The sequence below is a fragment of the Homarus americanus genome, unplaced genomic scaffold (assembly GCF_018991925.1).
Source record: "Homarus americanus isolate GMGI-L3 unplaced genomic scaffold, GMGI_Hamer_2.0 scaffold24781, whole genome shotgun sequence".
Lineage (NCBI taxonomy): Eukaryota > Metazoa > Arthropoda > Malacostraca > Decapoda > Nephropidae > Homarus > Homarus americanus.
The window spans coordinates 455727-599905 of NW_024723430.1; the positions used below are offsets into that span (position 1 = coordinate 455727).

Sequence of the window (144179 nt, forward strand, 5' to 3'; positions counted from 1 at the left end):
AAGTAGAACACATATTTTATGGAGCTCGACAGTGGCAGACAATGTCGAATGGTGGTGGAGGTGACCTGGAGGGAGTTCAGCCGGACCCTGCTTGGAGAGGCACCAGGAGGAGGCGGGTGTACTCCTGTTAGTGGTTACCTGGAGTAGGCCAGGATTTGTCTTAAGCCTCCGCCAATTCCTGAACAGTGAAGCCAACATGTGTAATTCTGCCTGATAATTACAGAGGCAGGAATACGTTTTATTCTCGTCACTAATGACTTACCGAGCGTTTTATCATCTCCCACGACCTCGCTTCTTCACGCCGCGCCGCCAGTTGAGACATCAAAGTGACGTCACGACCAGCAGTGCGTAGAGGTGATTTTTCAAGGACTTCCCTCGATTAACAAACTATTAATTCATTAATTGTCTTTTTTCATTTCGTTAGAAGTAAGATTTTTTTTATTTATTTATAAATTTCTTTTCGTCGATTTCACTTCTAAAGTAAAACACTTATATCATGGCATAAGATGTGTTGCCTTTATTTTGATATAATTTTGCTAACTTTGTGCTACACTGTAGTGTTTAAGTTGGTTGTTAATAGTTTATGCAATGGCTGGATAACTTAGTGAAAGGAATATTACCGTAGTTTTCAGGAGCATTGTTTACCTTTAAGATACGAAAGAACAATCATTTGGCAGCTCAAGACACGGTGTATAGCTATTGTTCTGTCTGTGGTGGTGTCAAGACTCATGAGTCCGCCCGATTTATTACAGTAGCGATTATTCAAACCAATAGCAATGACATGACAAGTAACATTGTTATGTATCAAATAACAATTCAGCCAACGTTTTTTGTTCTTTGTAACCTAAGTCACGTTACAGCGGCTCACCCTGGGGTTATGGGTGACGGCGGCCGTGTTGCCTCGTAGGTTTTGTGGGCGCTGGGGGCGGGTATATCCTGCTGTGTGTGTGTGTGATTGTTTGCACGGGAATACATCCAGTTGATTAAATCCTGCGTGTGTAGGGGGCATCCCACAGGCTGAGAGTCCACTTGTAGGGGGACATCCGACATCCTGGAGGTTCTCTGTGTGAGGTGACACATCCTGGAGGCCCGGCGGGACTGTATAGGAAGGAGCTCATCTTTCAGGACAACGGGGGGCGTCATAATAGGAGACAGGTTAAAGGAGGGTGGGAAGGGCACATCCTGCGTGGGATTTGGTCGGGCACCTGTTGTGTGGGAACCCTGACCCTGGCGAGCCTCGTGACCACCAAGTACTTACCTGTTAAAATAATGGTGTATTGACATATGTCATTAGATAAGATCTACTATGGGCCAAGGCCTTTGACTTTGTCTCACCAGATAAGAAAATATCCAGGCGCTTCTAAGCTTCACAATTTTACTGAACCATGGCGAAATGAAATTACGATGATTGGAGATATTCGCTAGGCTGTGGGAGAATATGCGAGAGGCTTTCATCCAACTGTGAAATTATATTGGCTGGTAATAATTATGCTATTTTACACTCAAGAAGTATAGAATGTTATGCTGGCGTCATTTATTGTAAAGTGTGTCATTTGAAACGTAATGGTAGTTAGGAAAGGCTACGCGTGTGTGCATAGGAAGGTAATTATTTAACATGATGTAGGACATGTACTTTGTATAATACGTTAATAATAAACTACAACATTCCCTTCTGATCGTCGCATCATAGGAATTGGTGGCAGGAGCAGGTATTACAAGTAAATGACAACTGCGGAAGTAGGATTAATAAAAACGAGGAAAATTGTTCTAAAATAAGGAAAATCACCCACATGGTAACTATGGATGCTCGCTTGACTTTTTGGCGGACTTACCGCTGCATATTCATTTTAATAGACAATTTCAAATGCCATGACTATTTTTAATACAAATTATTCTTATTCTTATTATTATTTGAGATATTAAAATACGTTCATATATAAATTTTAGTACGTATTAGAGAAATATGAAGATTGTAGAGTGAGAACGGGCAGTTGATGGCTTGAGTGAACCTCCGCTGGACGTCGTTTATAGCGCTTCACCTGTTATAACTTGTGGTGGTCTAATGAACATTTTATTACAACGTACGCTATTTGCAGAAAACCTTTCGTCTTATGGTGGACACATGAACTGTATTAGGTAAGTCACATCAGCATTATTTAGTAAATTAAGTGGTGCAACGACTTTTTAAAACGTATCTTCATCTGTCTGTAAACTTGTGATGACAAAAGTTATATTTTACTCTCATCTAGCACTGTAACTATTGGGCTACGTCTAGTTGGGCAATACGCACACTACTTAGCGTGCACTCGGCTGCTGAACGGAATAGTATTTCAATGCCGTATTTGCCGCACGCCATGCAAGTGAGCCGGAGTTAAAGGAAGACTCGTAGCGCGGTGTGTTAACACATTAAAAGATGGCGGCGGCTACAAGAGTCTACTTGTGTTCGTTCTGTAAATCACTTTTTTCTAATGATTATGGGGTATATTGAGGCAATTTCTGTAGAAGCATACAGTAACCAGCTAACTGTGGGTACTCGACCTAGATTATTAAGTTGTTGGTGGTGGTATGGCGGTAACGTGTTATCTTTCACTGCTGTCAATATTGTAATGGGTTCGAGTCCTGCTTGGTCCTGATACGTGAGAATGTTATTCAGTGAAACACCAGCAGCTATTTAGCAAGTTATATTGAACTTGGGCCTTGTTTAATGTTTACCAGAGATCTGCTGATCGACTTTTCAGTACACCCTTTAGCCGACCGTTATGGACGCAGCCATCTGTACATTGGAGAATTTTTATTATAGAAGAAAAAAGTTGTTTATTACCCTTTAATTAATATGAACCATGTATTGAAGAACTGAAAACAAATTACAAGACATTTCATAATCATTGAAGATAATTTAATTGAGAAAATGATGGTAGGCGTCACCCGTGTTCGTTCCGAAACGGAAAGAGCGTACGCTTAGAAGTTGAGGCCCTCTTTGAAGAATATACTGTATACCCCTATATATACACACACACATGTATATATATATATATATATATATATATATATATATATATATATATATATATATATATATATATATATATATATATATATATATGCTGATAACCACAAGGAAAGAAGAAAACACGAAGTGTGTCATTTGAAACGTAATGGTAGTTAGGAAAGGCTTCGCGTGTGTGCATAGAAAGGTAATTGTTTAACATGATGTAGGACATGTACGTTAATAATAAACTACAACATTCCCTTCTGATCGTCGCATCATAGGAATTGGTGGCAGGGGCAGGTATTACAAGTAAATGACAACTGCGTAAGTAGGATTAATAAAAACGAGGAAAATTTTTCTAAAATAAGGAAAATCACCCACATGGTAACTATGGATGCTCGCTTGACTTTTTGGCGGACTTACCGCTGCATATTCATTTTAATAGACAATTTCAAATGCCATGACTATTTTTAATACAAATTATTCTTATTCTTATTATTATTTGAGATATTAAAAGACGTTCATATATAAATTTTAGTACGTATTAGAGAAATATGAAGATTGTAGAGTGAGAACGGGCAGTTGATGGCTTGAGTGAACCTCCGCTGGACGTCGTTTATAGCGCTTCACCTGTTATAACTTGTGGTGGTCTAATGAACATTTTATTACAACGTACGCTATTTGCAGAAAACCTTTCGTCTTATGGTGGACACATGAACTGTATTAGGTAAGTCACATCAGCATTATTTAGTTAATGAAGTGGTGCAACGATTTTTTAAAACGTATCTTCATCTGTCTGTAAACTTGTGATGACAAAAGTTATATTTTACTCTCATCTAGCACTGTAACTATTGGGCTACGTCTAGTTGGGCAATACGCACACTACATAGCGTGCACTCGGCTGCTGAACGGAAGAGTATTGCAATGCCGTATTTGCCGCACGCCATGCAAGTGAGCCGGAGTTAAAGGAAGACTCGTAGCGCGGTGTGTTGCCACATTAAAAGATGGCGGCGGTTATCAGTATATACCTAGATCACGCGCACCTACAGTGATTTACTTGCATATATATATATATATATATATATATATATATATATATATATATATATATATATATATATATATATATATGAAAATCACACGGGAAAAGGAAACAACAGAGCACCTTAGCTTTTGTCTTTATTCAAGACATCTTCAGAGGCAACTCTGAAGATGTCTTATTATCTTATCCACGTTTTCATTGTGGATCTACATATATATATATATATATATATATATATATATATATATATATATATATATATATATATATATATATATATATATAAGCCATACATTTGTGGGGTCCCAGGTACACAAGTCCCAGGCCACACCTGTCAGCATCAGGTTGGGCTAGGGAGGTGCACCCGGCGCCAGAAATACCTCTCGTGTTTACTCGTTCCAGCTGGGACACGCCCGCCACTAAACCAAAACAAACACTCCTGTGTGGCGGTCTCATGGCACGAAGGACAGTACAAACACCGCAGCCCCACAAGGCCCACGACGCCCCCTAGTAAGGCTTAATAGTACTTGTATTAACTTGTATTACATAGTCAAGATAGATTGCATGTCACACCCGTGGTGTTCAGTGGGTTAATTATGGTGATGCTGAACAGCTGTCAATTTCTTGCATGGGCTTTGTATGCTGTGACCACTCCATCCCAGAACTGGACCATGAAGGTAGGCTCAACAGTAGGCATGTCCACGCTTGGGTTCTTCACACACGCACAGACAGACATTTTTTTCCTTGCCTTTGCCAGCTTACTTAGTTATTTTATTCTGGACGAAGGCTCTGTAGAAATCTGCCCACCGTGTGGGTAGGCTAGTGGTTCTGCAAAATATATTTACTACTCTGTTGTCGATTACAATGTCTTGACCTTCCCGGTTCTTATTCAATCTTATCTCGAAGGTCAGATTGTTTGGAAAGGCGGCCACCGTGTCAGGTAGTTCTATGCGTCCACAATGTGTTGAGAATTGTTTTGTTTCAACATTGTGCATGGACGAGTATTTAACCCCTTCACTACTGGACGCCACTTTTAATATTCTATTTGGATAAAGCCAAACGATTTTATTCAGCACAGAGATACCCCTTGTGGCCAAGGGATTAACAACTGAAAGTTTTGAAGCTGGTTCCGCCGTGGACACACTAGCAAAAGAAAGTTGACATGCAATTCGCTTTTCCTGTCTTGTTTTTGCAGTTTTTAGTTCATCTCCATCTATAGTTATTAAATTTGTAATGCCAGGACTGGTGGTTAGCTATTTTTTTTTTACAAACGTCTGGAACTTTCTGGAGTTTGTCTGTGTGTCTTCGCAGTATGGGGTGCCTAATAAATAACCGCGTTTGTGGGGGTGGGATGGAAACTCAGACCACTTGTGCAGAAAAAGTGGTATGTGTATTTATTCTACCTCTCATTTTTGACCAGTATGGTGTTTGTGTTCGGGTGTGCTAGCGGTAATGTGCTTCCAACTCTTGTGTATAATAGATATTCGTGTGCAGATGCGTGACCATGGTGTAGTGTTATATTATCGCTCTGGTATCACTTACTATGGTTGTGGCGGAGGTCTACCACTGTCACTTCTCCCCTTTAAAGTGTCTGTCCCTCGATCCTACTAATAACACAGATGTGGGAAAGAGATAAATAAAGATAAATGGTTTAGGAAATAGTGTGTAGATGTGCTTTGCTGACAATAGACAACATAAAACTTAATATTGGTTTAGTTTTATTTGTCCTAAGATTTATTAGTCACCATGATTATTAAATCAGTCTCTCCAGAATTCAAATCTTGAAGGAAAAATTTTCCAATCTATATAAGATATATGAAAAGGCTTCAGAATAATGCCGCAGTGTAATGTATACGATAAAGTTTAAGTTTGTATTTTGTGGGAAATTAATATCCAGACCAGAAAATTCTACGAAAGTGAAAGATGCAGATTAAAAAGTCTCTGCGTCGACACACGTTACTTTTCCATTCGTTCTTTAAGAGTTATTTAAATTTACGTCGAGAATGTTGGGGGGATACTGACTAGGATGTAATATTCAGGTATAAGGATTGGTATATATATATTTTTTAAAGCCTTAGATAAACCAGTGCATATGATATATTAATACAATGCAATACTGTATGTTGTAGATTATCTTGAAAAGACCGCAGAATTATCACACACACACACACACACACGAAATACTGCGTGTGTACATCATGAGAGAAAAAGATGACCTAATACGCTATAATTCTCGTAATGTATCACATAATCCACAAAACCCGGGGAAACGATATAAAAAAAAAACCGGTCTTGGGTTTTTAGGAGAGTAAAATAAACAGCTACTGACGTTCCCATTACAAGCGACGGTGATGTAATTTACTGGACTACATTGACGTCATCAGCAGCCAAATATTCTTGACGTTGGAGCTCCCCCGTGACTCGGTGCAAAATTAATATTCAATAATCCTTGATTCTCTACGGATGAAGGGTGGGGGTGACGCCCTTCCATTTTGGATTTCACAAATGGGTTGGACATATTGACAGTATACCGTGTCATGTTTTAATGCAGTATGTATGTATGTATGTATGTACTTTATTTCAATCCGTCACTGGATATAAGCAACATGTTTACTGCCTTTTACTACTTAGATCCCCCTCCTAATCTTTCAGAAGACATTAAACAGTATATAAATGAGAGTTGTATAGTTCTCTCATACAGTCTGTTCTATGTTGCACCTCCACAAAGTCGTGTTAATAAATAGGATATACTTCTCGGTCATTTTAAAACATACGATTACTTACGTGTGTTGTTATGCTAGAGCAGGACACAAGCTCTTAGTAGTCTTTCTTCAGAGGAGAAAATAAGACATGCCTATAAATCATATTTAAAAAAAGAGGAAAAAGGCCTCAGTTCCATTGTATGACGACACAAAGTAAAGTACATGTATTTTTTTTTCCTGTGTAGCAGAAGATAAGTCATAGACACAGGTAGTGAGGTCATTGGAAATTATTCTCCGTTAATAACCAGGAGTAGAGTTATTCCTACAGTATTAAAATATGTTAAATCTACCTATTACTCAGCTGCGTTGTTTTGTTATGATTTATTTCAGAGTAAAAAAAAAGATTCTTAAATGTAGATATGAAATGTTAATGCATCTAAAAGCCATAAACTTTATCAATTATACCAACAATTAACTCAATCTGCATCACTCATTTCGTACACACAGCTCATGAATATCTTTACTGTTCCTCTATGATCCTTTCTTAGTATTTGTTAATTATTCTTGGGATCTTTCTGTTCTTCCCGTCTGTGGTATTAGTGTGTTCTGTTTTCTTTCCTTTCCAGTTTTATCGGATTTATTTTGGTGTCACTGTTAAATCCTTCCTTCCTTAGTCTCTTTGATGCTCCTTTACCGTCTTGTCTGAATCCGTTTTTATTTACCATACCACTATTAGATCCCGTCTCATCCTCCCTCTTCTCTTTTTCATCTCTCGTTCGTTTACCCCAACGTTTTTGCCATTATTGTGTAGCTCAGATCCTTCCCCTTCTCGCCAAATCCCTTTACTTTCCCTCACTTGAACAAACGCACCAAACTTTCCCACTAGCTCTATATAACAATCCCAAGAAAGTCCGCCCTAATGGCCGCAGGGAACATAACTCTTTCTTCTCCCGGGCTTTTAAAGTGACGATTCTAGTCTTCAAAAAGTCACATCTGCGGTTTTTTACGCGTTAAACTTCTTCAGGGAAGTTTTCAATCGCCTTTTGTCTCAGACCGACTTGGCGGGGAATTCTAATTATGAACCATATCCCACTGGGTGGCAGTGACGCCTGCCAGAGTGCCGATAATCCTCAATACATTATTCTTGAGCTCTAAGAGATGTATTTGGATCTGAATATATATTGAAAATCTAAAGTTTAACGTTACAAAATAAGATTTGCGTTTTTGGAAAGCATGAATAATTCCAGTGTCATGATATACAGTAGGTAATTAAATGATGAATTTATTGTATTTGAGTGATCCAACAGCCACGGTCTTTAAGTTCATTAATTCGACTTGTACACAACAGTACACAACTGCTTTCATAATAAAAAAAAATATTCTGTGTATCATCTGATTATTAGAATTCTCGAGACTGATGCTGTAAATTGTGATCAGTGAACGAAAATTGTTTCCGTAATTAAACCTTAATGACAAAACTTTTCACCTGGGAACTTTACCAACCAAATTCACTCATTAAGCAACTGGAAATTCTCCGGCAGAACTTCAGAAGCTTTGATGTTGTAATTCCCTTCTCTTACCAATCAAAATCTTACGTTTATAATCGTATTTTTCCGGTGTCAGAGATTATCTAATTAAGCAGAGTTTTATTTGTTCATGAAAGCATCGCAGAGATGGTCTGAAGATTGTCATCAAGGGTGAGACAAGAGATACTTTATCATATTTCTTATTTGTATTTCAAATTTTGCATAATAACAGGTATATCGTATTTTCCTGATCATATAATAAATGTATCTTTGGTTTGCAAGTTTCTTACTTCAAGGTCGCTTGAATCTTCTTCTACAGTGTGTAGGTAAAAGTGATGCCTTGACGCGTCATACTATACTGTACTTTGCTTAGCGTCATGTAAAATTTATTGGACTTTTTCTTGTTTGTCCAATGATTCCCTGAGCAAGGAACACACCCATGACCCTTCATTTATTTTTGTTTTCGTCCCTCTGATTCTCAGATTTGTACGTTATATTTTCTTGGTCAATGGGAATGTAACACATTTACAGGCTCTATTTATTTTTATGTTTCACTTTTCGTTTCCAGACGATTCGATGTTTGGACATATTTCTGATATACAACACAACATGTCTCAACATGGTACGTTGTACACTCTTGTTTTGGGGGAGTTGACGCCCTCCGGTAAAGGTTATCATTAGGATTAATTAACAATCAAGAACAAAACCTTACTTCTTTGTCGACTAGTGAAAATGCAGCTTGGGTTAACACATGCATAATATATAATTTACTGTAGCATTTAAGATCGTATGTATGTGTATAAAATGATGGAATTAAATGAAATAGATCTATGTGATCTTGTGGAAAGTCGATGATAACAAAGGAAGAAGTCTATCTGTATGTTTACTCTTGATTTTGACCTGAGCGTGGACAGTGTACTGTCAACATCCATAAATGGGAGCAATGTACTGTATACCACTTTGATCGTCTGGCAGCTATTGATATACTGTATAGTTTGATATTTATCTTCAAAGTTAATCATTAATCTCTTAAGTTTCCGGGTGCGTGTTCAAGTTCTCAAACTAGTTTAAGTGTGTAAACAATGAGCATGTTGGGGGGAGGGTAGCCTTGTGAGGGAATGTATTCTGTTTGAGTTCATCTTGTAAACGTGCCCAAATGAAGCACACCTCATCAAGTTTTGGCCGTAAAACAGTCAGCAGCTGCTCCCACATGGACGAGAAAAATCTAACAGAATAATAAAGCATGTAATGCAGGTTTTCTTTCGATATTTTTTCTTTCTTATTTAGGTTAATATTTACATTTTGTTTTCTGGTTAAAATTTAGTTTTTTGTGTACGAGTTTATATTTGTTGTATTTTAGCAAATGTTTATATTTCTTTGTTTAAGCTAATGTTTACATATTGTCCTTTGGTTAATATTTATTTGTTTAAATTAATTTTGTTCTGTATTTAAGATTGATACTTGGATGTTTCTAAGATATTAAAAGTACAGTTATTTAAAACATGTGTCGTGGGTCCTCTTTTTGATAAGCTTTGTTTTGGCATTAAGTTAAAATGTGGATTGGCATGTTTATGAAAGAGGAAAACGAACAATTATGTATAGTACAGTAGTAAGAGTTATATGAAGATATATATGGTATTTTAGTTCAATACTTAGAAATGCTGTTTTATTATTTGAATAAATGATGATCTTTCTACATCTGGGATCCACAGGGACGGTCTGAAAGATGTCACACATATTCAGTTTCACCTCCTGAAGGTTCGTCCTTAAAGCACTGGTTTCAGGTTATTCAATAAACTATTTCAGTAACTGTCATTAGAAACTATAACATTCCTGATGTACCTCGCATTGTGTATGTCATATTTGGAACTAATGAAATTGCAGTTACTACTACTACTACTACTACTACTATTATTATTATTATTATTATTATTATTATTATTATTATTATCCAATCTCACATACAACTAAAGTATACCGCATGAGGAATCTCCTCTACATGTTTAATTTATAGTTTTACACAAAGATGTTGAAAAAAGAAATGTCATGTATAGTTTCCAGGCCTGAACATTACCATTATTTACTGGTGTTGGAAAAGCAAACAGAGGCATTCAATATTATTCAAAAGGCTTATTAATTTTGTTCTCTTCTTTACAGATCTTAGAGGAAGGACGAGGAACAGCAAATATGTCCGAAGAAGTGGTGCTGGAAGATTTAGTGGTGAAACACAGTTAACCAACCAGTGGTAAATGCTGTATAGTGTTACTGAAAATGAAACATGGGTGAGCTATAGATGACCTATTTTAAGTGTAAAGTGACCGTCGGGGAATATTGTAAACATTAATAAACAGCGTAGTTCTAGCTGTATGCTTCGTGGACATGAAGTTATTATATACAACGAAACCTGAAAGTAAAGAACTGGTGTAGACTCAAAGTGCGGAGTATCTATTGTGTGAGTAGCAGCAACAACATGAATATGGAGCTATTATCTAACATTAAACATAAGGGAAATATAAAGGAAAGTGTGTGTGTGTGAAGTTTTGACACGTATACAAGGCTTAACTCAGGCGACCTATTTAACTTGTTAAGTGAGAATCTTATCACAATGAACATACCAGGTTTGCCTCTGTGCTATTTAATATTAATCGAATACTTTTTGAAATATAAACGACTAAAGAAATGGTTAGAAGGAATTATGTAAATTATTTTTCCAGTAAATTTACAAGGAAATATATGCGAATCAGGTTAAGGAGTACTTTCATCAATTTGTCAAAGTGATGGTTGGCATTCAAAACAATCAAAGAAAATGGAATCTCAAGAAGAGCAGAACGACCAAAGAAAACGCGTCAGAGAGGAAGGTAAGTACAGTAAATTATAATTTTTGTCAATATTATTTTTTTTACTTCGGTAGAGAGCAATCAAACGTATCACAGTTTGTAGGGGAATATATTAAATACGTTTGTACTGCATAACTAGCAATTGCCTGATGATAATCGGTTAATATTGACGACAAATTAATAGAGTCTAGAATCTAGATATTGATTTTTACAACTTTATACGGATTCAACATGTAGTTTTATTGTGTAACTGCGTATACTATATTTTGCAGTAAACAAAAAGATTCTGTTGTCATTTTGAATTTCTTGCCCTAACATGTACTAAGCATAAGGCGGGCGATGTCGACTCCTTTAAATTTGCGCTTAAAACAAACGGGTTTACAAAACTAACCGTTAACTCAATACAGTAAAGTCCAGAACAGTAAATATCACCGCCTGTTCTACCACTAATATGTGCATCATATTGTATCGTAAAAGCTTTCTTTAATTAGGAATATTTCCATTGTATGAACTTTATGATGTAGAAGAATGCACAAGACGTTCCTAATATTTCAATTGTGCATTTACGACTACCGGGTGTAAGACTCAAACATGACGAGATATTTGCTTAGTGAAGTCTCTGAAAACATTATAGCCTATTATACTGATAAATACAGAGCATTAGGATGGAAAGAGAAGATTTTCGTTCAGTACACATCGTCTGAATAGTGTCACTAGTACAGTAATATCTCCAGGTATTTCTTCTTAATCTTTGAATGCATTATTATTGTACTCATTAAGTCTAAGTTTTCATCTTTTTCCTGTTTCCTCCCCAACAATTTTTTTTGGCTGGTTAAAACTGCATTGGGATAGAGGACTTCTTGCTTTTTTTTGTATATGAAGTAGTCACAGTATTTAGTTACCGAAAAGTTTCTTCTTGAAAATAATAAGGTTGTGTCTGACTGTTAAATCCACAACTAGAGCATTATCCGATACTGGGTAGCAGTGCAGTTATTTACGTGTTTAATTATCAACAATATTCACCAAATTTAATTCCCACAAAAAGTATGGTTACTGTAGAAGCATTATTGAGACGACTTTCTTTTTACACAATAAAGCATTGGAAAGGAGGCTGGGGGCGTGAGAATAAATGACTGCTTCATTTAAGGTGAACAAGAAAAGCCACTTATTAGGTGCTGGCGAGGGTCTCCCAAGGGATAAGTTGGCAGTGCCTCCTGTAGGTCGTTTAGGGCTCTGTCGTGGTGGTGATGGGAGCTGTAGTGATGAGGTGTTGTGATGATGGCGAGCTGTAGTGATGAGTGTTGTGATGATGGGGAGCTGTAGTGATGAGTGTTGTGATGATGGCGAGCTGTAGTGATGAGTGTGGTGATGATGGGGAGCTGTAGTGATGAGTGTTGTGATGATGGGGAGCTGTAGTGATGAGTGTTGTGATGATGGCAGCTGTAGTGATGAGTGTTGTGATGATGGGGAGCTGTAGTGAGTGGTGTTTGTGATGATGGCGAGGCTGTAGTGATGAGTGTTGTGATGATGGGGAGCTGTAGTGATGAGTGTTGTGATGATGGAGAGCTGTAGTGATGAGGTGTTGTGATGATGGGGAGCTGTAGTGATGGGGTCTGGAAATCAGGGCGACATAAAATTCAAAACTCGTTTGTTCCCATAAAAAAAGGAAAAACAAAATATTGAACTATTTAGAAAAAAACACATAAAATTGTTAGATATTTTTTTCTTCTTCTGGCGGCAATGAAATCAAAATATAAAACGTTGAGGTAATTTCGTCCTTCTCCCCGCCACACGTGTTTGGTCTGGTGGCCTTTTGTCGGTTTAGAGGGGAACTGTTTACGATGTGTCCTAGGCTCCCTCACTGACACCCGACTGGCACGAGGGGAAGAATGTGATGGAAGCGGGAGGCGCGGTAGGAGAGGAGGCGGAAGCAGTTGTAGACAAGCAGAGCGCGAGGGGATGACACAGGAGGGAAGGAGAGTGGGGAATTGGAAGGAAGGGGAGGTAAAAGCTTTTACAGGGGAGAGAAAGGAGGGGGCGATACCTGACAGGAGGGAGTGGTGGTGGGCTTTTACAGTTTGTGTAGAAGGAGGAGGAATAGGTAACGGGAAGAGGGGATGGGGAAATAGCTGATAAAGAGGGGGATGAAGGACCTTTACAAGGGAACTGGACAATGGGAAGTAGATAGGTGGATAGTGTGGTGAGTGTAGGAGACAGAGGAGGAATTGAAGTTCGTACAGAGAAGGAGGCGAAGGAGGAGGTGGTGGGGGGGCTATAGAAGACTTGCAGCAGAAGGAAGATGAGGAGAGTGAGAGTAGTGGCGAAGATGATACAGAGGGTGTAGATGGGGAGACTCAGGGTGTAGACGGGAGATGGGTGGGGGGTGTAGACGGGGAGATGGGTGGAGGGGTGTAGATGGGGAGATGGGTGGAGGGTGTAGACAGGGGAGATGGGTGGAGGGGGTGTAGACGGGAGATGGGTGGAGGGTGTAGATGGGGAGACTCAGGGTGTAGACAGGGAGATGGATGGAGGGTGTGGAGGGAGATGGGTGGAGGTGTAGACAGGGAGACTCAGGGTGTGGAGAGAGGGGTGTGGAGGGAGATGGGTGGAGGGTGTAGACGGGGAGATGGGTGGAGGGTGTAGACAGGGGAGATGGGTGGAGGGGTGTAGACAGGGACGATGGGTGGAGGGTGTAGACTGGGAGATGGGTGGAGGTGTAGACGGGGAGGTGGGTGGAGTGTGTAGAGGTAGATGGTCGCGTGAGAAGGACCGATGTGTAGCAACGGCATTATTTGATGGAAGCATTTTTTTTATTCTAATTCAGAAGAGTCGAGAGACGTGGACCAGAGATGGAAGGGGAGGTATGTGGGAGGGAGAGGAGGTATGAGGGAGGGAGGGGAGGTATGTGGGAGAGAGGGGAAGTATGTGGGAGAGAGGGGAGGTATGTGGGAGGGAAGGGAGGTATGTGGGAGAGAGGGGAGGTATGTGGGAGGGAGGGGAGGTATGTGGGAGGGAGGGGAGGTGTGGAGGAGGTTGGAAGTGATATAAGGATGGGGATAGTAGAGAAAGGAAAGGAGGTGACCTTTTTTTACATTAATTAATTGACAGTAGTGGAGGAAGGAAAATCTATATATATAATTTCTAGGTGCGTGAGAGACCTTGTGAGTTAAGAGTTTTTAAAATTATAAAGAGAGAATAAATTTTCATCTATGAGTAAGTTAGGCAACACAAAATTCATAAAAGGGTAGAGTGAGTGAGTGAGAGATTTAGTAGTATAGAGGTCTTGATGTACGTCAGGAATAAATCAGGGGAGTATTTTTAGCCTTTAAGAAGATCAGGGAAGAGGTGAAAACAGCACCCGGGAGAACTTGTCACCAATAACAAACTAGACTACTGAGTATAGGGTTCCGAGTCACTCAGCACAAGGTTGTGACCTTGACCTATGACCTTCTGAATCCCCAAAACGTAACTTTCAGCTTAAGGGGTTACCTTGGTGAATACACCGTTATATATATCTGTTGTAAGGGGAGCAGATTACCTGCTCGGCGCTTTCGCAACCCTCTTTCAAGTCAGGGGGCGTGAGGACTAATAACATTACCTCGTGTGTGTGTGTGTGTGAAGCTCTTACCGATTTCGAGTAATGCTGCCGACGTACTGTACATAGATACAGACGGCACTGACTCCTGTCCCGACTGAAAATGTTTTTCCTGTGCGATTAATTATCTGTCACCCTTGTGGGCTACAATGTATTGATAGTGCGAGGAAAAATAACTTCCACCAGATAATCCCATCCCAGTCCCTCTTTTCACCTCTTCCAGGGTCTTTGAGGTGTAATGTTTATTTATATGTTAATAAAAAGTAAAATGTAAATACAAAATATTGTACACTGGAAGGGAAGCCATAACACACCGGTTCCTTGTCCCCTTTATAACACTGGTGGCTGAGAGGAGAGAAGGGAAAGATAAAGACAGCGGCTGAGAGGAGAGAAGGGAGAGATAAAGACAGATTTAGGAGAGGGAGGGGACGGAGAAGTGCGTCATCTAGGAAATCGTTAGGTATATAATTGCGGAATATTTCATACTAAACCTCTCAATGATGTTCAGATCCTCAGTGATGTATAGACTCCTTGTACACTGAGGAGTTGTTTTGTTGTTGTAAATCTAGACATTACTTACACCATGTACTGTATATGACCGATTAAGTATTTTTCTGGTATCTTTTCACTTAAAACAGTTACAACACCAATTTTACTAGATTAAATAACTTTATGTAACCTTGATGTAGATTTTGTTCTGTTATGATGGCGCGGTTAAAACATATTTCAAAGAGACGACCGAGCGTTGGCTAGAAATGACAGTATTGTTGAGATAAAAACTTTAAAAGAGATTTTTAAACATAATCTCTGGATACTAATCTGCCTCTAATGTCACTCCTAACGAATTTCCCGAAGTCAATGAGTACTTTTCCACCAACTTAACAACTAAATGTAAATTTTATGCGGCCTCTTGGCGACGTATGCTAAACAGCTGCCGCACCTCCGTAGATCATTGTGATTTTTCTTTAAGCAATAACCATCCCTCAGCGCGCCACCCTCTGAATCACTTCTGGCGGGAATATTAAGGGCTGGAAATATTCATATTTTCCGCCATCAGATGTTTCACGGCACCTGAGGAGGGAAGTCTGCCAAGTCTCAAAACTCCCGCCACCTCCAAGTCTTGTGCTAGTTGCTGAAGTCTGGAAAGTCTGGTCGTTCTCGGCTCTTACCCGCAATTGTAAAGTATGATGCAGATACACGCTCCCCCCCCTCTCTCTCCTTCCATTTATTCATATCTTTTAATTCATGTTTGTGTCTCCCTCCTATTAGGCATATCATATCTCTCACTTTCTCTCCTTCATCTGCATATTTTGAACTCTCTGTCTCTGTCTCTCCGTCCCTCTCACTCTCACCTCTTATTTTCTATGTACCTTTCCCCTCTTTTCACTATCTCCTCCATCTGCATACTTATAATCCAGTCTCTGCAGCCATCGCCTCCGTATTTCATCCTTGGGGAAGATTTTTCATACAACATTGGCGAGCGTTTGATCTTTCCACTAGTGAGCGTTCACACGGGTCACCCACGTCCGGTTAATACAAGACTGGCTCGCTATCACAGTTCCCTTTTACCTCTCCCACTCCACCTTCTTTTAGCTTTCACTCTCACTGGTTCCTCTCACCACTCTCACTCCACCTCTTTTTTTTTTCGTTGCTAACTCCCTTTTAGCTTCAAGTCTTTTCTGGGTGTTTTTGTTTTTGTTTTCAATCACTCCTCCAACTTTACTCCCTCCCACAGCTCCTCCTTAGCGTGTTGACTCCACCTCCCTCCAGCACGGTGAGAGTTACCCAAGTCAACCCATTACAACCATCCTAGCAGTGCAGTAATAATAAATAATGATACGCATTCAGATTGTGCCATTTTTAACTTATCATCACTTCAGAAAGCTCAGTTGGAAAGTATATTCTGTGGTGTTCATTTTGTTCCGTAGTGTTCATGAAGCTCATTTGGAAAGTTTATTCTGTGGTGTTCATTTTGTTCAGTAGTATCATGAAGCTCATTTGGAAAGTTTATTCTGTGGTGTTCATTTTGTTCAGTAGTGTTCATGAAGCTCATTTGGAAGGTATACTCTGTTGTGTTCATGAAGCTCATTTGGAAGGTATACTCTGTTGTGTTCATGAAGCTCAGATGGTAAGTGATCTCCTGTATTCCAAGTGTTCAGCTCTGTTCCTAGGAGACACAGTTTGGTAAATCATCTTCGGCGTTCTTGATGATGAAGCAATTGAGAAAACCCATTTGGAAGGTGATGTTTGAGGCACTCACATTGTTGAGGCGTCCCTTAGTAAGAGACACACCAGCTACGTCACCTTGACCTTTTGCTTTTTACCCTCAAACTAATGCATATGCAGAGGCGATGAGACACTACCCTTGCTCTCTGTTTGGTGATGATACCCCCAACCCGGTTTTAACACCCGGAAAAAACCCCACAGGCACATAAATTAACTAATCAACTAACATACAGACACAACTAAACGCCATACCCATCCTGGAGTCATGGCGACGTGGGTAATTAAGTTAACCACAACACCTATTAAAGTAATTGTCTGCTCACTTGCACGCTCTGACGGTATCCGTGACCACCACCAGGCTTTTATTAGGGCGCTGCAGGCCATCGAGCAGTAAACAACTCTGTCTGTTCGTCTGTCTGTCCATGTCCTCATTCACTTTTCTCATCCTCTGAAAGTTCACAGTTCTAATTTCCAAATATTTGCTAAATAACTATACATATGATCGATGATCGTGCGTCACAAGCCTAGTGGTGATCAGTACTGTCACTTATATTTATTGAATTTCTTGCATATTTCCCACATAATTATGGCCACCGATTTATGGGAGGTTATTAGGCTTGGCTCATTTTGGATTTTGTAACTCATTATTCAAATTTTTTGGCATAATCATTGTAATCAAACAGTTTAATGTAATAATATAAACTTATACCAATTTTCATCTGATTTTACTTTTTGATATAATCTGTATAATTGTATAATTTAATCTAACACTAACGTAAACTTGTGTCTAAGTCATCTGTATTATTATAGTCTTGCGTCTACCACCATGCATTACCCTTCACTAAGGATACCTCAGTCCCCTCCCTTTGATATGTTTGATAAATATTTACACAGCTGAGTATCTTCTTTATTCAGTCCTTTCATTCCTATTTACCCACTGGCTCCTCCCCAAACACCCTCGCTTCCTTTCTGTTATTGTGTTTACATTCGTTTCTTTGTCCTTATATTTGCCTTTCAGATATCAGTTATTAGTTCTTACTCCCTCAAATCTGAGAATTATGTAAATAACTTCGCTACACACACACACACACACACACGTTCCTGGTCAGTTTAAAAAAAGTCATTTGACTGTGTAGACCACGTTGTTACACTCCACTGTCTGTGAACTTGCGCGGTTAGGGGTTAAAGGGAGACCTCTACAATGGATCGCCTCTTACCTCACTGGACGTCAGGCCCGGGTTCGCGTTGAAGGTTCTATGTCTCCTGTTCAAGAAATGAACCTCGGCACCCCTCAAGGTGGAGTCCTGAGTCCCACCTTGTTTAACACTCTCATGCACTCAATTGCATCTCTCCCGTGGCCGACAGAAGTTGTCCACTCAGGATATGCCGACGATGTCCTCCTCCAATCCCCTGACTACCTCAGCATGCAGAAAGCCCTTGATCTGATCTCCAGAGAGTGTGATTCACTTGGTTTCCTTCTTTCAACTGCGAAAACAAAAGCCATGTGGCACGGTCGTGTTGTACCTCCACCCCTTCTCTTATCAGGAACGCCCTTGGGCTGGGTTAATGAGACAAAATACCTGGGTGTGTATGTAACTCGCACACGTTGTCAGATCCCTGAAGTCCGCTATCTTCGAGACATATGCTTTCGGCGTCTCACTCCCCTCTCTACCATGTGCAGGGATTCCCTTGGTGCCACCATCCCTGTACTTCTCACCATGTACAAGTCCTTTGTCCGTTCCTGTATCGACTACGCCGCCCCTGCCCTCGTCAACATTAGTCGGACTGCTGTCAACCGTCTCGAAGTTATCCAGAGGAAAGCTGCTCGTATCATCCCTGGGGCTCCTCAGTGGACACGCTCTACTTCTCTATATACCGAACTTGGTCTTTCCCCCTTACAGGATCGTGTCCAGGAGTTTTACCTAAAAACTGCCGCTTCCATTCTACGGGATCCTCGGGGCAACTATGTCCAAGCCAACTTGACTCCTGCTGTCCGAGGCCGACCTCCATCTAGAAGACAGTGGCGAGGGTCACTCATCCGAGCCCTTCAGGAACACGACCTCCTGCCTGATATTGTTGTCACCCCTGCTGTTGGTTCGTCTCCTTCTCCCTGGCTGGATTTTCAACCTGAAGTGATTGCCCTCGGTGGACCGCTCCCGAAATCCCACGTGAACCCTGTTATTCTCTGCAAATACCACCTCTCCAGGATCTCCCACTGGTCCCCAGGTAGGGTCGTCCTCTACACTGATGGTTCTGTTGACCCCGCTACAGGTCGGGCCGGGGCTGGTGTCTACGTCTCCCGTCCTGATGCCCCTGAGCCTATCAAACTGTCTCTCAGAGTTTCTGACGGGGCATCCTCCACTCAGGCTGAACTAATAGCCCTCCTTGCTGCCTTTCTCGCTGAGGAAGAAGCAGATGGTTTCTGCCCCTTGCTTGTCTGCTGCGATTCCAGGTCTGCTCTCTACGGGATCGCATTTGGATCAGGGGAAAATAAGGACCTCATCCTCCGAATACGAGGGTTAACATCCACACTTCAGGATGCAGGCCGTCCTGTGACATTCCTATGGATACCCAGTCATGTCGGTATCTTGGGGAATGAGGCAGCAGATGGCCTTGCCAAGACTGGCTGCAACAAGGCCACACCTGACTACGTTGTTCCTCGAACACTTTTACAGCTTAGGACCCAAATTCGCCGCAAACAGAGAGAAGCTCGGGAAGCAGCCATCCCCCTGGACTCCCCGCCCACCTGGTACGATGTCCTCCGTAAACTTCCTGACCTCTCGTATGTCTATGGGAAAGGGTCGCGGAAAGGGGACGTGATTGCTGCCCGTATCATCATTGGGTATGACTTTGCTTGGGAGATTGGTATCCCCGCATCCCCTGAGCAACGCTCTTGTGCATTATGCAGAAGACCCGACAGCCGCACCCTTATCCACTACCTCCTAAGATGTCCCCACACACAACGCTTCCGTGACGCCTGCTGGACCACCACTCCACGACCCCCTGACGGAGACACGATGATCCTCCCCATACTGGCCAGATATTATGTAAATAACATTGGTTATGTGTTAAAGGAATATCCTTCCTTCCTTAGGCTTTAGTAAGCCCCTTTATAATATTTATACTGTATATACTTGTCACACTTGCCAGATGTTTCTGGTGTTATTGTACAGGGGTACCTAGTGACGGCACTAGGATCCCGCTTCCTCTATCAAGGAATAAACAATTGAAAATTGAATATTGAACTTGAGTACAGTATCTATTGGAGAAGTACGGTAACGATCCTGATGTCTTGTGGTACCAGTACTTTAGACGATAAATGACTGTCAACGTAGCTACTCATTTGTCCTCTTTACGACTCGTTATTACTAGAGGTCGGTCTTGTCTTTTGGGTATTATTGGCCGTTATTAGGCTGTACAGTTCCGTTCAGAAGTTCGTGGTACACTGGCGGTGAAGGGTGCATAGTCTGTTGTACCCTTCCTGCGCCGAACTTCCTACCAACACACACAGTAGAACTGGCAACGGAACAGTTTGATTCGAACGAATACTCATCAAGAGGAGATGGGAAGGATATTGATATGAATATCCTGCTGACGGTGAAAAGAAAACTGTAGTGATAGGAGTATCTATTCGAATATCAAAATACAATAGGGAAATTGGTTTCGAATGAACACCAAAAGAAGTAGGTGATCAGAGCCAGTGGCGGACTGGCCCACCGGGATACCGGGAAATTTCCCGGTGGGCCCCAAAGTGATGGTTCCTTTGGCTACGTTTTGGGATTAAGTGGGCCCTTTTGGACCCTTTTGAGTGGGCCCCTTTACAAGTTTTGCAAGTAGAAATTTTTGACCCAGTCCGCCACTGATCAGAGCTCATATATCAAGAGTCTTTAATGTATTCATTATTTGAAGTTTGTCGTATAAAACTCTAGCTATATATACAGTATATATATATATATGTGTGTGTGTGTGTGTGTGTGTGTTTCGCTAATTAGTGATAATTGCCGATTAAGTGTTAAATAACATTACTTCATAAGTACTCGTATCACATTTTCGACACACACTGAAACACACCGACACAAGTGGGCTGTGTGTGTGTGTGTGTGTGTGTGTGTGTGTGTGTGTGTGTGTGTGTGTGTGAATTTCACCGAGGTGTTGTTGTTATTTGCCGCTGATGAGAGTGATCAGAATCACACTGCTCCGTTGCCCGTTCTACTGTGTGTGTTGGTAGGAGGTTCGGCGCAGTGACCTGTCGTCCAGGAAGGGTACAACAGACTATGCACCCTTCACCGCCAGTGTACCACCAACTTCTGAACGGAACTGTACATATTCAACACTGTGTACATGGGCATTAAAAAAAACTGTCTTCGCTTGGATTTGAACAGACTTTACACCTGGTACTGTGACAACATTCATAACTTTCACTCCTAAGGAAATTAAGATGTAAACACTTCAACTGAAGAAGCCTTTTATGAGTGTTCTTACTGCCACAGTTTGTAAGTATATTTAGGCGAAATACACAAATTCATGGGAATCTGTGTCGCGACAGTTGTCATTATCAATATTCAGATTCACATAAAACAATTCATATTCTAAATTTAAGCTTTCAGTATTTACATTACAAACTCGCTGTTGTGTTGTAATAACAATTGATTCACCGCGGCATTATTCAGTAGCACAAACTTTTCATCGCCATAACATTTCTTTAACATAGTAATAGAGAGTTTTGCTGTGTGAAGGATGACAGAAAATAGAACCGGTATATTTTTTGTTTAGCTTATAATACACATTTATAATACTGTAGTGATTGATCAGTAACACACAGCTTGAGGAGCATTATAAACTAAGATTTAATTCCTCTATTACATACAAATTATAACTTTTCTTGGAGGTATCATTAAAACTAACAACATTTATTATGCCCTCATCTGCTGACCTAATTATGGTCCTCCAGTAAAATCAAACTATACTTACCTCATCTTAAGGATTTATTCGACCGAGCTCATAATTAGTGCCAATGCCAAATGACTCCAGGAAACTGAATATCGAAGTACTGATGTTATTCACCACTTAGCTTCCTGAAACAATAACAGCACACGAGAGAGTTATGATTTTCCTGTGAAATTTACTCTCAATATGAATTAGTAAATTATTTTGAAATACTTACACCCAATTTAATAATTTATGCATTCAGTCCAAATTTGCAATATACTCTTTATTATACGATTTACATATAACTGTAAGGCAGGATGTGGAGCAGGAGAAGTAAAGGAATTTTTTGTTTAGTTTAACAAATTAATTGATAAAGCTTGGAGTACAGTTTGCCTATTGTGAGTAATTCAGTCAGGTCTTGACACTGAGGGTGATGTCACTGTTCACTGCCATGCAAGACAGTGGTTCATATACATTGGACGTCATATTCTAATTGAAGACTAATCAGTGTGGGCTAGCAAATTTGGGATAAACAGCAAGAATGTCCTCAAGCACACCTGATTCAATGTAGTAATTACATAGTTCAAGATACAATAAGTCAGGTGGCCTGAAGTCTTTGACAGTGTCACATTCAATAATATAGTGTTCAAGTGTATGCTTTAGAGGTTTATCACAAAGTTTACATGCTGAGTGTTCCGGTATGGGTACAGCGTTACTAACTTGCCAGATGTGTCTGTATCCTAGCCTTATTCTGGCCACGACTACATCACATTGTCTGGCTCTGTCCTTATGCTGGCCATACCGGTACCTCTTGTCACAAAATTTGTCATATTTACTAATGCTACAACTGCCAGGTCTCTCTGCATTTCTCAGTTCTTCTAGATCAGAGTTCATGAATCTGACTTGAATGTTTTTAAGTACGGCATTGGACAGGCCAAGGTCACGGTCAACATTTTCTTTCTTACATGCCTCATTGGCCAGTCTATCAGCACGGTCATGATACCTGATTCCAACATGGGACGGAATCCACACATATTCGATCCGAGAGTTGTTCTCATTGACAGTTATCACATTCCTTTTAATATCACATACAACTTTAGACATAGCGCCTGATGGGCTGTTTATTGATTTCAAAGCACTCTGAGAGTCACAGAATATCACCCCACCTCCATTTTCTTTGAGGTAGTCTGTAGCTAAGTAGATTCCAGTTAGTTCAGTTTGTGTTGTGCTGGCCCAGTTGTTCAGCCTTTGTTTGTTTGACACTATCATCTCTTTTTCTTTATATATTACAATTGCACAGCCTGTTCTACCTGTGTTTGTCTGCACAGAACCATCAGTAAAAGCATAACATTCACTTATTTAATACTCTCTATGTGTCTGTTAATAGTTTCTAGTGTGACACATCTCACCACATCGGTGTTTAACATTTGCTTACTACCAACAGGAGTGTAATTTATAGGAACTGATATATTCTGCCAAGGAGGAATGGCATTAATGGGTTCGTCTGGGGTGATTGGGACATTCAGTTTCAAGAGATCTGCAACACTTTTATGAAGCCACGCCCCAAAGAGAGTCTTTTGTGGAAGGTTAGCGAGATAGTCGGGATTACTTGGATAGAACATCAACTCAGTAGTTTGGGGACCATTATTCTTCAAAACTTTAACACAAAACATGGTATTAAGTAGAGCTATCCTCTCAGATAGGGAGGGCAGCCCGAGCTCCTTCCTCATGTTTACAATTCTGGTTGATTTTGGGCATCCTAGAATGATGCTCATGGCTTCATTTTGCACTACCTCAAGGCTGTTGAGTTGTTTAGGCAGAATAATCACAAGATGGAGAGCATGATAGTCAACTACAGAACGAATGAAGTGAAGATAGAAAGTACGGGCATACAGTAGGTGATGTTAATTCCATAGCCCTTGCCACAAGGGTTCTGAGGGGTTTAATGCTCTGAATTAGTTTGGCACGAAGGTTGCCGACAAAGTTTGCATCATTCACACAAATTCCAAGATATTTATAAGAGCTACATAGTTTCAAGGGCATGCTGTTAATGTTAAAGTCAAGAGGCAGAGGATGAGCAGGACGAGGATTGAGGACCCTCGTCTTGTCAACAGATATTATGAGACCACATTACACAGTCCTCCTAGCAAATACATCCAGCAAGGCTTGGAGCCTGAGCTTGGTCTGTGTCATAATGCAGATAGCATCAGCATAGCATATTACAGCCTCGTTTGGTTGAACTGGAATGTCAGCAATAAGCTTGTGCATCAGTATATTAAAGAGCATAGGACTTAACACTCCTCCCTGAGGCGTGCCAAACTCAAATGCTCTCATTCTGGCACTTTTAACTCCCCTAAACAGAACACTGGCATACCTGTTGGACAGATAACCCTTCATCCATGTCAGGAGGTTACCTTGGATGCCAAAATTAGCTAGTTGCTCAAGTATAATGTCTCTATTAGCTACATCAAAGGCTGATTTAAGATCTATGAAGGCTGTTTGTGTCTTATCTTTTGAGTGAACAAGATATTCTGCAAAGCATGTCTGTGTGCTGCACCCGGGCATGAACCCGTACAGATTAGGAGCCAATTTGTCTTTGACGTGAAAAATGAGACGGTTGAGAACAACTCTTTCAAGGACTTACACATACAGGATGTGAGTGAAATGGGCCTGAAGTTGGAGAGTTAGCTTTAGGGATTGGTACTATGTTTCCTTGAGTCCATGTCTTAGGCAGAATACCCTGTGTGAGGCTCATTTGATACAGGTCAAGCAGTGGATGGTTAGGGACCTCATTTAACAATCTCAGGGTGTTATAGGTTATGCCATCCTCACAAGGGGAGGATGATTCACCTTTTATTAATGCTGTTGTTAATTCGTGGTGCGTTATAGGAAACTGGTCGGTAAAGTCTGGTGAGGAACAGGCTAATTCAATATTGAAACCCCTATTAATGTGTGTAGTGTTAAGATATTGCTGTATGTCAGGAGGCAGGGAAATGATTTGTGACACACTAGACCATTGGTCTAATAGCATGTCAGCATATTCTGCAGGGCTGTGATAAAGTTGAACTGGGGTGGGTGACTTGGTATTGGCTCTAATTTTGTTTCACACTTCTGCTAGAGTGGTTGTTCTATTAATCCCCTGTAAGAATTGTTCCCAATAGGTGTTTCTCACCTGTCCTTTGAGTTTACGAAATGCTCTGTTCGCTTGGAGGAATGCCAGGAGGTTATCACTAGTTTTATTTTGCTTAAAAGTGTTGGCAAGCTGTTCTACTTTCTCTCCTTCTTTGGTGAGGATGGGGTCATGTGTCCACAGATGTGGTTTAGTGCTGCCCCCCTTCCTCCTTGATTTAACCCAAATGGTATAATATGTGGTAATGACATTTACAAGATCACAGCAATATTTATCTACTGACCCAGGTGTATATCCAGCATACCATCTGTGGATGTAGGCCTTGAAGTGCAGTTTAAGATTATCTGGGATGTTAATTCTGAGCTTAGGATGGGGTTCACACTTGACATCAGCAACAGTGTATTCAGTAAGTACTGCATAATGATCACTGACTAGTTGGTCTGAGATGACCTTAGCCTTGATATTACTGTCTACTAGGTTATACCCAATCACATAAGCGGCCCATCCTACAAAGGTTTGAGTAACAGATGTAGATCACACTATATGGTATCGAAATGTTGCAGCAGTTTCCTGGGGTTTATATTCAAATAAAAAAATAACCTGAAACAGTTGATTTACCCGTAGAGAAATAATGGAAAACATGATTAATTATATTACCTAATGACAGAAACATTGTTGTGGTATAGCCAGTAATATGTTGGTGTATCATTGAGAAAGAACATTAATTAATGCTGTGGCGGCGTTTAACAATCCCGTCGGGTAGATTATGCTAATAGTTGCAGAACGCTCTTTCACTGTCAGGACGGAAGTTCATCACTGCCCTTCTTGCCCGGGCAGTGAGACAAGAGGCTCTTTCACTGCCCAGCACAAGGCCACATTTACTGACCTTGTGGTATTCACAGTCTAGAGGTTAGGGGTTACTGGAGACTGAGAGGGCTTGTCTGAAGTTATTATATTTATTCATGAATTTTAAGTCGAAACGCCCTTGTGTGGGGGTAAAGGGTACTTGAGGCCTCGGTACACACCAGGTTAAGATGTACTGCATATCGTGAATATTACTATTACATATTGCGGTAATGATGTCACTGGATACGTAATTTTGTTGAATTTCTGCGGATGATTCTTTTTTAACGTAGCAAATTCAGATCTTTAGACGAAGCTGTGTTCAGTGTGTTCAGTGTATTAGTATAGTTTACATACAGCATTTAGTAGTGCAGTGCGACCAGCCGTACCTTGTTATTTTGATTAGGTTTGGCAAGCACCAGGACTCTGTGAAACTCTGCTAGATAATGGTTTTCCTGTTTCGTGTCACGTCTGAGAGTTCAAGACAACCTGGTGCCTGTCTGATCGGTGGGCTGAAAAGTAAAGCTCTTATGTTGTTAAGGGACATCGAGTAATACAAACAAAGAAGCGAAGAAGGATCATGGCCACTGAAGAGTAGTTTAGTGTACTGACTGCTGACTCCTACCAAATTCAAGTGGGCAGCAAGTGAGAGAAGGTTAGCCGTATTGCTTACACAGTTGATAACTACCGGACTGTTACACTTGGCCCAATAATGTTCATTATTATTATTTTATATATGGCATATATTTCCCAGGTGTGGATAATTTGGCTTGTGTAGCTTACTTCAGTTTAAGGGAATAAGAGAAAGAAAAAAAATCTAACCTTCAGAATTTGAGAATTCTCCACTTTCTACTTGAAGAGTCCTTATGGCCACTTATCTAAAGCCAGTGAACTCACGTGGCCACTCTCACTTTGTAAACTTACCACTAGTGAAGCTTTTCTACCCATAACAGGTGAGCATAAGTGCCCTTCATTTAGAGGACTCTTCTTACCTCATTCCTCCTCAGGGAGACACCATCTTCCCACCTCCTCGGCAAGGGGATCCAAACCCGTGTCTCCAGCGTGCCCTTAAGTGATCTCACGGTCTCTCACCCTTCCTACTTTTTAAGAACATTCCCTCACATACTTGTAAACTATAACACCCTCCAATGCTTTGAAGAGGGAAGTACTGTAACTCGCCTCAACCCTCTCACTTTAAATGGTCCACTCCCCACTTTATCAACCTCCTCCTCCTCCTCTTCCTTCTGTAAAAGGAAGGTCATTGTTCTGCTCATAAGTATTCGTTCATATCTCTTCTGTTACTTAAAGAATGTCACATTATTTACTAAAAAACTAGTTCTCTGGCTCACTGTTTATTTATATGCTAGCCTTAGACCTTACATCCCAGTAGTCAGCCAACTGCTGGCATAGTTCACAAATATAAAGTAAAATTTACTAATAACTGAATATAGAAAGTTTTCTCCGAGGTCGTCTAGAAAACAATGTTTCACCTCGTTAAGAACAGGTGTCTTTGGATTAGTTTTCTCTTGGGAATTCCTCACTGTAACGCCTCATTAGTGGTTTTTCCCAACTGCCTGTTACAGTGAGGTCTTATCACTTCCTGAACATAACAACACCCTTGTTGACACACACGACTCCTACAAATCACGTCCTAGTTAAGTGATTGTACACTAGGAATGTCGCACTATTTCACTGTTTAATTATTTTCCTTATTTCCACTACATACCTGTATGTTTGTTTTCAAATGGCCAGGATCCAATGATTTATGTACCCAATTCTCAAAATTAATCATAGTTCACACACACACACACACACACACACACACACACCCCAACCTTCTACTACACGATGTAGAATACTTTGTAACTTAAAAAGAACTCCTTGTCCCCCTCATACTAAAGGCTAAACAAGGCGTTAATGATTTTCCACAGAATTCACGTCTTATTTCCATTTATTCTTTGGAAAGAAGGTTTTACGCGAGTAACTTCCCGTTCCTGACATTCTCGCGCATTTATCAGAGAAAACTTGGTAGGTTTGTGGCTATAAAGACGCCCGCATACAAAAGCGGCGGAGCTCTTACAAAATATGTAAGTTTAGGAGGCTCCAAATACCCCGCACCCCCTCTTGTGTGTACTGTGTAGTTAACTATTTTATATGAAATTAGCGTCAGCAAGAATCCCATTTGTGTGTCACAATGTTAATTTTATTTATATATATATATATATATATATATATATATATATATATATATATATATACAGTATAATTGTTTTTCTCAGTCTGGCTATGTGCGACATCCCCTAGAAGCAAATGTTTCCAAATTCTGATTGCACTTACCTTTTTAAGTAGTCGTTTGAATAACGAACTGCAACGCCAATAAACACAGTAAATTGCATTATTAATGCTATATTGTATTGTGGTGTGAAAACTAAAACATTTATTGTGTACAAGGTTGCCTGAATTTAATTAAAGAAACGGCAAGCCGACTAACTTTCCCAAGGTATTATTTTGTCCCCACGTAAGCCTAATAGGCTAGTAAAAGGGGCGTACACCGAGCTCCAAATTTGATATTAATATTAAAGTTTTACATGCGAGTGTAGCGACCCTCCCAGGTGACATATTAAGAACAATATATAATAAATATAAACAAGACCTTATTTAAAGTAAAACAGTTATTATTGTTATTGTTCTTCTTCTTATTCTTCTTATTATTATTAATTTTTGTTATTCTACGTCTTCTTCTTCTTCTTCTTCTTCATCTTATTATTATTATTATTATTATTATTATTATTATTATTATTATTGTTATTATTATTATTATTATTATTATTATTATTATTATTATTATTATTATTATTATTATTATTTTTATTATTATTATTATTATTTCAGATTATATATAGTAAACAAAACAGTAGGCTACACTAATTAGATGTAACCATATAAGACAATTGTGACAAAACACTATACTGTACTGTATAAACTCTTCCGAACATGTGTAGTGAGACAACGATTTTGACAGTAAGAAAGCGAAAGATATTTAAACCTGCACATGCCTTGAGTGACACTACCTCGGCCAGAGTTCAGGAGAATGTTAGGTGAGTCAAATATGTTAAGTGAAGATGGTTCTAATTTCGACTGTTTCTAAGCTATGCCCTTTCCACCACATTACGCAACCCTGTGGACTGTATATTGAAAAGTCAACAGCGTGAGACTACAGAAAAGTTTGTCTTAGAGAATGAAAGTTTGAACGGAGACACTGAGATAGTAAGGAATGAACCCAAAGAGGTAGAGGAGCCGACAGTCCCTCCCGCATTCTGCTCCACCAACAGGACACGACTGGTCAACCTCAATCACGCCTCAACTAACACACGGTGGCTCCTGCCGCTGTGCCTACACTAAAAAACAAGTGAACGTCGGCTCATATATCCTTTTACCTGGTGATTACGTTTTATATATATATATATCTTGATAAAATCACACGGGAAAAGGGAAACAACGGAGCACCTTAGCTTTCGTCTTTGTTCAAGACATCTTCAGAGGCAACTTGAATAAAGACGAAAGCTAAGGTGCTCCGTTGTTTCCCTTTTCCCGTGTGATTTTATCAAGATTTATCTTATCCACGTTTTCATTGTGGATCTACATGAAATATATATATATATATATATATATATATATATATATATATATATATATATATATATATATATATATATATATATATATATATATATTCTTCACCATCAACTTGAGTGTGTCTTGCAGTAGGTGGGCACTGCCTTTGTTTCCTTATAAACAACAAACAATCAATAGTTAGTCTTTCATTTCTTCACTAATTGATTTGAAACATGGCAGATTTATACCTCCGTTATATACGACCAGACTCAATTATATTTATTTGTACTCTAGCCTTCATAAGTTGTGAGTGTGTCTTGCTTTGACTGTATCATATGTTTATTGACTACAGTTTATACAGTCAGAGTATATCGAGGCCCCTTTGACCATTATCTTCGTGGCATAGATTAGTTCACTTTTTGCTTATAATAAAAGCTAATTTACTATCCCGTAAGATCCAGGGAAACTATTAGTCCCCTTTCCTGACACGTCTTGACAATCACTGCAGTATTGTGTTATACGTGTACTGTATAGGTAATGTATACACACCTAGCAGCTGTGGTGAGCGCTTCCCTCCCTACCAGAATCTAGTGTTGGGCTCAGTAAGCTAAACCAGGTAGTAGAGCGGACGTGTATATCCTGCCCTGAGCGTCTGTGTCTTCTCCGCCAAGTGTTACTGATATCTTGGATGTCTTCCTTCGTTTGACACACGAGGTATTTAGTTCTTGCTTATTATGAGTAACTTACACCGCTCAATGTTGCTTTACCTTCTGTTAAATGATTATTTTCACGGCATTTGTTTTAATTAAGTTGTTAAATTTCGTTTATTGATTCACTTTTATTAATTATAATAGAATAAGTGTATGTACTCGTATTAGCATAAATTTGGACACACACACACACACACACACACACACACACACACACACACACACTTAAATCACAAACATCTTAAGTGTTACGTTGCTTAATTCAATTTGCTTACATTCCGGAACGCGCGCGCGCGTGTGCGTGTGTGTGTGTGTGTGTGTGTGTGTGTGTGTGTGTGTGTGTTATTTTTTGTAACTTGTGTACCTCCATGAATTATGTTTGTTCATCACCTTAACACTTTCATCCACTCTCTAGTGTTTATTTAAAGATCTTAAACACGTGCAATATTTACCCAACTGTGTTTTAGTAGAGAAGACTGTTGAGCACAAGGAAGTTAGGAGAACCTTCATGTTTGACGTCAGAACTGCAAGATGTATGAGGTGGTGGAGGAGTATGCTGGGAAGAGTTCCACTGTCGCGAGGTGTTAGGAATAAAAGATGAGAGGGAGCGCGAGGAGGATTTCCCCTGTACTGTGTGTTTGTTAAAATTGTGAGGTATTGACAGGCAGTGGTGCACAGGTTGTTCAAAAATAAAAACACTTCATTTTATTCACCAATGATATATCTCATAAAATTCTTCAATGTTGCCTGAGGAAATGATGGCTGAGGTCTTACAGGGAAAAGATTAAACTATGCGCTCATAGTTGGAGGTCACGATGTACACCAGACCGTGCATTTGAGTGATGATAAGGGCCATTGGTGAACCTCGCCAGGTGGTACTGTGCCCGAGTAGACATTGTTTCTACTTACCTGACCACTGAGGAAAGAGTGAGCATCCTTGAGAAAATCCCTGTTCTTCCTATTTATCTTCCCAAACCACCAAGCTGTTTCAAGGCGCTTCTCTTTGCTTCAATGAGCTTGTGTCTGACTTGTATTTTGTTTGTTTAAAGTTTCATGTCGTCAGAGAGACTCCCTCTGAGACTAGACACTGTCAGCCCAAGTTGTTGACTGCGGTGGTGAAGCGTGTTTTTTGGACTGTTTCTGACCTCAGGAGTTCTCAACAAAGGTCGTTCAGAGTTGGTCTCTGTCGATTTTGAGTTTTAAGTTTTACAAAGTATCATTTCTCTCTAAATATTTCGTCCATTTGAATATTCTCTCTTTGCATGGCTCGTCTCTGTAGTTAAATCTTCTCTTGAACGAATGATAGCGTTTTTATGTAGGGCTCTATAGTAAAGGCCTCTATAGTAAAGGGGTTTTAATTAGAATGAGATGATGGTTGTGATTGGTGATTAGGTTGATATAGGCGTGGGGTGATGGTTGTGATTTGTGATTAGGTTGATATAGGCGTGGGGTGATGGTTGTGATTGGTGATTAGGTTGATATAGGCGTGGGGTGGTGGTTGTGATTGGTGATTAGGTTGATATAGGCGTGGGGTGATGGTTGTGATTGGTGATTAGGTTGATATAGGCGTGGGGTGGTGGTTGTGATTGGTGATTAGGTTGATATAGGCGTGGGGTGGTGGTTGTGATTGGTGATTAGGTTGATATAGGCGTGGGGTGATTGGTGATTAGGTTGATATAGGCGGGGTGATGGTTGTGATTGGTGATTAGGTTGATATGATGGTTGTGATTGGTGATTAGGTTGATATAGGCGTGGGGTGATGGTTGTGATTGGTAATTAGGTTGATATAGGCGTGGGTGATTGGTGATTAGGTTGATATAGGCGTGGGGTGATGGTTGTGATTGGTGATTAGGTTGATATAGGCGTGGGGTGATGGTTGTGATTGGTGATTAGGTTGATATAGGCGTGGGGTGATGGTTGTGATTGGTGATTAGGTTGATATAGGCGTGGGGTGGTGGTTGTAATTGGTGATTAGGTTGATATAGGCGTGGGGTGATGATCTGAATTACAACAGCAACAACTCATCGACAAATATTGAGAGATGCATTTTTCGTGAAGGTGAACATGACTGCTGTGAAGGTGAACACGACTTGTGAAGGTGAACATGACTGCTGTGAGGGTGAACATGACTTGTGAAGGTGAACATGACTGTTGTTGAGGGTTAACATGACTGCTGTGAGGGTGAACATGACTGCTGTGTAGGTGAACTGCTGCTGTGAGGGTGAACATGACTGCTGTGAGGTGAACATGACTGCTGTGTAGGTGAACATGACTGCTGTGAGGGTGAACATGACTGCTGTGTGGGTGAACTGCTGTGAGGGGTGAACATGACTGCTGTGTGGGTGAACATGACTGCTGTGAAAGTGAACATAACATTTGAAGGTGAGCATGACTGCTGTGTAGGTGAACATGACTGCTGTGTAGGTGAACATGACTGCTGTGAGGGTGAACATGACTTGTGAAGGTGAACATGACTTGTGAAGGTGAACAGTACTGCTGTGAGGGTGAACATGGCTAGTGTGACAGTGAACTTAGTTGCTGTTAAATGAAAATAATTGACTCTTTCCACAATCCGTGACGTCAGGAAGTAGAAAAAAAATGAGAATTCGTTTTTTTTTTTCATTGTTAGCCAAAATTTGTATTTGATTTGTCAAGTGTGAAAGACTTGACAACTATGGCTACGGTGGCTTAGTCCCTTGAGTGCGATGTCTCACGCCCGTATTATTAAACAACATTTTCCCTTGAAGAGGGTCGTCGTGTTTCAACTAGAGTTTTAAACTAAATGAGTCCTGAGGGACACCACAGTACAGTTCTTAACGGGCTGGTGTGGCGGTAAAATTGACTAATTCCAATAAAATTAATTTATAATATTGGAATTAGTTAAAATTACCGCCACACCAGCCCGTTAAGTAATGTACTGTGGTGTCCCTCAGGACTCATTAGTTTAAAACTCGGGTTGAAACACGATGCATTAACCCGTTGAGTTCGATGTCTTAACCCTTTGATTATGTTGTACTAATACACACACACACACACACACACACCTTTATATTCATAGTATGCATTTCACCATTCGTCAGCTTACACACTGTACACCACTGACGGACATGTGAAGCGAAACTACATCGGATTTCCCGCTACCTCGCCCAATAGATGTAAACACTAGCGCCGCCCTCCCGCCCGTGAAAGGTGTGATCGTATTAGCCACTTTATGGAGGATATAGTATAAGGGCCACTTGTTCTATTATGACTCAGGGCAGTCTGTTATGTTTTTATCTCCAGAATTCCAAAGTGTTAGGATTAGGATGTTACATTATCCGTTCGTTTGTCTGTAGTGTGTCTGTACGTCTGTGTGTCGTGGGAGATTTTAGGAAGAATCTTTGAAATTGCTTATTCTGGAGAACTGAAAGTGTGCGAATGGATCAGTTTGAGTATTACCTAGAACAGACCACTGCTTGTGTTAAACCTCACTTAAATAAACACCCCTCACGCGTGGAAAATGTTATCAGTTAGGTAAGTCCAAAATGCATATTGGGCCGAATAAACACCACCAAAAATATAAGAACATAAGAAAATAAGGAGTCTGCAATAGGCCGGTTGGCCTGTGCATGGCAGCTCCTCTCGAGAGTTACCACCACTCTATCATCCATGAATCTATTTAGCCTCCTTTTTAAACTTTCCAGCGTTCCAGCACTTACTACAAAGCTGCTAAGCTTGTTCCACTCGTCCACCACCCTATTTGTGAACCAGCTCCTTCCTATCTCCCTCCTAAACCTAAACTTATCCAACTTAAATTCCTTGCTACGAGTCCTATCCTGCTCAGATATTATAAGAACTTTATCTATATTTCCTTTATTGATTCCTTTCACCCACTTAAATACTTCTATCATATCTCCCCGCACTCTTCGTCTTTCTAGGGAATGCAAGTTTAGTTTCTTTAATCTTTTTTGATATGGAAGGTTTCTAAGTCCAGGAACCATTTTCGTCATTCTTCACTGCACCGGCTCCAGTGAATTGATATCCATTCTACAATAAGGTCACCAGAACTGAACAGCATAATCGAGGTGCGGCCTGACTATCAATCAGAAAATATCACTTTTGTGCACAAGTTTCCAATACACAAATATGTACAGTGTACCTAGTTTAATAACCCGCATTTATTAAACAATCACCTGCACAAAATTTGGTTGTTAGTTTTTATTATTGGCCTCAGGGGTGGTTAAACAGTTGCCGTCTGTTTGCTTGTGTGTGTTTCTGCAGTAAGTACCGTCAGGGCTATGATGTTCACAGGAGGATTGAGTTCCTTCCTTTCTAATGTGAAGGTCACTGGCCAACAATATTTCAAACCATTTGGATATCTCGGCACGGAAAATAAGCTTTCGTGGGGATGCCGTCACTATTGTTTATTCATATATTTACTTTATTCTCTGCCCCTGATCGACCTGTTAGCCGCTTGGACTGTCGATCACTTCTCTATTACGCACTGTTGGAAAGTACTGGGCGTGCAATGGCTCCAGAATGTGTCTGAACCTGCACTAGTGTTGGTTAAGTCTGGTCCTGAATGAATTCACGCTCGGTGCCGTCACAACATTCTCTGGCAGATTATTCCAAAAGCTGCCTACGCCTTGTCCTGTTCTGAGTCCGAGTTACTATCATTTTTAAGTTTCAGATCTGACACGCCGGCAAGTGTTTTTAATTTCGATTTTGCGTAACTGTAGAAAGACTTACGGTTTGACTTGGCCTCATTTGCTATCCTCCTCTGGAACGCTTTTTCAATCCTTCTCTCTTACTTGGCCTGGTTCTTGGACCTAACACACAGTCTTCTGCTCTGTTGATCATTTGTCGCGACTCATCTCTTCAAATTCTGATATTTTTTCCTAACTTGTCTATCGCCGCATTGTTCACATGTAATTGTCTCCTAGTAATCACTGAGTACATTTTACACTCTTTTGATATTCGGGTTAGTATCCACGATCTTATTTATCAACAAGCCAGGCTAATAAAGGCCCTTTGTTTCCGCCCTCATCCTGTTTTAGTAACCACAAGTGATCGTGGGCCCTTCGTGCCCGGTGGCGAGTCGGGTGGTACAGTTTACCGAGGTGGTTATAATCATGGTCGTGGTTGTTATAATCATGGTTGTGGTTGTTATAATCATGGTCGTGGTTGTTATAATCATGGTAGTGGTTGTTATAATCATGGTCGTGGTTGTTATAATCATGGTAGTAGTTATAATCATGGTCCTGGTTGTTATAATCATGGTCCTGGTTGTTATAATCATGGTTGTGGTTGTTATAATCATGGTCGTGGTTGTTATAATCATGGTAGTGGTTGTTATAATCATGGTCGTGGTTGTTATAATCATGGTCCTGGTTGTTATAATCATGGTCCTTGTTGTTATAATCATGGTTGTGGTCGTGATACTTACAGTATGTAATATACTATAAGAATGAATAATAGATAGGTTAGAGTAATTAGTTAAAGAAATATTCGCCATAAGGAGAAGTAAAATCATAAAAAAAAAATTATGAATCACCGATGATCATCCCGAGATAAATTATATTATGAAGAGACGTGACCTAGATTCTGGTTAGATTAGTCACCATCTGCTTAAGTCATCACCTGTGTTAAGTCGTCATAGTCATCATCTACGTTAGTCAGTTTTAGGCCCATCTCACATGATTGACCGACCATCGATCTTTCTGTGCGAGGGTGTAATTTACGTTGGTGGATGTATGACCAACCCTCACTGACGCAGCTATGGTCAATTTGGTGTTATTCTTGTTTATAAATGCCTTCTAATCTGTCTCAAGTCTATCCGTCCTGTCTATTGCCATCCCAACTGTCTGTTCGTCTGCGTGGTGTTTGAATGTAAGCCCGTTTGTACTCTTTGTGTCGTCAAATCTGTCTGTCTTATCCATTGTTGGCTTGTGTCTGCCTGTTTGTCTAATGTGAATCAGTCAGTCAGCTGTCTGTCTGTCATGTTAATTGCCATATTGTCTATTTGTGCATGTATGAATCTGTCTATTTTTGGCAACCTCCTGTCTGTGTTACACTGTAGCTGTAAGGTCGTCTGGTAACGTTGAAACTGCGCATCCAGACGCATGATGAAACTCAGCTCCCCCCACCTGTTATCTCTAACTATTTTCTGTTTCCCCTTCTTTATTCTTCTATTTACTCATCTTCCTTCCTTTACAAATCCAAACAACATTAAAAAAAAAGAAGGCTAAGAAAAAAAGTGGGGGGAGGATGAGGGAGCCGTACGATAACTGCAATCTGGGCTGACAGCGTACAGCGAATGATGGTGCGCCAAGTCTGTAGACTTGCATCGTTTTCCAGCGTAAATAAAATGGTTATGTAATGGCTTCCTAAAGAAACCATCGACATGGGACCAGGTTTGTTCCACTCTACGAATTTTTTGCGATTTTTCCACCAAGTTTGATGAAAAACGATTGTGCCATTTCGGCTGCCCAGAACAGACACACACATACACACACACACACACACACACACTGCTATTCCTATAGTAAATTAGATTATGTGAACCTTGAGCGACTGTAGGTGTAATAATTTGTATCCCAAATGTATTCCAAATATTTCCAAAAGTTCCAATTGTAGCTGAATGTTGTCCCTAAAACTCCCTACTTGTAACCCAGCTCTGCTCATTCGTTTTCTATTACCGCTCCCCTATAGAAGATGGAGACTGGTATTCATTTGTCGTGTGTGAGGGGAGTGAGATTGACACCTCCACGCGCCCTTCAGCCACGCAGAAAGGATCAGGGCTTATCTCCTCAGTGCATTCTCTATTGCTCGGACTTAGTAAAAATAGCAGAATGATGGTGACTGAACTTTTGTTGATAAAAGACAATACTGGTGTTTATTTATGAATGGTATTTATACTTGTTTGTTTTGTCGCTCTGCATTTCAAATTTAATAGTGAGGGATAATTGTGACGTAACAAATATTTTTATTTAAAGCAGAATACACACAGTTTCCATTAAATATAATTAAAAAGCTACACATAATTACCCGTATACAGTATATAGCTACAGCAGCGTGTCTCTTACCAAAAGCAAATACTGTACACACTTTCAGTCTCCTGTATTTGTTGTCATTCATTTATTCATTCTCATTGGTGTGTTGTGCTGTTATACTCGGCTGCTACAACAAGGTCCAGACCTACAGTAGTTTACCCCCATCGTTCCTCACAGCATCGCTCATCAGGAGCGTCCTTCCCCTAAAATCACTCAACCTTAATCTTTCCTCCGCTGATTCACACAGACAGCTGCTTCCTTCATGTCTGTCCGCCCCACTTCTAGTGCATCCTTCATTCCATCCTTATGCATATATATATATAAATATATTCAACAATGAATTATTTTCTATAGCCAGAAGTAAAATTATACCAACACAAATTTTGTGAACCAATACAGCTGTTTTAGACGACCACAGTATTCCTGACCAACATAATATTTCTGGACCAGCGCAGTTTTTGTGGACCAGCACAATATTTCTGGACCAACACAGATTTCTGGGAAGAATGATAAAATGTAATGAATGGGCAGGAGACCTTGAGTGTGTGGAGGCAGGACTGGCCTTCTCTGTTACACGGATCTCTACTCACTGGGAGATTGGCCAGATTCTTCTAATTCATTTGATTAATGCAGCCTGACCTTCACAGACGACCCTTGACCCTGCTTACTGGAGAGCAGTTTACCCATAAAGCGGTTACTTACCAGTTTATTAATTCCAGTGGTCTGAGAGCCGGGTCCGGTATCACCAAGATTATCTGTAATAATTTTCTTCGCTAATTGGTGTTGAGAGAACAAGGGTAGTTAAGAGAGAGTCTTAGTAAAATATTTATGTCACACGGGAACTTACTTTTCTGATTTGGGTTGTCGGTCTGGTAAGTCAGGGTTAGCATCTATAGAGCAGCTGACGCAACTACAATAGAGTATTGACGAGAGAAACTGTTAAGAGCGCTGGCAGCTTCCTGATTAATGTGTACGTTGTAAATTAAAACAGTTAATCAACGTTCACTTGAGTTTCCTTCAGCCAGCTGGAGTAATTTATTGAATATCAACATTTGAAAAAAGGAAACGGAGTTTAATTTGGCTGAAACATGTGTAACGAAAATATAGTAACTGACTGCGTTAAACATCTAACAGTCAGCACAGGAAAAGCACACATTGTGCTCATCAAACGCAACTTATAAGCTCGCTTTTGGTTATGTTTTTGAATCGCTATATTTATGTTATCTGTATCAAGAATATGTTTTTATCTTCTTTAGTTTTGATTACAATAATTCAGTCTGGTGTAGAGATCTGCCAGACAAAATATTAAACGTGTTTCCGGTTTCCCCACTGTTATATTTTTCCTGCCAACCCTAATTGTTTTGTTTTTAAATATAAATGAATAAATCAGTACTGTGATTTAGCCATGGGCCACTTCAGAAGGAGGCTCAACCATTACTGTGGGCCTTGCTATGTGTTTTGACCTGTTTGTCTCCCGAGTCTAGAAGTCTCACTGGAGGCGGTGAACCCAAAGCAAACTAGGATTTCACAAGGACCCGTCGCGTCGTGCACGATAGACAAGGAGAGTGACCACGAATCCATCTTAAATTGAGTTGTTATGGGTTAGACAAATCATTTCTCAGTCAGTCAGTCAGTCAGTCAAGATTAGCATTCATAGAGCCGATAATGCAACTACAGTATATTTTACTTAGCTGAGGCGTCAAGGAAGTTTGGACATGTGCCTGAACGCCTCGTAGATGCAATATTAGCTACCTCGTTTAGCTTAGTGTTAATTAGGTTTGTTTACATTGTTTTTGCAGTTAGTTGTGGTTGTTTCAGCTGCTAGTTATATTGGCTACTCGAGCTGTGTTTTATAGAATCAATTCTATTTTAGATTAAGAAATAGATAAAGATAAGATAAGAATTGGTCGAGATACAATAATGCGAATTTTTGCTCCCACGAAATAGCTGGTTCAGGAGGAAACAGGATCGCAGGCGGGCTGCTTCGACGTGGTGTTGGTATGTATACAGAAGGCAAACCAATAGAGCTGTACAAATGGATTTCTTGAGAGTGAGGAGTATGGAATCAGGCTTGTCGGACAGCGTGAGGAACGAGAAGCCATGAATGAAACATAGGATCAAGACAGGAGTGATTGATCCAGTGAAGGAGAGTGCTGGGGGGGACACGCCAACTGCAAAAAATTAACCCAACAGGAAAACAAAACAAAACAAGAGGATGTGTTGATGAGGAATGTGTTGTGATAATGTTAGAGGAGGTTTAAGGTAGCTGGGAATTACTCGTACTCTTGTTTGTGCATAGTTATTATCTTTACTTATTTGCCACTTGTGTGTAGGGCGGTTCAAAGGGCACCGAGACCTCAAACAAGGGTTGGGGGAATAATAGTATTGCCAAATAAGTGTGGAAAGCGACATGAAATTGCCAAGAGAAGTAGAAATGTCCACAAATGCTTGATCATAGCCTCGACTTACACACTACACAGAATATAAAGGGAATCTTCAAATCTACATTGATTCACAACGCTTCATATCAACTCACTTTGCATATTGCGAGTTTCTGTATGAATTATGTCAGAAGAAAGAATATATCACGCAACAGACGGACTGGGAGATGTGTGTAATAATAATAATAATAAACGGTTTATTAATAGAGTTGCAGCCGGTGGCTGAAAATATACAAACTTACATGTGATTTAGTCATAATGGTATACGTTCAATCCATTTACAGGGCTGTACAGTACATAAATTAGGAGTTGTTTATTATTTTAACAATAGATGGGATGGTGCTGTTCTCATATCTATCAGTGCGGGCTCTTATGGGCTGAATTTTGTTGTAGTGGCAGACTGCGCGAGGTGGGCGGGGGACTGCAGGTGGCAGTAGGTGGCGATGACGAGGATGGTGCAGTAGTCCACTACCAAACCCTGCTAGTGCTTGGTGGTGGAGGTCACTGAGGGATGGCATTTCCAGGGTGGAGAGAGCGTTGTTGTAACCGGAGTAGTCTGCTCCGAGCATGATTCTGCAGGCCCTCTTCTGTACCTTTTCTAGCTGACGTTATTGGGTAGAGTTGAGAGAAGACGATCAGGCTGGTGACGCATACGTTAATTTTGGGAGAATAAATGCGTTGTGTGTGTGTGTGTGTGTGTGTGTGTGTGTGTGTGTGTGTGTGTACGATACCATTGAAATGTAAGGTGACTGATCATGATATGGAAGTTGTATTATATTTTGGCTGGACCTGTGTTGCTCCTGAGACAGCACAAGTATAAATTGTTAGTTCTAGTCGACAGGTATTTATGTTTATCTCATACAACCAAACTTTATATTCTAATCATTGTTATTTAAGTCGCAAAGGTTTTTGGATTACGTGAACAGGTAGACAGGTAAGGTAAAATGGGAGTCATCTTCAGCAAATACTATAATCAAATGTAAGTTGGGCTACTCAGTATAGGATAGGTAGCAGAGGGCAGTTAGCGGAAGTGAGTTTCCTACAGTGAGAGAATACAATTTAGAAAGTGTAAAGAGTTTAGATTGAGGGACTTTGAAGGATTTATAACACGAAGTTAATAGAGTGTATTTCTTTATTTGTCATTTTTCTATAAAGTCATGTACTTATCTGTGTATCTCTCATCTTAACTCCTCTCCCACGTGTATATATGTGTGGGGTGGATCAAGAGATACAGATATTAGTGATAAAAGACTGGTGTAAAAAGTCAGAGAAAACCGCTTAGACAACACGTAGAAATATCGACACATTACTGGATCATAAGTTAAACGAATCTACATCTCACATTCTGTAAACATAAAGATGAACCACAAGGAACTACAAGTAACACAGTCGAGATTGTTGAAGAATCTGAAAACATTGAATATAAGAAGTGAAATATCTGAATAATGTTGAAAACCTGAGAGAGAGAGAGAGAGAGATTTTGGTGAAAACTGCGGAGAGTGGTGACACGAGGGTACTGAAGTTGATAAATGGAGGACACACACACATACACCACACACACACACCCCCACACACACACAGACACACACACACACACACACACACACAGACACACACACACACACACACACACACAGTAAGGGGCTTTATAACCCTGAAGAGCTCTGGTAAAGTGAGTCTACAAAGATGAGATTTACTTGGCGGGGGGGCAGGTAGTGTACTCTGGGTGGCTATGCCTGACACTGACTCATTGCTTGAAATACTAAAATGGGAAGGAAAGCGAGTGGTGGAAATGGATGTGGTGAGGCAGAGTTTGAGATGGGTGGGTGGCTTGGTAGAGTGCGGGCGGGAGGGAGGGGTGGAGAGGGAGCGTTGAGAGATGGAGTAGTGTGGTGGAAGGTGTGGTGATAGATGGAGAAGTGTGGTGTGAGAGATGTAGAGTGCTATAATGGAGAGTGTGGTAGAAGGTGTGGAGATAGATGGAGACTTTTTGTTGGAGGGAGAAGTAAAGAATGGAGGCTTAAGAGAGAGAGAGAGAGAGAGAGAGAGACAATGGAAGACGTGAGAGATTAGCGAGGGGAAGGAGATACAGTGGAGGAATATTCCCTACGCGTATATACTCCCGCTGGTCGAAGCAAGAGAGACATTTCAGCTGTTTGACCTCCCTCCCTCCCCCCCCCCTCCTTACCCCCCAGCCTCCTCCCCTCCCCTTACCCCCCCTTCCCTCTCTTCTAACCCTCCCCCCCTCCCCTCCCCACCCCTTCCCCTCTCTTCTAACCCCCCTCCCCTACAGAGAGTTATGGAGAAGAATGGTTCCAGAAATGTGTAAAAGTAACTTGGACAGACACCAGGGAAGGAGTGGTAGCAGAGAAGTGATCATGTCCCAGGTGTTGATTATGTGTAACTACATGTTAGAATATATTATGTGTGCTTGGCTTATATGTTTTTAGGTTAGTTTTCAATGTTGGGATAAACGTGTCGTGTGTGTGTGTGTGTGTGTGTGTGTGTGTGTGTGTGTGTGTGTGTGTGTGTGTGGGTGTGTGTGTGTGTGTGTGTGTGTGTGTGTTTTTTTTTCAATGCTGGGATAAACCTGTCTGAGTATATAGAGAAGTTTGGTGGTGGTGATGACGATAATGTTGTTATTATTACTATTGTTGTTGTTGTTTTGTCTATTTAGTGTTACTGTTATTATGTAAAAGCTTTATGAAAATTATAAGGTATTAAGTATCCAAGTGAATACAAATACTGTTGTAGCGCCATAAAAGTAAAATTTTGATAGTTGTGTATTTTAGACTTAACTGCCAGGAGGGATTTATTTTTTCTAAGACCGATTTATTTTAAGGTTTATTCTGGTTAGCAACTAAACCACAGTGACTGGGGCTTAACTAAGACAGTGAATGATAACTTGTTACCCGACCCCTGGTAGTTACAGCAACCAGTATCGAAGATGATGGCGTAGCAGCGTGGTTTGTTATCTGTTACAAAGCTGTCCGGCGCGGCGTGTTAAGTGGTAGCTACAGCACCACCACCATTGATGTTTCTCTCACCAGTTATCTCACGGGTCAATATGTAACCCGTCTGGTGCTTCACGATGTTTAGTTCACTACACTACACCAGGGTCATGTAATGTGGGTGATGTGATACTACCACCACCACCACGTGTCGATGTTGACTATCATCACCACCCAGCCAATTCATTCCTTCCCTGTCGTGTTTTAATCAAGAAAGACAGGAGACGATAGATCAGGACCAGGGCGAGGGGGAGTTAGTCTATACATCTCCAGGAGGGAAGGAGGGCGGGGTAATGAGGAGGGTGGGGGAGATGAGAAGGGGACATGTAGATGAGGGGGTGTTAGTCTATTCATCTCCTGGAGGAATAGAGGAGAGGGGAGGGGTGTAAGGGAGACAGGGAGGTGAGGGAGAGTTAGGGAATTGTGGAGGCAGTAAGGAGGAAATGAACGGGGAGCAAGGGTGATGGGGAGAGGCAGTGAAGTGTGGGGAGATGAGGAGAGAGTGAGGGAGGCAAGGAGGTGAAAGGGAAGCAAGTGTGTGAGGAGTAAGTGAGGAATGAGAGATGGGGTGAGGTTGGTGATGGGGAGGTGAGGGGAAGAGGACACCGGGGTGGAGATTAGGGAGAAGTGTCCTTAGAGGATTGGCGAGGACTGTCCGGTGGAGGTTGATATTTAATGTAGAGTGAAGTACAATGGAGGAGAGAGTAGAGAGAGGGAGAGAGAGAGAGGGAGAGAGAGAGAGAGAGAGAGAGAGAGAGAGAGAGAGAGAGAGAGAGAGAGAGAGAGAGAGAGAGCTTATTCTTCTCTACCAACCGTGCTCTGATTCCCTCATTAAGCGGACAAAACACTTTCATCAATTTCGGTCAGATCCAACTGAGGTGAGTGACGAGAAGGTCTGGGGAAAAGGGACATAATCAGGGCTGAGGAGGACAGTGAATAGGTGGGGGAGGCAGAGGTGAGGGGAGGTGGAGGTAGAGGTGAGGGGGGAGGTTAGGTTAGGGTTAGGTTAGGTTAAATCATTAACTTCTTCCTCCCCTGTCTCTCAGTCTGTCCATATCCTACCGTCATTTCCTACGCTGCTCCTCCTCCATGCTCCCCTGACAATTCCCCTCAATGCTCCCCCACGCTTCCTCCATACTCCCCACGCTTCCTCTATGCCCCCACGCCCACCCATGCCCTCCCCCCACGCTCCCCCACGCTTCCCCTCTATGCTCCCCAAAGCTTCCCCTCATACTTATCCCCGCCCCACCCCGTCCTTGGTCATCAACCCGCCCTCTTCCTCCTCCATCATCAATCACCCGAGTATTCAGTGCATCAATCTTTTCACCACTTTTCAAATCCATCATTTTCGTCCAAATATTACGCAAGATATAAGCCCGGGCAGAGTGTGTACCTTGTCTATCTCTCCTTTTGATATATTTTTTAATAGACCATTACTTGTAAAAGATATATATGTATATAATGATTATATTAATAATTATTGATGATTTAATAAAAGAAAAAATCAATTTCGTATAAACACAATTAGTGGTGGTTTTATTGTTTGTATATGTATCAGGGCCCGAGTCGAGTGGAGAGAGTTCGGATCTTGTTCTTAAGTGATGGTCGTTCGATCCCCGGGCACTCCAAAGTCCACTCAGCTGTATATGGTCTTCTAACTGAAGGTGGGCGAGTGTAGTGTAATTTAAAACAAAAAAACACAATTACATGTACCTTTTGTTTAGTACAGATACAAAACAAAAGTAAGCTAACCTAGATAGCGCCTTACATCTCCATTTACGAGGCAAATTTAACATATGAAGAAATAAAAATCGGATATGGATTATTTCTAATGATAAATCGATGGTAAGTCACCACAGATTCTACCGTAGTTGCTCTCAGTTTTTTCTCTCCTTTCTGCATCATATTATATCAGTGTTCAGAGCTGTGTGTTGCATCACAAGGTTTGACGGAATACACATAAATTACAAGCACCAGCCACAGTGTTGCATGCTAATACACTGTTCTGGAGAATAAACTTCAAATTGTAATTGTTAACGTAAATTAAATATAGTTTTTAACACTATCTGATACTTTGATAAAAAGGTAACCTTTTGGAGGAACTCGCCTGATTTTCATTTCTTTTCCTCCTACATTCTTTTTCACCTGTTTTTTTTTCTTCTTCACAGAATTAACTTCGTTCCCGGGTAAGGAAAATCCTTTACCGAGGTCTGGCTCTATCTATTTACAAAACTTGATTTTATAACTAAGTTCATTACGACCACAGGTTATTGCCGTGCAGTTTTCTGTATGTCATGTAAATAAATGAGAACGTTTGACCATTGCTCATCGCATCCATAACTTTATATGTTTTGACTGTAATAATGAGACACGAGCCATTTACTCAGCAAAGACAGACCAACAAACTAGTCTTCCAGTGAAGTGATATATATTACAGTAACATCAACAAGAAGCGCCTGTATTAATAAATAAAATTGGTTTCAGATTTCGGTCTATCTGGCGGAGATGTTTTTATTGTTAGCTAAGAATTATTATTGTGTGATGATGAAAAAAAATGATCATTAAAAATAAACGAACCTCTCGAGGGTATGAAATATCTCACTTTGAGGGGTCGAGGAGGATTGTGAGTTAAAAGATAACAAAACAACATGGAAGGGATACACCATTTCTAACTTGTGAAATGTTTTTGAAATTTCATGTGCTTTAGCTTGAGAGAAAATAGTGTAATGGTCAATTAAGATACACATTAACATCGAAGCCAAAATCAACCGCGTAAGCAAGTTGAAGATATAAACAAATGTATGTACAGTCTCGTTCAAGATTCTTCGAACACTGCTACACACAGCTGGCAACTCAAGGCTGTTTGTTTACTATAGTACGTAGTATAATATAATACGAAACAACAAAGCCCAACCATTACTTAAGCAACGGGGACTAGGTAACCAATCACCGATCTCTTCTACATTTATTCATAATTTTTATTACGTACTATAGTAAACAAACGACCTTGAGTAGCCAGCTGTGTGTAGCAGTGTTCGAAGAATCTTGAACGAGACTGTACATATTTTTACTTGCTGTCTTAACATTTTCCTGTTTGCTTTTTCTCGGCTTTCACTTTTTATTCTTCCCTTCTGAGGGGTTTTGTCTCCCCTTGATCCACCTCTCACAGCTGAGGCACGAGGAGAGACAATAGAGGTAAATTAGGTGTATTTTAACAGTACAGTTTCATGAATACATTATTTCCTAAATGAAAGAAAGAGAAGTTTATTTTTCTGTTCCTCTTGTGTTGTAACCAGAGGAGAAAGGTAATACTCTCTAAAGGATTAAAAGTGTATATTATTGTAAGAAATGGAAGAAAGAACCTTTGGCCAAAATGAATACTGTACTACGGTCTCCATTTGGGGTCAGTGCTACCAACGACTCGTGGAAAGAATCGTCCAGTATTTCCGTTATGCACCAAGGGAAAGAAATAATAATACTGATATATTAAACAAATAAGAAATAGTGTTAAAACAACACAGCTTCGATTATTAAATCTGCTGAATGTACTGTACAGTACATACTCATAAGAAAGTACAAACTGTATACTTGTGTTGCGGATTGGACATAAGTGTACGCTGAAATATTGTTCACTGTTCACTGTAGACGGGGAGAACCTTGATAACACTGTACGGCACTGTCTCCCCTTCCCTGTGGTCACGTGTCGGAATCAATTTCTGATGAATGAAAAAAAGAAAAGAGGAAAAGAAAGAAAAAAACTATACCGAGTAGGGTTATCACCAGTGGGGGAGTGGTGTAGTGTGTGGGGTTATCACCAGTGGGGGAGTGGTGTAGTGTGTGGGGTTATCACCAGTGGGGGAGTGGTGTAGTGTGTGGGGTTATCACCAGTGGGGAGTGGTGTAAGGTGGGGTTATCACCAGTGGAGGGGTGGTGTGTGGGGTTATCACCAGTGGGGGAGTGGTGTAGTGTGGGGTTATCACCAGTGGGGAGTGGTGTGGTGTGTGGGGTTATCACCAGTGGGGAGTGGTGTGGTGTGTGGGGTTATCACCAGTGGGGGGGTGGTGTGGTGTGTGGGGTTATCACCAGTGGGGAGTGGTGTAGTGTGTGGGGTTATCACCAGTGGGGGTGGTGTGTGTGGGGTTATCACCAGTGGGGAGTGGTGTGGTGGGGTTATCACCAGTGGGGAGTGGTGTGGTGTGGGGTTATCACCAGTGGGGAGTGGTGTGGTGTGTGGGGTTATCACCAGTGGGTGGTGTGTGTGGGGTTATCACCAGTGGGAGTGGTGTAGTGTGGGGTTATCACCAGTGGGGAGTGGTGTAGTGTGTGGGGTTATCACCAGTGGGGGTGGTGTGGTGTGTGGGGTTATCACCAGTGGGGAGTGGTGTAGTGTGGGTTATCACCAGTGGGGAGTGGTGTAGTGGGTTATCGGGGTGGTGTGGTGTGTGGGGTTATCACCAGTGGGGAGTGGTGTAGTGTGTGGGGTTATCACCAGTGGGGGAGTGGTGTAGTGTGTGGGGTTATCACCAGTGGGGAGTGGTGTGGTGTGTGGGGTTATCACCAGTGGGGGAGTGGTGTGGTGTGTGGGGTTATCACCAGTGGGAGTGGTGTAGTGTGTGGGTTATCACCAGTGGGGGAGTGGTGTGTGTGGGTTATCACCAGTGGGGGAGTGGTGTAGTGTGTGGGGTTATCACCAGTGGGGGGTGGTGTAGTGTGTGGGTTATCACCAGTGGGGTGGTGTGGTGTGTGGGGTTATCACAGTGGGGAGTGGTGTGGTGTGGGGTTATCACCAGTGGGGGTGGTGTAGTGTGGGGTTATCACCAGTGGGGGGTGGTGTGGTGTGTGGGGTTATCACCAGTGGGGGAGTGGTGTAGTGTGTGGGGTTATCACCAGTGGGGAGTGGTGTGGTGTGTGGGTATCACCAGTGGGGGAGTGGTGTGGTGTGGGGGTTATCACCAGTGGGGGGAGTGTAGTGTGTGGGTTATCACCAGTGGGGGGTGGTGTAGTGTGGGGTTATCACCAGTGGGGGGTGGTGTAGTGTGTGGGGTTATCACCAGTGGGGGAGTGGTGTAGTGTGTGGGGTTATCACCAGTGGGGAGTGGTGTAGTGTGTGGGGTTATCACCAGTGGGGAGTGGTGTAGTGTGTGGGGTTATCACCAGGGGGTGGTGTAGTGTGTGGGGTTATCACCAGTGGGGGTGGTGTGGTGTGTGGGGTTATCACCAGTGGGGGAGTGGTGTAGTGTGTGGGGTTATCACCAGTGGGGAGTGGTGTGGTGTGGGGTTATCACCAGTGGGGGGTGGTGTGGTGTGTGTGGGGTTATCACCAGTGGGGGAGTGGTGTAGTGTGTGGGGTTATCACCAGTGGGGGAGTGGTGTAGTGTGTGGGTTATCACCAGAGGAGTGGTGTAGTGTGTGGGGTTATCACCAGTGGGGGAGTGGTGTAGGTGTGGGGTTAGTACCAGAGGGAGTGTGTAGTGTGTGGGGTTATCACCAGTGGGGAGTGGTGTAGTGTGGGGTTATCACCATGGGGAGTGGTGTAGTGTGTGGGGTTATCACCAGTGGGGGAGTGGTGTAGTGTGTGGGGTTATCACCAGTGGGGAGTGGTGTAGTGTGGGGTTATCACCAGTGGGGGGAGTGGTGTAGTGTGGTTATCACCAGAGTGGTGTAGTGTGTGGGGTTATCACCAGTGGGGGAGTGGTGTAAGCGAGCCATCAACTCTCTATATTGACTAATATATTAGTACATTTCATCGGCTTCTCAATTTATCAAAATCTTCAAAGGACGCGTCAGCGAGATATTCTACTACAAAATTTTAACATTAATGTTAATATCGTCGCCATTACACACCGAATTCAATTTAGGTTAAGTAAAAGCGAAACTAGTTTATTATTGTTGAATGAGAACATGTCATTCATTATTCAGCATTAAACCCATGGTCATCATTATTATTGTCACACCGTGTCAGCTGAATATTAAAAATGGCAATATTTCTGTCGTTAATATCGTGAAATGGAGTTACAGACGTATAGTTGGTAATAGTGTTGCAGCACCAACCATTTATCAAGTTGGTGTGACGTCATATGGCGGGAAATTCAAGTGCAGACGAGTGCCCGCGAAGGGTCATTAGTGAAGTGGTGGTGGAGAGGGGAGGAGCCGCTCGCGCCCTGGGGAGAATTCTGAATATTTTGCATATTTGAGGGAATGGAAGGAAATCACAGGAATAAATTGGACGACGTTATGGGGAGAAAAATATGTAGATTTTTTTTACGGGGGAGGGGGAGGGTAAGCGGATTAAGTATGGCAGAGGAAATAGAGTCTGACGAATCCGAGTTGTTGGTTGGTAATAAAGGGTGAGGGACGGGGAGATGTGTGTGTGTGTTTGAGAGATGGATGGGTTAGTAGGGAAGATAAATTAAACATAGAGTATGTGCACGAGAACAAAAACCGAAAGTACTAATACACTAAACACTATGAGTAAACGAAAGGGCAAGTCGTCAACAGGAATAAAGAGAAAATATGACCGAGATCAGCCATTGAGTCGTCGTCGACAGTTTGATTGACAGATCAAGTGATCTGCTACAGCTCGGGTATCTAAAATAACAAACGAAGCTACAGAGACTGGTAAAATACAGGAAGATGGCCGCCACAATGACCAGCCTCGCATCCCTGTGACATTCCCAGATGGATCGACCGTGGAACATTTTGGTGCGCTTTTGTCCCGTGGTCGTGGCGTTTCGCGTGCTTTTGTCCACCGGTTATGGTATTTTACGCGGCCGATGGTCAATTTCCTCCTGGCGCGTGGAGTGTTGGAGGGGCTAGGCCGTATGGACTGTTTTGATGGGCTATTGTTATACGATATGAGGGGATGGTGCAGGGCAGAGATCTTTGTTTACATATATGATGTTTGTTTTTTCCAGCGGCTGAAACTGACGGTTGTGAAGATCAGCCACTGTCAGTCTGAATAACTAAGATACATCATACTACCGGTATATTTTATGTGAATTGATACAATACATATTTATTTCAGAGAGAGAGAGAGAGAGAGAGAGAGAAGAGAGAGAGAGAGAGAGAGAGAGAACTCGCAGGTGATCAGTACACGTTACACATCACAACAGGACAACCCGTAGTGGCCAGACCATGCTTTAGCTGAGCCATATCCTGTATCCCTTTGATGGCGTCCACTGGTAGTGGGTGTTCCTCCCCTGCCAGCCTAGTCATCATTAATATCAGACCCACAATACCTTTATGGCGGTAAAGTGTCCTTTGTAGTGGCGCGTATAACCCCGATAACAAAGGCATTATGTGACGCTACATTATAGTAACTATTTAACGTCTGAGAGCTATACTGTATTTATTAACAGATTTATGTTTGTGTTGATACTAATGATCTTTAAGTGTATTACCATTAAATCTTTGTCTCCTGTAATTTTTGATGTTACAATGTGATCTGAGAGCCTTTTCAGAAGTGAACAAATATTATTATTATTATTATTATTATTATTATTATTATTATTATTATTTACTTTTTAATAGATAAATAGATCGACGATGATCAGTTTTAAGATGAAATATACAGTATTATAATATCAGCAAGTTTAAACACTGCCTCCTCCTCCTCCTCCTGACGGAATAACTCAGAGTGCGCACAAGTTACCACTCACCGACTCCTGCTGCCACGATTAATATAAGACAACACCTCTAATGTGTCAGATAACATAAGTGACCATATTATACTATGTGCACATCAGCTGCGTCAGTGCGGGCTGGTTAAAATGTTCTCTCAGTCAGTCAGCTAACAGATTCGGTTAAAACAACAATAAGGTTATTTAATTATACAACATACTGTGACCATAATCAACACTGTGAGGTGAGCGAGGCCAGCATGTCGCCTGTCTGTCTTTCCTCACTCCCTGTATCAGCACCAGCGGAGGTACAGTACATTAAAGTGAACCGTCACAATAGTTGCCAAACTTTCCTATTTTCTAGCGTTTGGTGACTAAATTGTCGTCTGCTGTGTAAGATGAAGCGTACAGTACATTGTTCTAGTTATATACAGAAACATTTTTAGCTTTACGGTGTACACATTGATGAATTTTATCAAGTAAAATAATGATGATAGTCTGGCTTGAAAACTTTAACTATTACGTGTTGTGTCCCGTTACTCTCCGGCTGAGGTAGGATTCTAAACGCCGCTGCTTTATAGTACTGTACTGTACATAGTGTGCCCTTTAAGACTATGGGAGGCTGGATTAGTTATCAGATGCTCTCTCTATATATATATATATATATATATATATATATATATATATATATATATATATCGGAAACATTATAGCTGTTTTGTTAGCTTCACTTCCTGTGAAAAATTTTAATGGTTAACTCCAGCGACGTTTTAATTAAGAGGGAAACAGCAGTGATGCTATTTTTAAAATGAAATGTTTAGTTTCATATCATGCCGGTTGAATGACGTTACATCCAATTACACACATATGAATGCATATTCAGGACAGCTCTCTGGGATTCCTCGGCTGAAGTGTATTTGTGATGGTGATGCACCTTTAGCGTGTTACTCATATTTTAGGAACCTTTACTCCCCAAATTTTAGGTTACAGGAGCCTCAGGAGTATGGAAGAACCTCCATGGTATACATGTAATATCCTGGGATATAGGAACGGAGTTCTATATTGATAAATTATATATACACCAAATTTATTTGTATTCTGTCTACAGTATGTAGAGTTGTGATTCCGTAGTCCCACAGTCCAAATGGTTCCATATTGTAGCTCACAACAGTCACATTATGAAACACTGTATTTACTGAGATTAACTGAGATACCAGTCGGTTATGAAACAGTCGGCTATGATTATCTTCTACTGTTCAATCTGCAGCAATATGATGAACGTCTTTATAGATTGAGGTAAATACTGTATATAGGAGACGTTTAATAAACCTTAAGACTAAACCCTCTTTCAACCTTTTTATATAAAAATTTCATAAATACATTTTTAGCTGTGTCTGGTCAAACCAATATCCACCTTTCCTGATATGACTGGTATTAGTTTTGAGAGCGAGGGAAAGTTATTTTAAGTGCGGCACAAATCACTTAGTGCAGGCAACGATCAATTCGTGTTTTTTAGTTTCAATAAATGTCTTGACTATCAGTTGGTGAGTAAAATAGACAAGTTGCAATAATATCCTCGAGGTACATTCGATCTAGCGGCCATAATAATGATTTTTAATTTAAGACGATTCCTGTTGAAAATGTTCTTTTGTGAGTCACATTTTTTTTAATTTACTGTTTCAAAAATGTAATAAGTGTTATCAAGATGCCATTGTCCAGGCAAAAAGCGAAGTGTCGGGGAAGCGTCAGTGAATTTTGTCTGTAAGAAGTTCATTATGCAGTCTCATCATAGACTGTAAATAAAGAAGCAGGTGAAGGAGGCACCTCGTCATATCTTACACAAAAATGTTGTTCCAGTGACATCTCATCACGGGCACTGTGTAGGGGAGGAGACAGCCGGGGTGGGGCCATCCATCAGTTTTTGCTCACCTGTGTGTAAAACCGTATATTAACTAATATATATAATATATATATATATATATATATATATATATATATATATATATATATATATATATATATATATATATATATATATATATATATATAGTTGTGAAGATGTATTTTTTGTAACATTCTTGATATTAGTATCTTGTCATGTGCGGCGGTCGAGAGGATAGTGTTGCTATCTTGCTGTACGCCCAGTCCAGATGGTGGCAGTGAAGGTGACTTGAGTGCAGGAGCCAGCCACTGCATCCTTATGTACCGAAGGCTTTCATTTCAGTGTATTATATTCTTATCAGCGATCGTCTCTGTTATTCTCCATATTCTCACCTCCGCCTCCTTCCTGCTGACCCATTTATCCTTTACTCTCACTCTGTCATCCTAATCCTTATCATCTTCACCTGCGTTTTCTCTTTCGCGTCCCCGACTTATCACCAGGTCTGGATTCCCAAAGATTCATGAGTTCATTTTTTATCAGAAGTGGGGGTGAGTCAAGGCGGGTCGTCACGCTAGAGGTTCTCTCTTATTTTCCGACTCTATTAGTTGTCAAGTTTATCTCATTTTTTAAGTGAGACGGTTACAAAAGGCGTTCTTACGTTCTTCACATTCCCAACGATGGTTCAGTCGTAACTTTTTCCTTGTAAACATGTATAAAAGAAAGCAGCAGATATGGTAGAGTCTCGGTGAAAGTTGCTATCTCAGCCTTCGTCTTTGTCTTAACTGGGATGAGCTTAAATGAATTCTCAAATTTATATTTAAAGAGAGCGTGGGGTGGGGGATGGTGAGGGTTGGGTGGTGGGGGTGTTAGAAATTGAAGATTAATTGAAATTGGGGGTGTTAGAATTGGGGTGGGGGTGTTAGGGTGGGGTGGGGGAGTGTTAGGGTGGGGTGGGGTGGGAGGGGGTGATGGGGTAGGGGTGGGGTGGGAGGGTGTTAGGGTGGGGTGGGGGTGTTAGGGTGGGGTGGTGGGGGTGGGGGGGGATCTTTGAACCTCGGAGCAGTATTCACACAGGTTCTAAGGCTGAATTATTCTCACTATTAAAGACGTAAGCAAATCCCAGCTGGCTCACTGAAACAAGAACATACAAGAAGCGTCTAAATTGGTACATAATTTACACTGTAATCCTACCTTAATCCCTAGTGTACGGTGGCACCTCTGAGTTGTAAAAATTCGTGTGGCGTTAGACAAATAAAATATTAAAGTTGGCAACCCCGTGGTGGAGGGGTTAACAAGATGTGTTCAGGTGACACCGGTTAGGGGGACATGATCATTTAAACTACAGAGTCTTTGTAAATCCCGACTGTAGGCTCGTATTCTCAATATCTCCAACACAGAATTAGGGAAAGTTTTTGAGATCACTTGTAAGACTGTGAAATGTTGCTGAGTCCTAATGTTCATGAGACACACGTTCACTTTCCCTTAACAGGAGGTGAGAAAACACCCTCTACCGGAACACGTCAGACACGACATAAATATAGTGGATCAAATATCTTCTGTACCGAATTGAGTTCCTGCTGTAGCTAGATTAATTCTGTGATCTCCGGTTAAAAGGGGACATACCCTGTGATCAGAGTTGGCACCATACTGTTTCCGGAATCTGTCTGTGTTGGGGGGGGGGGTATACGGTAAACAAGTCCTTTATAGTGTGTTAGTGGGTCTTAAAATTACTGCGGTAATTAGGGTTGCAAAGCGTATGAAATATTTCTAAGGGTCATTATAACCAACAGTTACCAGGAATGAACCTTTTGACTCCATATAGTTAATTACCGTGCTGAGGAATACAGGTACTGTACTTGTACTGAGATGTGATCGAAACGGCACGGGGCAGCCCTTGATATACAGTATATACTTCAGGTGAAATAAGCTGGGATGGTTAATCTTCAGTTGGAATATGCCGGGGTAACAAGACTTCCAACGGGATTAAGAAACTGCATTAATCAGAGACCGATTGTGAAAAGGACCTGGGTGAGTATGTTGACAATGATCTGAAGTTCTCGGACCATTGTGAGAAGAAGGTGAACCACGCAACTAAGCTAGCAGGTCTTATAAGAAGGTCGTTCAGATATCTAAAGAGCCCGTCCCTCGTAACGCTCTTCAAGAGTGAGGTACTTTCCCGTATGGTCCCCGAGATATACTAGGGACTGTCAGTTGATTGAAAATGTCCAGAGGAGGGCCACCAGACTGGTGCCTGCACTTCGAAACTTCAGTTATCCAGAGAGGTTAGAGTGTCTGCAATGACCTAGTTTATACTACAGACGGGCAAGGGGTGATTTAATTTAGGTTTACAAGCATCTCAAAGGGCACTTCTTAGTCGAGTGTCCATACCTGGAGCTGGCGGACGCTCGCCCCACAAAGGGTCACAGCTCAAGGTTGAATAAGCTAAGTCCAGAAAATTGTGAGGGGAAATTTTTTTCGGAGCGAGAGTTGTAAACTGTTGGAACAACCTGCCAGAGAGTGTTGTGACGGCACCGAGTGTGAGCTCTTTCAAGACCAGACTTTACCAACACTGGAGCAGGTTCACGTACATTCAGGAGCCGGTGCATGCCCAGTTCTTGCCATCAGATTAAAAATACGGGTTTGTGGAATGAGTTGTACAACGTCCATAGAGTTTTGAAGAAAAAAAAACCAGGTTGCATTGGTGCTGGATATACTGTATTTACCTGTACTGTACTGTATATCTTCTCAGCACAACTGTTAGGTTCAAGGGTTCAGAGTGGCCAAGACTTGATTTAAAAGCTCATCTACGGCGGCCGACTGGATACGGAACATGCCTTTTTCCTAAGGCTCGCTGGTTCAATCCCGGGGCACTCCTACTCCACCCCGCTGTGTATGTGCTTCTAACTTTACAGTTGGGGAAGCGAACTCCGTCGAGTCCATTACCGGCTTTGTGTTTAGTGTGTTGCATCCCGTGTCCCTAACCTTCCAGTGAAACTCTCTGTTACTTTCACATACTATAAACGACTTTTGGACAGACAGACAGACAGACACGTTCTAAAAATGAATATCGTGCCAACTTTGAACTCATAATATGACGCCTAAAAGGAGAGAATTTAAAAGTACTTATCTTTGAAATCCGGGACTTTTATCGTGAGGAGACGTTCATAAAAGGAGCTCGAGGCGTTGTTTGTGCTATGGTGGAAAGAAGGAGATGTGTGTGTGTGTGTGTGTGTGTGTGTGCGTGTGTGAAAGTTGGAAGAAAGAAGAGAGAAAATGTGCGAAATTTAGACAAATGAAGAGAGAGAGAGAGAGAGAGAGAGAGGTTGATGCAGTAAATGCGAAATTTCAATGAAGAGAAAGCGACAGAGAGAGAGAGACAGGGTATGATGGGGAGAGAGTATGAGAGCTGGGTGAAGGAGAGGGGAGAGAGTGAGAGCTGGGTTAAAGGAGAGAATGTGAGAGCTGGGTGAAGTGAAAGATGGAGTAAGAATTGGGTGAAGGGAAGGGAGGTGATAGTTAGAGAGTTCGGTGAATGGAAAGAGAGGAAAGCTGACTGAAGGGAGAGAATGTAAGAGTTAAATGAAGGAAAAGAAAGAGGGAGAGTTGGGTGTGAAAGAGAGTAAGTGAAAGTTGGGAAAGAGAGAGTATGAGAGTTCACAGAAGAGAAAGAGTTTATGGGGGAGGTTGATGCAGAGAGAGAGAGAGAGAGAGAGAGAGAGAGAGAGAGAGAGAGTTCGTGCAATATGAAGGTCCCTCTGGATACGCTTGTTTGCCCTGCTCTTGAGGCTTCGTTTACTTAGTCATAATGAAAACATGTCCTTCCCACTGATGCCATACGTGAGGTTGTAGTTTTTCCCGAGATTATTTGATTATGTAGAAGCAAATTATTGAAGTTTCCACGCGATGAGTACCGGAGGGAGACTGGGTAAAGCATTCCATGGGCGTGTATGTGTGAGGGTGATGCTTAGGGACGGTTGATAATCTATATATTTTAATGTTGGGGGAATATAAGTACTAGGCAACTTCGTCCTCTCATCCCATTCACCTCCTTTCTGAAGGTAAAACTCCAGCGTCTTGGAAAAATGTCCGTTATGACTGATATTCCTAAGAGATTTTCTCCCGCAGCGCCTCCACATTACCGGCAGGTGAATCCACTTTTCATATTTATTGTTGTGAGCTCTCAGATCAGCACCGAGAAAAAGAAGATAATTTGTGGCTTAATCTAGACCCGGTGTAGATCTCTATTGTACATAATTATCAGTGGACATTAACCCGCAGTATTGGCTGAGGATATTTTCCTTGTATTCTCTCCGTTCTGGGTTACACTGACGTGCTCTTCTATGGACACAAGCGTCGAGTGTTTGACATAAAGGCTGGTCGTCGCGTAACACACAAGACAGAGTCAACGAAAGCCTCGTCTGGCTGCTTCCTTTGAGAGGCACGAGTGTCGTCTTTGATGGGCTCTGCACCAGAGCTACAGGGTTCACAGGGACTCTTAACCTATTTTTTCCTCGTAACTGGAGATGTGAGAACGTATCACACTGATTCACTTTTGCTGCAGTACAAAGTTAGATTCTGAAATGCTTGTATGTTGATATTTCCCCTAACTGGAGATATCACAACCCATCTAACTGGTTCATTTGATAGAATATGAAGACGGCTCGTGGATGTTGTAACTGGGGAAGTTATACGATAACATATATGAAATTACTATAGGCGTCTAATGTTGAAAATGCTCTTACGATAATTCTGGATGATGGATCATATCTTACGGTACACCCCGGGAAGGATTCAACACCAGTTTGTTTCTTATTTTAAATGGCCCGCTTAGAATCGTCCTCCTTATTACCAGAGAGAGTTAGAAAAAAAATAATTAAATGCATAAACTGAGGAAAATCCAGATCCAGTTCGTTCACAATGGCTTCGGGGGCCAAACATTTACATAAACTGCATTATATTGTCACCTTACAGACTGATGTACTTCTCTTACTGACTAATCTTTATACTTGTCTTACTCTTAATGATCGACTATTTGTCCGAGTGAGCCTTAATGCCCAAAAGGGATTATATTTTTATAACTCCGTGGAAATTATTGATTTTGAAGGAAAATACTTTCATATACTCTCCGTCATTTCATATATTAAATTAATCAGTCCTTAGCGAATAGGTTAGGTTAGATTGATGCTGTTGTTATTCATATCTAGTTTATATTGTTCATTTTCAGTATTATTGAGGTGTGCAGTTATGTTTGAATTATCTGCTGAAATCTTGACTATTGGATGGTTAAAGATGTCCTTCTGTCTAATTACGGTGGTTTTAGTGCAGTGTAGGTCACGTTTGCCACAAAGATTAAGTGAGTGTTAAATACGTTTTCATCTTGATTTTAGTATTATAATTTCTGTACAGTGAAACAGGCAGAAATGTTTCTCTTCCCGCGAGAAACTTGACCTTCCATAGGGACTATATGTTGATCAGAAATTTAAGAAATGGAAAACTAAAAGACTAAGAAGCAGATAAAACATTGTTATAGGTGTGCTGGAACATATTTATGGCCTCCGTAAAGGAATTCCAAAATTGTTACAATTCACAAATAATCCCTGGTGCTGAAACTTAGTACTGTACATCTTGTTACAGTCAGAGACAGTGAGTGTGTGCATTACAACGTGGAAAATACGAGTGGAAGATAAACGCTCTTAACTTAGACTTGATGAAGTATACACAGAGATACACACCATCTCGTTTGTAGTTGTCATTGTGAGGGAACAGGAAGCCAGCACTTAAACCTTTGCCCAGAACATCTGCTGCATGATACAACACGAGGGAACAACACCACAGAGAGACCAAAAACAAATGATCGGAAACTGGTCACATTAAGTTGATGCCGTTAAAGATAAATGAGGCTTTACGAATTATTCCCAGTTTACACGTTGAGAGCTGATGAGGAATACACAGAGTAGAGGAAAGAAATCACGACTCTGGGACACTCACCTGTAGACAACTTACGGGAAGATGGACTAATACTAATGTAAACAATTATAGCATCAGGCCTTTTAAATTTCTCAAGATCTCTGTTAAGAATATTTGTGGTAGTTAATTCTAGATCCTGGAGTCAATATCAAGGCATCAGTGTGGCGTCATCAGCGTATAGGAACTGTGTCTTCCAGAATCAAAATAGATATTAGGGTTAAAAATGAAATATCGTGATCTAATATACGCGGGTTGGGGCGCATCCTTAGTGTCTGAGGGGACTAAATGCTGTACTCTCTGTTGGACTATTAACTAAGTAACTATTTAGAAATTATTAAAAATATCCAACTTTCCCCCCCCTCCCTCCCCCTCTTCCTCCCTCCCTCCCTCCCTAACCCCCCTTCCCTCTCCCCCCTCCCCTCCCTCCTTCCCGACTTTTTTCTTTAGTTTATCCTTAATTACAGAGTGAATAAAAAAAAATAACTGGCCGCTTTAAAACTATATGTGTAATAGGAGAGTCATATCGGAGGTCGAACATTATTTACAATGTTTGGGAAAACACTTTAGGACGTACTGTTGCGTCGATGTCTTATCTGTCGTCTTGGTGGTATTTGTTGCATCTGCTTTCCTCTTATGTTAGAGAACTTGAGGCACCTTAACCTAACCATCACTGTAGTCTAACCTAACCTAACCTAACCTAACCTAACCTAACCTAACCTAACCTAACCTTACAACCTCAGTCTTATTTGAATCCGGTGATAATAAGCCCCCCCCCCCTTGCTGGGCTCCACTACAAAGTTATATTAAAGTTTATGAAGCCACGGGTCTATGTTGACCAACTAATGTTACGTGTCCTTTCATGGTGAGGGAGGGCTGACGTCACCGGCTGTGCTTGTCTAGGTTATAATAGAATGAGTAATGATGTTTTGTGACTGTTCCTCAATAACAACACTGATTTGTGATGATAATAGAAGACTGTGGGGCCGACATAACTGTGCTCCCTACAATAAGGTTCACAAGAAGGTATTTGTTTTACGTACAGAAACTTGTGTCATTGTGAAGAACCATATTAAATGCACACCTTCACTCTGTGCTCATGAAATTTGCTATGTTTCAGAAAATGAATCTGAAAAATAAAAAGGCTGATTACACAAGCTGTAGAATCAGTTTGTAAAAATTCCTGAAAAAATAAATGCAAGGCTGATAACAGTATTTTATGTACGAAGATCCATGTACTATACTGTACACTGGAGCTGTTAACAAAGTAATATCTCATACACAAGTTTGGTGAATGAGCAACAGTTGTGCCGAGTCTCGGGGAAATCCCTTTAAGATAAAGGTTTATTACATAAGCTTACATATTTGGTGGCCGGAGCAAAGACATTTTCAATCGAACTATTATTTGGTGACGGAAAAAGAAAGAAGCATACGTAGATAAATGACCAAGTCCTAATAAGTAATGTTATTCAGTTAACTTATTTAAAGCGGCCGGCGGCTGCATAAACTATTACCTTTCGATTCCAGTCGTTTAATGCCCTAATACCTTACAGCATCTTTCTAAGTTTACTCTCCTTGTGGCCGGTAAAGACGTAAACACTTTCAGGTCTCATAAAATGTTAATTATTGCGGGTGTACCCCCCCCCCCCCCTCCCTTCCCGTTGGAGGAGGACCTCTACAACATCTCGTGTTGGAGGAGGACCTTCACACCTGCTGAAGGACTCCCTCACACCTCCCTCTGAGAACAGGACTCCTATAAACCCACTTACTGGAGGACTCCCAAACCCTCCTCCTGCTTTAAAAGTGAATGGGACGGTTGTTACTAGTCTACAGCGAGTATTTGTTAACGTTCTAGGCAAGAGGATGAAGTGAAGAACTAACGTATTCGGAATTTTACCTCTCACTTTTATCTCCAGTTTTTCATTTTTATCTGTATTTTATAAATATTAATGTGTTCTTTTCTGCTTCCGGCTCAGCCAGGGTGAGCGTACAGTTATATTTTTCTCACATATCTGTGTTAGTATTGTTCAGTGAAATTGTTAGAAATACATTTTATTAGCCAGTGTGAATACAGTTTAAAGCTATTTTTTGTTCCATATATATATGTTTTTATGTTACTACTATTTCATATACTCTACGACCTTAATCAAAATAGACAGTTTGGTACAGTAGAATATATTTCATTGAGGTCTTATTTCATATTCGTTCCGGACCTCTGCTTTAAAAAGCACAGAGGAGGCAGGGCGCTCATTAAGCATTCATGATCCAGTTTCCCCAGCTAGCCCAAGTAAGCATTGTTCTAATACGGGCATCACGAGTCCACGTTTCAACAAATTCCATATACAACATTCTCCGTGGTGTTCAACCCTTTGTCAGACTGCCTGGGTTAGTCGCCATAATCCAGCCTCCTCTGGGAGTTTTGAAAATGTAGACAGCTTCATTTTTTAGTGGTATTATCCCACTTCACAACTGTTGTCAGTGATGCTGTGAGAGACCTCGCTTTTTTCCAGAAATACCAGCAACCTGTCCACCAGTGAAGCTGTGCGCGATATTGATGTCTCTGACTTGTGTGTACAAGATATTGGACAAAACAATTTACAATATTCCAGAATAATGTCGATCTACTGATATCATTTTCAGATTTCTATAAATGTGCTTCTTTCTCTATGTAACCTTACATTGCTGTTTCTTTTTATTAAATAGTGTTTTTTTTTCATTTCGTGGTTCTTACATAATTTGTAATGAAAAACAGCGTTATTAGGTATAACTCACTTATATACTGTGTATGACCCAGAAGTAGATGCCAGATATTACCAATACACCTATCGATTTATAAAACGGGATAATTACGTAAAGAGAGCGATGAACTATCGTTAGTACCAACAGTTGTGTTAATGAATAATACTAAAATATCCTGTAAATATTAGTTCACCATTATTGATCCACTTCTGAGGTCAGCCGCTGTTTACCTCACCTCTGTTGGTCAGTTTATCACCTGTTTGGATTTATAAGAGGCGTATAGTAATGTCTTTATGCGTATACGCCTAATTTGGATATCTTACACAGGAACGCAACCTACTAAAGTTTTCATAATAATACCCTCATGCGTCCACGTCTTGCACTAAACCACAATATATTGAAGTTTTCTTGATATCGTTATACACCAGAGAAGGATTTCATACACTAAAGCGGATTTTATAAACTCCATGAAATATTGCTATTCCTTTGTATAATAACAAGAACCAAACAGCGAATAAATGTAATAGAACTTACATTACTCACCAGCTAAGAGTATTATAGAATCTAAAAGAGAATATTGTACTCATAAATCTAAGAGTACTAAAAAACTTAGTGTACTCAAATTTTAAAGAGAAATTGCTTCTGCGGAATTTGTGAGTATTAAAACAAATCAAAGACGTACTCTGGAATGTAAGAGAAAGTACCCCCCTAAAAAAATAAAAGAATTACAAAATCAGTTTAATATTCATGTACAGAAAGACAGATGATATAAGCAGGTCAAATGTAGATGAATTTCCTCTTGTATTAATGTTATCTTTGTTGATGTGTTAAAGTTCCCTAACTCAAATGAGATAAAAAAAACATATAAAAAAAAACATTTACTTTTCCAATGGTACTCGACCAATGATACACTATGTACATTGGAATTTAATTGAGAATATTGGGCAGTTAACAAGTATGGGGAAACAGTAAAAAAAAAAAAATGTATTGGAAGATTAGGTTAGGTTAGGTCAAGTTACAGTGATGGTTAGGTTAAGTTGCAGTGATGGTTAGGTTAAGTTACAGTGATGGTTAGGTTAAGTTACAGTGATGGTTAGGTTAAGTTACAGTGATGGTTAGGTTAAGTTGCAGTGATGGTTAGGTTAAGTTGCAGTGATGGTTAGGTTAAGTTGCAGTGATGGTTAGGTTAAGTTACAGTGATGGTTAGGTTAAGTTACAGTGATGGTTAGGTTAAGTTACAGTGATGGTTAGGTTAAGTTGCAGTGATGGTTAGGTTAAGTTGCAGTGATGGTTGGGTTAAGTTGCAGTGATGGTTAGGTTAAGTTGCGGTGATGGTTGGTTAGGTTAAGTTGGTGATGGTTAGGTTGGGTGCGGTGATGGTTGGGTTAAGTTACAGTGATGGATTGGGTTAAGTTACGGTGATGGTTAGGTTAAGTTACAGTGATGGTTGGGTTAAGTTACGGTGATGGTTGGGTTATTACAGTGATGGTTGGGTTAAGGTGCGGTGATGGTTAGGTTAATTTACAGTGATGGTTGGGTTAAGTTGCAGTGATGGTTGGTTAAGTTACACAGTGATAGTTGGGTTAAGTTGCGGTGATGGTTAGGTTAAGTTACAGTGATGGTTAGGTTAAGTTACAGTGATGGTTAGGTTAAGTTACAGTGATGGTTAGGTTAAGTTGCAGTGATGGTTAGGTTAAGTTACAGTGATGGTTAGGTTAAGGTGCATGAAGGTAAACAACAACAAAGAAAATATTGAAAGGTTGGCCGGTGGAAGATACCGAGTAAACAGGACCCCGAGATGAGGAAGATGGAATTTGAGAAGGTTTGACCCTCAGTTTCCAGGTGCTTGAGTTCTCTTCCAGCGCAGGAAATGTCGCCCCCTGACCCTGGACTTTGATGCAATGACCACACACAAGACCTGGAACCATTCCCGTAAATTCCATACTATTCCAGATCTCTTCCGGGAAAATTGTGAAGTTTTTCTTTTATGTGTGTGTGGGGGGGAGGGGGCATGACCGGGAATGTGTGTGTGTGGGGCATGACTGGGAAAGTGTGTGTGGGGCATGACCGGGAATGTGTGTGTGTGGGGCACTGACTATGAGAGAATGTGTGTGTAGAGAATGACCTGGAAGGGTATTGTGTGTGTGGGGCATGGCCGGGAATGTGTGTGTGGGGCATGACCAGGAAGGGAGTGTGTGTGTGGGTGTGGGAAGGTGTGTGTGTGGGTCCATGACCGGAAGGGGTGTGTGTGTGTGGGGCACTGGCCGGGAGAGGGTGTGTGTGGGGCATGACCGGGAATGTGTGTGTGGGGCATGACCAGAGAAGTGTGTGTGGGGCATGACCGGGGAATGTCAACCAGTGGTCCCAGCCCAGGGGGACTGGCCAGGCTGGGAAAGTGTGTGTGGGGCATGACCCGGGAAGGTGTGTGTGTGTGGGGCATGACGGAAGGGTGTGTGTGTGGGGGCATGACCGGGAAAGTGGCTGTATGTGGGGCATGACCGGGGAAGGGAGTGTGTGTGTGTGGGGTGTAGGCCAGGGAAGAGATGTCCCCATGTGTGTGGGCATGACAGGAAGGTATGTGTGTGTGGGGCATGACCGGGAAGGGTGTGTGTGTGTGGGGCTTTGTGAAGTGTGTGTGTGTGGGGCATGACCGGGAAGGGTGTGTGTGGGGGCATGACCGGGGAAGGGTGTGTGTGTGTGTGGGTCATGACCGGGAAATGTGTGTGTGGGGCATGACCGGGGAAAGGGTGTGTGTGTGGGTCATGACCGGGAAAGTGTGTGTGTGTAAGTAACTGGATGGGGTATTTTGTTGTTGCTGTTATTATGGATGTTATAGTAAACAGATGAGGGGAAAAGGTGTTCTTGTAGGTATGGGAGTAACTAATGCAGATAAGGAAAGTGTTGGCGCGTATAGAGGGTGAATTTAATTGCTGGAAAAGTGTAATTGTGTCTTAATAGTTAGTAAGTTATCAGGAATTTTAGAAGAGAAGAAAAAAATAATATTCACACACACACACACACACACACACACACTTTGATGTAGTTTGTTATTCTTTGAGTTTGAATTAAAGGAAAAAAAAAGATAAAATTTTCGCTTAGAGGAATAACTTCTACAAGCCAAAAATATCCCTACATCTTCCTACTGGGTGTAATGATGTCTTTGGCACATTAAACCGCTACAGATATATTTCACATACAGTCCAAGTATATAATTAAGGAGCCTTTACCAACCTAGTTACAGTTCTCTAAAGACTTAAACCACGTAATTACTGTACCGTTTTGATCTGTAAATATTCAGGTTAAGGAGTTTCGTTTGAGAAGTGTTCAGGTTTTATTAATGTGCGATTTAACGTTGAAGTCTGAGAGCCAAAGAGTCTGACATCCCACGTCACCAGTGATGTTGGGCTGACCAGGAGAGGGGAAGACCCATGCCAGACAATTTCCAGGCTTTTCCAGAGTGGTCCAGGGATATAAGAGACGACCTGGGGGAGGTAGAGATGAAATCAAAGGGAGGGTCGAGGATATAGAGACGACCTGGAGAATGATATTTGGGTGGAGGACGTGGAAGGGGGAGGGGGACAGAGAGGAGGAAACTGAAAATATGCAAAATAGAAGTGAAGGAAGATGAGGAAGAATGGAGAGAGTGTGTGTGTGTGTGTGTGTGTGTGTGTGTGTGTGTGTGTGTGTGTGTGTGTGTGTGTGTGTGTGTGTGTGTGTGTGTGTGTGTGTGTGTGTGTGTGTGTGTGGAGAAATATTACTGAAAACTCTCCTCCATGTTGGACCAAAAAAAATAAATAAATGGCGTTGCGTCAAGTTAACATAATTAGATTTCTTGCCGCTTCATATTGTTTAAGTGACTATCGGTAGACTGGCTAACTGTGTGACTGACTCTTTATTCCACTGACTGACTCTCTAATCCACTAACTGACTCTCTAATCCACTGACTGACTCTCTAATCCACTAATTTAACTCTCTAATCCTCTGTCTGACTCTCTAATCCACTGACTGACTCTCTATTCCACTGACTGACTCTCTAATCCACTAACTGACTCTCTAATCCACTAACTGACTCTCTAATCCACTAACTAACTCTCTAATCCACTAACTGACTCTAATCCACTGACTGACTCTCTAATCCACTGACTGACTCTATAAGGGTTTAAATGGCTGATCAATCTTTCTTACCCTGGTATATAGTCACTGACATATTAGTTGACTTTCTAATCAAATCATCAACTGGCTTACTGACTTGACTGACAAGTTGAGTGATTAACTGACTGACTGACTGACTGACTGACTAACTGAGTTATCTAAGACGGCTGACTCAGATTATAACTAATTCCCGGCCGTGAGAGCTGTAGCGAAATGATATAGATGCACTGCAACCTAGGAGATGCTCTCTCTCTCTCTCTCTCTCTCTCTCTCTCTCTCTCTCTCTCTCTCTCTCTCTCTCTCTCTCCCTTTTTTATTGGCTGTGTTATTCATCTCAATTTCCGCCTTTTCTAGCCTGACTGAAAATTAGTTTCCCTAGTAAGGAAGTTTTTAATTTTATTTTTGTAACTGAGCCTTAACACAGTGTATGATAATTAATTTTTATTCAATATTTTCTTCATCGTTATTATACTCTAGATATATTACCCACCCCCTCTTCCCCCCCTCCCTCTAATTATGTCTTGGGGGTATATAGAATTTTATCTGTCTGTGTTTGTTTGTTCGTCTGTACCGTATACTTTCGTCATACCTGCGTTCGTTATCAGTGTTATGTGAGAGGTGTGTAGGGCAAGGCAGTCAGATTTTGTTGGTTCCTTTGTGTTGTTTTGTACCGCTTATGAGATTTTCAGGCTTAATTTTTTTTTTAAACAGTTTTTTTGGACTCTAGACTTTTTTGACCAGTGGGAAAATCATTGTTTTACATCCTCTCTCTCTCTCCTTCATTCTCCCTCCTTCCTTCCTTCCTTTCTCACTCTCTCTCTCTCTTCCCTTCTCCCTCCTTCTTATCATAACCCTTCCCCTCACCCATACTCTTCCTTCCCCTCACCCTTCTTTCACCCACATCCTTCCCCTCACCCTTCTTTCACCCACATCCTTCCCCTCACCCTTCTTTCACCCACATCCTTCTTTCCCCTCACCCTTCTTTCACCCACATCCTTCCCCTCACCCTTCTTTCACCCACACTCCCTTCCCTCACCCTCCTTTCACCCACACTCCCTTCCCTCATCTCTCGTCCCTCCCTTCCTCCCTTCCTCTTCCATTACTAGCAAAATAAATGACCTGCCTTAATATTTGAACTGTGGAACAAGAGAAGGAGTTTGCAGACGTGATTTGCGTACTCTCAAGGCAGACTTAATTCCCTGCGGTATTCTGAACTCTTATTGGTCCAATGTTTTCTGGCCAATTATCTCCAAAAACAAGTCGCGAATTTTTTTCCATATCGTAACAGAAGCCAGATAATAGTCCTCTAAATTTGGGTTCACATTCACCGAGATTCTTTGTGTGAGTTAATTTTGTCTCTTTACGTGAGTGGACGTATCTAGTTTAAGGTGAAGTGTCGGTAATTTTGTCCCCCTGACTAGTGCTAAGTGGATGCATTCATTTAGTTAAATAAGGCAGAGGCTCAATGTAATTTTGTCCCCCTTAACTAAAGTGCTAAATGAGTATATCTAGTTAAGGTAGAGTCTAAGTGTAATAATGTCCTCCCTAACTAGTGCTAAGTCAATGCAGTTAGTTAAGGTAGATTCGCAGTGTCATTTTTAATTATCTTTTTCATACCCGTTAGCTTGAGTAATTTCAGGTGGACGCGTTCTTACTTCTCTCTAGTTATAAGAAACATCTAATTGACGAATCTCTTAAGAATTGTGAGTTAGTAATTCCTTGTGATGATCTGTACTCTGACTGGTCCAATAGGTTCTGTTCATTACCTGCCTGAGCTAATTAATAGTTGGAGTTTAGAGTGAGTCTGTGGGAAGGACACCTCGACTCCCTTCCCTTTTCCTCTGCATCCTCCACCCCTTCTCCTTTTCCTACCTCCTCCCTTTCCTTCCTTCCCCCAACCTCTCCTCCCTACCATCTTCTTCTTTCCTTCCCCCACATTTTCCTTCCTTGCTCTTCCCTCTCCATCCTTCCGTCCCCCTCCCTCTCCATCCTTCCGTCCCCCTCCCTCTCCTTCCTTCCTCCTCCCCCTCTCCATCCTTCCTTACCCCTCCCTCTCCATCCTTCCCCCTCCCCCCTTCCTTTCCTTCTCCTTCCTTACCCCTCTCTCTCCTTCCATCACCAACCTTGTTCTCCTTTAATAATCTGTCCTCGACTAGGTGACCTGGTAAACAGAGTTATCTTATTTTACAGTTATATTAATGCTATTGGTAGTAACAGAATGGTAACAGTAATGGTAGCAATAGTAACACATATAATGCTGATATAGTACAGTAATGATGATAATATATGAATAATAATGATGATAATTGTAATGGTAGCATGAATAATAGACAAAATAATATTCGGTATTATTATTATTATTATTATTATTATTATTATTATTATTATTATTATCATTATTATTATTATTATTATTATTATTATTATTATTATTATTATTATTATTATTATAGAAACAATGACATGTAAATAATAGTTATTATAACAGGTACATCATAAGTGATACACAAACTTTAAGTATCATGACCAATGAAACAGATTTTAATGAGTGTGTAACTTACTGCCAGCTTGTCTCTGAGCGACCGACGCTGTGTCTCGCTCTCCCCGCTGCCTCATCTTCACTATCTTACCCCACTGATTCACTACCATTTTCCTCAGACTCAGACAGTTTTCATCTGTGGAATTCTTCCCCGAATGGCCAAAGTTCTGGCCTTATCTTGCTCCATTTCTTCCAGAGTTCAACATTGGCTGTCGCGTCAATTGGCCAGGTTTTAAATTCTAAGTCTTGAATGGCAATTTATGCTCACTATTTTTATTTGTAGGATTTACTTATATAAGTTAGTTAGGTCAAAAGAAGATTTATTATGCTGACGTAGTGATGCTTCACCACTACCACGTTATTCTGCTCGTAAAGTATTATTGAATTCATGTTTTTGTTTCTTAAGTCGATTGGATGAAAATATTTTCTTTAATTTGAATCTTTTTTCCCCTGACTAAACTTATCACATTTGATAGGAAATTTTAACTATTTTTCTCGTTTTCAATTCCCTTTCAAATTCTTTATTGCTCGGAGGTTATTTGTAGTTCTCCTACTTACTTGTGGCCAGCCCTTGTGGCCAGCACTTGTGGCCAGCACTTGTGGCCAGCCCTTGTGGCCAGCACTTGTGGCCTCCCGTTACCCTGAGTTTGGGCCCCTGTGTAGTGTTGGGGGGGGGAGGGGGGGTGTTTATAGGTCAAAGTATTGAAGTGAACTGTAGTGGAAGTGATTGCTGACACGAAAGCTTTGAACTGGTGTGTTCCTTAGTGATGGTTAGACTCGTGTTGGAATATCAGAGCAGAGAAAGAATTTTATATGAGGATTTGGTTGTGAGTGAATGTTTTGATTTTTCCTGTAAAAGTGAAAAAAAAGTGTGAATTTATTAGTTAAGTTGGTCATACTAAGGTGTCGCAGTACAGGAGCTGAGGGAGGTTGTCTACACACCATCACGCAGGTGCTGTACTTAAAGAGAGTGTTTGTTAACCTCTGACCTGAAAGTCGGGGAATTTAACAACGATAAACTCAGTCCGTCTCATTCGTGTTAAGGGTCTGCTCGATAATTTTCCATCGATTCAGTGAGTTGGTTTAAATTTTAATGCTAAGGTTTATTATAAAAGGCCAAGGGCTCTGTATTCACTCGCCACCGCTCCTTAAACGCTCCTTGCTTTATATAAATTCAATTGGCTGCATTGTAGTTATGACAAAGCTCATCCATTATTTCTTCATACACAGTGAGTGAAAGATTTCCTCCTGGGTCGAAGGGATCAGCCAATCCATTCTTGACCGGTGATGTGTACTTGTAAGGCAGTGCGAAGAATGTGTACATGTAAGGCAGTGCTAAGAATGTGTACATGCAAGGCAGTGCGAAGAATGTGAAACATGTAAGGCAGTGCTAAGAATGTGTACATGCAAGGCAGTGCGAAGAATGTGTGAAACATGTAAGGCAGTGCTAAGAATGTGTGCATGTAAGGCTAAGAATGTGTACATGTAAGAATGTACATGTAAGGCAGTGCTAAGATTGAATGTGTACATGTAAGGCAGTGCTAAGAATGTGTACATGTAAGGCAGTGCTAAGAATGTGTACATGTAAGGCAGCTAAGAATGTGTACATGTAAGGCAGCTAAGAATGTGTACATGTGCAGTGCTAAGAATGTGTACATGTAAGGCAGTACTAAAGTGAATGTGTGCATGTAAGGCAGTGCTAAGAATGTGTACATGTAAGGCAGTGCTAAGAATGTGTACATTAAGGCAGTGCTAAGAATGTGTACATGTAAGGCAGTACTAGGATAGAATGTGTACATGTAAGGCAGTGCTAAGAATGTGTACATGTAAGGCAGTGCTAAGATTGAATGTGTACATGTAAGGCAGTGCTAAGTATGTGTACATGTAAGGCAGTGCTAAGAATGTGTACATGTAAGGCAGTGCTAAGATTGAATGTGTACATTTAAGGCAGTGCTAAGAATGTGTACATGTAAGGCAGTACTAGGATAGAATGTGTACATGTAAGGCAGTGCTAAGAATGTGTACATGTGAAGCAGTGCTAAGAATGTGTACATGTAAGGCAGTGCTAAGATAGTGTACATGTAAGGCAGTGCTAAGAATGTGTACATGTAAGGCAGTGCTAAGAATGTGTACATGTGGGACATAGGTACTTCCCCAACTATAATGCTAGGTGCTCATTTACAAGTGAGTGGACTGGGAGTGCCCTGGGATCGAACGAGAGGCGCTTAGGACAAGAGACGAGCGCTGTATCCTAACACGTCACAAAATCACAAACTATCCCCGATAAGTTGTCATAATCCTCGATATGGTGACAAACAACTTCCCACAAGATGTCACAACTACATAATAAAGGTAAGAGCCTCCAGCATAAAGACAATCTTCCTTGAAAAAGACTCAGCCGGAGATGGTCGCTCATAACTCACCAAAGTCACATATTTCCTTACAAGGACAGGACAGTGTCACCAACTCTGGCTAACACGTAACAGTATAACACACCAGCACATCTCTGTTAGGCCGAGTCTACGAGAGCACGAACCGTCTTCCTCCGCCCGCAACACATATCCAATTTTCTTGCACTGCACGATGTACAGTAATGCAGCCAGTGAACAATTACCGCGCACAGGTGAGGAACAGCACCCAGGTGGCCCTTGAGCTCATCAAGGAGGGCAGATGTAAGCTGACGCCAGGGAGAGATAGACAGCGCTAAGTGAGAATCCCTTATCTGGAGTAATGGAGGAGGCGGGAACCACCACAGGGCCATGGCCAGTCTGGCCCCCGATTCTCATTTTGCCGTAAATGGCAACGTGAGAACACATCTGCCTGACTCACTCGGGATACACCAGACTTTATCATAACTTGGTGCGTCTTTCATCCATTGTCTGACCTAGGCTGTTAAGTCTTCCTCTCGTCTCTTCATCATTGTCATCTACGATAATTAACTCACTAATTATATTATCTGCTTCCTACTCCTTTAGTTATTAATGTGACAATGATGTGCATGTATACAGTATGTGTACATGGATGTGAGTGTTTGTTCACACACACACACACACACACACACAAGGTTGAAGGAAGAATATGTTAGGCACACAAGGACCTCCGTCTGCAACACCTAAGGGACTATTGTAAGCCCTGGCCACACCTCATGGTCGAGCAAATTGATTTATGACAGAGCAAACTGGTGGCAGAGTTTGTTTGCTCTTAGACTTAGTGAGTGTTTACAAGTTTGTTCATGGTGTACATATAAGATAGCACTAATGATTTAATATATACATAGTATACACAGTACTACAATAATAATAATAAAAACAACAATAACAAAAATAATAATGACAATAATAATAAAAACAACACTAATAGCCATAATAACAATAATAATAACAATAATAATAACAATAATAACTTCCTAGCGTTCCTTAACAAAGTCTTATCCTGTGTCATCCAGTGAGTCATTATCACCTGCTCATTCACGTGTCTCATTTAACTCTGGCAGTATTTCACCATCATCACGGCCCTAAACTCAACACTCCCTGTACAAAGATTCAAGTAATGCCTGAGAGTATTGCGCCATTGGAAAGAATTGGAAAATGCGATGCGTTTCAAAGGCAAAATCAAGCTGAAAGTGTCTTCGGCAAGTGCTTTACTGCGTAACTCCGTCGGCGGGACTGCTTCAAAACGGCAATATTATGCGATTTAACTTGACTCGCAGGATCAGTGGTGGAACTTAGTGAGGAGGGTGGCTGTGGTAGGGCAGTGGAGAGAGAGAGAGAGAGAGAGAGAGAGAGAGAGAGAGAGAGAGAGAGAGAGATAACAAGGATACAATAAAAATGTTACAGAAATGTGAGATTTGTATAGAAGCCAACAAAGGAAAAAGTTAATTTGCTGTTGTGAACATGACTTAAAATATAACAGGGCGGATGATGAACACAGGTGCCTAGTGCGGATGGAGGGAACAGTATAACATGGAGGGAATAACAGTAGACCAGGGAGGGAACAACAGTATAATATGGGGGGCAACAACCGAAGACCAGGGAGGGAACGACAGTAGAACAGGGAGGGAACAACAGTAGAACAGGGAGAGAACAACAATAGAACAGGGAGAGAACAACAGTAGACCAGGGAGGGAACGACAGTAGAACAGGGAGAGAACAACAGTAGACCAGGGAGGGAACAACAGTAGAACAGGGAAGGAACAACAGTAGACCAGGGAGGGAACAACAGGGGGGGAACTCAAAGAATAACAAAAGTGAAAGAGGGTGACCTAGTTTGGTGTGAGTCAGAGGAACTGTGAGGGGTTGTAGACAAGTGTTGAGTGAGGACGATGAAATATCACCTGTGGGGAGGGAGGAAGTGGGCTACTATGGAGTGGATTGAGTGGGAGTGGGTTGCAAGGGAGGGGGAAATGAGAGGGAGGAGGTGAAAGGTAGGGGGTGAGAGGGAGGTGGGGGGATAGTGGGAGGTTGGGTGAGTGGGGTGAGTGGGATGTAGAGGAGGCGAGTGTGAGAAAGGATATGAGAATATGTCAAGGATATGTGGTAAGGATTTCCTCCCCCTTAGTCGAATGATGAGGACCGTGATGGGGATGATGGAACACAGACATAACTTTATAAGGAATGATGGGGAGGAATTATACACAAGGTGATGTATAGAGTGTGATGAGGAGAGGATGATATATGGAGGGAGTGATGGGGAGGTGGTGATGAGATACTAAAAGACACGATAAACACGTAATAGGTTCTCGCCTGAAATATGTGTGCCTCAGTATTGGGTAATTGTTCCTTTTTAGTGTAACACACACACACACACACACACACACACACACACACTGTATTCAGCCTATTGCATCTTTGGATAATATGCTGAGGCCGTTGGGACAAGAAACTCGTTTCTCTGGAGTTTCCTCAGGTTTAATGGGCCTGTTGCCCGGCTCATTTAGGACATAAGCCCGGGCGTTGGTGCCCCAGGCGACCAGACTCTGACCCTATTGGGATAAAGTAATATTTGTGGCCAGGCTCCCGTACTTTGCCTCCTTGTGGTTTTCCCACCAGCTTGCTGCCCCCCCCCCCCTCCAGTTAAGCTGAGGGGGAGATGCGTGGTCACCAAACTGGAAGCGTGTGTGTATATATATATATATATATATATATATATATATATATATATATATATATATATATATATATATATATATATATATATATATATATATATATATATATATATATATAAAGGTCACCCTGTATATTTAAGCCTCTCTCTGTCCATGTAATCCAGTTGCCTCTGAAGATGTCTTGAATAAAGACGAAAGCTAAGGTGCTCCGTTGTTTTCCCTTTTCCCGTGTGATTTTATCAAGATATATATATATATAAAGATAAAATTACAAGATGTCCATCAGGCAGTCTCTCTAAATATTTCCACACCACTCAACAAACACAACTAATTGTTGATTTTGAGATTATTTCAGCAAAAATTCAAATCGATTGTAGGGTAAAATTTAGGGAAGAATAATGGTGAGGCGAGAATAAAAACAAATAAGACGAGGAAGTCATGCATGTAGAAAATGTTGGGAAGAATTTTCATCAGTAGAGGAAACGGTGATGGCCAGAGGGGCGGAAGCCACAACATTACCTCGCTCCCTGCCTCCAGCCATCCTCCCCGCCACCCCTTACTTTATGACTATTATATTTATATATATATATATATATATATATATATATATATATATATATATATATATATATATATATATATATATATATATATATATATATATATATATATATATATATATATATATGTATCTACTGTTACGTGTCAAAGAGGTAAGGCTCGTAACAAACAAAAGAGAATGTACTTAAAGATAATTACAATATATGGTTCTTAAATTCGTATCGAGAACAACTCCAACTTCGGTATAATATATGGATTGAATGTAGCCCCTTTCAATAAATGAATACTTGATGATTGGAGTAAAGAAACTTAAATAAAATATATAACTATATTTACAAACGCTTACCACTAATAACAATGAAATAAAGTTAATCACATGAACATACGAGGTTACTTTAAGGTTGCCAATATCACTGACAACCAAATCAATACACGATTCTACATCATAAATACATAAAACACCAAACCAGCCATTTAGTTGGTTTAGTGTGGGATCCTGTTCTTGGTGGATTTTTTCCCATATTGCATTTGCTTGGGTGTGTATTCTGGTGTTGAGTGGGTCCATGCCGTGTTCTGTCTTGTACTGTTTGTGTGTATGGTGGTTGGTGTTTTGCCGCTCTTCTGAGGGCTATATTTTGCACTGCTTGAAATTTAAGTTTGTTGGTTCTTGTGATTGTGTTCAGAGGTATCGGAGGGTATTCTAAGTGTGGTCTGATCAGTGCTTTGTATAGGTGCAGTTGTGTGTTGGTGTTTGATTGGCGGATCTTCTGAGCTTTGTAAGTTGTGAATTTGCTATTGCTATTCTTTCATTGATGTGAGGGATTATTCCGCTTCTGGTTATCTTGAGTCTTAATATTTTTCCGTTGGCAGCATATGGTATTTGTTGGTTGCTGACAATAATGGGGTAAGGTTTTGTTTTTGCGATGTGAATTATTTTGAGTTTTTGGATAATGGTTTTTATCTTCCATTTTCTTTCATAGTTATTTATTATCTCTATTTCTCTGCTTGTTCTGATTGCCATCATTTGTTTGGATTTTCCTGGGTACCTGATTATCTGTGTGACATCATCTGCGTATGCTATATATTCTGATTGTCGTGGTTGTGGCATGTCTGCTGTGTATACAGTGTATAATGTCGGCGATATATTACTGCCTTGGGGAACTCCACTGTGGAAGTTGAAAGTTTGTCCTAAGTGGTTGTCGACGATTAATTTGGCCTTTCTATTGTCTAAAAAATTGCATAGTAGTGTGGTGATATTGGGAGGCATGTCCAGTTTGATTATTTTCAGCTTCAGTCCTTCATGTCAGACTTTATCAAATGCTTTTGATACATCTCTTAGAATTATATTGCATTGGTCTCTGTTGCAATTACAATTGATTCGTATGTTAGTGGTATTGTTGTGTTGGTTCCTCGATTTTCATCGCTCTCTCGGGTTATATTTGTTTTCTTGAGCTAAATAATTTCTTTGTCTGTGGTTGACTATTTTTTCCAATATTTTACCGGGTGTTTCGAATAGTGAGAGAGGTCTGTAGTTCTCTGCTTGAGTAGGGTTCTTGCCTGATTTCGGGATGAGTCTGATTTTGGCTATGTTAAATTTGGTAGGGAAGAAGCCAGTTGCAAGTGAGGCAACTCAGGTATGTTTTGTAGTACGATTTTATAAATTTGGCTTATGCCAGGTGTTTTGTTCTTAAAGCTTGCTATTGTTTTTTAATATCATTTTTGGTTAAAGGAGCTGTTAGTGGGTTATTATTATTTAATGAATTAAGGTATAACAAGCTTGACATGGTTACTGAGACAAGCGAACAAGAGGCCAGAAAGACCTATTGAGTGGAGGTGTTGCTGCCACAGTCTGGTGTTATAGGCATAATTTAATTCAGTTATTCTTATTTCCACAGTTTACTTCCACTAAATAAATAAATTTTGTCATTGTCTTTCATCTTACTCGTCCAATTATCATTGTATACATTATAATTCAATTAGGAAGAATGTTATTGAAAGGGTTTGATATTATAACCCAATATATTTACATGGAGAGAATACTGACAAGCTTATTAAATATAGTAAGCTTATCCTAATTAACCTTGGCCTTAAGCTTTAACATGTTCTCACAATAAAAACTCAAGGGTTCAGAATACACACAGTCCACACATGGGAATATTTCACCTACAGCTACAGTACAAACACGTCATCAACGCCCACACCCTCAACCACGAACCTAGCCAAACTTGACTACAAAATGCCCAGGCTCTCAACTAATCACAGAGCAGCACTCAAGCTTCCGAGGGGGGCGGGGCGTGCGGTGAATTTGGATGGGGCAAGGCGAGTGTGGTGAGGGCAGGGAGTGTGCGGGAAGGAAGGTATTGTAGCTACTATTACAAATATATACATATAATGCACTAAATAGGGATAATTGCCGATCAACAATAATTTCAATGTATTTATTTTTTTAGCCTGACCTAACCTAGCCTAGCCTGACCTGACCTAGCTTAACCTAACCTAACCTAACCTAGCGTAGCCTGACCTATCCTAACCTAGCAGACTGGTCAATCTACGTAACATGTTTCTCACAACCAATACATCTAAACCACACCCACACGCCACTAGCTGAAACCACACCCACACGCCACTAGCTTAACCACACCCACACGCCACTAGAATACCAAACCTAGGTACTTTAGTGCTCGTGGGTTCGATAAACTTCACATTGCACAGTCGTAAGTATATCGGCTTTTACCATCAGACAGACCATGCCATCTCCCCAGGCTGTTCCTCATGTCAAGGTAGCCAGTAGGTGTTGTTAAACCATTGTATTGATGCTCATCCTAAATAAATAGATCTATGGCTCAAATTTGTCGTGTCTCTGAATGTAGTGAGCTTATGTGTCCCATATGTGTAAATACTGTAGATCTGTGAGTATTAATGTATAGAACTGTGTATACAAACAGTGAATATAGACAGTGTAGGTTTACTGACAGTGAATATAGACAGTGTAGGTATACAGACAGTGAACATAGACAGTGTAGGAATACAAACAAGGGAATACAACAAGTGGACTCGTTCAAACACACACACACACCATGAATAATGAGACATAGTTTCGACCGGTAACTACAGTAATAAGTTCTTTCATCATTCACTTGGCCCTACTCGCCCATCAATCACGCTGACTTGTATTCCATTTTGGTTTTGTTAGAAGCTTGTGAGGATTATGGTAAGGCTGACTTAGGTTAGGTTAAGTGTTGCTTTGGTTAGGTTAGGTATGGGTTAGGTTAGGGATTGGTTAGGTTAAGTGTTGCTTTGGTTTGGTTAGGTATGGGTTAGGTTAGGGATTGGTTAGGTTAAGTGTTGCTTTGGTTAGGTTAGGTATGGGTTAGGTTAGGGATTGGTTAGGTTAAGTGTTGCTTTGGTTAGGTTAGGTATGGGTTAGGTTAGGGATTGGTTAGGTTAAGTGTTGCTTTGGTTAGGTTAGGTATGGGTTAGGTTAGGGATTGGTTAGGTTAAGTGTTGCTTTGGTTAGGTTAGGTATGGGTTAGGTTAGGGATTGGTTAGGTTAAGTGTTGCTTTGGTTAGGTTAGGTATGGGTTAGGTTAGGGATTGGTTAGGTTAGGTCGGCTTCTGTTATGTTAAGGGTAAGTTAAGAGTAGGTTTGGTTTGGTTAGGTTTGGTTAGGTTTAGTTAGGGTTAGGTTAGGTTTGTTTCGTTTTGGTTAGTGGCAGGTTGGGTTCAGTTTTTGGTGTCTTAAGTTAGGTTGGGGTTGGGTGAGGTTAAGTTAGGTTTGTTTCCGTTGTATTAATGGCAGGTTAGGTTAAGTTAGATTTTGTTCTTAGATTTAGGCTCAGTTACGTTAGGATTCATTTAAGTTAGGTGGGAGGTAAGATTACTAGAGCTGTGCCTATTTTACTCCTTGATTGTCTTTTTTTTTTCCATATTTGTCTATATTTTTTCCCTCCTCATTGTTAGTATTTCCTATTGTATTTAGCTTCCTTGAGTTGTATTAAAATATTCTAAAGTAGTTTTTTCCTTCTTTGTTAAGGCAAAAGGAAAAAAAAATATATTCTCTGTTGGAAATATTACTCTCTCTCTCTCTCTCTCTCTCTCTCTACGCTGGAGAGCCTCGTCTAGAGTGCATTAGTAAGTTTTACATAACAAAGGCGGAGCCAAAATACAGGTCATCACAACTCCGTATTATAGCACAACCCCGCAATAACATCAACCCCCCCCAACAACAGGCTACTCTCATGGTCACAATACGCATGCCAGAAGGTGTAACAAAACTACAATGAAGACGTAATTGACACAGCAGGAGGAAGCGATGTGTGATTTGTGTGTTTGATTGCCTTGGTTGAAGTACAGTTCATCCCAATGGTAGCGACCTGCCACTAGTACTCTCCATATACATAAACCAAAACGTAAATACAGTACATGTATTCTTTCATAAACTCATACATACTTAAACATACATATATTCAGTATATGTGTAAATACATAGCTACATACATACCCCAAAATTCGTATCATAACTTGAAAATTGAAGACGTTACACTTATTATTATCAGAGGCAAGGGAAACAAATTTGACTGTACTTTGTGAAGTTTGAGGAAAGGTGTTGAGTAAAGGTAATTAACTACAGGTATGTCAATATATCTTGGAGGAGGGGGGAAGGGAGGAGGAGGGGGAGGCATACTAATTGTTGGAAGCGAGTGTTGGGAGGTGACAGTGTGACACCATTAGTATGTGTTGTTGCTGCCTCTCCGCTAATCCTCCACCATCATCATCATTATCATAATTACTCATACTTGTAATGGGCTCCTGTTTGGCCAAGCTCCTTCCAACTGCCGCCTTAACAGATTACCGGCAGGAGACAGCAGCCCCAGGGAGTGTACCTAAGGGGAGGAGGTGTTATTCCCCAGACACCGAAAGTGTTATTCTCGAACTACGTTAAGTGTTATGCCGCAGCACAGGTGTTTGTTATGGTCGCGGGCAAGTTAAGTTGTAAAGGGTGTGTTCTTTAGTTCCTTAGGGCGAATAATGGCGTTCTATAGGACGAGGTGTTATTTCCTTGTGGTTATCAGCATATATATATATATATATATATATATATATATATATATATATATATATATATATATATATATATATATATATATATATATATATATATATATATATATATATATGTATGTGTGTGTGTGTGTGTGTGTGTGTGTGTGTCCAATAGCCCTTCTTTTACATCAACAACAAGAGGTCTTCCACAAAAATACCTTCTTTTCTGTTGCTTTTTTTAAGTTGGGAAACACTGATGTATCTTAAGTGGTTGATCACTGTCAAAGATAGAGGCATTCTTTGTGAGGTTCTCGGGTCCCTGGATAAATTGCCTGACGTATAAGAAAGTCTGGAAATGCTTTGTGAAGAGAAATTTCCAATAACCAGGAAAGATCTTCCGTCGGCCAGAAGGGATGGGTCACCTTGTGTACTACTTAAATGATATCGGAATTCTTTCTCGACTCACATTTTCTGATCCACCAATAATGTGATGTTGTGAACTTATATTGCCAACTTATGTACTGAAAAAAATATAGAGAATTAAAGTTTGGTGATATTAAGTTCGTTGAAGGTTTGATAAGTTTGCTGAGTCGTGCCACTAGAAAGTACAGTTCATCATCCCTATAAACGAGGTTGTGCATGTTTTGTTGCCCCAGACAATCACAAACGAGTCTCCTTCCCCATCTGCAGGGAAGAAAAATTAATTCACACTTGTATATTGATCCTCCACACTCACCATCATAGATCATCTCTCCTACCACACAAATACTCTCTCTCTCTCTACATTCTCGAGTTGGAATTCCAATAACACCCTGGACCCCGTGAGCTTAATTCGCTGTTTACCAGTTACTCACATTTGGTGATTAAATCAATCCGAGTCCTTGAATAAATTCAGAACGAATTAACGAGGGCCAGGAGTTAACGCCTCCGCCGGAGGAGTCATCGGCGACAAAGAGAATGATTATTATAACAGCGGTGGTTGTGGCTGGGGGGGGGGCTACTCAATAGCCTCCCTCCCAACCTGTGCCTCTGACCACGTCTTAGGTTCATTCTTTCCTCCATGATATACAGTACAGGCATTCGGATACATGTTTACGTCGTACATAGGACGTATAATGTTTATAAAACAAACATATTTCCTTTTGTTTTACATTTAGTTTATCTCACTATATTTGGGATTAATAATCAGTTTCTTATTTAAAGTCTGTAAACATTTTCTGTGTATATTTATTATCAATAATCTTCCTTTCCTGAATATTTTTGAGGATAATGTTCTGAGTTTAATATTACAAAGATGATAAACACTACAGGTAATTCGAGTTATATTTGGGAATACAGATATTTTTAAACATTTACGAATATTAATTTGTGAATATTGACTTAGATATATTTTTATTTTAAAAGGTGTGAGTAGAAGTAACAAGAAGTTTATTGATGGCGCCATCCGGGTGATGGGCAGTGTGTGGTAGCGTCTCTTTTGTTATAATTTTGAGCTGATTAATTTTGATCACCTATATTGTTGCTCCTTAATACATCCTTTATCATAGAAACATGAAGTAGTAGTGATGATATTATGTATACACTGATCTCACAAGTCACGGTTCATTCGTAACTGAAACAGATGTGAAATATATCTTAGTAATAGCGACATGGCTGAACCTTATTGGGAGCTGTAGGTCTGCTATAATGGTATCTGATAAACATTGATACATTATGTTAACTGAATAAGAAATACATTGTGGATAACCACACATTCCTAAAAAAAATTTGTTGCTTAAATAATAAAATCATTTATTTATTTGTTTATTCATATATATAAGATGTGTATAGTTTTCGCAGCTGGAATTAGTTGTATTTATTTGATTGAATTATTTTTAGGTAAAATCACACAACCTGATCAAAGTTGCTCACAGTGTAAGATAAGTTTGCGTCATTATGTGTTGCGACACAGGGAAAATATTGTCATGGTAGGATGTCGTCACTGGTTGTGTTGCATCTTAATTCAAGGGACCAAATGTGAGAGAATAATAGCTATATTTCATGACTTTATTTCAGTTATATTGTATCTCTTATTGTTAGAATGTATCTGAGAAAGGTAGTTTAGTGTTTTCTGGTAACATGTATGAGAGTTGTTCAAGTCTGAGTGTTGTTCATGTCTGAGCGTTGTTCATATCTGAGTGTTGTTCATGTCTGAGTGTTGTTCATGTCTGAGTGTTGTTCATGTCTGAGCGTTGTTCATGCCTGAGCGTTGTTCATGTCTGAGCGTTGTTCATGTCTGAGCGTTGTTCATGTCTGAGCGTTTTTCATGTCTGAGCGTTGCCTCACACCGTCTAGCAGCATCTCTTGACGCTACCCGTCTTTGATGTCAGCCCCAACTTTTCGTTTGCCTCTATTATTGTTCAGTGTAGTAGACAAGGCAAAGTTCTCTCTCACAACGTTAGATAGTGACTGACAAAGTTAGATTGCAACTCGCAATTTGAGACCTACCTCACAACAGTAATTGCCTCTTGCACAGCGGAATGTACATGACAACTTTTGGCCTTAGTTTGTGTCATGGTGTTGAGGCGGTAACTCACACGTGAAGGCAGGCATCTTGATCACTGATACACTCCTCAACAAATTTCCCTACCACTTTTGTCAGCTAAGTTGCAGTAAGAGAACGTGTCTAGTTATGGTAGAATCTCAGTTCAATTGTGATGATTTTTTAGAGTCTTTTTTCATGCTTTATATTAAATTAGTCAGTAATATATGTTGTTACAAAATAATATTCAAGAAAAATTTTCCTACAGATCTATGGGAATCCTGGTTCTGATTTATTTATGAGTATTCCAGAGACTAAAGCATACAGCGGCAGTTAGCGTGTGTAAAGTTCTACAAGAACACGAAACTTACTTCCTGGTTTCGCCACCAAATACAAGTACTGTACTGTAGACGTGTTATTGTATCGGGTGCTGGAAGCGAGTCAGTAACGAGAGCCAAACTTGTCCTCCTCGCTCTGTCAACTCTACATTCCAAGTGAAGGGACACAAGGTGTGGCAGGACCATAGCAGCTGACCACATCACCCATAGCGACCAGCTCCAATAACGTTGTACTGTAGCATAAGGGGATTTCCTGGATTAAAAGTAACATGTTTCACCTAAACTCATAAACGACAATACAGATCATAAAAATACATGTACAGTCAGAAACCATAATTACTGGCCCACTCAAATCGAGCGGTAGGTGAGACCAGGGGTCCTAACTGGACGGCTGCTCACAGTGTCAACACACAGAGCATCATATACCCTTGAATACTCGTCACCAGTCGTTCAGGTCACACCTCCCCTTTACTTTGAATATAATGTTACTTTTACTGCTCCCACAAACGTGAAGTAAATCAGTTATATGTTATGTCTAATGGACAACAAACATGTCCACTGGCCGGTGCTAAAAGGATATAGCAGCAGTTTTAGAATATGTCTGCTTAGGCAGGAGTACTCTGGTGATATCCCACACGACATAATGTTGTCATAGTACAGCAGCAGGCCAAGTCTCATGCTTTAGTTAAAATACACAGTTCTCTGATACACTGAACACATCGTTGGGCTGTCATTACAACTCCTGCTGGCCGTGAAGGTCAGCACCTCATTAGGCTGCCTGTCTATAAATATTAAACTATGAAGCATCAAACATCACACTTCTAAGCAGTGGTAAATAATGTTAAAATTGTTTATACCAGAATGTGAAAAAACTGGCAGAAAGTTACTTGGGACTGTATACCTGGATACTTCATATAAGTTGTGGTTACTTGTGGTCGTGCACCAGCTGGCTAACGTCTCAGGTTGACTCACTATATCTCCTTCACTAGCAGAAACAAACACCAAAGTCTCGGTGTGTTGTGGACGCTACGTTAGAATAAGTAATAAATATATCAAGATATGACAGTAGACACTCTTAGTGTCACTAGCCAGTGTTGCCTCTCTCAGTCTCAGAGAGAAATAGAGGAAAAGTCTCAACCTTACTCGGGGGTCCAGCGGGACCTTCGCTAGCATCACTCCTTGGGGGCGTGAGGGCGGCTGTTCTGGCCCTCTCGGCGGAGTCCTGAAGACCCTCAGCTGCCTCCGCACCTTAGGAGATTGGCCAAGAAGGGTGGCCTATGGGACCCACTCGGCGGAGTTCCTGAAGGTTCTGGGCTGCCCTTGCCAATACATGCTAGTAGTATTTCGTAATTATCTCTTTCGGCCTATGTAATCAAAATTTTAATGACCATCAATGTTGTTGGGACTGCCAGCAGCATGGAGGCTATTGGTTCACCTCTACACCCGTGGGAACATCCAAGTCGGTTGTGTACAACAGCGTCAGAGAATTAAAGACAGCCTTACAGTAAGAACGGAATGTTCTATAATTAGCACCAATGTCTTAAGGCTCATTAAGGCATCATGTGTTGGTCAAGACAAAAGTTTTACCAAGTTAATGGCCGACAATCCAATATAATATTTATGATTTTTCACTTGTAATAATACATATAAATGAATAGCTTCATACAAAACGTAACATAACGTAACGTCCGTAACGTAATGTAACGAAATATAACGTAACCTGCTTTAGGTATATATAATTTGAATATATTTTGATTGTAAACGACATCTTATTAAGAAACAGCTTTTTTCATATGCAAATTAATTTACATTGTCATAACAATGAAAAAAGATTATCCCATTATCCCTATTTGGCGGACACACACACACACACACACACACACACACACACACGGGTGGCTGAGAAACAAGAACAGGGGGAAGAGAATAGGAGAGAAATTGGTGTGTGGTAGAAACATCCTGTCATGACGTGTTTAACTTTTTTGACAACACTTGAATATAACTTGCCAAGGGGACAAGGTAATGATGTGATACACAGCAGAGGTTCATCATTATTCTATGGCCAGCAAGGAAATAATTAGAGAGTTTCATGAAGTGACTCACACAGAAACACATGAAAATTTTTTATACTGTTTTAAAAGTATTGTCTAATAAAGTTAATAAATTCTTGTTATTAGTTGTTAATAATGTCTATACAAAAGCCTATGTGATACAGAGGCTCCATAAGACATGAGATATATCAAAGAGAAGCACCATCATCACACTCACCACACAGAGAAGCACCATCATCACACTCACCACACAGTGAAGCACCATCATCACACTCACCACATACAGAAGCACCATCATCACACTCACCACACAGTGAAGCACCATCATCACACTCACCACACAGAGAAGCACCATCATCACACTCACCACACAGAGAAGCACCATCATCACACTCACCACACAGAGAAGCACCATCATCACACTCACCACACAGAGAAGCACCATCATCACACTCACCACACAGTGAAGCACCATCATCACACTCACCACATACAGAAGCACCATCATCACACTCACCACACAGAGAAGCACCATCATCACACTCACCACACAGAGAAGCACCATCATCTCATACACAGAAGCACCATCATCCTCATACACACAGGCTTTATCATCACCTCACCACACAGAGAAGCACCATCATCACATGTACACAGAAGCACCATCATCACACTCGCCACTGAAAGCACATCATCACACTCGCCACAGAGAAGCACCATCATCACTCTACTTCCACAGAAAACTTCATCATCACAAACACCATCTCATTAAATCATCACACTGATTGTGATATTACTCTAACATCAGTTTTTGGACATATTAGTTGTCAATATTACTTGTTGGAAATATAAATTATTATTTGTTTCAGTTTGTAAACTTTGAACATCTAATGAACATTAATGTTAATGCTGAAATGGTAATGAACAACTGACCCAAAGGAATTTTCTTTTCATCGTTAACTTGATCAGTATCATTTTTAATATCAATATCACCCAACATCAAATATTCTTATGGAGACACACACAAGCCACCTGGCTCTGGTGCCCAATGGAACTCCTGCACTTTTTGTTGGAGCTATCTCTCGCCTGTATACTTTTGTTGAACTATCTCCTCGCCTGTATACTTTTGTTGAACTATCGCCTCGCCTGTTCAACCTGCATCTAGCCTGGGGATATTACGATGACAGCCAACAAACTTACCACCCGAGCCTCACCTCCCTCTCAACCTAGTGGGTCAGAGTTATAGTTTCTGACTGTACATACAGTATTAATGAATAGGATCTTACAAAATCTAACCTGACCTAATCTTGCTTAACCTAACTTAACCTACCTTAACCTAAGCTAACCTTACCAAACCTAACCTAGCCTAACCTAACCTAACCTAACCTTACCTACTTCATGTATGATTTACCTAGCTATAGAAAACGACGTTATAAATAATTAAATTTTATTATATGAAAATAATTATCAAATTATGGGATATAGAGAAAAGTTATACATTTTCCACATAACCGTGTGTGTAATAATAATAATAATAATAATAATATAATAATAATAATAATAATGATAATAATAATAATAATAATAATAATAATAATAATAATAAAGGTTTATTGAAAACATGGAAGGCTGAAAATATACAGTTACGTAATTGGGGAAAGGGTCTCTTGATTTACAAATAATATACAAGTAACATAAGTGATACAAATATGATATATATAATAACTAGGTGGGGAGAAGGTTATACTACAGGGCATTTAAACATAGTGACAGTGCAAAAAGTAAGATTGACTGGGAGTGAATACACTGGTTGATTACAAATGTGTTGTGTCTCCCACATTGTGTCCCAGGTGTGGTGGTTGAGAATTATAAACTCTGGTACTGACAAGCAGCAGCGTAAAGACAGTGAAATGAGTTACACTTGAAAAATAAAAGAACGAAAAATGTTTTGAAGAAATATATTGTTGTGTGTCAGGTCAGCATTTAGAAATATTATTTTAAACTCAGGCGTGAGAAGGTCAAAAAATGCCAGAAATGTCAAAGTAGGAGCGGGATAAATTATCTATAGTGAGGATAAACATTTAGAGGAGACAAAAGCCACATGAGAGGGTCTGGTGGTGGTCTGAACGTCGGGTAAGAGGCCAGGCTGTAAACTATCACAAGCAAGACTTAAAAACTGGACACGGTCAATACGAAACCAGGGAGCGAGAAAAGTTTTAAAAGCAGCTCCTGAGTAGTGGTGAAAGGCAGCGAGTGAGAGATGGCCAGAGACAATCATAGGTGAAACACATCTCTTGCTGAGGGTGGTAGAGGGGAAGATTGAGGGTGGTAGAGGAGACTGAGGGGTGGAGGAGACTGAAGGTGGTGAAGGAAGACTGAGGTGTGGGGAAGACTGAGGGGTGGTGGAAGACTAGGGGTGATGGGGGAAGATTGAGGGTGGTGGGGGGACTGAAGGTGGTGGGGGAGGGAGATTGATGGGGGAAGACTGAGGGGGTGGTGAGGGAAGACTGAGGGTGGTGGGGGAAGACTGAGGTTGAGTAGGGGGGGCTGGGGTGGTGAGGGGAAGACTGAGGGTGGTGGGGGAAGACTGAGGGGTGGTGGGGGAAGACTGAGGGTGGTGGGGGAAGATTGAGGGTGGTAGGGGAGAGAGAAGGTGGTAGAGGGAAGACTGAGGTGGTAGAGGGAAGACTGAGGGTGGTAGGGGGAAGACGGGGTGGTGGGGGAAGATTGAGGTGGTGGGAAGACTGAGAGGTGGTGAAGACTGGAAGGTGGTGGGGGAAGACTGAGGGTGGTGGGGGAAGACTGAGGGTGGTGGGGGGAAGACTGAGAGTGGTAGAGGGAGCTGTGGTGAGAGAGGAAGACAGAGGTGGTGGGGAAGGGCCGAGGGTGGTGGGGAAGACTGAGGGGTGGTGAGGGGAGAGGGGGTGGTGGGGGAAGACTGGGGGTGGTGGGGGCCCAGGGGGTGGTGGGGGGAAGACTGAGGGGGTAGTGGGGAAGATTGAGGGTGGTGGGGGAAGACTGGTGGTAGAGGAAGACTGAGGTGGTGGGGGGAAGACTGAGGGTAGAGGGGAAGACTGAGGTGTGGGGAAGACTGAGGGTGGTGAGGGAAGACTGAGGGTGGTGGGGAAGACTGAAGGTGGGGGAAGACTGGTGGTAGAGGGCTGAGGGTGGTGGGGGGAAGACTGAGGGTGGTGAGAGCTAGGGGTGGTGAAGGAGACTGAGGTTGGTGGGGGAAGACTGAGGGTGGTAGGGGGGAAGACTGAGGGTGGTGGGGGGAAGACTGGGGTGTGGGGAGGAGGGCAGGGGTGGTGAGGGGAAGACTGAGGGTGGTGGGGAAGATTGAGGTGGTGAGGGGAGACTGAGGGTGGTAGAGGCTGAGGGTGGTGGGGGAAGACTGAGGGTGGTGGGGAAGACCCAGAGTGGTGAGAGGGGAAAGAATGGGGAGGTAGAAAAATTAAGGGGGGGTGACTCTACCTGTCTACCAACCTCTACACTTGACCTATCTACCAGATGGTGGACTCTACCTGTCGTTCATTAGCAGGTTGAGTGAATTCCTCGTGACTATTATCTGTGATATAGGAGCAATGATACTTGACCTTTTAATCTACTGGGTCTACTGTGTCATCATTGTGGTTAATTGCAAAGTCTTGATTAAAATGACAATTTCGGGCTGCTTGTAATAAAACCTTTGGAGACGATGAGAGAGAGGATGTATTAAGATTAACAGACAAATTTGGGCAATCAGCAGTACAATTAAAAAGAAAAAGTTTGGATGAGAGAAAGATAGCAGAATTAGATACAAAGTTTAGGAGAGAGCAATAAAAGAATTAATTGTAGGAGAAAGGGAGAGAGGAATAGAAGAATCAAAGGATAAAGGATGGAATTAAGAGACAAAGTTACAGTGAGAGAATGTGAAAAAAAAGGAATTAAATGTGAGATGGAGAGGAAGGAAGAGGTGTGGGAAGAGGGAGGAAGGAAGGAGACTGCAATGGATTGTCCTCATCTCAGGAGACACAACCTAATGTACTTACGAGTCTACGATTTACTTTCCCCATTAACATTGAATGTGTGTGTGTGTGTGTGTGTGTGTGTGTGTGTGTGTGTGTGTGTGTGTGTGTGTGTGTGTTTTAATAGAGATAACTTCTTTGTTTTATTGGTATAATTTAATGGAGGTTAATTCGTATAAGATAGAATTTTATCTTTTTCTTTCAAGACGTCGTTAACCATCATAAGATAGTCCAATTATATCTCAAAATAGGTCAGGTTAGTTTTGGTGAGGTTAGGTTAGGGAAGGTTAAGTTAGGTTAGTTTTGGTTAGGTTAGGTTTTGTATCAAGGTAATCATTTATATGTGTTTTAATAAGCCCACAGCGTCGTCTATGGCCAGTCAGAAGTTTACAAAACAAGAGAAATACACAGACGTTATCATGACTCGGCGATCATCCCTACAGTATATAGTATGACACATGTACCGTGTATATATAGTCTCTTATGTGTGTTAAAACGAGAAAAAGTTGTGGTGAGAGATGAGGTATTTTCACCTGAGGAAAGACACCAGAAAGCCACCAGAAATTGAGAAAATAATCACCAGTCCCTCACCATTGGACAGGGGGTGGTTGGGAGGGCAGGATGAGGTGGGGGTTGGGGAGGTGAGGGCGGATGGGGTTGGGAGGGGGTGAGTGGGGAGATGGGGGGAGGACCTGAGTGGAAGAATAATTTAGTGGGGAAAGACAAAGTCGTGGGAGAGTGTGAGAAGAATGGTGGACGTAAAATAGTGAATAATTCTGAAGAAAATATAAGAAAGTGGTAAAATAAAATAAAAGTGGATAATTATGATGAGTCTGTTTTAGAAGTAATAGAAATGACATAAGGATGAATAAATTTAAAGACTGTTGAAGAAAGTAATGAATGAAGTTGGAATATGAATTAGTATGAAGAGGACAATAAAAATAGAATGAATGGCATCGTGAAGTGAATAAGTTTATACAGAATGATAAGAAATATAGTAATGGTAAAGGAAAAAATGACGACAAAGTGTGAAATAACATAGAAAGAGGGAATAGAGAATAAGAGAAACTTAGGAAAAATTGACAATATAGGAATAATGATGTTTGGATGAAAGAAGAAGAAAATAGAGATAAGAACATAAGTTAGGGTGTATGAAGGAAGGAAGTCACAAGTAAAAGGGAAACTTCCAATAAAGATTGAAAAAGTAACTGGTAAGAAAGAATGAATAACCAGCAGGAAAGAACGGAATGTAGAATAATAATAATAATGAAAAAAAAGATGTATAAGAGGTAGATAAGGTTAGGTTAGGTTAGGTTAATGCTGTACTAAGTTTCAATAGGTGGTTTATACATGTCTGTTATTATTACCGGTTACTACATGTTATTGTGTAATTTATATATATATACATTTCTGGTTAAAGCTGTTTCAATTTTAACTACTAAAAAAAAATATTCTCCGTTATTATAAACGTAAATAAAGAAATATAAGTAAAAGATCTGCTTTTTCTGTGTGATGATTGTTTTAAGATATTTGAGGAGTGAACAGAGTTATTATTATCATCATTATTATTATTATTATTATTTTTTTTTTTTTTTTTTTTTTTCTCTCTTGTAAATTTATTTTGATTCAAATTTCATAAAACAATGGCCATAAATTATTCAATAAATTATCTACATACGATTTGTGTTCATTTCAAATAGTAAAAACATTTATCCTGGGCGGCAACAGCAAGCATTCTTGAGACCAGGGGATTTTGTGCTTGTCGTGTTGTTATTCGTCAACCTAGGATGCCTACTTGTCAGTGAGGCCTCACACGGCGCCGTGAGGATAATTATAGCATTTTTGGTTTGGCAGAGATTGGGGCGGCTGGCCTGTCATTGTGTTTCACGTAGTTTATTTACAAGGTTAGTTAAGCACACAGATCACCAAGTTCTCTAGTTCAATATACGGCTTTCAAATAATTCCTCTACACCTATAAGAGCTGCTCCCGGTAACACACAAAGATATAATGAAGTTCCTCCTGACGGTCGAGAAAACGTTTTGATGGTGTAGACTCGTAGAGAATGTTGTGTGTGTGTGTGTGTGTGTGTGAAGATGTAGCAGTAACGCCACTAATACACCAGCAGCAGGTGTGGGGAGGGTCCAGTCTCCTCTCCCCTTTACTATGAAAGATTTCAATTCTTTTTCTTTAATGCAGTATTGTCGGCGTTTTTGAATAGTAAAAAGTAATTACTATTGACCTCAGAATATCTCTTAATATTAAGTGCACCGCCCCAACCCCCAGCTGGGTGTGCTCGCCCCACCAACTTCTTGGACCCCTCCCTCTTTCGATATTCCTGGATCCGCCCCAGTACACAAGAAAAAAAGCAAAGACCATGAGGTATTTCTTGGAATGATTCATATTCTCGTAAAAGTCAACAAGGAAATCAAACCCACGAAAACAATAATAAAAAACAGTTAGATTGATGTAAAGGACTCTACTGGAAATAAGAAAATAATGGCTTTATCGGGTACTCTTGGTCAAATTGGCTAAATATAAATTCTTCTTCACCTTCTTCTTCTTCTTAACTATTTCATCTATCTACTTCTTCTTCTTCTTATTTTATTACTACTTACTAACAATACCTTCTTCTTCTTCTTCTTCTTCAATTATTCTTCAACTATTTCTTCTTCTTCTTCATCTATTTATTTATTTATTTAACTATTATTATTATTTAATAACTATTTCTTCCTTCTTCAACTTACTTAACTATTTCAACTTCAACTATTCACTATTCATCTATTTATTCTTCTTCTAATTATTCTTCTTCTTCTTTATTTATTATTTATTTATTTATTATTACAACAACATTTATTTATTTATTTAACATATTTAACTATTTCACTTATTTCTTTATTTCTTCATCTATTTATTCTTCTTCTTCTTCTTCTTCTTCTTCTTCTTCTTCTTCTTCTTCTTCTTCTTCTTCTTCTTCTTCTTCTTCTTCTTCTTCTTCTTCTTCTAACTTCTTCTTCTTCTTCTTCTTCTTCTTCTTCTTCTTCTTCTTCTTCTTCTTCTTCTTCTTCTTCTTCTTCTTCTTCTTCTTCTTCTTCTTCTTCTTCTTCTTCTTCTTCTTCTTCTTCCCTTCTTCTTCTTCTTCTTCTTCTTCTTCTTCTTCTTCTTCAACTTCTTCTTCTTCTTCTTCCTAACTATTATTTATTATTCTTCTTCTTCATTTATTCTATTTCTATTCTTCTTTACTATTTTACTTTAACTATTTATTTCTTCTTCTTCTTCATACTTCTTCTTATTATTCAACTATTTCACTATCAACTATTTATTATTATTTAACTTTATTTTATTATTTATTTATTATTCACTATTTAACTATTTATTTAACTATTCTTTAACTATTTATTTATTTATTTATTTATTCTTCCTTTACTATTTCTTCAACTATTTATTTATTTATTACTATTTATTTCTTCTTCTTCTTTATTTAACTATTTAACTATTATTTAACTATTATTATTTCTTTATTATTTATTAACTATTTATTTAACTATTAACAACTATTCTTCCTTTACTTCTTCAATTCTTCTTCTTCTTTACCTATTCTTCTTCTTCTTTATTCTTCTTCTTCTTCTTCTTCTTCTTCTTCTTCTTCTTCTTCTTCTTCTTCTTCTTCTTCTTCTTCTTCTTCTTCTTCTTCTTCTTCTTCTTCTTCTTCATCTTCTTCTTCTTCTTCTTCTTCTTCTTCTTCTTCTTCTTCTTCTTCAACTATTTCTTCAACTATTCTTCTTCTTCTTCTTCTTCTTCTTCAACTATTCTTTACTTCTTCTTATTCTTTATTCTTCTTCTTTACTTCTTCTTCTTCTTCTTCTTCTTCTTCTTTAACTTTCTATTCTATTTATTCAACTATTTCTTCAATTTCTTCTTCTTCTTCTTTATTTATTCTTTTATTTCTTCTTCTTTCTTCTTTTTCTTCTTCTTCTTTATTTATTCTTCTTCTTCCTATTTATTCTTTATTTCTTCTTCTTCTTCTATTTCTTTATTTCTTTTAACTTCTTTCTATTCTTCTTCCTACTATTTATCTTCTTCTTCTTCTTCTTCTATATTGTTATCAACAGGAACACAGGTGGGATAGAAACTGCATTATTTTGATTGAAGTTTATTTTTTAATGCAGGTTAGATATCCAAGGACATTGAGTTGATAATGGTTTAGTCTCTCTCTCTCTCTCTCTCTCTCTCTCTAGTCTCTTATTCTCTCTCATCTCGCTTCATTTTCCGTCCACTTTATCGTGCTCTTTATCTGCCTCCCCCCTCCTCCCTCCTTCTCTTAATACTTAATATATCTCTTGCTGTCTCCACCACTGTCTCTGAACTTCTCCCATATATTGTGCAGCTCCTAGTGAGTTTCTCGTAAGAAGTGAATTAGTCCCAAACTTATCAGCTTACGAGTCTGGATCGCTTTATAGTTTTGTTCCTTTCTCCTTGTGTCTATTTCCCCCAGTTCTATCTCCCCCAGTTCTATCTCTCCAGTTCTATCTCCCCAGTTCTATTTCCCCCAGTTCTATCTCCCCAGTTCTACTCCCCAGTTCTATCTCCCCCAGTTCTATCTCCCCCAGTTCTATCTCTCCCAGTTCTATCTCCCCCAGTTTCTATTTTCCCCCAGTTTCTATTTTCCCCAGTTTCTATTTCTCCCAGTTTTGTTTCCCCAGTTTCTGTCTTCACTGGATATTTATGTCGTCAGTGTACCTAAACCAGTAGGTAATCAATTACTTTCTGAAAGGAGAGTTTTACTGGGACTCAATAGTTACCAACATCACCAACTGTGACTGAAGCCTTTATGAGATTTACCTGTACCTGTCTATCTCTACCTGTTTATTTGTACCTGTCTACCTGTACCTGTATACCTGTACCTGTATACCTGTACCTGTATACCTGTACACGCATAGCTCCGTATGTTACCATTTCACGGGAAGAAAATTGGGTTTGTAAACATGATTCCAGGTGAGATTCATTAGTGTCGAGGTTAATTAAGGGCACACCTGGTACTCATGTGTCAATAGTATTACTGCTTAAATTTACTGTGAGGTTTAGTTGCCTGTGTACATGAGTAAAATATGTTGTGTGGTATGTTATGTGTGCTTCAATAACGTGTTTTGTTTGTGCTTCTTTAGAACGTGTTGGTGTTCTGTGTGTGCTTCAATATCGTCTAAGGCTTGTGAGTAATTCATTAGTGACAGAAAAGGTTTAAGACAACAAGACTTGGTAAAAGTAATTGTAGAAATCATTAGTCGACATCATCTTGTAAGGCAGCAAAGGTTAATTGGCTTGAGATAGAGACTGAAGACGAGTCGCCTGTCTCTCAGTATCTCATTCTCTTTTAATGAGATAAACTTTTTCATGGCTCAACATCTTCATGTATTGAGACTCTCGATCTTATTTTTCAACTTGAGAGAGAAGTTTTCACCCTCTCGTCTGCTTTATTTAATTCCACTTTTGTTATGGGGGGGTCGGCCACTCGGGTGTTGCTTCTCCTGTCTCTGTTATTCCATCTCTCTTATCTCCTCCTTCATCTCGTCTCTCCATCTTATTGTTTGTCTTCTCCTCTTACCTTTCACTGACATTGTTAGTCTTCTTCTCACTCGTCTTATCATATGTAGAGCTCATAGATAAGTTCATCGGGTGTTGTGTGATATTGATATTTTCCGTCCACACGTACAGGAGACCGTCCGTCCACACGTACAGGAGACCGTCCGTCCACACGTACAGGAGACCGTCCGTCCACACGTACAGGAGACCGTCCGTCCACACGTACAGGAGACCGTCCGTCCACACGTACAGGAGACCGTCCGCCCACACGTACAGGAGACCGTCCGCCCACACGTACAGGAGACCGTCCGCCCACACGTACAGGAGACCGTCCACCCACACGTACAGGAGACCGTCCGCCCACACGTACAATTGTGAACATAATAACTCAAATAGCGAATGCATGTTAACCCGTTGTGGTGCCTGGATATATCACAATAAGATCTCACACAAGTTCAGTGATCATTATTTTGTCTCCTCAATGTAATGGAAACCTTGTTTATTTACAGATCTCAGTGACCAGGCCAAGATATTACTGTTAAATAGATGCATCTAAGACAAGGCATCCAAATGATTCAGTCGATGTTTGTGTTATATCTCGCTGTTGTCTTAATAAGATTTTTCTTCTTCCTCAGGTGTGGTGGACCGCCAGACTGTGGTGAAGGACCTGGAGAACACCATCTCTAATCTCTTCACTTATCTCACGTCAAACTCCCCGACAAACCCTGATCTCTCTTCCTTGAGAGATATTCGCCTTACCCCAGACGACGAAGCTCAGAGATCCCGGGAATTAACACCTGCCGAGTCTGTCAACTCCATTGCTCGTGAAGTAATTTCTCCCCTGGCATTCCGGCCTGTGTCTGAGGCAGACTCTACATCTAGAAGCCATCTTATAACCCCTCCCGGAGCCTTTCACGCCATCTCCGAAGAAGGCATTCCTCCTCCACTACCAGGGAGAAGACCTCCGGTAGTGTCGCCCTCCAACTCTGACTTGTTCTCTTCGTCAGTAGACAAGAGATACTCACCAGCGACTCGTTCCTCAGTCATCAGTAAGACTTCACCGTCACCGTCAAGATGGATCACCGAATCTCCTTTTGGTTTGAGAGACAGAAAATCTTTAATGAGTTCAGTGAATTCCAAAACTTCCAGCGACATAGAACTCGTGTATTTGTTGAGAGGTGACGGTGTGAACGACGGGCTAAATCAGTCATTCTCTAGTGTCAGTGAGAGAGTGAGACCCTTGTATGAGGGGGCTAGACTCCCTCAACACCCGGACTCAGACTATAGAGTAAGTGCTTTCACCACTCCTCCCTCAGTCAGCAGTGCCTCTAGGCTTATGGGTCACATGGCAAGTGAACCCACCATATTTTATCCCACAAAACTTCCTTCAGTAGGGAACATATCTCTAGACACTCCTCCTCACGAGTCGAGAAGAACTCCAGTGCAATACCAGACAAACCGTGAATCTCAAGTAGATGTTAGTGGGCAGTCTCCTCACAGTACCTCGCGGTCATCCCCAGCGCCGCACCCTTCCTCCTCCTCCCTGCAGTCCTTGCCTCAAAGATCGAAACAGAAAATACGACCGCCTGACCACCACTACTCGGAGATCGACTTGTACGACCCCGCTCAAGACAACGACAGCACGACCAGGACAGCGTCACCAAACACACTTTCAAGTATGACGATTTCAACGCCTCCACCTGTTCCTCAGCATTGTGAAGGTGAGTCATCCAATTATAGTTCTTTTGTCACTCACACTAATGAATATAATTTGTTTAACACGCAGATTAAAAAATATTCAGTGTAAAAAGGGAATAATGTAGGAATAAAGAAGACTGATAAAGAACGGAATAGGGAACATTGATAGGTAACAGGAATATTAAGGAACAGTGATGGATAACATGAAAAATAGGGACCATTAAGAGGTAACAGGAATAACTATGAAAATTGATAATAACTCTGTAATAAGGGAAATTAAAAAAGTTATGAATATTAGAGGAGATTCACACCGTAATGAAATTTTATTGGGGCACACAATAACACAGGCGAACGAGTATAAAGGCATATGCTGCCGTAATGGAAACAGATCACTGGGCCACTCACACACCGTAATGATCCTGGCCGGCGTAATTGCTTCAACTCGATAACCAACTAATTTCGTAGCTCGACCAGAAAGTTTCCAGGAATTGTTGTCCCAGGGGTTGTTAACTAATTTAGCTCACTTCCCTCCTCACCACCATTAATATCAATCGGGCGTCGAAGCAGCAGCAGCCTCCCAGGAGTTTGTGAAGTTACTGAGGTGTTGGGAGGGAGGGAAGGAGCAGGAGGCGGTGGTAGTGATCGTCGTCTTTCTATGTCGCGACGTACCCAACACTGGCACACCTGACTCACACCTGTTGAGAATTTCGATGGAGTCTTTGTTGACATCATCCCCCCCCCCCTCCCTCCCTCTTTTCCTTACTCACTCTCTCTCCTTCCGTCCTACCCCTTTTATCATAGATGAGTGTACTAATGTAAGGCTGGTGCTCAAGGTACTCTCAGAGACGTAAGGCAGGGCAGAGACAGACGTAGCGTAACTCGGCACAAACTCCACAGCCACAGGTGAGTCAAAGTCGTCGATGCGTGGTGGTCCTTGTATGTTAACAGCCCGGAGGAGCAGGGTACAATCCTTGGTCTCAAGACGCTGGCATATTTCAGAGGAGGAGGGTGTAGCTAGTGGTGTGGGGGCAGGTGGGGGGGGCACAGCTAGTACATCATGCTAGTCTGAGTTGATTAAGATCATCGGTAATAGTTTTGGAGGTAGGGGTGGGTGGATCATATGCAGACTACTAGGAAACACCTGGAGGTATTATGGGTTGGCCTCTACAGTTCGGTCGGGAACGGTCCTGTCTGTGTGTGAAAAGTTTAGCACACAATCTTCCTAGTAACTCCGGAAGCGTTTGTTTACTTCCCAGCAAAAAATGGAGTTATACAAACAGAACGACCAATAGTTGAACTTATCGTCTACCTCAAGATGTCCGATAGTTTACGGATTGTTCTGTTTCGAAAATCTGGACTTTATTTCGGATGCAAGAACAAAAATATGAGAAATTCCAACACACCAGAACCTAAAAGTTTCCAAGTGAACGATCCCAAAATTACCCCAACTTTCTTAAACCAAATCAAACTTCGGTAAATCTTAAATAACCAAGCTTAACTAAACCTAACCTAACCTAACCTAACCAAACTTAACTAAACCTAACCTAACCTAACCTAACCTAACCTAACCTAACCTAACCTAACCTAACCTAACCTTTAAGAAACAATCGGTATTCCTTCTTACACCTTACACCATAAACCAAGTCCCAATCCTCAACATCGAACATCCTCATTCCCGGATCAATAGCTCCTCTCAGCATCACGGACACTCTCAAGATATTACAGATGAGAAACACTCGTCCTTATGAAAACTGCCATTTAATCGTCACATCAGTCATACAGCAACACAACATCAAACACCAAACACCGACGTAATAGTAACACTAACTTAGGCTCCCCTGTTGCTGTGACCACAACTACAGGCTCGGATGCTTGGATATGTACTGTACTGTATGTGTGTTGCTTCCCTCTCATAATATAAGAATTTATTGAACTAGATCACTCAACTATTGACATAAAGATAAGTAACCACGTAATACTGAAATCGTCAGAGAAGTCATCGTTATTAGATGCGTTTTCTCATCTCTGGTTACGAGGAGAAGTAATGTATGGAATCTTTGAGAGTTTACGTTCTGGTTTTGATTCCACAAATATTGAGCTAAATCAATGTTGTCCTCTAATTGACGGTAACTGAACCATTATGTTATGTGTTTAAGTTTTAGTAAGTTACAAGTGATCGCGGGCCCTTCGTGCCCTTGTGAAAGTTTGAACGCTCGTGACATCGTACAGCGAATGAGGGTGCGCCAAGTCCTTAGACTTGCATGGTTAATTAGGGTGCGCCAAGTCCGTAGACTTGCATCCTTTTTCATCGTAAAAAAATGGTTAATTAATGCCTTCCTAAAGAAACCATCGACATGGGACCAGGTTTGTTCCACTCTACGATTTTTTTTCGATTTTTCCACCAAGTTTGATGAAAAACGATTGTGCCGTTTCGCCCAGAACAGATACACACACGGCTAGTCCTATAGTATATTAGATTTAGTGAGTTCTTATTTATTCACGAGGAAGATTTATCGTAAGAACCTTTGAGAGTCTTGTCCCTGATTTATCGCGAAGAAGATTGCCTAGTTACACGATTTCTCCTACGCCGAAAAACACCTACTTTAAAACTTCTCCCGTTAATACGGCTTCTTGTCGGTACAGTAACTGCGTCTTAGAATTTAACGAAATGTCTGAACTGTTGATTAATACCGGTACTGTACACCATTAAAGAGGGTACATTATATATAACGTTGTTTATCATTATGTGTACTTCACCAGGGGTACTGTAAGTAATCTATTACTACTGAGGGGAGATGTAAAAAATCAACATCTATCCATCATAATAGTTTACAGTATCATCACTCGTTTCTAACATCATTATCGTCGTAATCTTTACATTATTCCAAGAAATGTTCACTATAATTTTCACATACAGTACTTTATAAAAATCAAAGCCGTCCATTAACTCCAAACACCTTTTATAAAAATTTTACCTTCCCCGAGAGATTCATCGTGGAATGTGGAGGGAGGGGGGAGGAGGACCATCAGTTTCCTGGGTCTCCCGCCGTCTGCCTCACACCACACTCTCAAAACATCTACTGTGAGCTAAACCGTATTTTTCTTCTCTATAAAAGGATATTAAACAACGAAACTACCGGCCGTAGAGTTTTATTCTACTTTCGACGCTATTCTGTACACCATATTTCTGTCGTGCTTATGTACCGGGTCTTACAATTGTAGACAGAGGAAAAATGAACGGACGAATCTTTGTGAACCCCGTTGGAGCGAGCCCACAGTGGACTGCGGATGTCCTGGCCGAAGGAGATTTATGGTCAGCGGTGGCGAGTGGCTTCATACATCACTGTGAACAAAGTGAAACCCCACACCCGATGGTGCACTACTGAGGCACAGCTGACCGCAGTCTAGGTCAGGAAGCACTCCCGTCTGCGTCTCCTGAGGACTACCTTACAGCACGAGGGTGTTGCAGTGTCTGTACTTAATACCTAAGACTGTAGCGACATGGGTGCTACTGTAACTGTACCTAAATCTCTGTTTGTACTGTATTACGTCTGGCAGTGTCACTACATAAGAATTATTGCATCTGCGCGTCATTCTCAAATATGTACTTGCATCACAATACCTTTATAATGTGTATATATACAGTATATCCTGCATCACCTTTACGGCTCTCTTAACACTTAAATATTACAGCACCAAGTATCGATTTTATGCCTGCATCTTCTACCTGTATTGCACAAGTTTATTATAATATTTGTAAACCTGACTTATGGTTAAATCTATGCACTCATATATCTCAATAAACTTGTTGACTGTGATGAGTGAGGTGTAGTGACTTTGATGGCTCTGGGTGTAACAAGTGGAAAGCGTTTGTTGCAGTCAGTAGAGAAGGGAATGTGTTGGTTGAAGTAAATGGGGTAGAAGATATGTTGAGTGTTCCGTATTACTGCAGGCTGGGACAGTTAGGGTCTCTGAGCTGAGGAAGTTTACTGAGTGAGGTTATTGGTTGGTGGAATAATTGGGCTTTTATAATAGACGTGAACGAAAGATAGCTAGTTAGTGAGTGGTGGTGAGGGAGGGGGGCGGCTCGGGCTACACCTGACAGCCCGGCCCGACTAAACGTTTTAGTTAAGTAGTTTGATAAAGGTTAAACGGATCGAAATAAAATTAACTACACGAATTTGTATCATAAGTATCTGACCCAAGTGCGAAAATTAGCTTTTCCCCATTTAAATACCAGACTTATGACCCGTGAACTATTTTGTGATCGTAGAGGGCGGTGACGTCATCAGTAGTGGTTGTTTGATTTACGCTCAAATTGTGGTTAGAATTACATATATTAACGTGATAAGTTAATATTTCGGCAGTGAGGATGGCTGCGTTTACAAGGAAGAAGCAGCAGCGGCAAATAAGACCTGGTAAAGTTGCCGCGTGTTTCAGCGAATCATCAGCCCCATTGGGCACATTTGTTGGTCTGGTTCAGAACAACGCAGGCGAGTTTAGGAGGGTTTATCCGCTCAGAAATTCTTCCTCCAGTTTGAATACCATGTGTACGTGTTGGGTTTTCTTCCACAGTTCGAACACAAAGCCTATTATATACATTTGCTTTGTCTCGATAGTCTTCTGGATATAAAAGAGGAAATCAAAAGTTTACCAATAGGGAGAAACACCATTTGATGTTCAAGGAAAAACATCAATGAAAACAAGACAGCTGTGTTTGGAGACTTTAAATTTGAGCTTCACCTGTACACACCACTGGGCTGATAACCCTTTTTATCTGTTGTCTCCTCTCCCTTGGTCAGTCATTTCTCGCTCGAGTATTTGAACAGGTAATAAATTGACTAACGTAGATCAGCAGACAGGAAATTACATTCTATTAAAGGATTATTTCACGGTGTCTAATAAACTTTTACAATATGTCACGGAAGATTACAGATATATTTTGTTCATTGGTTTTTAATTGAAATTGAATAAGAAACCAATAAAATAAATAAACAAACTATACTTCGAGAAATCTGGGTTGTGGGTCCATTCTTCAGCTGAGGCGCCAGTGAGGTGTAAACAAAGACTCCGGGAATTTTAAAACAAGTAAGGATTTGGCGTGTCCATTGTTGCCAAGTAGACTATATCATCTTTATTTTATATTTGTTATACATTCGCTGTAGAGAATTTAATGTAGGACTGACAAAAAATGACCTACAGATTTTTACTCGTATAATTACTGTATAAATGCTACTTAATTTTATGTAGGTTGTCTCAGTTTATTATTAAGTGTATTCATGATTTATATAACTATACTTTCTCCGTGATACATGTATGAATACTTGTATAACGGTGATTCATACATGGATACCCGTCTGTAATACATATATGCGTGTTTACATCTCCCACATTCATATATGTGTACCTACAGAAGTCTTTAATGAATATATACTTGAATACCTACATGTTTAGATAGTTACATAGTTCTAAGATGACACACACACACACACACACACACACACACACACACACACACATGGTTCTTATTTCTGTAATTAATACTGTAGGTGTTTGATGCTTGGGCTCATGCACCGCTCTATGAAGACAAATATGCCAAAATGGTCGCAAATGCTTTCGCCTTCTGCGTCGCTAATGAGGTGAGGCAAATAGTGGAAGTTTTAATTAAAAATCAGGTGAACTGTATCGTGAACCAATTAGAGTAGACCAGAAATGCGAAGGTGTGTGCCCAAGAGAGGTCCTAACCCCAGGACTCCAACTTAGAACCTAACCTAACCTAACCCCTAGAACTTAAACTTGGGACCTAGCCTAACCTAACCCCTAGGACTCAAACTTGGGACCTAGCCTAACCTAACCCCTAGGACTCAAACTTGGGACCTAGCCTAACCTAACCTAACCTAAGGACTCAAACCGGGGGACCTTAAACTAACCTAACCTAACTAATGACCGAGGTTTTAGTGTAGAAATCCTCCCCCCCCTCCCCCATCGTCAAAGAAACGAGCTTGTGCCAGAGATAACGTGTGGATAACGTGAGGCAAGATGGATTAGGGTGATGTTCACAATAGCGTGACGTAAGATTAATTAAAGCAGGGATCAAAGCCCGGGCTGGCTACTGGGCCCACTAATCGTTAGACATCAACGAAGACAACCCCACCCCCACCCTCCCACCCACCCACCGTTTCCATTGTCCCAGTACCTTCACCAGAACCACAGCCGAAATGCATAGAGACCTGGGAATAAAACCCATCAACCAGCAGCTGCACACCCTGGCCAGCAGAGTCTGGCAAAAGATAGAACGGTCAGAGCAAGAACTCCTTCAAAGACTCCCACCAGATAACGACAACAACCATACATACTGTAGTTCCCAAAACGTTACCAAATCTCAAAAGGTCCATTACCACCCCCGATCTACACGGCCAGGCAATAGACAACTACCCTAGACCAGCATCCGCCAGTAGGGTCGGCGGAATATGAAATAAAGTCCTCAAAACACCCATATAAGCGATAGGGTAGGCTGTCTAGTGCCTCTGTCGACAGATAACAACTAACTCATTACACAACCCAAACACACCATTCGCTTAGCTAGGCGGTCAGCCCGCCCTCTCTTACCTCCTCCTAAATTTCTTCAATTTCCGAACTATAACTTCCTTCCCTTATAATCTTCCTTCACCCCCTCCTTTCTCTAAAAAAAAAAAATCTTCACCCAGTCCTTCCCACATTCGTCCCCATTCTACCTATCTCTCCCACAATCCCATGCCCCACCTCTCTCCTCCTCTCTATCCCAACACCTCACCCTCCCCACACCTTCCCAGTAACCCACCCCCAATACCCCCTGTACCCACCCCTTCTACACGTTAACACCTCCCAACACTCCACCTCCCTCCCCCTCCTCTCTTGTCTTCGTTACACTGAGTCTAATTACACAAAACTAACCATTAAATAAGAATAAAATTTACATACCACTTTTCAGGTTCATCTCCTCTGTTAATATCAAGAATAAGTTACATATTTTTCTGTTTTAGTGATGGGTATTGTTTTGGGTTGGGTGAAACGACAGAGGTACAGCCAATTTCGGTCATGTTTTGGAATACCGTAAGAATGTATCTGTTAAAGTAGTCGACAGTAAATATTGGGGGTAAGTCTAATCTGTGTTTTGATCTTGACTCCGGCCAGCCTGCACCATACGAGACAAGGCTTACAAGACTGAAAAAAAAATAATGTGTTTTTTTTCTGTCATGTTTAATACATTTTTTACGGGTCTTTAGTTATAAATTTTGGGGGTAACTTGTGATGTAGGGCCGCGTCTCTTCTCGGGCCTTCACACTGCCCCAGGAGACACACCGCCACCAACTGCAAAACTCTCATTGAGAAGTCGGGGAAACTTTGTGTGTCGAGGTGCTTAGATGAATGGGAGACCTCACAGTGTGAACCTCTCCAGACACCCAAATCTACTGTATACTGTGGCGTAAGCATTTTTATTCTCAATGTCTCTTATGTTTTCCTTACATTTTATTTATTTATAACAATATTATTACTGGTATAAGTTACAAGTACAAATAAGCTCAATACAGTATTAGTGTCTTATAGTCAGGGTCAGTGAAGGTAATTGTCACACGAAGAAAATTAAGATACAATACATTTAATTAATAAAGCAGCAGAATAGGTAAAGGTGTAGGCACTATATAACGACTTTAGAACGATCTCAGCGCCACAACTACTCAGGATCAATGAATAATTTTGTGACTTCATTTTATACACAAAGGAACTGTAGGTACGGTCTGGAAAAGTTAACTGTTTATGACACGAGCAAAGGGATTATTTAGCCGGTGATTGGATGTTGTTGTTGTTGTTGTTGTTGTTGTTGTTGATGTTGTTGTTGTTGTTGATGTTGTTGATGATGTTGTTGATGATGTTGTACGAGGACGTGTTTCATATTGTTCATCATCACACAAAGGTCACCATTAACTGCTGTGCTCGCTGCCTCATACAGTTATGGGTATACTGATCGTCTCTCAACACATCAACAAGACCATTAATAATAAGAATCTTCACGTGTGTTGTGTGGTCAGCTGGTCGGAGTCTTCCTTCTACTTAGTTTTCGGTTCTCGGTGCTTCATTTTCGTTGCTAGTGTGCTGCATCCACCCTTATGCAACAGCTAACTTATCCAGAAGCAACTTTGGTACCATGATTCCACACTCTGACGTCACCATACTACTACTACTACTACTACTACTACTACTACTACTACTTTTTTTTTCTCCTACTCTACTACTACTACTACTACTACTACTACTACTACTACTACTAATAATAATAATAACAATAATAATAATAATAGAACAGGACCTCTTACCTCACTTCTCCCCTCCTCCACCTCCTTCCCTCCACTTAGCCTTATTTCCTCCCTCACCCCTCTCCTCCCACAAGCTTCCTGTATCTCCCTGACTCCCTCCACACCACCCTCCCCCTCCCCTCCACACCCTCGCCATCTCATCCCCATAACTCCTCCCCACCACTCCGCCTCCCCCATCCCCCACCTCCTCCCACCACTCACGCCTCACCCCTCCCCCACCACTCGCCTCACCCCTCCCCACCCACCTCCTCCCCCTCCCCCACTCGCCTCACCCCTTCCCACCCACCCTCCTCACCTCCCCACCCTCACTTACCTCATTCCTTCCACACTCGCCTCCCCTCCTTTGTGCCACAACTGTGAATATAAACTTTGGATCGTTTGAAAAATTGAGTAAGGCCTCGAAAAAATCATGATTGATTTCTTTGCAGATCATTTAACCCGGCGGTGAATAGAACGATGGGTGGTGGTGAATGTTGCTGGAGAGGAGGGGGTGAAGATGGATGTTTGAGGGTCCAGAGGGAGAAGGAGGGGTGAGGATAGATGGCTGAGGGTCCAGGGGGAGGGTGGACTTGACAGGGTGGGAGATCCCTGCCCATCCACGTATTAGTCTCTCTCTCTCTCTCTCTCTCTCTTCTCTCTCTCTCTCTCTCCACAAGATTGATATATGGCTCAGGAATCTTATTCTTCCTCACCACCATAGATTAGGTCTTCTTATTTGCATTCCCTCCCTCTCTCTCTCTCTTTTTCTCTTGGCGTATTTCTTTTCTGAAGGTGCAAGCTAGCCCCCCCCCCCCCTCTCTCTCTCTCTCTCTCTCTCTCTAATTAGCCTTCAATATAAACCCTCTCCCCCCCACCTCCTGCTACTACCACCACTACATCTGCTCCAGCCTATATACGTCTTACTCCTCCCCCCTCCCCCCTTCCCCTCCTCCGTCCTAACCTGTTTACCGTGCACAACTATACGACGTGACTGTTTGATCGCCAGCCTCTGTGTCGTAATAAAGCCGGTACATGGCCATCAGTGTGTGAAGCAGTTCCTGAGTCACTTTAGATGGATCCGACATTCACACTTGTTAGTTGAATATTTGTGTTATGCACCGGGAATATATGGAAGAGTAAAAAATAAAGTTATGAATATGGACCAAAATGTTAAATAAAGTTGTTCTTTATTAGTAAAGATAAAGCTGATGGTTCTTCCATAAATAAGTGAAAACTTTAATAATCAAGTCGCCATCAAAAAATACAGCGACTGTATTCTGATATCACTTTCCTTCTGAGAGACCAAGCAGTGAGTTTACTTCAGAAATAGAAACCCCGAACTGTGCCTTTTCCGACATTTATCTAAAGACCTAATAACTCGTTAACGACCAACGTTTACAGGAAACCGACCTTTCTGGTCTGGTCTGTGAAGCTGAATTCAATTCTTGATTCCAATTAACTTTAAGAGGAATTTAATTACTTCCGTGACAGTCAAGAGCTCTTGTTTGTTTTGACTACGTGCACTTACCTAAAGAGTTACGAGTTCTAAGAAAAATGGCATTCGACAAATTTGACTAAACTGCTTCCTCTTTGCAGCGTGTAATGGCCTCCAGTGTTTTAGTATTCATAACAAGTTGAACAAAATATTCTTCTGCAAGTTTTATCCACTAGGTTCATCTATAAAACAATTAGAACTACAGGTAGATGTTCTTAATTAATACAGGTGTCCAGGTATATTATGTAGGAGAAAGCGTCCCCATAACCCACTTCATCTGTTATAAGCCGAGGTTGTGTTCACTGGCCGGGGGTCATTATAATCAGCCTTTCTATACTCAGCCCTTAGGTAGTCTTCCTTCCTGCCTTGAAAACGCCACCAACTACTACCTACCACTACCATCACCATTACCAACCACTATTATCATCGCCACCACCAACCACTATCATCACCAACACCACCTCCCTCCACCACCACCTCCACACCTCCTATGACCACCACCCTCCCCCTCCACCACCTCCTCCACACCTGCCATGACCACCACCTCTCCTCCTCTCCTCCACTCTCCTGTTAAAGAAAAAGAAGAAAATCGTCGAGGAGATGGGAAAGTTTGATCCGTGACGGACGCAGAGGTTAAAAAGAACCTGGAAAGGGGATTTCTGCCGATTGAACCAGAGGAAAGCGCCAATTTAGTGAGCAAGAATATGAATACAGAAGCGAATATCTGCTGGACCAGAAGCCTTATTCTTATTAGAGAGGTGGGGCGCTCTGCTGGATTATTGAAGGAGTTCCTGGAGCATCATCACTGGAATCCACGTTCAGGAAGGACCAATTTAAACCTCGTGTCAGTATGTTCTGCCTGGTGGTGGCTTCACTCTTGATTACCAATAATTTCCAAGTAATTTTGATCTCTGATTACGTTCTTGGAATCATCACACCTCGGAAATCTTGTAATTATGAAGGATTAGTTGGGGACTTTTAGCAGAATAGATCACACGTTATTACCTCTGAGAGGAACTGATCTACAGCTCCAACATTGTGACACACCCAGGGCCTCCGTGTGTGTGTGTGTGTGTGTGTGTGTGTGTGTGTGTGTGTGTGTGTGTGAGTGTGTGTGTGTGTGTGTGTTTGTGTGTGTGTGTGTGTGTGTGTGTGTGTGTGTGTGTGTGTGTGTGTGTGTGTGTGTGTAATCAAACTGATGTAAGTTTTAATCATTATGAGATATCACGTATAAACCTCCTTAAGCTGTGTTCATGTAATTTAAAACAATTACTGTAATATTTGTCACACAATGTATTTAAATGCTAATCAGTTAATTCATGCGACAATTAACATTTTTAAATGGTTTTACCCTCAGGGACATACCTTTTGATATTGTCTCACTCAATTGTTAAATAATTGGCATAACATTCTCCTGAAGTGAAATGGACATCATATGCTCTCTGATTGCGTTATTTAGACGTTAATAGTAGTTAATAATACTGGTACTTTAGAGCATGGTAGTTAAGAATCTTGTTTGTTAGAGCACCTTAAACTAACACCATGAACGGTGCTTTAAATCTCCTGGTATTTAAAGCACAACAACCACAACCAACAACAACAACAACAACAACAACCACAACAACAACCACAACAACAACCACAACAACAACATATTGACACTGTATCATCTGTTGACATTGTATCGTCTCAAACATTATCTCTGCAGTTACAGGTGCCGATGCGTTTGTTTACATTGCTTTCCATCCAAATTTCTTCTTGTTTATTTTTATTTTCTTCATTTTTTGAGAGACTTCTGTTCACACTGTCTAGTCTTTGTCTTCTCTTCCCCGTCTCCTTTACGCTGCTTCCTTTTGTGTGTCACTTATTATTTTTCTTTCTCTTGTTCAGTTTTGATTTCTCCTTTGTCTTCTTTTCCTTCTTTCACCCCCCCCCCCCCCCCCCCCCCCCTCTCTCTCTCTCTCTCTCTCTTGTTCTCTCTTGTTCTTCTCGTTATGGCAATTCTAATTTCTTTGTCCCCGTTTCATTTTTCACGTCTTCTCGTTTTTGTTTCTTATTCAATATATCTTATCATTATCTCGTCATTCCTCTTTTCAGTAACTTTCTTTCTTCTCTTACATCCTTCTTCTTCTTCTTCTTCTTCTTCTCCCTTCTTCTTCTTCTTGTTGTCTCTATGGTAAACGTGATTCTTCGTCCGTGTTTCTTCCCCTTCATCGTCCACGTCCCCTTCATCGTCCCCTCCATCGTCCGTGCCTTCATCGTCCGTTTTCATCGTCCGTGTTTCTCCCCCTTCATCGTCCGCCTTCTTTCTGTCCGTGTTTTCCTTCATCGTCTTCATCGTCCGTTTTCTTCCCCACTTCTTTCGTCCGTGCTCTTCCCCTTCATCGTAAGCCTTCGTCCGTTTTCTCCCTGCTCATCGTCCGTTGTCTTTCTTCGTCCGTGTTTCCTTCATCGTCCGTGTTTCTTTCGTCCCCCTTCATCGTCCGTGTTTCTCCCTTCCTTCATCGTCCGTGTTTTCCTTCATCGTCCGTGTTTCTCCCTTCATCGTCTGTTTCTTCCCTTCATCGTCCGTGTTTCTTCCCTTCATCGTCCGCCCTTCATCGTCCGTGTTTCTCCCCTTCATCGTCCGTGTTTCTTCCCCTTCATCGTCCGTGCTTTCCTTCATCGTCCGTGTTTCTCTTTCATCGTCCGGTCTCTGTCCCCCTTCATCGTCCGTGTTTCTCCTTCATCGTCCTGCCTTCATCGTCCGTGTTTCTCCCCTTCTGTCCACCTTCATCGTCCGGTCCCCCTTCATCGTCCGTGTTTTCCTTCATCGTCCGTGCTTCATCGTCCGTGCTTTCGTCCGTGTTTTCCCCTTCATCGTCCGTTTTCTCCTCATCGTCCGTGTCTTCCGTCCGTGTTTTCTCCTTCCATCGTCCGTGTTTCCTTCATCGTCCGTGTTTCCTTCATCGTCCGTGTTTCTCCTTCTTCGTCCGTGTCGCCGCTCGCTGTTCCATCGTTCACATCCCCTACAGGGTCTTCATAAAGCTTTCATTTCATTCCCTTTTAAATCTTCTTTCTCTATATTTTTCACTTTTAGTTTTATTCTTATTTTTAGGTGTTTTTTTTTACTTTTTTATTTTTGTTCTTGTTTTGTGTTTAGTTGTCTGTTTATTTCTTTTAATTTCTTTAGTCCTGTTTCATATTTTCATTTTCTTTGTTGTCGTCAGTTTTTGTATTTTTTTATTATTTTTATTTTTTTTGTTCTCTTTCGCTTTCAAAACACCTTAGATCTGTTTGATTTTTGTTTGTTTTTGCATTTATCTTTATTCTATTTCGTCTGTTTTTGCTTTCTCGTATATTCCAGCTGTTGTTTTTTTTACTCTTCTTTCGTTAAATATCCTGATGGCCCAGAGGCAAGGCTGAGTCCACTCCATCTGTCTACTGTATATGACGGAGTTAAGTCATTTTCAGATACTGTTTTGGGACCGTCTAATTACCCAAACGACCCCAAACGAAAGCCTATTTACCCAAACGAAGCTAAAGGCTACCCAAACGAACCTAACCTAACCTAACCTAAGCTAATTAATGTCAAATTTATCACACTGGTGGCGGAGTTATGTCCCATGACGGAAGTTGACGCTCAAAGAGAAATGTCTGGAGTGTCGCATTTATTTCGCTGATAACTTTGTTCTCTGGACAAAAAACAACCACCAAACACATTATTAACCTTAAACTGGTCACGTCAGCACTAGACTACGTTTGTTTGGGTAGCTTTTAGCTTTGTTTGGGTAAATAGGCTTTCGTTTGGGTTCGTTTGGGTAATTAGAAGCACCGACTGTTTTTGTTAGTTGTCATTTTGTCTAATACCGTCACGTCGTGGGAGTAACTGTCTTCATACCCGACTAAATATGTGTTTGCGTTTGGTGTTTTTGTTAGTATTTTATATCTCGATTTGTATTTTTAGAGATGTGTTTTGATGATATCGTTATCACCTGAGAGTTATTGTACCTGTAATTAATACCCGACCTGTCTGTGTACTGGTATATGTACTCTATTACCTAACCTAACCTAACCTAAACCTAACCTAAACCTAAACCTAAACCTAAACCTAAACCTTACCTAACCTAACCTAACCTAACCTAACCTAACCTAAACCTAACCTAAACCTAACCTAACCTAAACCTAAACCTAACCTAAACCTAACCTAAACCTAACCTAACCTAACCTAACCTAAACCTAAACCTAACCTAACCTAACCTAAACCAACCTAACCTAACCCTCATTACTGGCTAAAGCATTAAAATATCTTCCTTGTTCTCGTTAGTTCTTACCTTCAGTCTCTTCCTCCTTGTGTTATTTTGTGCGTCTCTCAGTCTTCTCCATCTTCTTAATTCGCTCCTTATTTCCCCTGTCTGTTTGTCTGTCTGTCTGTCTGTCTCCTTTCCGCCTCACCATGTAATTCCAATTGTCGTATGTAAATCAGCAAAGATACGTTGAAAATTACATCTTACATTTTTTTCGCCTTCCTTGTAATGTTGAGAAAAGAAACACGAACTCTTGAATGTGGTTATATTTTTTTGTTCTTTTATCGTTAAGGAAAGATTGAGACAGAGCTGCTGGTCGACGGGAAGGAATTTCTGTTGGTTGAGTCTCGTTTTTCGCCCATTCACTAGATTTCGAAATATTTCCTGAAAAGAATCTCAAAAGTAAATATAAAAGCTAAAAATGGATTGATTGGGAGTCAAGAAACTGGTGAGAGTAATACACAATAAAAGTCTCTAAAAGTTGGATTCTATTTTGTATATTGTGTATGCAAATTAAGGATAGAAACGAGGATGTGTATGGATATATTATACGTGTTATCTTAAGCCTTTTCTCTTATTCTTATTCTTATTCTTGTTTTGTTTTTTCTCTTTAGCTTATTAATCAAATTCCAAGAAAATAAATATTTATCTAAGATGTGATTATGACGTCAAGAGATGGCAAGACACCAGCAGCCAATTTAACCAAATTTTTAGTGTTAGAGATATTTTCAGTTAGGTTAGGTTAGGTTAGGTTAGGTTAGGTTAAGAAACATGTTATGATATATTTTTATGTGTATTTGTGGATATTTTGATAATTTCACGGTAGTTTTTTTCTTCTTCGTAATGTGAGTTTCCTGAAGAGATAACGATGGAGAAATAAGTGGGAAAGCTTTGAGAATATGTTGAACAGTAATTGTGGAGCAGCTTTTTTGTGGTGAGAGATATTTATAAGAGAAGTGAGAGCTCAAAGAGAAGTAAGAGCTTAAAGAGAAGTAAGAGCTTAAAGAGAAGTAAGAGCTTAAAGAGAAGTAAGAGCTTAAAGAAAAGTAAAAGCTTAAAGAGAAATAAGAGTTCAAAGAGACATACAACACTCATCAGACCAGCTCACCTGAGACGGCCGGAACACCAGGTGAGAAGAACCGATGACCCAGCAGTAAACGCCGAGGGGATGGCGTCCTCAAATCGAAGGTCCCAAGGAAGAAAGAACCAGTTAAGGCTGGTGGAAGACCTGGTACTGCTTGGGATAGAGTTCAGGACTCCAGCAGGTGGTAGAAGATTGTTTAGTGTGGCGAGGTGTGGCTGCCAAGAGTCCTAATTAGTAATGCAGAGATGAATTAGAAGTTGTGGTGGTGGTGAGTAGTAGTAGTAGTAGTGGTGGTGGTGATGGTGTGGTAGTAGTGGTGTGGTAAATAGTTTTTTATGTGGTAATTATTAAAGTTGTATATAACATTAGTAAAGGTGAGGGCGATTTTTCTATTTTTAAGTTTATTCTTTGATTAATTTCGTTTTTTTTAAATAAATTACTAAACTCTTTTGTTTTATATATTTTTTAGTCAGTTATACTTATTAATCTAAATTATAAGGTCCAGTGCTCGATATCTTAACATATTCCATCTGTAAAATTTCAATCTCAATAATTTCGTATTTGTCGTCTCAAGAGGTGGCAGATGAAACACGTGTCCAGACATTCAAGAAAGAGTTAAGAATGCCAGCCACTGTAATTAAATTGTGCAGCGTTGCTCAGGTCAGGTCAAAACACCGCCTTCATCTGCATAGTAGATACCAAGGTGGTTTTCTCTGCGGTCTCTTTCTTTATGAGAGAGAGAGAGAGAGAGAGAGAGAGAGAGAGAGAGAGAGAGCAATTTATCACCATGTAATGTAAAGAAGCAACGTTAAACTTCATCTTTAACCCCTTGAGGACGATGACTTAACCCTTTGAGAACTGACTTAACTGTCCTTCTAACCATAGTTACTTTATGTTACGCATTATATCGTAATTGTATGATGTATTTGGGATATAGTATAGTGTACTTGGTTATTGTAGCGTGTGTTTGACTGCTGCCTTATTGTACAGCACATATAAAACCTCATGTTCTCGCAATAAGACGAACTGTGAGTTGAGTTTACTTAGCGATGCTTATAATATCAGTCATTTCGTACAGTGATATTATTTTCCTATTGTTCTCGTCATTAAAAGTTGATCATGTAGTCTGGGATGGTTAGATATTTTTTCGTGTATTTCCCGTCACCGCTGTTAAGGAGTTTTGTTTGTGGCATTCACGCTCGGATACAACTGTGTAAATTTGCCAGTATTTTAATTTTTCTGTCCGTGTGTGTGTCTGTGTGTGTGTGTGTGTGTGTGTGTGTGTGTGTGTGTGTGTGTGTATGTGTGTGGTGGATCAAGGAGTACGGAAAAGTGGTGAAACAACTAGTAGAAACACACACACACACACACACACACACACACTGAATTTTACCCTTAAATTAACTCACATCGCTTCATATATGTAAGAAGCTGCGTCTTAGCTATATTATCAATTACATATATAGCGTTTAGAAATGTATATGAGAAAAATTATATAAAAAAAAGGGTCAAAATTAAAAGAAAAATAGTTTGTACAGGTGTTTTTATTAGCGCAGGTAGACAATGTTTCGTCTTATAGCAACAAATTGGGAGGGGAAGAAGAGAGAGGAGAAGATGCATGGTCTGATAAAGGAAGGAATGACACCAAAAATTAGATTACTTGGGGGAGGAAGACTTACGATCCTGGTGTAAACATGGCAGAGGAGGAGAAGGGGGGAGGAGGAGGAGGAGAGCACTTGGACTTCACCTCACCTCACCTCACCTCACCTTGTGTCTCGCTCCGGGGAGAGAGAGAGAGAGAGAGAGAGAGCGCCATTTTTATACCCCCTGTGTTTTTGGCTCTGTACGCTGGTCTAGGGGGAGTTCTCTGGCTTTTATCAGGACGAGGTGAAGTCCAGAGGCGGAAAGAATACGGAGTTATCATGATAGCTTAAAGGGTGTTGTACAGTAGTCGGATTTTTGCTTATCTTTTTCTCTTTCTTTTTAGCTAGTGTGTGTGTGTGTGTGTGTGACTGACGTTAACTCAGATATTCCCAGTACCCGAATAAAGCCGTCCTTTTGAGAGAGAGAGAGAGAGAGAGAGAGAGAGAGAGAGAGAGAGAGAGAGAGAGCGTTTTCGGCTCCGTGGTCTAGTGTTTGGTAAATTAGTTAGGAAGTGAGCGAGGTTAACGAGAGGGAAAACTTTTGACACGGCCATAGAGCGAGGAAGCACGTGCCGCAGGTTCTAATGCTCTCTTTATAAGGAGTTTAAAACATAGCGTCGAAAACTGGAACTGTGGAATTCAGAGAGATTTTCACATGCGGTTAGAGGAAGCCCAGGCTGTGATTGGAACACGTGACGTCATGTTCCTAAAAATAGGTCTGGGGGGATTCTTCCAATAAGTTTCAGTTCGGCAACAGTGAACACGACCCAGCCAAAGTTAACAAAGATTCATTTTATATATTAAAAAAATACCAAGATTTGTTGTTATAATTTCCACGCTATTTTTCTTATGACACACGGGACCTTAGATTACCAAGCTACTGTCATACCCCCCAAAAATTGCGTTTTAATGGACAAGATTCATGATTCTCAAAGATTCATCCTTAAATTTTCGTCCATATATCAGAATAGAACAACAAACGAATTAGCAATATAATCTAAATAGTATTTTTACGCCGAGTTAAATGGTGTTTCTCATCTTCAACTGGCGGGAAAATTTATGGCGGGAAAGTTGTGGATGATCGTGAAAGAGAACAGTGGTTAATGGGGATGTCTGATGGGGAGGACACGTTGTATATCACGACCATCACAGATATTGTGTTATTACTCATAGTGAATATTGTGCTTCCGTCCTCACCCACCAACCCACTGGAGGTGTGTGTGTGGGGGTTACATATGGATATTATTATGGGAGTGGATGATAGATGGATTATGAGGGTATATGTAGTGGATGGGGTGGATACTGTGGATGGGGTGGATACTGTGGATGGGGTGGATACTGTGGATGGGGTGGATACTGTGAGTGCTGTGTTGGAGTAACGCGGTAGATACCCTGTACTGTACTGAATGAATAATTGTGTAATAAATAATTGTGGTGGGGAGGAAGGAGGTGACTCAGCTTACTACCAACATTAACCAAGGTATATAACTCTGCCTCCCTCCTGACCTGACCTGACCTATGAACAGTTACAGTAGTTAGCAGTCATCCCCCCCACACACAATGTTAGGGGCTTTATACCATTACCGTTTCAGGTTTGGTTTTGTTTGAGGCCAGACCACGTTCCGATCCAGTTGAGCAGCACTGCTAAAACTCCCGGCACAGTCTGTTGTAGTTTTCACTGCCACCGGGGATATAAATTGTTTGGGGAACTTTTGTGAACTTTTACTCGTTTATAATGTATTTGTCGAAGTATTGTGTTGTGTATATTTGGGTGTATGATGTATAGTTCTCTATCTCAAGGTGTAGTACTCGAGTGTATGTGAAGGTGTTTTGTAAGCTCCGAGACGTATCAAAAGGTTCTGTTTTATATTCGCCTGACGTGATATGATTTTAGTGTTTATGATAAGTGAAAGTAGATTGTAACTCATCACTTTACGTTAATAACTTGATTAAATTTCAGTACATTTATCTTAACTGGCTGTGGAGAGGTAGGTAGAAGAATATTGATGTCCGATACCTTTAAGAAATGTCTCCACTTTCGATCAGCAGAAATGGCGAGAAGAAATAGTGAACATCTGGTAACAATGCGTTAGGTGATCCCTGTCGGTAAACAAACCTGGCAACACTGACTCCGGAAAGGGGAACCAGCTGACCAGGTTCTCAGAGGAGGTCTTTTGTGAGGGGAAAATACAAAGGTGCCAGAATAGAGGTTTTTCCTTCAAGAATTCGCTGATGGTTTTCTGTTTGGTTCTTGTTAAGATAATGATGAGGTGGAGTTAATATTTACTTTTTCACGTTTCTATTATACGTAATAAAGTCTTAAACAAGTATACTAATTTATGTGGCGGCAAAAAGTATATCCATTAAGCATATTGCTTTAAAAAGTATATCGGGTGAGACTTTTGCTGTGCGTAGTCCAAAGTATATAAAAACATAGATACGAAATTTAAAAGTGCGTACTTTAAAATATAAAAATAAATTATTGACTGTCAGGAAAAATTCTTCAAAGATGTACGTAGACCCAAAGTATAAAAAAAAACTCCCGAGAGAAAGTTTTTGCTGTACGTAGTTCAAAGTATATAAAAAAAAAAGCAGCGAGTTACGGAAGAAAATGTTGACATGCGTAACTCCAAAGAAAATAGAGGCCTGAAGGAGGGAAAAATATTAAATCCTTTGAGAGTGGAGGCAGCGCCAAGGACCGGCCAATAACCTCACATCAGACGTCTTATATTTTGTGGCCGCCCATCAACAAAGCTTATATAAAGTATTCTACAGCGATATATTCTATAGCGTTTATCTCGGCTCTCACCTGGCTTTAGAGGGAGTGAGAGCCTTCAGTAAACAAACTATTAGTGTTGTTATTATTATTATTGTTGTTGTTGTTAGTATTATTGTTGTTGTTAGGATTATTATTATTATTATTATTGTTGTTGTTGTTGTTAGTGTTAGTGTTATTGTTATTATAATTGTTGTAGTTGTTGTTAGTATTTTTGTTGTTGTTGTTATTATTATTAGCGTTGTTGTTATTGTACTTGTTGTTATTATTATTATTTACGTGAGAAGTTTTAAGGTTTATTTGTATATAAGTTAGACGTGAGAGAGACCCTAAGGTCGTGGGAGCAGTACAGTATTAAGATATTGATGACAGGTCTCTGTTACTGCTGTGTTCGCCTCGTGGCACAACACTGGCCGGGCTACAGTTTTTACCTGGGAGTTGCTGCTCAAAATAGTTTGTCGGTACATTCCAATTTATTTTGTGGGTATTTGATTTTGACATTCTGTACCATCCATTGTGTCTGACCGGCGACTTGATTTTTTTTTTTTTTTTGCTGACCAATACTTTTTTGTTTGCTGGCCGAAAAATAGTTTTTGCTCACCCGGTACCGTTGGTTCTACTCAGCAACTTTTCAACTTTTTTGTTAAGAATGTTTCTGTGGGATAACATTTCTGCAGACCAACATCGTTCCGCTAAATCAACATATTTTTCAGACTATCAGTTTATAATTTTCGAACCAATTTAGTTTTTGTCGAATTTTTTTTTTACCGATCAGCAATAACGTTTTTCAGGCCAGCCTCTTTTTTGCTGATGAATAACTAGACCAAGTATATCGTTGATACACTGAGTGTGTAGGACGTGTAAGTTTTTTTTTTTTAAATTCCGTGTTCTATCTACCCATGTTTTCCGTTAAATCTATTTTTCTATAAACACGAGTTTTCCTATAAATCTTTGTTATTGTATTAAGTTAGTTTGTCCTTTAAAATTATATTAAAATAATTTTATTTTTAATCTCAAATAAATTGATGTAAAATTTAATTCTGCATTTCTTAATAAAATTTGAGAATTGTTCTGAGAAATACATTATTTTTTGAAGCGATACAGTTGAGGAAGTTTCTGGGAGATGGAAACTCTCGTCACATACTAAAACGGAATGACAAAACAGAAAGAGAAATGTAGTAATCCGATTAGTACTGTTAATACCTCTGTAACCCAGGTGAAGTTTATCATGTACAATTAGTTTTTCGGCCACACACACACACACACACTACTATTACTTCATTGCTATCACTCGGAATCGATTATGACGATCATCCAGCTATGATTCAATGATATGAGTTATTAGGGATGTCACCTAGGTTAGTGAGTTTTGCGGTGACTAAAGAGCCATATACAGAACCCGCTGTGTCGTTCACATTCGTTGCACATGTGGAGGGTTCCATCTACTGCGGGAGGGGCGGTGGCAGCGTCTTTCCCGCGTTGGCGCTTGTCTGCCTAGGTTTGTAGTCGGGCTAACTCGAAAGTATTGACACCTTCTCGTGTTGTGATCGACTCCCAGGTGAGGGGGTCGATTTGGCACTTTTTCAGGTTTGTCTTAAGGCTATCCTTATGCCTTGTTAATTGCCCTCCGGCGTTACGTTTACTAATCGTTAGGTGACTGTAAAGTAGCTGCTTTGGCAGTCTACTGTCGTTCATGCGGGTAACATGGCCAGTCCAACGTAGCTGTTCATGGATAACGGTAGCCTCGATGCTCCTACAATTGGTGTCAGAGAGAGTACTGGCATGTGTTCTCTTGTCTTCCCAGCGAACTCGGAGGATGGAATGTAGACTACGTTGGTGAAAGTTTTCAAGTGCCTTAAGGTGCCTCCTGTATGTGACCCATGTCTCACTGCCATATAGCAGGGTGGGGAGGACCACTGCTCGATACATGTGCGGAGTCTGCCAAAAGCTTGAGATGCACATCTGACCCGATGCTGAATCTCTTCATCGATGTCTGCGATGTCACCTCAAGGCCGAAGTGTGCATACGCGTCTGCATAGGTGTTCAGGATCTCCTGTAGGTCGTGTTCAGTGTGAGTAACAAGGGTGAGGTCGTCTGCATACTGAAATTCAGTACTGGAAGCTGCCGACACCTTTGTTCTTGCCTGGAGTAGTCGTATGTTCAAAAGACCCCCCTTTACCCGGTACTCGCTGTTCACCCCGGTGGCTAAATTGGCACTGGCATGAGTAAGGAAAGCAGCCAAGAAGATGGAAAAGAGAGTTAGTGCCAGTACACACCCTTGTTTAACCCCTGTTTGGATGGGGAAGAACTCTGACTGGGTGCCGTTGTGCAGGACACCGCCATTCATGCCATCGTGGAGTTGCCTCACAAATGGCGATGAATTTTGGTGGGCAGCCAAAACGGCTGAGGGTCCACCAGAGGGCTTCCCTGTTGACTGAGTCAAAGGCCTTGGTTAGGTCGATGAAAGCCATGTACAGGTCACGACGCTGTTCTCTGCACTTTTCCTGTATTTGGCGGGCAGCAAAGATCATGTCAGTGGTGCTACGTGATGGTCTAAAACCACAATGAGATTCAGGGAGGAATTTTCCGCCTCGGGAAGAAGTCTGTTAAGGAGGACTCGGGCTATAATCTTGCTAGCTACGGAGAGCAGCGAGATCCCACGGTATTTGCCACAGTCTGACCGGTCCCCCTTGTTCTTATAAATATTGACAATGGAGGCGTCTTTAAGAGCTTGGGGGATTTCCTCCTTTTCCCATGTATTCTCCAGGAGAGAGTGGAGACGGCTGGTAAGCAGAGGTCCTCCTGCTTTATACACCTCGGCTGGGATTCCATCAGGCCCTGAGGCTTTGCTATTTTTCATCTGTTTGATGACAGTAGCTACCTCATCCAGGGATGGAGGATAGCTGAGGTGGGTCAGCTCTGGATGCTGAGGGACGTGCTGGGTAGTCAGGACATCCACATCGGTGTTTCGGTTGAGCAATGAATGGTAGTGCTCTTTCCAGCGCTGAAGGAGGCCTTTGTTCGTCTTTAATTATGAGATTACCGTCAGATGAGCAGAGGGGGGCTGCGCCATGAGTGACTGGCCCATAAAATGTTTTAGTGGAAATGAAAAATTCGCGCATCTTGTGCTGATCTGTAAGTTTTGTGCTTCACATACTTTATTTTTAAGCCAGTCGTTCTTTAGATTGCAAAGTTCCTGCTGGGCTGCTGCTTTCTTCTTGCGCAAGGTATCAGCTTTGGTCCGAGACTGAGAGTTGTTCTGCCAGTCAATAAAAGCAGCACGTTTATCATCAATGAGTACTTTGATTGCCGGGTCACTTTCATCAAACCAGACCTGGTGTATTCGTTTGATCTGGCCGAGGGTCTCTGCAGGTCTTTGTCATAACAGTATTAAGAGTGTCCCATTCGGCACTGAGATTCACGTTGTCTGCTGTTGGGTTGTTTATAAGCCCATGTTCGAGCTGCTCTCTGAAAGCATGTGCTACCGCTGGATCCTCCACACACACACACACACACACACACACACACACATTACTCAGGTTCAATGTACATTATTACATTACATCATCTGTCTCATATACTTCAGTAAGCTTCAGATAGTTACATATGTACTGATGGCTTCATGTAGAGTTATCCAGGTGTGTTTCAGTGTACGGGCAGTTAGGTACATCACTCATTAGTTATACGAGGAAAAGTGTCGTTCCTGGCATACTTACCTGTGGGGTGCCACTTGATGGTTCACCTCACTCACACCAGAATCCATTAATTACATTCAGAAAAGATAAAATCCACGGGTGTGAGTCTCCAATAACACCATATCTGTTTTTAATCCAATTTTTGTGTGACCGTTTGAGAATTTTTCATTGTTTCATACAGTTTACAGTTTTAAAACGCTACATTTTTTTTCTCAATATATACAGTAAAAAGTATGAACCAATTTACTATAAAAAAAACTGTTTGGCAGAGAAGGACTTTTACAGTCTCGTTCACATCCATTGATAGATTAACTGATTAGAGTTTTCAGGACTACTGATTGATTTTCTCACCAAACACTTTGATATATGCAAATTTAAAATCGTAATGGGCTTTTTATTTGCACATGAAGATGACCTCATTAAGACTAGTAGTGAAGATACAAAGGTGGGTGGCTCAGTGCTAAGGTAATGGTTAAGAGGGGTGACAGGGTGGGAGTAGAGGGGTGGCAGAGTAGGGTTAGAGGGGTGACACAGTGGGGGTAGAGGGGTGACAGAGTGGGGATAGAGGGGTGGTAGAGTAGGGTTAGAGGGGTGACACAGTGGGGGTAGAGGGGTGACAGAGTGGGGATAGAGGGGTGGTAGAGTAGGGTTAGAGGGGTGAGTGGGGGTAGAGTGGGGGTAGAGGTGGGAGAGTGGGGTAGAGTGGTGGCAGAATGAGGGTAGAGGGGTGGTAGAGCGGGGTTAGAGGGGTGGCAGAGGGGTGGCAGAGTGGGGGTAGAGGGGTGGCAGAGTGGGGGTAGAGTGAGGGTAGAGGGGTGGCAGAGTTGGGAATAATATGCCCAAAAAATTCTATAAACTTTTTGAATCGGTCAAATTTGAGGTCTGGGTCCCGCCCTGTATTCTGTAAAAAAACACACACACACACACACACACACACACACACTACTACTACTACTACTACTACTACTACTACTACTACTTTGCTGTCACTCGGAACCGAATGTGACGATCATCCAGTTATGGTAAAAAGATATGGGTTATTAAGGATGTCACCTAGGTTAGTGAGTTTTGAGGTGACTAAAGAGCCCGATACGGGACCGGCAGCATCGTCCACATTCGTTGCACCTGTGGAGGGCTCCATCTACTGTGGGAGGGGCGGTGGCAGCGTCTTTCCGACGTTGGCGCTTATCTGCCTCGGTTTGCAGTCGGGCTAACTCGAGAGTATTGACACTTTCCCGTGTGGTGCTCCCCCAAGCGTTACGATGTGGAGTAATCGACTCCCAGGTGAGGGGGTCGATTTGGCACCTTTTCAGGTTTGTCTTAAGACAAACGTTTACTATTCGTTAGGTGACTGTAAAGTAGCTGCTTTGGCAGTCTACTGTCGTCCATGCGGGTAACATGGCCAGTCCAACGTAGTTGTTCATGGATAATGGTAGCCTCGATGCTCCTACAGTTGGTGTCAGCAAGAATGCTGGCATTTGTTCTCTTTTCTTCCCAGCGAACTCGGAGGATGGAATGTAGACTACTTTGGTGAATGTTTTCAAGTGCCTTGAGGTGCCTCCTGTATGTGACCCACGTGCAACTTTGTGGATAATTACAGCTCCCTACAGATGAAGACACGATTTCAGAGTCCGCCCAAGGCGTGAGATGCACATTTGATCTGATGCTGAATTTCTTCATCGATGTCTGCGGTGGTGGACAGGTGTTGCCACGAGGAGGAACAGCAGGAGTCTTGATGGTGAGGAGGCTGTGTACTGACTGGAGAAGACTTACGGAAGTTGCTTCCTTGTTCGCCACGAGGTGATAGCCAGCGGCGGCAGCTGAAAGCGAGAGGGAGCAAGAAGTGCTAACACCTTAACACTAACATAATGCTGCCACACTAGACGTATTTCACCACCCTGTGTAGTGCACACACACACACACACACACACACACACACACACACACACACACAATCTATCCTCTCACTTCTCCCTCGAAATAATTTGTAATTCTCTTCGTTTCCTTTAAAAAGATTTAGGTACTGAATATATGATAATTGTGAAGGAAGTAAGTAGAAAAGGAGAATAAATTAGAAGACGAGAAATCGCAGGATAATAAGTAGAAGTGAAATAAAAGAAGAAGGTAGAGTAGTAAGTATAAAGGGAAAAGGTAGAAGGGAGATAAATAAAGACAGGTGATAGTTGAGTAGTAAAAGCGAGACAAGGACAATAAGAACAAAAGGAGAAGAACGTAGAATAATAAGTATAAATAGAAAAGGCAAATGAAGAAGGAAGAAGGAACACGAAGAAAATAAGAAGGAGAATGAAGAAAGGAGACGTTAAATGAAGAAGAGAGATAAATAAAGAAACGAGATAGCCGAGTAGTAAGACAATAAAAAGCGAGACAAGGGGAGCGTAGATGAAGCATGGGAGGGAGGGAGGCAGGCGAGATAGAGCCGTGGGAGAGTAATGGCAGAGGGAACACACACGAGGATCATCCAGCTCTAACATAACCCCCGGGAAGACTCGATAAACCTCCACCTACTCCACTTTTATAAATGCTCGGATTTTCTGTGGACTGTATTGTGTGTGAATAGAATAGCCCTTTCATATTATTGTCTCCTGTTGCTGCTGTAAGAGAACAACGGTACGTGTGTGTGTGTGTGTTTTAGTCTCGTGTTTTTTGTGTTTTTTTTTCACTTCACACTTATGGGATGATTTATTTAGTATTTACAGCCGGAGTTAAGACCTTGATTCGCTCATTTTCATACAACACAGGTGGAAGGTAAAAGTATTTGGCGTCTTGTGGTGCCGATGTGTACGTGTTCCTTCACACCTAGAGCTTAACAAACACCATGAACAGTCTTACAGGTATACAATGTGACACAATAGATAGCCAGAATATTGTTTGAACTTTGTGTAGTCCAACTTTTCTTTGTGTTACTTCCGCCTGTACTGACCTGAATGATGGATGTTTGTTGTACGTGAGGGATGATTTATTTCAGGTGAGAGGTAATGTAGCTATTATCTTCAATTTTTGGTCACCCGCTATTTTGCTAGGTTAGGTTAGGTTAGGTTAGGTTAGGTTAGGTTATTTATGCTCCCACAGTGAAATAGAAGAACGGTGATTAACTCTTGCCTGTGTGTCCGTCTGTCGTACTAATGTTGTGGACAAATAAGAACTAGAAGATTTGATATTGACCAGGTATACAAGGGTCATGGGTCAAAGGTCATAGTTAATTATAATAGAAATTTTGGCGAAATGTTTTTTTCTGAGGAAGGTTTATCACAAGGGGACTACTCGTTAGTAACCACATTTACATAACAGGTGAACAGGTGCTATGTGCTGTACAGGTGTTAAGATCTAATTAGCTTCTGGAGGTTAAAGGTATAAGGTGAGTGTCAAAAAGCCACTGGTCCTAAGAACTCTCGTGCTCAATCATTTAATCAAGTACCGTCTTCCTATCTGAGGGTTGGCGACCACAGTCCTCCACTCTGTTTTCGAGCTGGTATGACTAATCCTCCAAGAATTTGTATCTCTGGGGACACAGTGTTTAATTTCATTCAGCCATCCCAGTCTCTGCCTCCCCCCTGGCCCTCCTACCCTTAACTTTGCTCATTAATAATTCCGTTATTATCCCCTCATCCCTAATTATATAACCAAAGTATTTCATTTTTCTTTTTCTGTAAATTTCAAGTATTTTTCTTGATTTTTTTTGCTGATCTTAGTACTTGTTCAATTGTTTTCCTGTCACTGTAACTTAATTTTAACATTGGCCTATAACTCCACATTTTAAAGGCCTCTAACCTCTTTCTGGTGTCTGCTGGGACCTACAGTACACACAGGAACTACATACAAAGTCTTCAACCTGATTTACGTTTGGATGTTATGGGTAAAAGGTCAGTGAGGCTAAAATTACCTGTTACATTTTTTCTCAGAATATTTTTGGACTTTGACATGTTGCTGCTGGTTTATTTATAGATTTAATTAAAAAAAGAGGATGATATTTTAAGGCATCACTGAAAATGTACCGGCGGGAGCATTTTTTTTTATTTTTGTCTATCAGGGGATACAAATCTAAGGACACTATACAAATACCCAGTGAAAGAATAATATATTTTGAGGCAAAATATTATGGTGAAAAGTGAAAGTGGGTCCCTTAGGCATGACTGCCCTTTAGGTACGGTGTGGATACAGCACACTGTTTACTAAGCCTTATGTACACAAGGAGGTAGCGTGGCCGGTACTGCACTCAACCGCCTTTACTTCCCCAAGTTCTAAAGTTAGGTACCCATTTACAGCTGGGTGAACCTGCAGTGCCCAGTAATCGAACCACCGACCCTGGAACAGAGGCGAGGGGTGTATCCACTCGACCGCCGCGCTCATGAAATACTATGGCAGCACATGTTAAAGACTGACCCGGGAGAGATCAGTGAAAGCTTATTGTCAAATTTATTCACGGAGGCGTCCCCTTGCAACAACAACAGCTATAACACACACACACACACACACACACACACATATACTGTATCTACAAATCCTTATACGATTTTAGAATTTTTTTTACAACAAAAAGCCAAAAAAAAAATAATGCGTATCTGAACACTTGTGCACCCTTAGTGGACCGCAACACATCTAACCTAACGTAACCTAACCTAACCTAACCTAACCTAACCTAACCTAACCTAACCTTCATTACGCTTCTCACGCCATCGGTTATCACTGTATCATGTGTTTCAATATCAGCTGTAGTGGTCTGGAGAAGGTAATCCTTGACCTGCTCCCACGAGAAGAAGCCTTAAGGGTGTAATGTCAGGAGACCGTGGGAGCCAGGAGACCGTGGGGGACAGGAGACCGTGGGGGGCAGGAGACCATGGGAACCAGGACACCGTGGAGCCAGGAGACCGTGGGGGCCAGGAGACGGGTCCATCACGTCCAATCCATCTGTCAGGAAGTTACGGACAATCAGACTGAAAAATAACAAATGGTTGCAACTCCTCAGTATGATGCACCACGTCGTTGGCCAGTAGGTCGGGACACACACCTCCATGCCAGCTTCTATCGTTAGCGACTGTATATCAAGAGAACTGTCTAAGTCTATCTTGTTTTGTTGATATGATGTTTGAAAACCCTGTTAAATGCGTGTAGGGTGTCCCAGATAAATGTTGTTCCCTGCCTCCCTTCCTGCCTGCACCCTGAGACACTGAGTTGGAGGGATGGAGGCAGGGAGGGAGGGAGGGAGGGAGGGTGCAGGCAGGGAGGGAGGGAGGGTGCAGGCAGGGAGGGAGGGAGGGACATTTTTCTGGGACAACCTATAATTATATAACTGTAATTAAGTGCATGAAAATTTTGTATATTTTGGGGGATTGATGTTAGGAGGATTTTGTAAGAGCGGTGAAGGGTGCCCTGCTGGCATGCCTTACACGTATTGAATGAACCCTTGAGTTCTTATTGACTTTGTTTACGAAATAATATGTTTTTTTATCTGATATTTATGAGAGATATGTAGTAGTAGTAGTAATATTATAATTAATGTGCAAAGGGAATTTAAAAATGGGTTAGATTTGCACACATATATTTCATGAAACTCTGATGCATTCTAATTGGCTACTCCCGCGGGTACTTGTGCAGGGATGTCTAGTCTAGTGGGATATTGGTTTATATATTCCGTGAGCGAAGACCAGTCAGTCAGTGGTCGAGGCTGATTTAAACCAAATGTTGTACTGTATAGGCATCTCCCCCCCCCCACCCCTCCCTCCCACCGCCTTCAGGCACCTAGACAGCGAGGCAATTGAGAGAGTGAATTGCCCCTGCTGGATAGTGTACTCGTGGAGAATCCTTTGTCAATATTATTCAATTTTCCATCCACACGGGTTGTTTGATCGGTCTGCGTGAGAGTTGACGATAGGCCGGAGTTGAATAGATTTGGCCCCAGTGAAATTCATTTAGGGAACCGCGCAAACAGTGGTTATGCAAAGGCAAATATTGTTACAGGAGGAGTGCCAACTGTGCCGGCCCAGTCTAGTATTGGTTCACACCTTTCGAGTGTTCTGGGCACTAACTGTGGACACTCACTCACTTAGATCATTATCTGTTAAATAAGACAGGTGTGGCAGTAACTACGGGGGTGACTCGTATTATTTCACCGGTGACTGTTGTTCCGTCACTACCGACCTCCTCTCCGCCCACCGATGGAGTACCAAGCTTAACGAACGGAGCTATGGAACCAATTAAAATCTATGCCCACCTTCGATCAAGTCCGGTGTTTGCATATCTTGACTGACCAGCACCATGTATGCAAATCACTTATTGATCCTCACTGATGTATCGCTGTGCGGGGATATGAAGGGCCCACGTCCTCTGTGTGATGGCTGAAATGACTCTTCTCTTCCTCACGCCGCGCTCCCTCCAAAATGACTTTGTCAGATTCCCCCCTCAGTGATGGTGGCCATGTTCAGTTGTTCACTCATCCACCCTTCATAGTTCTCCTGTCTTCATATATATAGACAAAATGTGTACCTGGGTGGTGAGGAGGAAGGCGGAGAGGATGATCCTGCCTGTTGCTCCGCCAGTATTCCTTTTTGTACACCGTCCCAGATGACAACTCCACTAATGCACCACACACACACACACACACACACGAAAGCAAAAAAACGTTGTAGTGACCAGATTTATTGAGGGGTGCTGTTGTTGATGCCAATTTTATAACTGCTGTTGACAGAGTTAGGGATATCTGTCCAGGCTGGGGTCATTGGCTGCACCGGTTCTCGCTCTCTGTATATATCTATGTATTTCTGTACTGTATTTCCATTTATACATTTCAGTATCTCGATTAAGACTCCGTGTGTATGTTGAGGTAGATATTTGTGCCCTCTTTTGAATTTACTGGTCACGTGAATTCAGTTGTTTACCGATTTAAATTCATCTGTATCGATTTAAATCTGTTTGGATCCCGATTTAACTTTTTCTTTATTTCATTTTTTTTTCTTTTTTTTTATCCATTTTTGTTTTAATGTATCAATTTGGTCCTACATCAAGGCAGACGAGAGGAGAGATAGAGAGATAGAGAGATGGAGAGATAGAGAGAAGGAGAGATAGAGAGAAGGAGGGATAGAGAGATGGAGAGAAAGAGAGACGGAGAGATAGAGAGAAGGAGAGATAGATAAGGAGAGATAGAGAGAAGGAGAGATAGAGAGAAGGAGATGATAGAGAGATGAGAGAGATAGAGAGAAGAGAGAGATAGATGAGAGATAGAGAGAAAGAGAGATAGGGAGAAGGAAGAGGAGAGAGAAGGGAGAGATAGAGAGAAGGAGGATAGAGAGATGGAGAGATAGAGAAAAGGAGAGATAGAGAGATGAGAGATAGAGAGATAGAGATAGAGAGAAGGAGAGATAGAGAGAAGGAGGGATAGAGAGATGGAGAGAAAGAGAGACGGAGAGATAGAGAGAAGGAGAGATAGATAAGGAGAGATAGAGAGAAAGAGAGATAGGGAGAAGGAGAGATAGAGAGAAGGAGAGATAGAGAGAAGGAGTGATAGAGAGATGGAGAGATAGAGAAGGAGAGATAGAGAGAAAGAGAGATAGAGAAAAGGAGAGATAGAGAGAAGGAGAGATAGAGAGAAGGAGAGATAGAGAAGGAGAGATAGAGAGAAGGAAAGATAGAGAGATGGAGAGATAGAGAGATGGAGAGATAGAGAAAAGGAGAGATAGAGAGATGGAGAGATAGAGAGAAGGAGAGATGGGGGAGGAGATAGAGAGGAGATAGGGAGGAAGGAGATGAAGATGGAGAAGGAGATGAGAGATGAGAGGATGGAGGAGATGAAGGAGATGGAGATGGAGATAGAGGAGATGGAGATAGAGAGATGGAGATAGAGATGGAGATGGAGATGAGAGATGGAGAGAAGGTGGAGAGATGGAGAGAGAGAGAGATGGAAATGAGAGATAGAGAAGGAGATGAAGTGTGGTAGAGTAAGGATTATATACGATTAATATATTGACGTATTAGTAATAGTTCAGATATTGTTAGTTACACGTCATAACACGTCAGCTTACTGTGAGGTGGTGTACATTATCGTCCTGTCTGGCTCCCCTGGTGACGATGATTGGCCTCGGTAAATGACTACTGTACAAGGCAGCTCAGATTAGTCGAGATCGCTGTTTCATTGAGGAGTAATTCATCTTGCTAGTAGTGGAGTGATACAGGATGGTGATGATAATGGTGAGCGGTGACGGTGGTGATGATAATGGTGGTGGTGGTGACGGTGCTGATGATAATGGTGGTGGTGGTGACTGTGCTGATGATAATGGTGGTGGTGGTGACAGTGCTGATGATAATGGTGGTGGTGGTGACGACGGTGATGATAATGGTGGTGGTGGTGACAGTGCTGATGATAATGGTGGTGGTGGTGACGATGGTGATGATAATGGTGGTGGTGGTGACGGTGCTGATGATAATGGTGGTGATGGTGACGGTGCTGATGATAATGGTGATGATAGGAAGAGTTCATGTGGTATATATAAACCACCATGTGACTAAAAGTTTACATCACTCATCACCAATTAAGACTTGAGCACATATAACAATACACATGACATGTATTTAATCCTGTAGTGGCCAGAAGGCATTACCATTGTGTCAGGTATTGAGGAAAATATATATTCATACTTTTACATTTACATTATTTTTCTATGTATTATTTCATATGATTGTAAAAGTTTGTTCCATAAAATTTCACCGTGATAAGAATCTGACGGAAAGGAATGATTAAATGAAGTGTTTTATTTTGTTGTTTATTAATATTACAACATGTCGGATACTGGTAGCGTGTGGCATAACCAGAGTAATGTCGGCAGGGCTGGTAGGTGTTGTGGGAGGTGTGGAGAGGAGCGGTGTGCTATATGTGGAGATGGTGTCACCTAAGTGTACCACCGTGTGTGTGTATCATGTGTTAAAGTCTACCCGTATGATACATAATACATCTACTCACTATACAAGGCACACACACACACACACACACACACACACACACACACACACACACACACACACACACACACACACACACACACACACACACACACACACACACACACACACACCACACACACACACACACACACACACACACACACACACACACACACACACACACACACACACACACACACACACACACACACACACACACGCACACATATATTAGCCTTGCCTCGTGCATCATACCTTCATTCCTCAGAGTTTTAATAAAAAGTTGAGTTGATTAGCCAAGTTGATGAAGTAGCTCAGCTTAGTTTGTAACTCGACAAGTTTCAGGATATTGGTCAACAGCATTACCATTCCGCCGCTGATTTTCATAAACTTGTGTATTTAAGTTGACTATATTATTCTTTGGCCAACTTGAAAATCAGGAAAGTTTCGTGCATAATTAATTTGGTAAGTTTGGCTGTACACCCCCACCTGGCTCTCTCTCCTGCATGCATCCCTCATATCACCTATGTTTGCCATGTTGTTTTGTTTTCACTATGTTGTCATTATGTTGTTTTGTTTTCACTATGTTGTCATTATGTTGTTTTGTCTTCACTATGTTGTCATTATGTTTTGTCTTCACTGTTGTCATTATGTTGTTTTGTCTTCACTATGTTGTCATTATGTTGTTTTGTCTTCACTATGTTGTCATTATGTTGTTTTGTCTTCACTATGTTGTCATTATGTTGTTTTGTCTTCACTATGTTGTCATTATGTTGTTTTGTCTTCACTATGTTGTCATTATGTTGTTTTGTCTTCACTATGTTGTCATTATGTTGTTTTGTCTTCACTATGTTGTCATGTTTTGTGATCTCCATGATGGCTGTAAAGTTGCTATGCATGATACTAGAAGACATATAAGCGAGTCTTAGCGGATTTAATCCCTTTGGTGAAGACTTGGGAACATTTTAGAGCTCTGGTAAAGACAATATGACCTGAACATTGAATTTATAAATGTTCGTGTTATGTTCAATATGTTATGAACGAGTTATTATGTGTAAATTAATGTTCGTGTTATGTTCAATATGTTATGAACGAGTTATTATGTGTAAATTAATGTTCGTGTTATGTTCAATATGTTATGAACAGATTATGTAAATTAATGTTCGTTTATTTCAATATGTTAGAACAGTTATTAAATTAATGTTCGTGTTATGTTCAATATGTTATGAACGAGTTATTATGTTAAATTAATGTTCGTGTTATGTTCAATATGTTATGAACGAGTTATTATGTAAATTAATGTTCGTTTATGTTCAATATTTATAAACGAGTTATATTGTAAATTAATGTTCGTGTTATGTTCAATATTTATGAACGAGTTATTATGTGTAAATTAATGTTCGTGTTATGTTCAATTTGTTATGAACGAGTTATTATGTGTAAATTAATGTTCGTGTTATGTTCAATATGTTAGAAACGAGTTATGTGTAAATTAATGTTCGTGTTATGTTCAATATGTTATGAACGAGTTATTATGTGTAAATTAATGTTCGTGTTATGTTCAATATGTTAGGAACGAGTTATTATGTGTAAATTAATGTTCGTGTTATGTTCAATATGTTATGAACGAGTTATTATGTGTAAATTAATGTTCGTGTTATGTTCAATATGTTAGAAACGAGTTATTATGTGTAAATTAATGTTCGTGTTATGTTCAATATGTTATGAACGAGTTATTATGTGTAAATTCTCACCTTGAATAACAATATCATTGAACTTCGGTTTTAGAGAGTATTACATAAGTGATTATGAACATTTTACAGGCAAGTCGCAGAGTATAAATCCCTACTGAAAAAGATGTTTGTTCCGAGTCATTGAGTGAAATCTAAACAACAAGAAGGTCAGCTGTCTAATTTTCGAATCATTTAAGGAGATCAATGTTGGGACGACCAAACGCTTAGACTTGTGTGTGGAATCTCGTCTATGTCATGTTTTTAACTATTGGATTCACCGATTTTTTTCACTGAAGTTTTTGGAACAGGGTGTAGTTGGTGAATAGTTTAGTTTTACAGTTGAGGCAAATGTTAGGTTAAGTAAGAGGTGAATTTGCTTCAGTTCGATAAAGAGGCGTTCAGGTATTGGGACGATCCTGTAAAAGTTGGCATGATATATTTTGTGTTGGAGCTTCTGTGTTTGTATCTCAATAAGGTTCATATGATGCGTCTTTAAGGTCAAAAGTCAGTGTCATATTATTTCTAAATTCTTGAACTGACCTGTGTGTGTGTGTGTGTGTGTGTGTGTGTGTGTGTGTGTGTGTGTGTTGTACTGCTCACACACATACACACACGTCTTATATCATCATGCAGGCAAGACACCATCTGAAAAGACTGGATAAAATACCTAAAACGATTAATGAAAAAATAAAAGATTCAGGTAACAAATATAGATTACAGGTGAGGAGCGTTAACATATGTGTATAATTATTGTCACTTATTATCATTTTATGTCACTGAATAGACTGAAAATTACCACATCTGTTTAGGTTAGGTTAGGTTAGGTTAGATTAGGTTACAGGTCCATAGTGCCACCAGCTGACTCATGAGTTATGGGTCCAAAGTGCCACCAGCTGACTCATGAGTTATAGGTTCATATTGCCACCAGCTGACTCTGGGTTACAGGTCCATAGTGCCACCAGCTGACTCATGGGTTACAGGTCCAAGTGCACCAGTTGACTCAGGGTTACAGGTCCATAGTGCCACCAGCTGACCTCACGAGTTATGGGTCCAAAGTGCCACCAGCTGACTCATGAGTTATAGGTCCATAGTGCCACCAGCTGACCACGGGTTACAGGTCCATAGTGCCACCAGCTGACTAATGGGTTACAGGTCCATAGTGCCACCAGTTGACTCATGAGTTACAGGTCCATAGTGCCACCAGCTGACTCATGAGTTATGGGTCCAAAGTGCCACCAGCTGACTCATGAGTTATAGGTCCATAGTGCCACCAGCTGACTCATGGGTTATAGGTCCATAGTGCCACCAGCTGACTAATGGGTTACAGGTCCATAGTGCCACCAGTTGACTCCATGAGTTACAGGTCCATAGTGCCACCAGCTGACCATGAGTTATGGGTCCAAAGTGCCACCAGCTGACTCATGAGTTATAGGTCCATAGTGCCACCAGCTGACTCATGGGTTACAGGTCCAGTGCCACCAGCTGACTCATGAGTTATGGGTCCATAGTGCCACCAGCTGACTCATGGGTTACAGGTCCATAGTGCCACCAGCTGACTCATGAGTTATGGGTCCATAGTGCCACCAGCTGACTCATGAGTTATGGGTCCATAGTGCCACCAGCTGACTCATGGGTTACAGGTCCATAGTGCCACCAGCTGACCTTAGAGTAGGGTCCATAGTGCCACCAGCTGACTCATGGGTTACAGGTCCATAGTGCCACCAGCTGACCATGAGTTATAGGTCCATAGTGCCACCAGCTGACTAATGGGTTATAGGTCCATAGTGCCACCAGCTGACTAATGGGTTACAGGTCCATAGTGCCACCAGCTGACTCATGAGTTATGGGTCCATAGTGCCACCAGCTGACTCATGGGTTATGGGTCCAGTGCCACCAGCTGACCATGGGTTACAGGTCCATAGTGCCACCAGCTGACTCATGAGTTATGGGTCCAGTGCCACCAGCTGACTCATGAGTTATAGGTCCATAGTGCCACCAGCTGACTAATGGGTTATAGGTCCATAGTGCCACCAGCTGACTAATGGGTTACAGGTCCATAGTGCCACCAGCCACTCATGAGTTATGGGTCCATAGTGCCACCAGCTGACTCATGGGTTACAGGTCCATAGTGCCACCAGCTGACTCATGGGTTATAGGTCCATAGTGCCACCAGCTGACTAATGGGTTATGGGTCCATAGTGCCACCAGCTGACTCATGGCAGGTCCATAGTGCCACCAGCTGACTCATGGGTTACAGGTCCATAGTGCCACCAGCTGACTCATGAGTTATAGGTCCATAGTGCCACCAGCTGACTAATGGGTTACAGGTCCATAGTGCCACCAGCTGACTCATGGGTTATAGGTCCATAGTGCCACCAGTTGGCTCATGAGTTACAGGTCCATAGTGCCACCAGCTGACTAATGTTACAGGTCCATAGTGCCACCAGTTGACTCATGAGTTATAGGTCCAGTGCCACCAGCTGACTCATGAGTTATAGGTCCATAGTGCCACCAGCTGACTAATGGGTTACAGGTCCATAGTGCCACCAGCTGACTCATGAGTTATGGGTCCATAGTGCCACCAGCTGACTAATGTTACAGGTCCATAGTGCCACCAGCTGACCATGAGTTATGGGTCCATAGTGCCACCAGCTGACTCATGAGTTATGGGTCCATAGTGCCACCAGCTGACCCATGGGTTACAGGTCCATAGTGCCACCAGCTGACTCATGAGTTATAGGTCCATAGTGCCACCAGCTGACTAATGGGTTACAGGTCCATAGTGCCACCAGCTGACTCATGAGTTATGGGTCCATAGTGCCACCAGCTGACTCATGAGTTATAGGTCCAGTGCCACCAGCTGACCTCGGGTTATAGGTCCATAGTGCCACCAGCTGACTAATGGGTTACAGGTCCATAGTGCCACCAGCTGACTCATGAGTTATGGGTCCATAGTGCCACCAGCTGACTCATGGGTTACAGGTCCATAGTGCCACCAGCTGACTCATGAGTTATAGGTCCAGTGCCACCAGCTGACTAATGGGTTACAGGTCCATAGTGCCACCAGCTGACTCATGGGTTATAGGTCCATAGTGCCACCAGCTGACTAATGGGTTACAGGTCCATAGTGCCAGCAGTTGACTCATGAGTTATAGGTCCATAGTGCCACCAGCTGACTAATGGGTTACAGGTCCATAGTGCCACCAGCTGACTCATGGGTTATAGGTCCATAGTGCCACCAGTTGGCTCATGAGTTACAGGTCCATAGTGCCACCAGCTGACTCATGGGTTATAGGTCCATAGTGCCACCAGTTGGCTCATGAGTTACAGGTCCATAGTGCCACCAGCTGACCATGGGTTATAGGTCCATAGTGCCACCAGTTGCTCATGAGTTACAGGTCCATAGTGCCACCAGCTGACTCATGGGTTATAGGTCCATGTTCCACCAGCCGGGTTACAGGTCCATAGTGCCACCAGCTGACCCACTGACCTATCGTATAAGAGTTACATGCATAAAGATAATAACCTCCATCTTTCTACTCGTCCATTTAAGTTTATCAAAGTTCTTATCAGTGTAATGTTGTCTTGTATGTTTCCAGGTAAGTGTGTTAATGAACCACCAACACCTACTGACGAAGGTGATCCACTGTGACCAACTCTTCGCCAAGGTAAACGATAAAGTGCTTTTGTGATGTTTTAGAAGGTTCGTCTTCCTCTCACCCACCCAGCATCATCATCAGTAGCCTCTCTCTCTCTCTCTCTCTCTCACACCCCTATACCTCCCATAATGGCAACCCTCCCCCAATCTTCTCCTTAATTTAGACACCTCATCCTCTCCCTCTCTCTCCCTCCCTAAGACACCTCACCCTCTCTCCCTCACTAAGACACCTCACCCTCTCTCCCTCATCAAGGTAGCTCACTCTTCTCCCTCATTAAGGTAGCTCACTCTTCTCCCTCATCAAGGTAGCTCACTCTTCTCCCTCACCAAGGTAGCTCACTCTTCTCCCTCATTAAGGTAGCTCACCCCCTTATATACAAGCCTTGAATCACCTTCTCACTCGACCATATTCTCAGATCAACTTCCCTATATAATGAGACGAAGTTGAGGGGAGACTTAAATAATAATGGGGAAAAACTTCACGTGAAAAAACATTGTCAGTTAGTCAGTCAGTTAGGAAGGGGGTATGTTGCGTGATGACTCAGCAGGGTGATACAGGACTCTGCCCTCAGCGGCGTTTAACCTTTCCTCAGATCTAACTTTAGATTTACTGTTTAGATGTATTAAAAGAACTCCCTCAGGCGGAAAGAAGTCAGTGTCAGTCAGGTACTAATGGGAGGCCACCATTAGGCCGACCAATGCAGCCAGCAATGATCAAAAGGCCTGGCGTGAGGGGAGTCTGTGCCCTTACTTCTGGTCGGATTTTTCGATAAATTCCCCTCAGTGACAGGTGGGCGGCGGGGCGGAGAGCGGCCAACGGACTGTGCGACGCTACTAATGAACTGGAAACTCTGCGCCGTCAACTAGTGCCGCGCGCAACACTCCTTCCTACTGTCATTTTTTCTTATGGTTTCTTATGGCTTATTATGGTTCCTTTCATCGAGTTTAGGACGTAAGGGGGATGTTATGACACTTTACAGAGAAGGTATCTAGGGGAGGGGGTGCCACAAGGGAGCCTGTTTGTGGCACTGTCATGGTTTATTTGTTTACTTGTGTGTATGGGAGTGATGCTCTGTGGCTGATGGTTGTTGATGGATGTATTTAAATTGATTTTTTTTTTGGATTCAGGAACAGGTACAGTGATCTCTAAATGGTAAGTCGGTAAATGGACCTACTGAGGTTGGTTAGGTTAGGTTAGGTCTGCGGAAAGCCTTACTTGTTTCGCTAGATTTATTAATAATATTCCCTTTGAACACTATAATACAAAAACACAGAAATCGTAAATTATGGTTATTGTTGTTGTTGTGCTTGTTGTTGTTGTTGGTGTTGTTATTGTTGTTGTTGGTGTTATTGTTGTTGCTGGTGTTGTTGTTATTGTTATTGTTGGTGGTGGTGGTGTTGTTATTGTTGTTATTGTTGTTATTGGTGGTGTTGTGTTAGGTGCTTTAAATATTGGGGGAAACTAGGCGCCGTTTGCCATGACTTAGTTCCTTCACCAAACACCTTAAGAAAACTCATATATCTGGGTTAAATTTACTGGGGTTGGGACTTAATTTTACCTGTATATTGGTCAGGTAAAAGGTGTGTATGGGAGGAGGGGGGTGGTACTCTACATTTGGACTACTACACAACCTCTCTGTAGCGGACACCTAACCTAACCTAACCTAACCTAACCATAACTTATATATACGGGTTTTACTAGGCCATTCGTTTTGTATTATTTCTCAGAGCTTAATGATGTATACCTTCTGATGACTTTACATATCGTAAGTGTAATATACAAATGTGAGTGTGTGTGTGGGTGTGCACGCGAGAAATGTCTGGGTGTACTGCTATAACCATGTGTTCTATGCACGCACACGCCTCGCCACACACGCCTCGACACACGTAAATTAATGTAGGTATTATTTGGTGTTTAGGTGACAAGGGTGGCGGTGGCGGCTTGGCATTCGGTCACCTGGAAAGCAACACTCAGAGCAACACACTGACGGAACCTACCAGCAGCACCACACACACACACACACACACACACACACACACACACACACACACTATACGAGTTAATATGTTGTCTGATTAGTGAATTGTTATAAGATGTTGTAAATCACTTTGGACATTTTCACCTGGTTCTAATCGTTTACCTGTCACTTTTACCTGTCATTCTTACCTGTCACTCTTACCTGTCACTTTTACCTGTCGTCTTACATCACACTCTCATTCTCTCCTTCCTCCTTCCCTCCCTCCTTCCCTCTCTCCTTCCCTCTCTCCCTCCCTCCCTTTTTCTCTGAGGATTTACTTGTCTCTCGACCACAAAAGTATAGAGAGGAGTAAAGATATTGGTTGGGGGAGACAGAGAGACAAACTCACTCGGGCTGTATTGATGACTGGTTGACTATACTGCAGACTGTCAGATCGTGTTATTGTAATTATTTTTATTTACAAGTCAGTTTGTTGTTGTTGTTTATTAATGATTATCAATTATTAACTCTCTCTTGTACTTATTTAATCTAGCTTCGAGTGTTGAGTTATATGTAATAGAAAAGGTGAATTGGGAAATATTAAAGGAATATGAGAATTACTGTAGGTGAGGATAATGTGAAAAGAAGAGAAGACAAAGATAATTGGTGGATAGGGGGGTTAATGTGGGGGAGGGAGGGGGTGTGGATACTCAACTCAACATCACAAAGACTAACTATTTTGACTCAGTGAAAAAACAGCTAAAATTCACCTCAGTTTGTCTACCCCCTCGATCGTCTTAACTCGGAGTGACAATCATTTTCTTATCGACCGCTGTTGTGTGATTGACTTTGTTTGAAATCCTCTCAAGTTTATTGCTGGTTAGTCCAACTTGTGACAGCGCCCCGCAAACTTTGTCTTTAACTTTTGTCAAGGAGTGTTAACGATGAGGAATGATGATGATGTGTGTGTGTGTGTGTGTGTGTGTGTGTGTGTGTGTGTGTGTGTAATAATAATAATAATGATAATAATTAACGGTTTATTGAAAGAGCTTGGCAGCCAGAAGGCTGAAAATATACAGTTACATATTTGGGGAATGGGTTTCGAATTACAAATAATATATAAGTAACATAAGTGATACAAATAAAATATATAATAACTAGATGGGGAAAAGCTCAAACTACAGTGCATTTCAACATAGTGACAGTGCAAGAAGTAGTATTTACTGGGAGTGAATACACTGGTTTATTACAAGTTATGGATAATTCTTACAATGGTTGGGACTGGGCTGTTCTTATAGCGATCAGTTCGTGCACGTATGGGCTGGATGCGGTTGTGGTGTCGAACAGCAATTCTCGGGCTAGGGATCTCAGGTGGTAGTAGGAGCCGGTGTCGAGATGGTGTAGAAGCTTCTTACCAAATTTGCAGATGAGGTCGTGGTGATGGTCAGTGAGGTCGAAGGGTCAGTGTGTTGAGCGCTTCTTGATATGTAGGTAGGAAGGGGAGAATAATCTTGCATGCCCTCTTTTGCATTTTTTCTAGGTGTTTACGTTGTGTGGCATTTAGGGAGGAAGACCAGGTAGGGGAGGCATAGGTGAGCTTGGGAAGTATGAATGTTGTATAAACACTGAGGAGCTCGGGTGCAGGAACTCCGAGGGACTTGAGTCGGCGGAGGAGGTGGAGACGGAACCTGGAGGATTTGACAACTTCACTGACGTGTGGTTTCCAATTTAGTTTGTTGTCTATGGTGACGCCGAGGAGGTTCGTGGAATCTACAACCTGGAGTGTGTTCGGACCTAAAGTAATGGAAGGAGGTGGGACAATGTCGGAGGAGAGGTTGATGTGCATAACCATGGTCTTGGTATGGTTGATGGTGACATGGTTGTTGGTGGCCCAGTTTTGGAGACTGTTCAATAAATCCTGAAGGGCGGTATAGTCGGGAGCAGAATTGTTGATGCTGATCCCAATGGTGGAGTCGTCGACATATTTCCAGCGAGCAGGGGTTTCTCTTAGGGCATCATTGATGAGCATAAGGAAGCAGAGTGGTCCCATCTTGGTGCCTTGGGGGACGCCACAGGTGAGTGACTGAAAGGTGGAGACAGCCCCTCGGAAGCGTACAGCTTGGCGTCGGTCACTGAGGAAGTCTGTAAGCCATGGTATAAGACTTCTCCGAAGCCCGAGGTCAATAGCTTTGTTGATGATTATATTGTGGTCGACTAGGTCGAATGCTTTAGTGAAATCAATGAAGGCGACAGCTACAGACGTTTTTCGTTTCTCGAGATGGCGGTATATGTAATCGAGAAAGCTGACAAGACAGTGAGTGGTGGAGGAAGTTTTCATATTGTCAAATTGCTGAGGGTCTACGACTCCTGCAATATCAGCATAAGCCCAGTACACAAAACTTTCACAGATTAGGCTGGGTATTGGGGTGATTGCAATAGGTCGTAGCTGATTTAGGGATTGTGGGCTGGTTGACTTGGGCACTGGTGATACATAAGAGGTCTTCCAGTCAGCTGGGCATCTGGCTTGACTGAGAGAAGCATTGATGATGGAGCAGAGGGGTTTAGCAAGCTCCGGGGAGAACTCCTTGAAGAGTTTCATTGGTAAGTCAATGGGGGTGGTAGAGCGTTTTAATATTAGTTTGTCCAGGCGTTTTGCTACTTCAAATTCTTCTACTAAGTCAGTGGGAAGGGGGGCTGGTAGGTAAGCAGGGAGAGTGGTTGTGTCAAGCCGGGGGAGCGTCTGGCATATAGTAGCGAAATGGTTATTTGATTGCTCAGCTGCGTCAACATTAGTGAGATGGCTAAGGAAGGGGAGGGGGTGTGTCTTATTGTTTAGTCCACAGAGTTCTTTAAGCTTACCATACCATTGACTGATGTTGGTCTGCTTCAGGTGTTGTAATTTGGTTGGGTAGTGGGACTTCTTTGCAGTGCGTATTTCGCGGATGACTCGGTTGCGAAGGGACCTGTAGCGGATGTGGTCATTGAGATGAAAGGCTCTGTCTCTCTGTTGCATAAGTCTTTTGATCCGAGGTGTGATCCAGGGCAAGTCAGCTGGGTGAGATCTGACGGACTTCTCGGGGAAGAAGTGGTGGTGAGCTTCCGTGGTGGTGTTGGTATAATTTATCCATTTGGTTTCCACGTCATCCACGCTAAGTACTTCAGTCCAGGGATGGTGAACTATCCACTGCCCGAAGAGGCGCACTGCAGAGTCAGTAATCGGCCTGTAGGTCTTGATGTAGGGTCTCTGTACTTGAGTGGGAGTGGCAGTTGGGGACCAGAGCACTGATAAGTGTGTGCTACACCCGATAGGAGGCATTGGTTGAGGTGGTTGGTACTGGTCCGCTAGGTCAGTTAAGATAAGGTCAAGGGTATTTTGACCGTGTGTGGGGAAGGTCACAACTTGTGATAGTGACAACTGGTCCTGGAAATCAGTGGTGTCAATTTCATTATAATCCCCACATAATACTAACTTGGCACATGGGTACCTAACTCTGAGGTGGTCTGAGGTGGTAATGAGATGATTGATAAGAGTGTCTCTGGTGGGTGAGCGAGGCGGATGGTATGCCACACAGATTATGATGGAAGCAGTGTTGCGCGGGTGGGCCCGTGGCACAACACGTACCCATAATGCTTCCACATCTGTTGGGACTTGAACATCCAGGCGAGACGGGCGTAGGTCATCTTGACAGAAGAGGGCAACGCCCCCTCCGCGTCTATGTGAACGAAGGTGATGAAAGAGTTGATATCCCTCAATATGACACGTGTGTGTGTGTGTTTGTGTGTGTGAGTGTGTGTGTGTGTGTGAGTGTGTGTGTGTGTGTGTGTGTGTGTGTGTGTGTGTGTGTGTGTGTGTGTGTGTGTGTGTGTGTGTGTGTGTGTGTGTGTGTGTGAGTGTGTGTGTGTGTGTGTGTGTGTGTGAGTGTGTGTGTGTGTGTGTGTGTAAATGTTAACTGTATGTATCTCTTTGTATGTGTTGACTATTCATGTATGTGTCTGTTCCTGTGTGAATTATTAAATTATGTGTGAAATGTATACAGCCAATAATATGTGTAAACAAATAATTAAACTTAAAACTCTTTTGTGATTTACACCAAGTGAAGAGAAAACACTGGGTGATGTTTTTCCTTCAGACGACTACAGGGAAAGAGGTGAGGAGAGGAGGTCAGTCGTGAGGGAGCGGACACGAGTCGGGCTCTGGGTGATGTGTATGCAAAGTCTGGAACAAATAACACTGGAACTTACTCTCTAGGTAAATGGGACACACGTGCAAGAAATGGGGAGGTGTAGGTTAATGTGTGTGTGTGTGTGTGTGTGTGTGTGTGTGTGAACCGTCCGTGATAGATTATTCACTCTCAGAATTGTTTGAACTACCTTACGAGTGACAGACACGGGTGGATATTGACAGGAGGAGATAGACGGGTGAGATGAGGTAGCACGAGGAGTGACAGATTTTGTTTAAGGATCTATACAAGGGGACAGGTGATTGAGGTCGATGGTTCATTAATTACCTCTGGATATCTTACAAGGAGGATCATTTATATTTATTGATTTATGTTGTCAAACCTTCTCTTGTTATTTTCTATTTATTAGTATCGTACCTTTATTTATGTTGACTCTGAAGGGGTACTGTTCCATTCCTGTACTGTACTGTATAGGTCATGACATAAACAAAGCCACATAATTCAATATTGAACAGTTCTTGATTACCAACACACAATACTGTACTGTACATTGGATAACGATATGATCGACCCAACTGTGTTTGAAAGGCAACTTTTTATGGCAAACTATAATGTTGATTATGTGCAGTAAAGTATAATAAAAGATTCAGGATCTTCACTCAACAAATAAGACAAAATAAATATAACTGGCCAGCCATCTATTGACATGTTGGTCAACAATACAAGAATATATGGAGGACAAATTGGGCAAAGTGGGACGAGGGAGAACCAGGTCACGTAGGACAATATCCCTCGCCCGTGACGCCGTAGATGCATCAATGTTTGTTCCGAAATCAAGAGCGGCTGTCAGGGTGAGGCGTGCGCTCCCCCCCTCCTCCCCTCAGTTGACCCACCCTCACAAAAAGCATCAGATAGCGTTCAAGAAGGATTACTCCACATATCCTTGTTCGATCTCTACCAAACGGAGTTGATAATTACAGTATTATACACCTGAGTGTAAGACATAGTATGACAGAAGGTGTTTTATGCGCGGGGTGTATTGGAAGGTTTTCTCGGGTGTGTTGACACAAGGGGCCAGGGGTAGTGGCGAAACGAAGACTATTGACACTGGCGAACAATGATGAGAAGCGGATGCCACGCCTTAATGGGCAAGCTTCTAATAGAAAACTCAATTATTTCAATTTGGTGACAGGGGCAGTGAAGACTCCAAATTCATTTTACGGAAACCTTACCAGGGAAAAAGGAAAATCCCGAGTGATCCAATCAGAGGAAAACTAGAGTTCACCCGAGGAAGGTCACCCAGTCAGGGGAAGTGTTTTTATTTGGTTTTTGTAGAGCGCGTCTTTTGTGGGGGACTTTTACCCGCTGTAGCTAAAATTACTGTATATTTGTTTTGATTTTATTTGTTTTTAAATTATGGTGAAAAAGTAATGAAGTTTTTATGAAGGGATTAAAACATAATTTAGTGGAGAATAATTACACACACACACACACACACACACACACACACACACACACACACAGAAAAGGGCCTGCAGAATCATGCTCGGCGCAGAATACTCCGGCTACACCAACGCTCTCTCCACCCTGGAAATGCCATCCCTCAGTGACCTCCACCACCAAGCACTGGAAAGGTTTGGCCGTGGACTACTGCACCATCCTCGTCATCGCCACTTCCTGCCACCTGCAGCCCCCCACCCAACTCGCGCAGTCCGCCACTACAACAAAATTCAGCCCAGAAGAGCCCGCACCGATATTGTTAAACAACTCCTGATTTATGTACTGCACAGCCCTGTAAATGTATTCAATGCATATTATATCATTATGTCTAAATCTAATGTAAGTCTGTATATTTTCAGCCACCGGCTGCAACTCTATTAATAAACTGTTTATCATTATTATTATTATTATTATTACACACACACACCACCTTCCTCAGACGCTCTACCTCATAATAATTCAGAATTTCTACTAATTAATTGTGAGTACCTGTGACCTTTAGATACCTGTGGTAACGGTACCTCTCTCTCTCTCTCTCTCTCTTTAGGGCCGCAGATGTTAATAAATCTCACCTCTTCTCTTTTATTTTAATTACCCTCTCCCTGTCTCTCTTCACTCTCACTGTCCTTCCCTCTCCCTCTCCCTCTCCCTCTCCCTCTCCATCTCCCTCCCCTCCCCTCCCCTCCCCCTCTCCCATAATAAATCTCACCTGCCTCTCCCTTATGTTAATTGTCTCCTCCTCCACCCGTTCCTTCCCTCCTTAATGACCTGCTCTCAGCGTTCACACTTTGTACGTCATATTTAATGAGGTCATCGAACTCTCCGTCAGTAGAGGCGCGCCGCTGTCGGAAATATATCACCGAGAACTCCGGCTTCTTGGCTGACAAATTCAAGGGCTGACACGGCTGACGACAAGCTATGAGACCCGGAAAGCGTAGAAGAAACACACACACACACACACACACACACACACATGCACATATTAGAAATTTATTTGGATCATCTGAAGATTAGGCACCCCGTCGTATTTTACCTTATGATATTAGAACTTTAACTCTGACTCTACCTGAGGACGGGGTTAGGTTAGGTTAGGTTAGGTTAACTTAAGAGTAGTTATATAAAATATCCTGGGGTGTCTAATCTTTATTTGATCCATGGTATTAAATCGTACTTTGTCATCGAAGTGAATACCTTTCATACACTGCTTCCCTCTCTTTCCTCTCCTCTCACTCCCTCCCTCACACTCACACACACACACTTCACCAATCTCTCACACTCTTCAGGTCTTTCACACTCCCTCTGCTTCTCTCTACTCTCCTCATTAAGCGCTCCATTCCTCCAGGTTTGGCTCTACTTCTCTATTTTTACCTCCCCCCTTTGTAAATACTGGCTCATACACCTTCCTCATTCGCCCATACTTCATTTCCTCCCCCTTCATCAAGTCCTCCGTCGTATTTCCGTCTTTTATTTTTATTTTTTCACTTGTTTTTCTTTTTGCTAATACCAACAACACAAAATTTATCCTGGTACGTACAGAGAGAGAGAGAGAGAGAGAGAGAGAGAGAGAGAGAGAGAGAGAGAGAGAGAGCTGGTCCATCCCATCACACGTAACACCTCATTCGGTAACTCTTTGTGTCAGTGATGAGGTCACCAGTGTTTCCCTCCCTTTATAAAGCTCTCTGGCAGGGCTGGGTGTTGAGTCCCTGTAGGTCCCTTTGTAGTGAGTCTCTGTAGGTCCCCTTGTGGTGAGGCTCTGTAGATCCCCTTGTAGTGAGTCTCTGTAGGTCCCCTTGAGGTGAGTCTCTGTAGGTCCCCTTGTGGTGAGTCTCTGTAGGTCCCCTTGTAGTGAGTCTCTGTAGGTCCCCTTGAGGTGAGTCTCTGTAGGTCCCCTTGTAGTGAGTCTGCAGGTCCCCTTGAGGTGAGGCTCTGTAGGTCCCCTTGCAGTGAGTCTCTGTAGGTCCCCTTGTGGTTAGTCTCTGTAGGTCCCTTTGTAGTGAGTCTCTATAGGTCCCCTGTGGTGAGGCTCCTGTCTCTGTAGGTCCCCTTGAGTAGTGAGTCTCTGTAGTGAGTCTCTCAGGTCCCCTTGTGGTGAGGCTCTGTAGGTCCCCTTGTAGTGAGTCTCTGTAGGTCCCCTTGTGGTTAGTCTCTGTAGGTCCCCTTGTAGTGAGTCTCTGTAGGTCCCCTTGTGGTGAATCTCTGTAGGTCCCCTTGTCCCCTCCCCTTGTAGTGAGTCCCTGTAGGTCCCCTTTGTAGTGAGTCTCTGTAGATCCCTTGTAGTGAGTCTCTCCGCTTGTAGTGAGTCTCTCAGATCCCCTGTAGTGAGTCTCTGAGGTCCCCTTGAGGTGAGTCTCAGGTCCCCTGTGGTGAGTCTCTGTAGATCCCCTTGTAGGAGTCTCTGTAGGTCCCCTTGAGGTGAGTCCTGTAGATCCCTGAGGTGACTCCTCTGTAGATCCCTTGAGGTGACTCTGTAGATCCCCTTGAGGTGAGTCTCTGTAGGTCCCCTTGAGGTGAGTCCCCAGATCCCTGAGGTGAGTCCCCTGTAGATCCCCTGAGGTGAGTCTCAGTAGGTCCCCTTGAGGTGAGTCCCTGTAGATCCCGGAGGTGAGTCCTTGAGGTGAGTCCCTGTAGATCCCCTTGAGGTGAGTCCCTGTAGATCCCCTTGAGGTGAGTCCCTGTAGATCCCCTTGAGGTGAGTCCCTGTAGATCCCCTTGAGGTGAGTCTCTGTAGGTCCCCTTGAGGTGAGTCCCTGTAGATCCCCTTGAGGTGAGTCCCTGTAGGTCCCCTTGAGGTGAGTCCCTGTAGGTCCCCTTGTGGTGAGTCTCTGTAGGTCCCCTTGCCCTACTTTCATGGTCCCCTCTTCCGCCGTGTCCCTGTCTTTCCCCTCTCTCAGCTCCTCGTTATTCCCCCTCTCTTTAATCCCCTCACACTCGTGCTTCTCTCCCCTTCCCTCTTTATTTACTGCACTCATAACAACCATTTTTTATCCAGCTATAAACGCCGGCTATTATCTCCCTTATTAGTATTCATCTTACAAGTCCCCCTACACGGAATTTATACCTAAAAAGGCTTGTTAATTTTTCCTGTATAGTTACGGTGGAGATTTAATCTTATTGGGCAGAGATTTCGTGTTTATAACCCAAAGGAATATATAATGTCAATCTTCCTCTACAGCTACAGTGGAATTTTATCTGCGTCTGTCAGATGTTTTGTTTTATAACTTAGGGGAAAGTATTTTGTATATTGGTGTTTTTTCTGTTTATATTATTCAGTTTGTTTCAAGATTTTCTTTTTTTCCTTTTTTGTTCGTTAAGTTGTTTACAGTCATGGTTTTCTCCTATAAAGTTTTTCTCTTACAATATTTTTTTTAATAAGTTTCATGGTTTTATGTTATGTTGTACTATATACATTATTTATTTATTTATACAACCTCTTTATACCTTTATACGCTGATAGGTTAATGGACACCTCTACTACATCCACCACGACCCACCTGCACCCGTATATAAACTAACATATACTGTACAGTCTTGTGACAACACACGATAACAGGCCATCAGTATCCGTCGGCAGGGGTCAAGATATCTAATGATTGCTTTGTAATACTCCAATTATAGGTCATCTATGGGAGCCAAGTGGCAGCGGTAGGCATAACTACAGGGTGTCTCTGAGAAACTGTATGTACACTTCCTTGCAACGTTGCCCTCACTTGTGGGAGATCTCACACATGAACATAGGACAATATTACTTAAACTGTGACGAGATGTGAGTTAGTGGCCAACCAAACCCTTTGTGTTGTGGCTTCCTTGTCCTCTTGGCTCACACTTCACGACGTGCTGGAGTGACTTGGCCTTATATATCATCACTTACTATACAGAGAACTAATCACGTAACCATTCTCACCCATAATGATCAAGAGTCTGAATAACTACGTCTAAATATAAGTCTTTTCGTATCTTTAAAGTACATGATATATATTCAGAAAGTTCCTCATCGTTAATACTACTTCTGTGATTTTAGATTTTCACTTTAATGTTTGATTTATTGTAAACATTACTATGGCGACTGGGGAGAATATTGTTATCTTATTTAACCCTTATAATGTATAGGGCTATAAGGCCGAGGGGAAAGTGTAGGGTTAAAGCGAATTAGAATAAATAACTGAATAGTCCAAGTCCTACAAATGGAAACAAGTGAGCATAGACTTGGTGTAGGTATAGACGAAAAATCTTAAAGACTTGGAAATGGCGAGCCAGTCCAATGAGTAACCTAACCTAACCTAACCTAACCTAACCTAACCTAACCTAACCTAACCTAGTCTAACCTAACCTAACCTAACCTAACCTAACCTAACCTAGTCTAACCTAATATAACACGCTAGTAACTTTACCTCCAGTGATGTGCTTACTAGCGAGGGTAAAGTAATGCTTAGGTTTGGTCAGTTCTTGCGGTCTGATTGTACAG

At 41.5% G+C, this 144179-nt stretch overlaps 1 protein-coding gene across 1 annotated transcript; it reads left to right on the forward strand.

Moving 5' to 3' along the window:
• The first annotated feature begins 4433 nt into the window (after positions 1-4433).
• Positions 4434-97812, forward strand: LOC121863463. The gene is made up of 4 exons (XM_042362139.1): positions 4434-4541; positions 10417-11117; positions 93364-94449; positions 97649-97812. Exons 2-4 carry the CDS (start codon positions 11066-11068, stop codon positions 97810-97812), a joined length of 1302 nt encoding a protein of 433 aa, XP_042218073.1. The 5' UTR covers positions 4434-4541; positions 10417-11065.
• Positions 97813-144179: the final 46367 nt, after the last annotated feature.

What these genes read in the sequence shown, in the direction of transcription:
- LOC121863463 (XM_042362139.1), top strand. Translation starts at nt 11,066, where the DNA reads ATGGAATCTCAAGAAGAGCAGAACGACCAAAGAAAACGCGTCAGAGAG. An exon ending in AAAACGCGTCAGAGAGGAAG is followed by an intron (nt 11,118 to 93,363) that starts GTAAGTACAGTA and finishes CTTCTTCCTCAG; the next exon opens with GTGTGGTGGACCGCCAGACT. An exon ending in TGTTCCTCAGCATTGTGAAG is followed by an intron (nt 94,450 to 97,648) that starts GTGAGTCATCCA and finishes TTACAATTGTAG; the next exon opens with ACAGAGGAAAAATGAACGGA.